Here is a 108,989-nt window from a genome sequence, read left to right on the forward strand (position 1 = left end):
TAAATAGACATAAATTTTGTGAACAATTTTAATTTTATCTTTAGACTGAATTTGTAATAAGATTCCTATGTCCGAAAACATAGTTTATATACATAACAAAATGTAATACTACACTAATTGGTGGACACAAAAAATATTTCTCCCAATAATGAAAAGTGGGTGCCCTTGTGACATATTTTACTAGATGTATGAAAAAAGATGTCAGGATAAAAATGATTGGTTACTTTTTATTGCTAATCATGTTCATATTTGGGGAGGATTATGTCTCAAGCAAGTATGCCATTTCCTTTATGGTGAAAAAAGTGTACTGTGTTTTTTGAAAATGGTACATAACTCTTTAGTGCTGCACAATTCATCATAGTCCTTTTTGTTTCATACAAATCATTAATTTGGTGCTACTTTTCATTGTCACTGCTACGTCGTCACGATATTATTAATCTCTTTATTTTGAATAACAAATTAACTCCATATTTTGTTCAATTAATTTATGCAGGCTGAAAAAATCGAATTTAATAAAGCATTCCGACCCTCATGGATCAGCGATGGAATTGGCCGAACCCCTTCTTATGTTTTGGTGCGAGTAAGAGAGCTGATTTTATTAGTAGTAATTTAAATTTAGTAAATAAAGCGAAATTGTTTACTAATAGTGGATAGATTAACTCTTTTCAAAAATTATATTAATTCGACAACAAAATATCGATATATTAATTTTACAAAATCTTACATGATTTTTCTTTTTATAGATCAAAACCACAAGTTAAATTTGTCTAAAAATATATGGGATATAGCTTGATAAAATTTTGGCAGGGCCCAAATAGACTGGCCATATTGTGTTTACAATATTATATGAGTCCAGCCCAAATATATTGGGCCATATTGTGTTTACAATAGTATATGGATCCAGCCCAAATAGATTGGGCTATATTGTGTTTAAGATAATAACAACAATTTTTCATAGAGAATGGAACTACCATTTTATATTTTAATTAAGATAATATATAAATGTATAGGAGTCGATAATTGAACTTTCAAAGCTCAATCCATGTAGAAAATGAAATTAGATATTTAGAACACGAAACTAGAGAAATCACACATAGTAAAATCCCTTGCCGACTCACTGTTTAAGCTCAACCCATTAATCAATTTTCAAACTTCAAACAATCTATTTCGTGGTTAGTCAAATTCTTGAAAATTCATATATAATCAACAGTTCTATTAAGAAGCTCGATATGAGATGAAAGTCTCACGCACGAGTCAAAGTCAACAAGACGCTTCGAATATTTTTCTATCGAATCTGATCTCATAGAAAGAAAGAGACTTCCATTTATCTCGCCCACTCTTCATCTCACTAGTCCCAATCCTTCGCGACATTATTTTATCCCTCGCCTCGCTTCTGGATAACACAAGATAATTAAAAGTTAGATAGGCTTTTGATGAATCGGCGAATTTTTGATGGTGATGAATGCTCGTAAAAATAAAAGAAGATCAACACACAGAGATTTACGTGGTTCGATTTACTGAGGTAAATCTACGTCCACGGGAAGAAAAGAGGGCAGAGTTGTATTGCTTGATCTGTTTTCTACAGCTAACAATACAGACTTGCTATTTGCTATTTTCTCTCTAGAGAGCTTAACAGAAGTTAACAGAAGAGAATTATCTATCTGACCTAGGTTCTATTTATACATTGAACCAAGATCGTGGCATGCAGCATTTATTAGGTAGTGGATGTCGTGGAGGTCGTGGCGACCTTGCATGGGTCCACTATCCTGCATGAGTTAATGACTGCTTGACACCACTAAATAGATCGTCGGTGTAGCGGAGGTGGAAATCTTGTATGAGTCCACTATCTCCTAGTTCGGTCGAATACTGAGACCGGACTGCTGAATTATTGCCGAGCAGCTTTTGCCGATCTGAGAGTAGAGCTTGATGCCGACCTGAGAGCAGAGTTTGATTGGTTGGCTTTTACCGAGCTGTAGGCTGGGGCCGAACTCTGTGGTTGTGCCGAACTGAACTCTTGAGTCATGCCGGACTGATACTCTTTAGCCATGCCGAACTGATACTCTTTCTTGGGCTTTACTGCTGTTGGGCTTGTTTAGTATTTGTTTAGTGCGTACTCCATCACTACCCCCCCTGAAAAGTGAAGTGAATCACTTCGGCATTCTGGATAAAGGTACGGGGTAAGTTGATGTTTGTCCTCGGTCTGATGAAGTGAACTCTTCTTTGACCGGACTTGGTTTGTGTCCTAATTTGGCGAGTTTTATCGCTCGGATCGAACTTTCCGTTGTCCTAATTTGGGGATCGAACTTTCCCTTGTCCTAATTCGGCGAGTTTTATCGCGTGGATCGGACTTTCCCTAGTCCTAATTCAGGCAAGTTTTATCGCGAGAATCAGACTTTTGTTGCAGTTCGTTTCAGACGAAGTGCTTGATTCTTAAGCTGAATTGTGGTCTTGTATCTTCTGTAGAAGCTTGGACTTCACAATCGTTGGCTTATTGCAGCTCGTTTCAGACGAACTGCTTGTTTAAGCTGAATTGTGGTCTTGTATCTTCTGTAGAAGCTTTGACTCACAATCGTGGGCTTGTTGCAGCTCGTTTCAGACGAACTGCTTGTTTAAGCTGAATTGTGGTCTTGTATCTTCTGTAGAAGCTTTGACTCACAATCGTGTGCTTGTATATGTTCTAAGAAGGGGATCAGCCTTCGAAGAACAAGATACCTCAGTAACATTTGTAAGAGACGACACGCACAGAGACAGACAAAACACATAGACAAAACGCATAGAGGCAAATAAAAAGCACATAGAGAAACAAAGATCAAGCAAACCAAATAAAGCACATTGACCGGACAGGACTCAAGACTGACTGACCGGACTGTCTCTTACAAATGAAACTTCTTGAGGTTGGAAATGTGCCATGTTCGGGGTACCTGTTCTCCTGACATGTGAGCCAATTTGTAAGACCCTTTGCCGAGGACTTCTGACACCCGATACGGACCTTCCCATGTGGGTTCGAGCTTGCCCAGCTTTTCTGCTCGGCTTACTTCGTTGTTTCTCAGGACGAGATCTCCCACTTGAAATTGCAGCTTCTTCACCCTTTGGTTGTAATACCGGGCTACTTGCTCCTTGTACTTGGCTGCTTTTATGCATGCCAATTCTCTTCTTTCTTCGGCAAGATCTAGCTCAGCTCTCAGTCCGTCGTCATTCATTTCTGAGGAGAAATTTAGAGTTCGGGGACTGGGTACGCCGATCTCCACCGGAATTACGGCTTCAGTGCCGTACACAAGGCTGTACGGAGTTTCACCGTTGGAGGTTGTGGGTGTAGTTCGGTAGGACCATAGGACTTGAGGGAGATTTTCTACCCATTGTCCTTTGGCTTGTTCTAACCGAGCTTTTAACCCTTTCACCAGGATACGATTTGTTACCTCCGTTTGTCCGTTTGCTTGTGGATGAGAGACCGAAGTGAACCGCTGTTGAATATTCAGCTCTTGGCACCAATTCTTGAACGTCTTGTCGGTGAACTGAGTCCCGTTATCCGAGATGAGGATGTGGGGTATGCCAAATCGGCACACTATGTTCTTCCAGACGAAGTCCAATGCCTTTGAGCTCGTTATCGCAGCTAATGGTTCAGCTTCCACCCACTTCGTAAAGTAGTCCACGGCAACGATTAGGAATTTCATTTGCCGAGGAGCTTGAGGAAGTGGTCCCACTATGTCTATGCCCCATTGCATGAAAGGCCAAGGGCTCTGCATAGTGGATAGATCGGTTTGCGGCATCCTTGGGATATTTGCATGGATTTGGCACTTCGGGCAGGTCTTGACGAGCTGCACTGCTTCTTGTACCAAGGTTGGCCAATAATATCCCCATCTTAGAACTTTTTTAGCTAAAGCTCTAGCTCCGATGTGGCTGCCGCACGATCCTTCATGAACTTCTCTGAGGATGTAGTCCGTCTCTTCTGGCCCTACGCACCGCAATAACGGCTGGAGGTAAGACTTTCTAAAGAGGACTCCTTCATGAAGTTCGTACCGAAGTGCTCGGCACGTGATCTTCCGAGCTTCTCTCTTATCCTCGGGCAATTGTCCTTGATCCGGATACTGCAAGATCGGCGTCATCCAGTTCGGCGAGCTGGATACTGAATGTACCTCGGCTTCATCAATGCTTCGATGCATTAATTCTTCCGCCTTTGAGCTCGGATCTGAGGCCAACTTACTTAAGGTATCTGCTCGGCTATTTTCCGCTCTGGGAACGCGGATTATCCGAAAATAGGAGAAACTTCGGCTGATGCTTTGCGCTTTGTCCAAATACTTCTTCATTCTCTCGTCACGAGCTTCACTTGTACCCAACATGTGATTTACTATGACTTGTGAATCACAATGGACTTTGAGAGATTTGACGAGCAGACTTTGCGCTAACTGGAGTCCGGCCAGGAGGGCTTCGTACTCGGCTTCATTATTAGTAGTGGAGAATAGGAACCGAAGTGAGTAGGTTACCTCGTGTCCGTCGGGAGCGACGAGTAAAATACCAGCTCCACTTCCCATCTTGTTTGAAGCTCCATCTACGAATCCGCTCCAGCAGTCTGGCGGCTCTACTTCGGATTCCAAGGGCTGTGCTAGTTCGGCATTGGCAGACTTTTTCTGTTCGGCAATGATAGGGATTGCTTGATCGAACTTGGCTTCTGTAAGAAAATCTGCCAAGGCTTGTCCCTTGATGGCTTTCCGAGGTAGGTACTCGATTGAGTGTTCTCCCAGCTCTATGGCCCATTTGGCGATTCTGCCTGATGCTTCTGGCTTGGTCAAAACTTGCCGAAGAGGCAGATCGGTTAAGACGCATACCTTGTGAGCATAGAAGTATGGCCGCAGTCTCCTTGCTGCATTTACTAACGCCAGAGCAATTTTTTCCAGAGGTTGATACCTTGTTTCTGGACCTCTTAATGCTCGGCTTGTAAAGTAGATGGGAAACTGCTTTAGGCCTTCTTCTCGTACAAGCACCGCGCTGATGGTTTGATCTGATGCCGCTAAGTATAAGAATATTACTTCGGCTTCGGTTGGAGCAGAGAGAATAGGAAGCTCGGCTAGATAACTTTTGAGCTCGTCAAAGGCCTTTTTCTGCTCGGCTCCCCACTCGAACTTGGGTGCCTTTTTCAACACCTTGAAGAACGGCAGTTGCTTTTCGGCTGCTTGGGAAAGGAATCGATTCAGTGCGGCTAGACATCCGGTTAGCCTTTGCACGTCATGTATGGACTTCGGCATCGCCATGTGCTGAACGACTTGAACTTTTGAGGGATTTGCCTTGAGTCCGTCCTTTGAAACCCAACAACCCAGAAATTTTCCTGAATCTACCAAAAAGGTACATTTTTGGGGGTTGAGTTTGAGGTTGGCTTTTCGGAGCACGCCGAGAGTGGATTTGAGGTTGCCTTCGTACTCCGAAGTGCTTTTGCTTTTGACAACTATGTCGTCGACATACACTTCAACCTGTTTCCCGATTAGGTGCCGAAAAAGCTTGTCTACCATCCTTTGATAAGTGGCTCCGGCATTCTTTAAACCGAATGGCATCTTTTTATAGGCGAAAATGCCGAAATCGGTAATGAAAGCTGTTTTCGGAGCGTCACTCTCATCCATCAACACTTGGTGATATCCTTTGTATAAATCAAGAAAACAGAAAATTTCGAAGCCGATCAAAGCTTCTACTTTTTTATCTATATTCGGAAGGGGATAGCAATCTTTTGGACAGTGCTTGTTTAGATCGGTAAAATCTATGCACATCCGCCATCCTCCTCCTTTTTTCTTGATCATCACAGGATTGGCCACCCAAGAAGGATATTTCACCTCGAATAGTACATCCGCTTTTAGTAATTGGCGGACTTCGTCATGGATGACTTGGCTTCTTTCTGCCGCAAAGAGTCTTTGCTTCTGTTTTACTGGCCGGATTGAAGGATCAATATTTAACCGATGAGTGATTACCTCGGGGGGCACTCCGGTCATGTCCAACGGAGACCATGCAAAGACATCTTTGTACTCCTTGAGGAGCTGAATGGTCTTTTCCCGGAGTAGAGGCGTTCCTGCGAAGCCGACCTTGACCGTTCTGGATGGATCATCTTCGTATAACTGAACGGTCATTGAGTTCGGCTCTGAAGTGACTTCGGTCATCTCGCTTGCCTTTGACTCCGGTTGCTGTGATTGCTATGCTTGATGGTGCCGAACTGATTGCTCGGCACTTTTAAGCGCAATCTGCAGACATTCTTTTGCTCTCTTTTGATCACCTCGGATGACCGCTATCCCTCCTTTAGTAGGGATCTTGATGGTGAGGTGATAAGTAGAGCAAACGGCCCGAACTGTGTTGAGCCAGTCTCTCCCCAGGATGATGTTGTACGGGGACCGAGCTTTCACCACAAAGAACTCGATCATCGTATTGGAGCTTGTAGGCGCTTTTCCCACCGTGATCGGAAGGCTGATAATACCTTCAGGGCGGGTGTCCTCCTGGGCGAAACTTTTCAGAGGAAGTGGAGCCGGACTGAGCCGAGCTGGATCCACTTCCATTTTATCGAAACATTCTTTAAAAAGAATGCTGACTGACGCTCCTGTATCCACAAATACTCTGTGGATCAGTTTGTTTGCCACTCCGGCGTGAATGACAATAGCGTCTTGGTGAGGAGAGATGGCTGGGACGGGATCGGCATCTGAAAATGTAATCACTTCGTCTTTCTTCAGCCTTTTATGTGTTGGCTCCTCTTGATTGGAACCTCTGCGTTCTGCTTTTAGGGACGACTTAGTCTTCCCGGCAGGGAGAGCATCAATAGTCTGGATTACTCCATCATATTGCGGCTCGTCGTCGTCTTCGGAATCCTCATGCCTTTTCGGATCCTGAGGATTGCAGTTCGCACCTCTCTGCCTTTTGTTCTTTTTCGGCTGCTTGCTTTGGTATTTTTTTAACGTTCCTGTTTTCACAAGAACATCAATACCTGCAGCCAAATCTCGGCACTCCTCGGTATCGTGTCCGTGGGCTTGATGGAAGGAGCAATATTGATCCTGAGGTCGCCGCACGGCTGATTTCGTCATCCGCTTTGGTCTTTCGAACATATCGGAATGTAGTTCGAAAATTTCCGCTCTTGACTTGTTCAGCGGTACTAACTGAGCAGGCGGCTTCTCGGGGTTGAGACGGGGTCCCAATCTGTCTCGCACCGGAGCCCTTTGAATTCTTTCAAATGGAGTCCGGCGAGGATGCCCCCGATCGCTATGATCGGGCTTCCTTCTGTCTTCTCGGGACGATGAGCTGTCTAACGACCGTTTGCGACGGTCTGCCTCATCGGCCCGGGAGTACTGGTCCGCAATGTCCCACATTTCCTGAGCTGTCTGCGGTCCGCACTCAACGAGCTTCCTGTAGAGAGCTCCGGGCAGGATTCCATTTTGGAATGCCGAGATGATAAGCAGATCGTTGAGATCGTCTACTTGCAGGCATTCCTTGTGGAATCTTGTCATAAAGTCGCTGATTTTTTCGTCGCGACCTTGACGAATGGAAAGCAGCTGAGCCGAAGTGATCCGGGCTTCCGCTTTCTGAAAGAACCTCCGGTGGAAAGCATCCATTAGATCTCGGTAGGATCTAATGCTGCCTTGAGGAAGGCTGTCGAACCACCTTCTGGCGTTCCCAATGAGCAGCTCGGGGAACAGCTTGCACATATGGACCTCATTGAGACCCTGGTTCGCCATATTATATTGATAGCGTCCCAAGAAGTCATGAGGATCCTCTAGCCCGTCATAAGTCATTGACGGTGTCCGGTAGTTCCGCGGCAAAGGAGTTCGGGTGATGTCGTCTGAGAACGGAGTCTTTAATGCTCCGTACATGGCGAACCCGACATCTCTTCGGTACGGAGGAGATGGAGTTCTCCTGTGGTTCCGGTACCGAGGAGGAACAGGAACATGTCGGGGTTGAGGATTCTTTCTCCTGGAAGACACGTCACTACTGCGGTAGTGACTTTCATGCCTAGATGAGGAGGGAGAATCCGTCGTTGTCTTCTCCGGCTGTTGGCTCTTCTGCAGGAAGGTTAAGAACTCCTCCTGCTTCTCGGCCAAGAACAGCTTGACAGCTTCATTTAAATCGGGCTGCTGGGAAGACTCGGTGCGATGACTCCTGGAGCGGCTTGTTCCTTCTTCGTGAGAACCGGAGGTAGATGTCTCCCGAGGCCGTTTTTCAGACCTGCGAGCTGGACTAGCTTCCTCACGGTTATCACGAACGGTATTATGGGTGTTATGTGATCTGGTATGCATTTTTTTTTTTTGGGGTGGAAAAAGGGTCAAAAATTCGCTTTATCACAAATTTGGTTCTCTGTTTCCCACAGACGGCGCCAGTGATGAATCGGCGAATTTTTGATGGTGATGAATGCTCGTAAAAATAAAGGAAGATCAACACACAGAGATTTACGTGGTTCGATTTACTGAGGTAAATCTACGTCCACGGGAAGAAAAGAGGGCAGAGTTGTATTGCTTGATCTGTTTTCTACAGCTAACAATACAGACTTGCTATTTGCTATTTTCTCTCTAGAGAGCTTAACAGAAGTTAACAGAAGAGAATTATCTATCTGACCTAGGTTCTATTTATACATTGAACCAAGATCGTGGCATGCAGCATTTATTAGGTAGTGGATGTCGTGGAGGTCGTGGCGACCTTGCATGGGTCCACTATCCTGCATGAGTTAATGACTGCTTGACACCACTAAATAGATCGTCGGTGTAGCGGAGGTGGAAATCTTGTATGAGTCCACTATCTCCTAGTTCGGTCGAATACTGAGACCGGACTGCTGAATTATTGCCGAGCAGCTTTTGCCGATCTGAGAGTAGAGCTTGATGCCGACCTGAGAGCAGAGTTTGATTGGTTGGCTTTTACCGAGCTGTAGGCTGGGGCCGAACTCTGTGGTTGTGCCGAACTGAACTCTTGAGTCATGCCGGACTGATACTCTTTAGCCATGCCGAACTGATACTCTTTCTTGGGCTTTACTGCTGTTGGGCTTGTTTAGTATTTGTTTAGTGCGTACTCCATCATAAGATAAGAATCGAGATAAAATTATAGATACTGGGCTTAGATGCTAACCCAACCGGACAAATGAATTAGCTCACTGCAGGCCTTGGCGGGCTGCGATGGGCCCAAACATGACAATAAGCCATTTTATTCACCAAACACTACAATAAACCTCGATAACTATACTACCCCCGTCCCAACTTAAGAGTCCTAATTAGTAAGGGCACGGGTTTTAAGAAATGTAAAGAAAAGCAGGTTGAATAAGTTAGTGGAATATGAGTCCCACCTATATATATATATATTACTTTTATAATAAAATGTGAGTGGAATAAGTTGTTGGAATGTGAGGCCTACTTATTATTTATGGTAAAAGTGAAATAGGACTCTAAGTAGGACGGATGGAAATGGCAAAACTATGGACTCTTAAGTTGGGACAGAGGGAGTATATCAGGAGTTATCTAGGCTACCGAACAGACACTAAGGATATGCGATATCCTCCCTATCCCAAAAGATATTCCTATCATTCTCATCTGATGTTGAGATCTTCTATACTTTAAAGTTAGAGATATTTCATCATCAACAACCCCCAAAATTAAAGTTAGTAGAGAGATTCACAGATATTGGAGTTAGGATCACGACACGTGTACAGCTAAGATGCTTCTGCAAATATTCTTTTAATACTATTATTTAAGCAAATTTTGGCGGAGTGTATATTTGAAGAGTATATCCGAAGGAAGTGTCACGTGATTTTGATTTGGTAAAACACCATCTATATATTAGTATTAAAATAAAGTAGAAAAATAAGAGTAAAAATATTACAAATTTTTTTTTGCTAAAAAATAAGTTTATCTCTTATAATGGACAGCCAAAAAATACATACTCCTGTAAATAACTTATAACGAGACAAAGAAAGTATATATATATTTTTATACTATAAGAAATACAGTATATGCTGTGCTGAGTAGTATTCGTGTGCATTATTTTTGTAAATTATTATTAATTAACGTCAAATGAATTGATGAAATAATAAATCAAATATTAGTAATTTGTAAAATTAGAAAGTGAACGATAACTTTTAGAGTATTCCAATAAACTAATTTTAAATGTATAATGACAAAAAATGGTTGTAGTTGTCGCACAACCTTGTTGTGATTTTGAAATATGTTACTTTAACTGGAAACGTGACAGGTTGCTTTAACAGAACATGTAGAAAGGGAACGGTTGAGTTTCCAATTCAAATTATATTACTCCTCCGTCCCATAGAAATAGATCATAGGGTCATCTTCTATTGTTTATAGCATCATAATCTTAAAATCAAGACCAAATCTCCACCCTTAGATTTTGAATGAGTGGATGAGATTAAATCTTTCGAATCTCAATAAAACAGACAAAATATCAACACAGTTTTATTGAGATTTCACATGCATAATATTGAGATTTTACATGTAATATATTGAGATTTTACATGCATTATATTGAGATTTTTTTATGTATTTGTAGATAAAAATATGTTTATCAACATATACGAAAACTTAAATTTTTTTATCAAATTTCATCATCCGAACGTTGTCGGAACATATGCAAGTGAGATCTCGTTAGAATCCTTATGAAATTCCTTTAATTTGATACTTTTTGTGAAAAAAAAAATTAAATCGAGAGAGTTACGTGAATTTAAAGTTTTAGGATAATTTTAATAAGAGAGAATTGACATTAATGCCCTTTAATTTTATTTAATACTTATGTAAATTTAAAATATAATCCACTTGACATTATATCAACCACTAGATCTCCTAATCTAATGGTTAAAAATTGATCTTAGTTTTGGATTGCTAATTAGTTAGCAATTGATCACATCCCATAGACACCATATTTCCTTTTTCGTCCGTCCGTTACGTACAAATAGTTCGTATCCATTTATAATAACTTTTTTCCCCTTCTCTTTTACTTTATCATTTATGAGTCCCACTATCCACTTTACATATTCACTTTCTTTCTTACTTTACCAATTATACATTAAATGGTCAGTTTCTATGGGACGGAGGGAGTATACATGAATTAAACAAGCATATCAATGTAGCCAAACTCCTTATAGAAAGGTGTCAATAAAGTTTCTTCAAGTTTTACTATATTTAAAATTGAGATATTCCGTAGTAATATAGTCATTTCTTTTTTTTGTTTTTAAGTAAAAGTCAACACATTTCTTCTCCGTTATTTTACTATCTCTTACTCCCTCCGTCCCAAGATATTAGACTCGCTTCTTTTTCGCACTCATTTTGGAAAATAATATTAAATAGTTGAAGTGGAGAAAAAGTAAAATAAGAGAAAGAATTATGTAGAGAAGAGTATTAATTTTATAAATTAATTTCAATGAATGGAAAAAATAATAAATCAAATACGGAGTATTGGTTTTAGACAGTATTTGTTATCAAAATTAATAATGTAAATAGTAGTAATTTTTAGAGTATTCGACTAACATAGTGTTTATTTTAAATGTATAATGTCAATATATGGTTGTTGTTACACGTCCTTTTTTGTGATTTTGAAGTATGTTTACTTTAATTGGAAACGTAAGAGGTTGCTTTACAGAATATGTTGAGTTTCCAATTTAAATTAGAATATGAATTGAACAAGATCAGTGTAGCCAAACTGTTTGTAGAAAGGGGTCAATACAATTTCTTCAATTTTTACTGTATTTAATATTGAGAAATAGAGTACACGTAAAACTACAAGTTCATATCCGTCTAGATATCAACTACTTCCAATTTAAATTTGGAGCTATTTTATTCATAACAAAAACCTTGGTTAACAAAATACAACCAAGATTAAACACATATTTTGATGTCAATTGACTTGCAAAGATGATCGAACCACACGAGAATTCCGAAATTCAGTGGGACAATTCAAACTATCACACCCTAGCATCTGAAACCGAAATCACGGAAATGAAAATAAAATTCGGAAAAACAATAGATTGATATCACTCTCGCGATCCGAGACTTTCATTTTTTTAATATTCGGCTTCCATCTTCGCAAAGTCTCTATTGAAGGTGTAGAGATGATAGGCCGTTTGACCAGCACCAAAAATCACATTTGCAGTTAAAAACATCATCATTGCCTTTGGAAGTGGCTTATTGTAGTTTGATTTCATATAACGAGAGAAACCATACGATAAACCTGCGTCAAAGCCATACATCCCATGAGCTGGGTTGGAATGATAACGCTATGTTCCCCGAAACCAACACCAACAGCCTTTAATTTCAGTATGATTACCACAGCCTGCAAAAAAACATAATGCAAATATCTCCTAATAACGGTATTGAATTTTCATATTAAAAAAAACACACACACACACAAAAAAAAGAGAGAGACTATTGTGACAATTCTACAAACAGTTTGGCTACATGTTGAGGCAAAACAATGAAAAACTGAAACGCAGATCTGATAAAAGGAGTCGATCTCCGCGGAGTACAGAAGAGAATGAAGAAAATTTAGTATTGAATCGGAATCAAATCAGAAATAAACAAAGAAGAAGGTTTTACCTCGTGAAACTAGTTTCCTGTTGCAAATTTTGGTGATTTGTTGTTTCTGCCAAATTTGGTGGAGAGCTGGTTTATAATCAATCTGCATTATACATGCAACACGTGTGCGGCTAAGATGGGTCTGACTTGGTCAAACCCTTCTCGTTAAAAATGACGCTATTTAAACGGATTTTTACCAGATTTTTGGTAAAAAAAAATCAAGATACGGTATTGTTGTCAATTTGTTTGTTAAAATGTCTAACTAAATATTGAAGTTTTCTTCTTTGTGCAGAAAACTTTGAATTAAATCGGAATCAAATCAAATAAACAACGAACATGGCGACAGTTTGTAGTTTTCTGTTGCAAAATTTGGTTGATTTGTTGTTTCAGCAAAGAGAATTAGAGAGAGATGTTTATTAAGACAGTAAAGATTGGTGAAAATCTGTTTTAATCTCTGCATGGTTTAAGCAAGTATAAATAGAACCAAAAAAGAACCCCATATTTTCCAGCAACCCCCAAAATTCAGTAGCATTTGACAACCAATATTTAAATACAAGGAACTTTTTGACCTGCTTGAACAGATCTTGGTTACTAGACAAAATTACAATCAGCAAAAATTAATCAGATTGAATAGCCAAATTTCATAATCAGAAAATTTATCTGAATCTAAACAACAATTTAGCTTTAAAATAGCACTACAACAATCAATCTACTGACATCTGGCTACATTGATCTGTTCAAGTGAGCTAACCAAAAAGGTTTCTTTTTTCTTATTGTGAAAGTGAATGGCTGAGATATTCTATATTTCCATTTCAAATTTAGATGGATTCATAACTGTTGAACTAAATGCCTAATTTTGATAATGAACACCAAATACTTTCACTAATCGATAGCTAAACTCATGCCTACTCCACTCATAACTTATCGCGTAATAGGGTCCGGATAGCTAGCCTAGGGTCGTTGCAAGGCTTGGTCACGTAGTGAATGGTCTAGATATTCAATATCTCATATTTTGTGATAGTTAATAGCTAGAAAGATTGAAAGTAACATAGTGTAAGTACCATCTCCATATTGATGTCAATTGACTTGCAAAGATGATCGAATCAAACGAGAATTCAAAGAAAACATACTTGGAAACCGATTGCAGAACAATTATTCATACCCTAGCAACTGAAAAGGAAAATAAAATTTGGAAAAACAAGAAAATAAAAAGTACCTCAATCCGAGACTCAAGACTTTTTCAACTTTTCATTTTCTTTGATGGTTTCATATTGTTCGGCAATGGAAAAGACTCCACCAAGCCCGAACATAAGGTATGCAGTCAAAAACAATACTAATGGCTTTGGAATCTTCTCAGTTCTCATCTTTCTCAACTTCGCAAGCTTCTTATTAAACTCCTCCATATCCATGTCTCTCATCCTCGCAATGTTCTTATTAAAGTCATACGAGTCAAACGCCAGGGATCCAGCCATCAGCATCGCAGTTCCATTCATAAACCTCATAGTCCTATCCGGAAGTTTCACACCGTACTGAGAAGTCAAAATTTTCGAACTACCATAGAATGCACAACAGGTCAATCCAGTCGTAGCCGTGATGACCTTGAACACGTTTGGAATAGCGACGCCACCAACAACAGTATAGTACTTGTTTGCCATTATAATTCACAGCCTGCACCATTACCACAATGTTATCACAAAAATCCCAATCTCAACTTCCTATACACAAACATACACTTCTTCTTATTAAAGAAAAATCACTACATTTTCAACATAGATTTAATACACCCAGATTTTAAAATATCCTTCAAAACGGCATAGAATTTGAATATAAATCAAAGTGACAAATCTAGGCTACAAGCTGAGGAAGCTAACCAAGAAACCTTCAATTTCAGTAGAAATTTAAAATTTCTGTAAAGACGGTATAGAATTTAAATACACACAAACACATAGAGAGATCAAAGCGACGAATCGGCGAATGTCATTATGAAATCACATCTCAACCTCTTACACACAAAAATTATGCAAGTATTAGAGCAAAACCACTTTATTTTCAACAGAAAACTATAATCTCTAAAGCCTGTATAGAATTCGAATATAAAAAAAAAACACAAATAGAGAAATCTAAGTGACAAATCTACGAACAGTTTGGCTACAATAAACTAACCAAAAAACCAGATCTAATCAAAAAGTCGATCTCCGCGGAAAACAAAAGAAAGTGCAGGAAACTCTGAATTAAATCGGAATCAAATCAAATAAACAAAGAACATGGCGAAACTTAGTAGAATCGAAGAAAACGGTGCTACTGTTACCTCGATTCTTTTGCAAAATTTGGTTGATTTGCTGTGTCTGTAAAATTTTGTAGAGAGAATAGAGAGCTATAAAATGTAGTATTTTTTAATTTCAAACGATCAGCAGGTTTAAGCGACACGTGTATGGCTGAGATTGTGGTTCTGCAAGTAGAGAGAAATATGGTTAGGTACACTTACGATTTACATGGTCTATATTCACAAACAGTTGAGATTATTTTGGCATGATATTTTAAATATTTATTATACTAGTGCTATCTAATTATGTATATCCCAAACTTATAAAATATTTTTTTTAAATAGCCCGCTAATTTATTTAAAATTATCCCATCTTAAATTAATATCAATAATATGTTATCCACGTAACTTTTTTTATATATAAGAAAATAAAGAATATCAACAACTCACACTTCCTGGGATTATTCATGAGATTCAATCTCACAATTTAATCCTATATTGATATTGATAATTAGTTATAGCCATCCACCTTAAAATAGATAATTTTACATTATTTTACTCCATTCGTTCCATAAAAATAAAAAATTTGAAAATAATATACTCAGTTTCATTGCGAAATTAATAAAATATGAGAAATAGAAAAAAGGTTATTAGAGCGTCCACTATAACGAGGACGCGGCTATAGCCGCGTTTGGGGCGGGAGCGTGGCGGAAGCTCGGCGGATTATAGTGGAGGGCGTGTCCGGCGCGGGGGTGGACGCGGCTGGGGTGGCGAGACGCGGCGGACGTGCGATAGCCGGGAGCGCGGCGTGGACGCGGCTGAAGGGGGTGGACGCGGCTGAAGGGCGCGGCGCCTATAGTGGCGGCACCGACCGCCGCGGCGGAGGGGGCGGACGCGTATTTTTAATTTTTTTTTTTTTACATTTCAATTCACCTATAAATACACCCCACTCCATTCATTATTTTCACACCATTTCATCTCTACATCTTTAAAATTTTCTCTCACTACAATTTGGGGTCGGAAATGAACAATTTGTGGAGAGACAACCCTAATTTTAATTTTAATTTTAATTTTAAAATGAAAGTTGATTATAAAATTTTGGGGCTATTGGAGGTGTCCACTATAGTAGCGGACACAAAATTTTGGGGCTATGGACAACAAAACTGGGGCTATTGACAAAAACTGGGGCGGGGCTATTGGGCTTGTCCACCTTATAGTGGACACCCTTAAAGTTTGTTGATAGGAAATGAGACCCGTCTTATTCAAAAGAAATTTTTTGTTAAGTAGACTGACTTTTGTATATAAGAATAATGATATTAGGTGAGTATAAGTTTGTCTTTTTGTACATTAACAAACAAGCTAGTGAGTGTTTTTACTTTTTACGGGAACATAACCTTTTTTGAAGTGAAAGCGAGTGGTTGAGTTTCCTTTTATTCTATCAAACATTTTCAGTTCAATTTAAAAAATATTTCTACCCAAATTAATTATTCCTATCCATCCATCATGATATACTGTCATTAGGGATGAATTTGGTTTCAGACATAAATGAATATTGTTGACGTAAAAATTATGAATTTTTATCAAATTTTGGTCCTTCATATGACTTAAAACAATGGATTTTAATCTTTTTTTCTCAATTTCTAAATTGGATGACTTATAATAGATATTCTACATCTCATATTTTGTGATTGTTAATAGCAGGAAAGATCGAAAGCAACATAGTATAAGTATCAACTGACTTGCAAAGATTATCGAATCACACGAGAATTCAAACAAACCATAGTTTCTTGAAAACGTAAATTTTATTCAATAATGAAAACCGATTACAAATCAACTATTCATAGCCTAGCAACTGAAAAGGAAACCACGGAAATGAAAATAAAATTTGGAAAAACAATAAAATGAATATCTCAGACTGCGACTTTTCCAGCTTCGTTGTCGTCTTAAGAAGGTCTTTCTCGAAGGAACTAAGACGAGAGGCCACCAACATCACATTTCCAGCCGTATACATTAAAAATGTGGTTGGAGACTTCCTAATTGTTAGCGCCGCAAGCGCCTTCTTATCCATGTCTCCCACCAGAGCAAGGTTCTTATTAATGACATACAATAGATGCGCCGTGGCTCCAGCCGCAAATGCCACATGTCCAGTCATGAACGTCGTAAAAGTATCCGGATATTTCTCACCATACTTTGATTTCATGTCATGATAAAACCAATAGGAAGAGCCCCCGGTCAATCCAGTCAAAGCCGCAAGGCACTTGACATAGTTTTGAATAGCGACGGCCATTACAATTCACAGCCTGCACCATTGCCACAATGTTATCACAAAAATCCCAATCTCAACCTATACACAAACATACACTTTTTTAAAGCAAAAACACTACATTTTCAACATAGATTTAAAATATGGTATAGAATTCAAACATCAAACATTATTGGCAAAAAACACATAAGAGAGATCTAAGTGACAAATCTACAAACAGTTTGGCTACAAGCTGAGCAAACTAACCAAGAAGCCTTCAATTTCAGCAGAAATACATAAAATTTCTGTAGAGACGGTATACAATTTAAATACACACAAATACAGAGAAGATCAAAGCGACGAATCGGCAAATGTCATCATGAAATCACATCTCAAATTCTTACACACACAAATTATGCAACGCAAACCTAAAATACAAATTGATTGTCATCTCTTTAAACATTATTAGAGCAAAAACACTTTATTTTCAGCAGATTTAAAAGCTCCTTGAAGCCAGTATAGAATTCAAATAAAAAAACACATAAGAGAGATCTAAGTGACAAATCTACGAACAGTCTGGCTACATTTAACTAACCAAAAAACATAGAGGCAGATCTAATTAAAAAAAGCCGATCTTCGCGGAAAACAAAAGAAAGAGCAGAAAATATTGAATTAAATCGGAATGAAATTACATAAACAAAGAACATGGCGACAGTTTGTATAATCGAAGAAGACGGTGTTACTGTTGTTACCTCGATGTATTTGGTTGATTTGTTGTTTCTGCAATTTTTTTTTTTTGAGAGACTCAATCATCAGAGATGTGTTTTAATCTCACGCGATCTGCATGGTTTAAGCGGCACGTGTACGGTTGAGATGCTTTTGAATATATTGCATTTGGGAGAGATATGTACCATTTTTTATTTGGTAAAACCGTCTACATTATTACGGGATAAGAATGAATGAATCAAAGTAATCAAACACATTGTCACATTGACACGACATAAATCTAATTTGCCCATTGAATGAGGTAGGAAAAAGATAGCAAGGGAGATTGAAAGCAACATAGTGTAGAATGAGTAAAGAAGAAGAGTGGAGAGAGTTTACCATTCTCAAAACAGAGAGTTTTCCTTTTCTTCTCAAAGTCCATGTGAAAATCATAGGCAGTTACCATCGTCAACAACATTGCTCCAGTTAACAAAAGCATCGAATAAACTCTAAACTATCGATGCTTCCCAGCTCTCATCTTCTCAAACTCCATCCTCTCAAGCGACTTATTAAAGTAATACAAATCATACGCCGTTTGACCAGCCAATATAGCCGACATTCCAGGCACAAACCCCGTCAACTGCTTCGGGAGTTTCACACCATACTTTGAATCCATACTTACATGATTAATGTCATTACAAATTTGAAGAAATGTTGTTTATATATTTATTTTATTTTATATTTATTGAAGCAGCTTGATAACTAAGAGAAAAGACAACTAAAAATATCAATTTTAATGTTATATTTTCTTCTTCTTTGAGAGCTACTTATGGAAATGAATAATGATATACATGTGTCTCATTAAGTAGCTGGTCAGTTTCCCTTTTTATAAATGCAATTGAAGTTTTTTATATCGATCAACTAATAACATAAACAAAGATAGATCAATCAATTTGAAGTAAAGCCTATGTTGGTGTTATTATTTTATCATTATTCGTACTTAATTCTTTATGAAAAATAAAAATCATAAGTATCTTACATAAATTATTATTAAAATGATAAATATATTGAGATCTTGATGAGTTGATTTTTACTCATTCCGTACCATTTTCGTTTATCCTCCATTAATTGTTCACTTTCATTTTTACTATAAATGGGAAGTAGACCCTACATTCCACTAATTCATTCCACTCAAATTTTATTATAAAACTAATATATTAAGTGAGATCCATATTCCATTAATTTTTTCAACTCACTTTCTTTTACATATTTAAAACTCGTGTTGGAATCAAAGTGGACAAATATTGGGGGATATAGAGAGTAATTTTGTCTTGATTGAATTTAGTGGTGATAAGACAATAGTTGCAGATGATGGGACAGTGGAATAATGAGTCGATATGTAATTTGAAAGTTGATAGTGTGGTATCGAGTGGAAAAGTGTAGAATTAAGATTAAAGAAAACTAATGATTGTATTTGTGCCACATGAAATTAAAAATATTGGAAACACCTAAAACTTAATATATTTAATTAAAAGTTGCAATCTGTCGACCCGCAACCTGTTCAGGCCAACACGTTTAACCTGCCAACCTTAACGGGCTAACTCATTTAGCCTGTTTTGTATTCGGGTTACAAAATTAATGCCCTAACCGGCTAATTTTATCGGGCTATTCGAGTTAGACTGACAACCACAAGTAGGGGTAGTGACTGAACCAGAAACTGAAAGAAACTAACACTGAAACTTAACTATAAATATGTCAGCGGTGCACCGGTATCCTAATTATCTTCGAGAGTGGATAGCCTTTTTTTAATAGTGTCATAGTCTCGGATTTGTCAATTAATAAATTTAAAATAAATATTACTATGTCCATCAACCAAAACCTGAAATGTTTTGTTATTTTGGGTTGTCAGCCATTTTAAGACACGTACCTAGTAATATACAGTATATACTTAATTTCTTAGTACTAAGATCCAACTAATACACGTACCTAGTAATATACAGTATATACTTAATTTCTTAGTACTAAGATCCAACTAATTAATGGACATTATGTCCATTTTCTTATATACTCTACATAGTGACCATAAAATTATAAAACAAAAATAAATAATGTATAATAAAAAATGGATTAAAATGATTATATCAATCGCATTCATCAATATTATTAAATAATTCTAATGATTATTATAAAAATGATTAGATGTATACTAGTACATAATTTATTTTAGTTTATTAATCCAACTAAATGACGATTACTATGTCAATTACAAAAATACTTTATTACTTTAATTTTTGTTTCATATATTAAATTATTTCATTGTAACAATAGATGATTTATATCGCATAATAAATTGGAATATAAAATTAAAAAAATTCGAACAAGTAATGAAAAAATCATACAAATGACAAAAAAAGATAGATAATAAACTATAAAATAATCAAATATAAAAGTCTTTAAAAAAATAATTTTAGTACTTTAATTGTTTTATAATTAAGTATAGTAGTAATTTAATTATGTAGTGAGTTAATTAATATTACCATTAATAATTCATAATCAATGATATTTTCGTAAAACAATAGAGTTAAAAATATCCAACATTAAATGTTATGGATAAATTAATCATTAAATTATAGGACTGTATTAAGATGACAATCACTTTTAAAATGACAACATACCACCAATTATAACCCTTAAATTTATGAGCAGATTCAATCTTAGCTTGTCACGTGGCAGATTTGCTTACCTATGTATCATATATTGTTTGATTATCTTTGATTTCGTATCACATATTGCTTGAAACCATATGACTAGTTATTTGTCTATGTATCGCAAATTGCTTGCATAGGTTGTCATTTTAACTATGGTGTCACGATAGTGCTTTGATTTCGTATCTCGTACTGTTTGTAACCATATGCCGAATTGTTTGCCTATGTATCACATATTGATTGCTTATGCATTACAGATTGCATGTTACTTGTTGTCACATTATCACTGTAAGAGTGGTGTCACCATAACGCACCCCATTAATTATATCCTAAAAATAAGAATAAATTAAAGGGTATTTTGTAGTAGTATATGTATATTTGTTAATTTATCTTTTCTCATATGAAAAATATAGAAAATTCAGAAATATGGAAAATATGAAAATTTCCCATTAAATTAGGAAAATCGCATTAAAAAATTGTTATTAGCTTTTGAAACTAGTGTATAAATAGTGGGTTAAATATAAGAAAAATACTTGGTCTACCCAAAATTTCAATGGAACGATTTGATGAGTTATTCTCTCTATATCACTCCTTCCCTCTGTGTGATAACCCTCATATCCTTGGAAAACGCAATCGCGATCCACCTTCTTCCCAAATCCGCCTCCATACTCGTAAATTCGATGGCAACGATCCCCCTGGCCTCTACAACATCGACGAATACTTCGAATTCTACGCCACTCCTCCCGACGAGCGAATGCGATTAATGGGTCTACTCATGGAAGGCGAAGCTTCAAAGTGGTTCCGGTGGATGCGGAACACCGTCCTTCTGCCGGTGGTTGCTTCAGTCTCAGTCGCTGCCTCTACGCCGCCGCCGCCATGGATCGAACTGCCTAGCGATGTAACGGCCAATATACTGCAGAGGCTGGGGGCGGAGGGGATTCTGACAAGTGCACAGCAAGTATGTACGGCATGGTGGAAGGTTTCCAAGGATCCCTCCTTGTGGCGAGTAATCGATTTCTCCAACCCTAGGCAGGGGCTTTTCAATGACCGCTACGATGCTATGTGCCGCCGCGCGGTGTATCGTAGTCAAGGACAATTGGTCGACCTCACCATCCAGTACTTCGGCGACGATGCACTCATGGACTACATCGCCGATCGGTGAAATTCTTACTCTTAATTATTTTTAATTGGAGATTTGCTTTGGTTTAAATCTAAAATTGTTCAAACGACTTGTTCTATGAGTCTGCTACTGTCATTGGGCAGTGCAATAAGCCTTGGAAATTGGCATATTGTATTGGCATTGTTACTCACTTATCGGTACATCATAGTACATTTTTGCTTCTGTTTCCTTCCTCTTGTTTATAGTATTACTATGTTTGGTCGCTCATATAATTAAAGCTTGAACTGTTTTTAACCTTTTCTCTCGATTTTATTATTATCTCATTTGTTGTTTAACAGATCACCGAACCTCAAACGCCTTAAACTTGGAACTTGCTTTTTCATATCAGGAGATTGTGCAGTTAGAATAGTTGCAAAACTTCTTCAACTGGAAGAATTGCACTTTACTATTAGGCCCGGGCTTGGTGCTGCACACATTGAACGTATTGGCAATTCTTGTCCAACGTTAAAATCATTCTCATTCAATGGATTTCAGTCCAAGCTGCAGAGATGTGAACATAATAGTATAAATGATCGACTCTTTCGGAATTTGCATGTTGGTGCAATCAGCAGAAGCATGCCTAATCTGCAACATCTTCAAGTTTTTGCACATTGGATGGGGAATAAAGGACTTGAACTCATTCTTGATGGTTGTCCACGTCTTGAATCACTTGACATCAGGCGATGTTTTGATCTGGATCTTCATGGGGATTTGGGAAAAAGATGCCGCCAACAAATAAAATATCTTAAACTCCCTACTGACTCTGTCAGTGATGTACCGTGGCCTAATTGCGACAGTGGCGATCCGTTTAGTACTTCTGCCTTCTGCTTTGAACATTACGAGTACGACTTTTATAAAGAGTGCATACTCTACTGTCATAAACATCATATTGATCCAATGAGTATTTTACAACGACTTCATTAGACGGTAAAGCTATCTTTCTTCAATAGAATTTTAGCTTATATATATGGACAATTAACACTCACCATTTATTTAGATTAGTTGCGGTTACTCTACTCTATTTCTATTTTCTATTTTCAGTTTATCAATTGGGCTTGTCTTTTACAACTCTTTATTATCAATCGATCTTTATATCTTTATCTTACTTGTTTTGTAAACTGCTTGAGTTCCTTTCTCTAACTCACTATGGGCAAGGGATGGAATCTCGGGTGAGAGGACAGATTGTAGCTACGTAACTTCATGCATAATGTGTATCTATATGATCGTTGATTGATATGTGTCATTCTACTATGTATTAACTGTTGGGATTACGAGGTTGAATGTGGTTGGTCCACATTGCATATTAATGAAGAAAGAGTTCCCATAATGAAGGATGGAGTTCCCAGGAGGAGTTCCAAGTCTCTTGAGATGGATGAAATACATTTATTGTACGAATCCCCAACTCAGCTATAAATATGTGGGTGTTTGGATCGTGAGTTGATAGAGGACTGCGCAGATTGAAAAACTGACAGATTTGTGCTTATCACTCAAAATGTCTTTTCTTCCTCTCCTCTCTCTTGGACGAATTTTGCACTCTCTATGGCGTATTTCTCTTTTCTCTTGTTGTGTCTACTTTGCATCCAAAAATCCACATATTTATAGGTGAGTTGGGGATTCATACAATAAATATGTGGGTGTTTGGATGCAAAGTAGACACAACAAGAGAAGAGAAATACGCCATAGAGAGTGCAAAATTTGTCCAAGAGAGAGGAGAGGAAGAAAAGACATTTTGAGTGATAAGCGCCAATCTGTAACAAAGTTTTTCACTCTGCGCAGTCCTCTATCAACTCATGGTCAAACCCGGGCTGAAATTTTACGGAGAGTTCCCAGACACGTTGAACTTCGTTCAGGGCGGTTGGATTAAGGATTGGAGGGTACGATGATTGTATACATATTTTTCAGTTTCTGCCACTGTTTGGTTGAGGTTGTTCTATTTTTCTCTTTTATATACCAACAACATTCCGTTCTTGACAGATGATTGTTGTATCCCCTTAGCGTTGGTCGATAGGGAAGAGGTTGTATCCCTCTAGCGTTGGTAGATAGGAAAGAGGTTGTATCCCCCTAGCTAGCGTTGGTCGATAGGCAAAAGTTGTATCCCCAATATCATTGTTATAGTAGAAGTTGTTTGGAGGTTGGTCCCGTGGTTTTTCCCCGCATTGGGGTTTTCCACGTAAATCTTGGTGTCATTTTTGTTTATTGTTTTTGGGTATTCTCTTCTTGATTGGTTCGGGTTGGGTGAACTAGGGGAGACGTGAATATCTTGGGTTTATTGTTTCATTATTTTTGTTTTCGTTGCGAGAAAAAATTTCCTAGTCTAGACATACCACATGACATAATGAGTTGGTGTGTCCAACAAATAGTTATTTGACAAATGTAACTCTAAAAAAGTCATATTCCAAGTATACATAACTAGACATGGAAATTAATGGATATAAATACAAAACTCATTTATTATTTTAAAATATGGAAATTTCTCAATAATATTTTGAACCTTCCTTACATACTCTCAATTGCATATTGAATCTGATAGGAGTAATATATACGTACAATTATACATATCTGTGCTTTTTTTTTAAAAAAAATTACATGCTACAAAAAATATAAAATTCGAAAATAATTAATCATAACAAAATTTAAGTTTATGGCCACACTTCATTATTTATATACTATAATTTACATTTATATATGTAATAACTAAATAAAAAATACTAAAGGTATATCATAAATTTTCAATTTCGTGACAATAGAAGGGTGAATTTTGTGTATTGACATGAAACAATGCATAGATGGAAGTTCCTTTACATATATGATATACACATGATATTATATATAAAAACGTATATTCTACATAATTCATTAATAAAGTTTTGGCTATAAAACGTATATTCTACATAATTCATTAATAAAGTTTTGGCTATTAAATTAAATTTTGTTGATTTCGTATTATATTACTAGTTATTTATATATTTTTTTACTTTTTATAACTGTACGTTTATAATATTCTCATTAAATACAATATACAACTGGGAGTATGTATACGATGTCCAAAATTTGGGAAAATTTTCCTTAATTTAAAGTACTAATTGAATTTTGATTACATTTATAAGTTTCTATGTGCAAGTTGGAATATAACCTTTTTAGAGTTCCACTTGTCAAATAAGTACTTGTTGGACATACTAACTTATTATGCCATGTGGTATGTCTAGGAGTGGCAAAATGGGTAGCGGGTAACGGGTAATTCTCATCTCGACCCGCTACCCGATGGGTATCGGATACCAGTTACCCGACGATAACGGGAAACGGGGCGGGATCGTGTAGTGTTTTTTAGAGTTTTGTGGGTAGCGAGTATACTCGCTACCCATGCGGGTATACCCGTTTATCCCGACAATACCCGATAATATAAGTATTAGACATATACCATCTTTAATACTTATATAGAATCTAAGTTCTTTTGAAACATTTTTATATTCCAACGAAAATACAATTGAAAACTCATCGGAACTAGCTATAGAGTGTCCTCTCACCTTTATTGTCAATCTATTCAAAGCTTACCATCGATATTAATACTATAAATTAGGGAACATTGACGGTTAGGGGTGGCGAAACGGGTTACCCGCTGGTTCTCGGACCCGAAAAGTCGGGTACTCGTACCCGATTTTAGCCAAATTTGTTGTCCCAATACCCGTCCCGCAACATGTCGGGATTACCCGCTACCCGTGTCGGGTATCCCGTACCCGACATTGCGGGTACCCGTACCCGACTAGAAACCCATATTGAAAATTTGAAAACCCTACTAGGGAAGTTTTTCTCCACTAGGACTCCTTCCCCAACATTAATTGTGTACTAAACTTTTAATCCATTGACGTTAAATTTGGAGGCATTAGCCATTTAAACCTATCCGTCAGCGTTAAATTTGGACTGGGAGTCGTTTTATTTGGAAACGATAGCATCATTAATGTCGGCGCGCTAGCATGGACATAAGTAATAATTTATTTTTTATTAAACTTTCTACAATTAATTAATATACTATATTGGTTAAATTATATCAAGTTTAAAATTGTACTAATAATAAATTAATGGTGCATGCAATTCACAGGTGTTACATTGTTGATATCTTTTCTCAAAATGAACTAACCTAACAGGCTATTATTCTTATCCCATGCAAATAATAGGACAATTGCTGAATATGAAATACATTCTCTCATCAGAAAGAGAGATCTGAAAGCATAGATAATTATTAATAATAAAAAATCAGAAAACTACATGTGAATATTAACAATGGCGTATCCAGAGATTTTGATTGGGGTAACGAATTTTATGACAAATAATTATGATATAAATAAAATAAGTATTGATTATAAAAATAATTTAAATAGTAAGAACTTTTTTATATGAAGTACGCGTTGTACCAACAATATTTCCTACGTCCCACTTTAGGAGTCTCAATTTACCATTAGTTCGTCCCACATTAGGAGTTCCGGTTAGAATATTCTATAATGATAATAGGTCAGAAATTCCACTTACCTTATTTCATTCACATTTTATTATAAAATTAATATATAAAAATGATACTCACAATCCAATATCTTTTTTTATCAATTTTTCTTTACGTTTTTCAAAATGCGTGTCAAACTCAAGTGAGACTTCTAAATTGAGACGGAGGGATATTACCTAAAATGTTAAAAATAAGAATTTCATATTAAAAAAATTAAAGCAATAAAATGATAAAAAAAGGAGAGTATAAATAAAGCAATTAAAATAAATAAAATAACAAACATAATAGGGAAAATCAAAATGATTAAAGTAAAGTAAACAATCCTAATGTCTATAAAATAAAATATTAGTGCAAATTTTTACCCAACTAAAGAAATTAATTACCGGAGTACTACATTACAAAAACGAAAATGTTAGTAGGAGTGCAAATAATTAACTAACTAAAAAAAACTAATCACAACATATTGTAACAAAAATGAAAATGTTAGTACAGAAATAAAAAAAACATTCAAACATAAACATAATTAAAAAAAAAATGAAAAGGAGAATGCATAACAAAAATGAAAATGTGAGTATAGAAATAAAAAAGTATTCAAACATAGTAATGAAAAAGAAAAAGAAAGGAAAATGAAAGGAGAATAAAAATTAAATGGTTCGCCTCCAGGCAGTGGATCGAACTCGGAGGCAGTGGGAAGCCATTTTCAGCAGTTTACCACTAGAACACCAAGGTTTTATGTAAATTCTCACTAAATGTAGTATTAATACCAAATATTTTGGGGGTTTACCCCTTGTTCCCACTTGCATACGCCACTGATGATTAATGAACAAATTTAATAGCCACGCAAAGAGTTGTGTTGCAAGGACTGTAGAAGAAAATCTAAACAAAATACGGTGATGATGAGTTCCACTGGACTAGCAAAGCTTATGCTAATTAATAGCCTTTTAACAAAGTGTCGCCCCCACCTCGTTCATTTACGTCGAGTTGTCGTGACATATAGTATTCAGCTAGTCCCTGTATCGGGCCGGCATCACTCTAGCCCGCTTAGGTCGTGAAGGGGGCTCCGGAGCCGGAGGCTCCTCTTGCTCAGCCAACTCCGGAGGCTCCTCTTGCTCAGCCAAATCCGGAGGCTCCTCTTGCTCAGCTGTGGCGGCCATGTCAGGAAAATCACCCTGTTTTTGAAAATTGGATAATGAGAGTAGTGAACATGTATTTCATGAAAAAAAAATAGTAGAATACCTCTTCCAAAACGGCTAAGTCTACTTCAGGAAATTCTTCATCAATGTCTTCCAAGTTCGAGTTTGTGTCTATTCCTAAAATAGGAATATCATCCAAAAAATTGTAAACGTCAAGTGCTCCTCCCATCACAGGGCCACGTTGAGGCTGTAAATGAAAACAAAAAACAAGTATGATTAATCATTAAGAAGGAAAAGTTAGTAGAGAATATATCACAGAACCTTTACTGTAGGTTGACCTCCCTCCTGTTGTGCTATTGAAGCCCCAGCATTTGGTCCTCTAGACTGCCCTGCATTTCTAGTGAACGTCTCGTGCATAACGCACCATAGGTGCATGAGACGTCCCTCAGGAGGACCATCGTCAACTGCCGAAAAAAGTACCCATTTAGTAATATCTCAGATCCATTTGATATACTACATAATAGGCATCGATAAAAAACCACTACTCAAAAGAAACAGAGCCATAGACAGCCCAGAAATGTAATTGATGGGGTGCGTACTAAACAAGCCCAACAGCAATGACGGCCCATCAGCCCAAAGCCCAAGGAAGAGTATGAGTTCGGCATTACCAAAGAGTTCGGCCTCAGCCTTCGCATAAATAAATTTGTTCTTTATTATATTCCGATTTTTCCTAACTCTCCCAATTGATCTCCCTCTCTCTCTCTCTTCAAACTACTTCCTCTCACCTATGTCTCTCGATTTTGCCTAAAAAAGCAGCCAACTAAAGTACTAATTCTTTCAAGAAAAAACTGACATTCATGGTGGGCTGAAAATCGGCTTCTGTCACAAAAATGTGGCACATCCCAGTAAAAAATCAATTAGCAGAATCAAACAAGTCTGCGGTGAAAATTGAAACAGAATGAACTGGTTCAAGAACACAGAATGAAGGCTTACAAATGGTTGGCTGAAACTTGGCTTCTGTCACGAAGCTGTTGGCAGTACCAGTCAGCTCTCTCTTCATCAAGTACTCATAAACCGAGAGTTCCAACCTAAACCAAGAAAGCCCCAATTAATGATATCAACAACACATACTAAGAAAGAAACCCTAATACTTACTCCTTTTTTGCCATGATTAAGTAAAAGAATGACAATTGAGACGAGATCCAGAAATTGATTTGCAGAGATTGAAGGGTTTAGTGGGGGGTGATAGAGCAAGGAACCATGCAGGAATTCAAAATTAAAATGTTTGGGAATAACCGTTTGCATTCACTCATTTATATTATTATTTTAGGCGTGTAGAGATTAATATATGAGTCTCCAGCGGGTTGGTTTACTTTGTTGACTATCAACTGATGGGCCGCGAGTTCGACTCCCATGGGCCGCAAGTTCGATTCCCTATATTCCGTTATATAATTTTTCAACTTATAGTTTTAGTTTTCCTTATTTTAATCGCATTAAACATGTGCCATTTTTATTTTATGATTTTCAATTTTCTTAGATTTTTTTTTCGATATTTTTATTGATTAACTTTCCATATTTTTTTAGAATTTAGATTATATTAACATTTTAAAGAACTGATCCTCCTTTTAGCTCTTTGGTGGGAAATATCACTCTCCCTTCTCTCAACTTTTCAATTTCCTTAACTGGCCATTGCACCAATTGCTTTCCTGATTTGTGAAGCCAAATCTTCCTAGGAATTGCCTAAAATGTGGAAACTAGACCATTTTAAAACACACTTGCATATGTGAAATAAAAACTTAAAATAACTTATACTAATCAAGAATCAACCTGAAGGCCAGACCAGCCCTTGCTGGTATCAGTGGCAGCATCAGTAGATTCATTGATCCAACCCCACAAGACCCTCCTCTTCATTGAGCTATCAAAGAAGGTCTTTGAAGCATAGAACTTCCCATGATCATATCTCATCTCCGAGTCGAGCCTCAACGAGCCTCTCTCCGGAACAAACACATCCCTCCCAACATCATAACTCCCAATAGCATAAGTGTCAAAGAATCCATCATTCATGCTAGCTTTCAGCACATGCTTCACCCCTCTCCCGACCGCGGATGTCTCGACCCCACCCTCGCCTTCAGTCGAGACAGGGTAGAAATCTGGGCACTCCCACATGCCGGTATCCCTCCTTGAGTACAATGGCTGCCTACTTTGAAACCAGTGCACAAAATCCCTACTCATAAACATAAGCATTCTCCCATTTTGGCCTATTTTGTTGCCAACTATCAACCTCCAGAGCCCATCACGGCCCAGCCAGGCCGTGGTGGGGTCCCTGAACGAGGTGGCGTTGATCATGTTCTGCTGCGTTGGCGCGATGACAGGATTGTACGGTGGCTTGAACCACTCTATGAGGTTTGGATCAGAGGGATTTTTTGGGATTGCAAGATTTTGTACTTGTTGGTTGTGTGTGTTGACACCTGTGTAGACAAGGACCGGTTCGCCATTGGGGAGGAGCGTGGCTGAGCCTGACCAGCAACCGTTGGTGTCGTGTGGGGTGTCCCGGGAGAGAGCCAGGGGGTGAGGTGTCCAGTTGATGAGATCCCTTGATGTGGAGTGTGCCCAAACTATGTTTCCTGGCACTGCTCCTGTGGGGTTGTATTGGTAGAATAAGTGGTAGATTCCTTTGTATATCATTGGCCCTGCATAAGGTTTGAAAACCGAATATTAAATCACAAAGTTACCATTTTTCTCAATCGTATCATTCGTGTACAAAACGACGTCTTATGGTGCTCAAACAACGCTTTTCATGTAAAAAAGAAAGTAAAAGACAATTATTTTGATGAGAAAGAACGTTGTTTTGAAAATTATCAAAAGATGACGTTTTGTTCACAAATAAGTTTAAAAGTTCGTGATTTAGTATATTTTAAATGACTATTGCAATATAGTTGTGCAACTCACCATTAGGATCTGAGATTCCAAAGATGTCAAGACAAGGCATGTTCCAAAAAAGATGAAGAAGATTAGGCAAAAGTTAAAGAAATGCAAATTTTATAAAATGATGAATAAAGTAGTGTGATTGTAAGAGTTGCTATCATTCATCCAATTCTTGGGAGGTTGGAAGTGATATGCAGTTCTGTAGGGTTGGTCATCATCTCTTTGAGTATTAATACAACAAATTATCAGATACTGAATTTGAAGAAGTGAGATGCAGCAAATTATCAGCCAAAACTTTAGATAATATGCCATTTTTTCAACTTAATTCTACAATGCAAGCTCATTGACTTGTGTGAAATTTATTAGAGTGAACTATAAAATTGATCCCTGGACTATGGGTTTATCTCGCTCATAGTCCTTAGACTTTAAAAATATCGTCAGACATTCCTGGACTAAGGGTTTACTCGATATTGGTCCTTTTGCCATTTTTTGATACGAAAATACCCTTTTGAGGGTTTGAGCAATTTAGTCTTTTTATACTTTTACATTTTAAATCTGATATTATTTCAGTGAAGTACTAAATCTAATATTATTTCAAATTTATCATTTTTCTTCCTTTTGTCATCCTTCACATTGTTTCTTTATTTCAATATTAGATTTAATTTTATAAAATTAAATTTTAAATTTAGATTTTTAAATATCAATAAATTTTTATTAATTATTAAAATTATTAAATAACAAAAATTAATGCTAGTTTTAATCAATATTTGTTAGTGTCTAATATTTAATCAATAAGGTATGCCGACGCCAACTTAGTTTTAATCAATATTTAATAGTTTTAATCATAAATATATCATATAAAACGATTATTCTAAAATAAATATGCATCCAATGTAAGACTAATATAATTTTCGTTTATTTATTTGTAAACAATCAAAATTAACTAGAAAATTTAAGCAAAATACTCCTGTATAAAATTTTTAGTAGTATCAAATTTTTAGTCAACCTCATAATATATAATCACAAGCAATTATACCAACCGAACAAAGGCTAAGTAGAATAGCTCTTGTTTTTCTATCATGATTAATATTATTTTTCCGTACTTCTTCGATTCAACTGAATACTATATTAAATAACAAAAATTAATAGTTTTAATCAATATTTATAGTGTCCATGAATTAATAAATTTAAATAATTAAAATTTATTGATATTTAAAAATCTAAAATTTAAATTTAGTTTTATAAAATTAAATCTAATATTGAAATAAAGTGAAAATGACAAAATGGAAGAATAATGATAATTTTGAAATAATATCAGATTTAATACATCACTGAAATAATATCATATTTAAAATGTTACAAGTGTAAAAAGACCAAATTGTCCACACCCTCAAAAGGGTATTTTCGTATAAAAAAATGGCAAAATGACCAATTTCGAGAAAACTCTTAGTCTAGGGATGTCTGATAATATTTTTAAAGTCCACGAACTATGAGCGAGATAAACTCATAGTCCAGTGACATTTTTGTAGTTTACTCAATTTATTAACCTATTAAACAAATGAAAATAGGGATATTAGTTTCAGTTTGATACTATAACTATTAATCTAAATGCATTTGTTGAGCACGTCTGACTTTAGACTCGAACTTAAAACTTTATTTAGACATGAACCACTCTATCGTTAACAAGTGTGTTCTTTTTTACTTTAATTTTGGCTCTAATTTTAATCAAGCATTTATTATTTCTTAATAGGGTATTAATACCAAATTAAATTGAAATAGTTGACTAATATACATCGCACTGCAATTAGCTAGAGCTTAGAGTGTAGAAATCTGTAATTAACAAAACTTTAGTGACTAATCTGAAAAAAGTCACTCTAGTCGCCTCTCTCCTCCTCTCCGCAGCTGAGTATCTTTCAGTAACACAACAGAGAAAATGGTTGTACATCTCTGCTTTGGAGTTGTACGTACCTCTCCACGGCTCCGATTGACCCGTTTTCCCTCTCCAGGAAGGGACAATTTGCCAATCCAGTAAACAGCTCATCTCGCTTGACCCGCATCGTCCAAGTTTCGCTTCGTTCCAGTCAGTAATTTCATCCTGTTACTAATTTCTAAGAGGATTTTGTTTCTGATTTTAATTTGGTGATTTAATTGTTGCGTGAAATTAATTTTCGTAAAAATTGTCACTTTTTGTTGGTTTTGTGGGTATCGGTTTTAAATTTATCGAAAAAGTTTTCGACGATAGCAGAAATGCGGTTTTTGAGTGGAGATCAAAGCAAATCAGTTTCCTGTTTTGAACCTCTTGTTTTCCCTCTTTCTCATGTTGCATTTAGGAGTGATCACTGTATAATAATGTTGATTGATCTAATAAGGGTAGAGCTCGTTTTGTTGTGAGTGTTTTGAGGCTTATCTATGATTTGTGAAAGTGAGTTTGTATGTTATGAGAAAACAATGAAAGAGGTGAATCATTGCTCATGCTTTAGAGCTTCTCTATTTTATCAGTTGTAAAGATGTTAATTGACCATTCGTGATATGTAATTAGCTTAGTTGGCTTGATTTATTAAAACTGTCTGAATTATGATGTTCAAGTTTCTATTAATTGTTGCAAACAGATCTATTACTACATAAGTGCAATACATTGGAGGACTTCTCTGCATCGTAGTTAAGAGACCGAATGCCATGATGAGCAGAAAGTAGCTGGTGAATTGTCATATGCATGTTCTAATAACCTATGCATTTTCACATGTATGGATAAAATTGTGATAGCTGTTCGGTTTGAGTGATCACAATAACAAGACGTGTGTACGGATGTGTTGCTTAATGCTTGGTCTAAATTGATGTTCCCTCTGCCAATCGTACAGGTTCTATACCTGATTCGATGGAGTGCAGGTTTAGCCTCCGGTGAACAATCTGAACTCACTTTAATGAAACCGGGACTAGGAAAGGGATTCAACGTGTGAGCTGCCTCACTAATCATATCAAGACATGTCCAATAAGCAAAAGTCTTCCATTACATCCATGAAGCTACATAATTGTTTCAGCTGATTTTGTGGCTATGTGTTTAAGGATTTCAGTATGCAACTTCTTAGGTTTTCTCAGAGGCTACGGAGCTGGGTAGCAAAAATAGGAGACTCAACACAAGCCTCCTTGTTCGCTGGCAAGTATGTTATAGATTCTCTCTACGGTTTCTCGTGTCTTATATCTGCACATGTCTGGTCATTGTAGGTGAAATGCTAATGTTCCAGTAACTATTTTGAGGCCAATAATTAACACCTTATTATCGATTTTTTTGTCTTGCTTCAAATTTTCCAGTGGTTCCATAATCAATTAGTTCAATCTTCATGGAAAAAACAACTACACTAGAATAGCCTTTATGATAGAATGCCTTGCAAAATTTGTTGGTGGTTAGTGATCAGCTAGTTAAGGGTCAATGACTAGCATGTCTGTCTGCTAGTCATTGACCCTTAACTGTGTGTTGTGTTGGTCCGTGTAACCGTGTTTCTTGAGAATTTCCTTCCATTTTTATGCCTTTTGCTACATCTTCCCAATACATGTGTGTGTGAGGTCTGTTGTGTACATCATCTATAGCTATCCGAGTGCATCCCAACTAGACGTCTTAGTTGCATCGATGTGATTTCAGGTAATGAAGACAACTCGTTATTATATGGTCGATTAAAGTGGCGTTACATAACATAATACAAGAAGAACCATTTGCAGTATGTGATCTCAAGGTAAGAACGTGCGGAGCATTTTCTACTTTTGGTAAGTTTAGGCGTTCCGTCACATACATTGGAAGTAATTCCAGTGCAACCACAGGGTGATAGTGAGGTCCTCGAATCGTTCATCTTTTTCACACAAGGATGACCAAAGACCAGATCGATCTTCTTCAACTCATTTCAGACTTCCAAGAGTAAGTCATTTATTCACTACAATATGCAGTCCCTTTTTAAGTGAACTCTCTTACTACTGATACAAATTCATTCAAGCCTACTATTCATCTGATAAATACTTCTAAAACATCTCAGGCGCTGGACGAAGTTAGGGAAATCCGACCAAAAATAACTCTGTTAACCGGTATGCTTACTAATTACTATTGGTTCAACAATAAAATAAATCTCACTGCAGAATAGTTTTCATAGTTCAAAATCATTCCATTGATATGATTCCGGTTCTTGTCTCAACCGTGCTCGTAATTTTTTTTCCGCGTATCTGAAGGTATGATGCACCTGATGGATCACGACAAAATAAAAAAAGATCGCGTGAAGTCGAAGGAGACAGAATGCCTCGACATCCAACTGAGCTACGATGATCTTCGTGTTCGAGTAACTCTATAGCCTCTCTCAAGTTTCATCATTCAATATGAAGCCATTTTGTTTCATGAATCCCTTTGTCGCACATAGCCATTTTTGCTGAAAAAAAAAGAAAATTTACCAATTTCTTCATCATTTTAGTCAGTTGCAGATTCTTGTTAGAAAATCATTAGTTTTTGAAGATTCAAAACTCCTTAGTTTAGTTGGAAGGAATAATTTGACATTGTGCCACCGCCCTTTTCACTTCTTGATTCATTAGTTACACCAAACTTTAAATGCAAATTAAATTAGTCCAGCATTTAAAGAATTTGGATTTGAATGATCTTGAATGTGATATGACATAATTTTAAAAATAAAATATCCATAAAGCATGATTTGCATTATGCAAGAAACAGATCTAGCATATATACTACACAGTTTTTTATACATGTGAATTTCATTTTCTCGTGTCCTGTTATTTTTGTCTTTTGTATGTGTCCCTTCCAAAAATTAATTACAACTCATACAAATCAATCTTTTAACGGAAATTTGTTATTATTGACATTGGGCATTATTTATTTTCTCTCTTATTTTAGGTCCACATATTTCTAAATCAATTATTATGCCTATGACCCTTTGCAGTTTTTGCCCCCACCTCCTCCTTACTTCATTGACTTTTATAAATTTCTATAATTTTGACAACTTTAATCAGATATTTTTATTAAATTATTATTTATCCAATCCTCGAAATCAACAAATTCTGTGAATTCTTTTATAATAATCCCTCGAGTGAAAAAAGTGGAGCACCCCTCAATTATTTTCCTGATTCCCCCACTGAAAATAGCTACAGATCTATCAATAAAAATGGGAATTATTGAAGGAAAGAATTTTGGTATTTTGAGTGTTAGCAAATTATTGGTTGATTTATCTCCCTATAGTAGAAAGCTAATTATTTTTTCACATACAAATAATAGCAACTCATAAAATCAAATTATTGTTAATGCTACTATAGATAAAGTATATCACAATTGCTACTTATAGTTACACAAATGGTTTAGAGAATGAGCTGGAATTTGAAGAACATGTTGATACTTGGGTTCAGCAATATCCCATTTAAAAAACAAGAATAAAACAGGATACTGACAAAACAAATTTATACTCCCTCCGTCCCCTAATAGGAGTCGTTATTTGACCGGGTACGAGTTTTAATAAATGTAAAGAAAAGTTTGTTGAAAAAGTTAGTGGAATGTGTGACCCACTTTTTTATATTGGTTTTATAATAAAATGTGAATGGAGTGAGTGAGTGTAATATGAGACCTATTACCATTTATGGTAAAAAATGAAGAGTGACTCTTAATGGGAGACGACCCAAAAAGGAAATTAGCGACTCTTATTCGGGGACGGAGGGAGTATTTACTATGTATATCAATAATCCAAGATTATTAAATTTGTACATGAAAAACTAGAAAGATGCCAATTTTAATGTATTATTTTTATGTCATTTACAATGTATATATACTCCATGTAACTTCCTATTTTATTTTAATACAGAGAAAAAGCAATTTAGATAGATATGTATTGTTATGTGACATATGTCCAAAGCTTTTAGTAGCTGTACAAGTAGGACCAAATTCATACTAATAATTTGATTTTGACTTGCCTATTAAATTCTAGAAACCAAACTTTAAATATCTAATTATCTCTCTATTCTAGTGACATTTCGATTTTTTCTTGAGCTCGATTCACATCGTACAGAGTAATAAAATACTTCCTTAATCCTATTATAAATAGCTCATTATTTTCAACATATAAATTAAGAAATTGTGTCTCATATTTAAAGTCTTTTTTAAAAGAAAATCTATTTTTAGGATATGTAATTAATAATGGGACAATTGTGAATTATAAATAGCATGAAGAAACGTGTGTACTTTGTCAAGAAGTAGTGGCTAGTGGGAATAATTATAACCCTTTTTAAGGCATGAGTTTTATATCCAAATAGATTAATCAATGACTCAATCATGTAGAATTGTATAAAACTATGCAAAGCATGAAAGGGATCTACTTTCAAGAAAAGGATTTTTTACAATTATACAAGATGAAAGTCTCCATCTTTGCCTACAAATTGAACTCTTTTTATAATCATGGTGGGCTCTCTTTTGAGTCACTTTTTTACAATATGAGTGAAAATAGAAAAAGTGAATTTATCATTTTCATTTCCTTGTTTTTGAAAATTTGAATCATGTAAAAGCAAGAATCAGTGAGGTGTAAAAAAGATTAGATTTTGATGGGGGTGAGAACAAAATTAGACAGAAAGTGCACGTCAGAGTTAGCCGTAGGAGATGTGTATTTTTTTGAGGTGATCCTTTCTTTCTCATCCACACCATCTCTGTGTTTTCTCTCTCATAAAAACACACACAAAAAGAGAGTTCGTAGGAGAAGAAGAAGACCCTCTCTCTCTCTCTTCTTTTGTTCTTACATGCATGCCTATAATTGGATTTTCTTGATTTTAGCAAGAAATCAAAAACAAGAAAAACCCCATTGCCAAACCTTCAACCAAAAAGTTGTCTGGTGGGGTGAAGCCAAACATGAAGAAGAAGCCATAATCAAGGCAAGAGGCAGTTTGGAAGCTTTGTGAGAGAGAAAGTTTCAATCTTTCATTCAAGAACGCCAAAAAAGAGGCTTAAAAACACTCAGTTTGTCCAAAAAATTTTTACCTACTTTAATTTTAGCTTTTCTCAACTAGGTCAGTGTATTTTTTTGTCTCCAGATCTCAAAAATTCCTGTCTTATTCCCAACAACAACAACTTAGTTAAAGATCTATGTCCTCATCCCACTTCCCATGATGCAAGATTAATTTTTTTTCCCTCCCTCTCTCTCATCACCAAAAAATTCAAGTTGCCACAGCTGAAAACAAACCATGATGAAAACCTCAGCCATCCAAGAAGAGAACATCTCCAACCTCACCACCGCCTCCACCGACGCCAGCGCCTCCTCCACCGGCGGCGAAATGTACCCTCCGCCGTGTTTCCCAGCACAAACCACCCCACCTCCGCCGCCCAAGAAAAAGAGAAGCCAGCCAGGCCATCCAGGTAAAAATTAAATCTTTCCACAACCCATTTCATCAAATCTCCAAAAAACACAACAAATTCAGCATAAAAATCAAATCTTGATTTCATTTTTTCTTCTCCCACAGACCCTGGTTCAGAAGTGATATCTCTCTCTCCGAGAACTCTCATGGCGACGAACAGATTCGTGTGTGAAATCTGCAGCAAAGGGTTTCAGAGGGACCAGAATCTGCAGCTGCATCGAAGAGGGCACAATCTGCCGTGGAAGCTGAAGCAGAGAAGCAGCAAAGATGTGATGAGGAGAAAGGTCTATGTCTGCCCCGAGGCAAGCTGCGTCCACCACGATCCATCGAGGGCTTTGGGAGATCTCACAGGAATCAAGAAACACTTTTTCAGAAAGCATGGTGAGAAGAAATGGAAATGTGAGAAGTGCTCAAAGAAGTATGCTGTTCAATCAGACTGGAAAGCTCACTCCAAAACATGTGGCACTAGGGAATACAGATGTGACTGTGGCACCCTTTTTTCAAGGTATGATTAGTGCTAATGGGTTTAATCAATCTTGGTGAAAATGGAGTTAATTAGTTGGATTTTGGTGAATTTGTTCTTTAGTTTCTTGATTGTTCATTTTTTGGAGTGTTTTGTGGGGATGAATTGAGGGATGAAAATAATTTTTCTCTTTAATTAGTTCCAATTCTTCAACTAAAGGAATGAAGTTGATTAATATTGGATTTCGGTTCCAATTTGATCTTTAGTTTCTTGATGTCTTGAAGTGTTTTGTGATCTAAAAAATGTGGGGATCGATGGAATGGAATCCTTTTTTTTCTTGAATTTTCTGTGATTTGATTAATGAAGTTAATTAATCATGTTCAAGAATGGTTAATTAATCCTAGTGAAAAATTAAGTGTTTTGTGGTCTAAAATTATTTCCTAAGTGTTTTGTGTGGATGAAATAATCTTTTAAAGAAATGAAGCTGATTAATATTTAGTTTTTTGTTCAAATTTGATCTTTAGTTTCTTGATTGTGCATTCTTGAACTGTCTAGTGGTCTAAAAATGTGGGGATGGAATCTTTTTTTCTTGAATTTTCTGGGATTTGATTTGCTTGTTTTTGGTGGTCTAATTAATCAATCCATAGATGTTTTTTTTCAATTTCAAACTTGAGCAAGTCAATTTGATGAGGACATGCTTGATTGTTTATTCATTTAATCACACATAATATGACATCCTAATCCCCAAATCACTGTCAATACAGTCAGAAAACAGACATACACAGGCACATTTTTTTATTTAATCACACCATACATTATTATATAAATCCCAATCCCCAAATCTCTGTCAATAAAGTCAGAAAACAGTCATACAGTCACATGACACACATCCACAACCATTAAAAAACAAACTAGCCAGTCTCATTTTTCACTGTGTGAAGTGTGTTTTCCTTTTCCCCTTTGATTATTAAACCTCACATGCAACCATTTATTTCACCAGGAGAGACAGCTTCATCACACACAGAGCCTTCTGTGATGCTCTAGCAGAAGAAAGTGCCAAATCCCTCACCACCACAATCATCCCATCCCTCCAAAATGCTCCAAACTCACTCTCCCACCACATAAATCTCCAACAGATCCAATCCCAACTCCCATTCCCAATCAAGAAAGAGCACCAAACCTTCACCCTAAGGCCACCTTGGCTACCACCCCAATTCCAAGATTTTCAAGAAAACCCCCAAAATCACCCTAACCCAAACCCAAACCCAAACCCTAACCCTAACACCAGCATGGGTCCCACCCCCTTCCACCACCACCACCTTCCAACTCCATACATCTCAGCCACTGCATTGCTGCAGAAAGCAACAGAGATGGGCTCCAAAAGCAGCGGGGCCCACCACGCTGCCGGGGAAACCCCAACAACAGCTGGTTTCGGCCTAAAGCTGGCCTCATGTGACCACCACCAGTTCATCAATGGCTTGGCTCCATTCAGCAATAATAAAGCTGCTTCTCCTCCTAATTCCCATTCCATGCTCCACGATATGATGATGATCAGCGCCTCCGGATTCGACCATCAAGAATCAGCCTTTGAAGACGAAGATCTGTCTTTTGCTGGGATTTTGAACAACAACACCTCGTCATCCTCTTCGTCGAAGAGGGTCGACGAAAGTTTGGATTTTGATGCGACCTTCAATCAGTTTGGAGCCTCTAACGGCGGAAACCACGACGATGGGATGACGAGGGATTTTCTAGGGCTGAGGCCCTTGTCTCAGAGCGACATTCTAAGCTTTGCAGGTTTGAGTAATTGCATCACTACTACTTCTTGTGTGGAGCATCAAACCCAAACTCAAAGATCTTGGCAAGGTTAGAGCTTAGGTGTAGGGGGTGAGATAAAATTAGAGTCTTGAATCTTTTTCAATGTATGTATGGTTTCTTTAGTTTATTACTCTCCAAATAAAAAAGGTAAATCCTAAATGATATTATGTCTCAAGACTCACAGCTACTTTTGATCAATTAATATACTCCCTCCGTCCCATTAAAGATGACTCACTTTCCTTTTTCATCCGTCCCAACCAAGATGACTCATTACTTAAAATGGAAACACATTTATCTCTACTTTATACCCTCTCTCTTATTGTACTTTCTCCACTCAACACACAAACTAAAATTGCATAAAATCCCGCCGCCCAAGGAAGGGGTCATCTTCCTTGGGATAGAGGGAGTACTATATACTATTGCAAAAGCATTAATTGAAGTGAATTAGAGAATGGGGATTTGCCAGTTCAAATTTATTGTGTGTGGAATGTATTGAATGCTGATTTGTGTAAGCATTTATGGGTAGAATATATGGTATTGAAGTGTGCATATGATTAATATTGAATGCTTTGGACCATATATACATGACATGAATGAGTCCATCTTTTCTTGCACTCCTCCCTAAATTGATTTTATGAAATTGGAAAACTTCAATGATATTATAGTATGTCTGTCAAAGAGAATCAACCCATTTTTGGGATGGTGACATACCTATTTATATGTATAGAGTTAAGTGAAAATAAAAATATTGTAATTGCAAGAATATTAGTGATATCAAACAAAAAAAAATGTACTAGTACTATACATATAGTACTCCATACAGGTAGTATATAATTCATATCAGTAGTATTGATTATGTCAAATACTATCTATTTAATTAAATGGTACTACATGCATATCCATTTGTACCTTATCTTGTAAAAGAGGTCAAAATGTGAAACATTAGCTGTATATATCAAATCTAAAGATGGTCAACATGCTGTCCATATATATAGTAGTATATTGCAGTACAAAAGCATAGGATTCTTTGGTGAGAGTAAAAGATTCTTGAAATGTGAAAGTTGAAAACATTTTATTACTGTAAGAGATTGCAGAAAGAGATGAGAGAGAAGTATAATTTGACTCGGATTTTGGGTACAATTGGGAGTCAATCCCAAGATTGCCCTTTCTTGTCCTTCCTCAAATTAAAAAAAATAATAATAAAATCTTGATTTACATAAGGCATATCGAATTGAATAGGAGTATAAAAAATAAAAAGAAATAGTTTTACGGTCGTCGAGTTTGACTAGCATATTTATCAAATGAGGAATTATTCAAAGTTCATAAGTTTAAAAATGTAGTTAAAAAATATACAATTAAGAAATAGTTTTACGGTCGTCGAGTTTGACTAGCATATTTATCAAATGAGGAATTATTCAAAGTTCATAAGTTTAAAAATGTAGTTAAAAAATATACAATTAATTATTTGTAGATTTAATATTTAAACATTTGAAGCTAGTCAAGTAGAGTAAATTACGTGAATTAAAACATCAGACCGTTAGTTGTCGTGAAGTTGGTCGAGGCACAAATTTATTTATTTTTGGCCTAACTAGAAAATAAAAAATTTGTCAAACCCAAATAAATTATTTCATTGTCTATTTTTCCATGATATTACTATTAAATAGTACCCTACATACTTAATAGTTTATACACTCCCAATAAGATGTCCTAGTTTGTACCTCATTTTTTATTAGTCTTACGTAGTCATAATTTGGTCGAAAAACAAAATAGGCCGACAATATTTTTTTGTTTTAATACAATTGAGAATAAATCCAAATTTCATGATGTCATTTTAATAAATTTAAAGTTAGAAAACAGTTTGAATTTGAATAAATTTTGTAAAATTTTAAGAAATTGTCGATTTATATTAATAGTGTAAAAATGTTATTTAATTTTTTAAATAATCATCCAAACACTTTCTATTAGTAAAAGGTTGATTTCGTCTAAAGGATCAATAATAACTCATCACTTATCTGATATCTCTGTGATCATGGTGCAACGAACTCCTAATATATATTGATTATAGGAGAAATATCTAAATAATATCAATTAATAATGGGGCAATGCTAAATTAATTATGAAATTAATACTTGTAGGTTTCATAGTCAAAAAAAGAAAAATAGAATAAAATGGTTCACATGCAAAATGTAGTAGGTGGGAGCAAGCTTAGCTAGAATGAAAGTGACATGCCCTATGCCCATTGTATTGTCACTATATTATTCAGTAGCATATACATCCATTTTTTTATAGCCATTCATAATAAATTTAATGATATATATTTATATACTTGTAAATTTGTAATTAATTATTCTAGTATTACTTATCAGTTGTAAGCATGATATGTTTGATTTCTCCCAATAATGAAAAGTGGATGCCCTTGTGACATATTTTACTAGATGTATGAATAAAGATGTCAGGATAAAAATGATTGGTTACTTTTTTATTGCTAATAATGTTCATATTTGGGGAGGATTATGTCTCAAGCAAGCATCCCATTTCCTTTTATGGTGAAAAAAAGTGTACTGTGTTTTTTGAAAATGGTAAATAACTCTTTAGTGCTGCACAATTCATCATAGTCCTTTTTGTTTCATACAAATCATTAATTTGGTGCTACTTTTCATTGTAACTGCTACGTCGTCACGATATTATTATTCTCTTTATTTTGAATAACAAATTAAATCTAAAATTTGTTAAATTAATTTATGCAGGCTGCAAAAATCGAATTTAATAAAGCATTCGACCTCAATGGATCGGCAGTGGAATTGGCCGAACCCCTTTTTATGTGTAGGCGTGAGTAAGAGAGCTGATTTTATTAGTAGTATTTTAAATTTAGTAAATAAAATGAAATTGTTTTTAAATTTTAAACACATTAAAGTTTATATATTTATAGTATCTCAATTTTATGGATATAGGAAAACCATAATTTTACTAATAGTGGATATTTTAACTCTTTTCAAAATTATATTAATTCGACAGCAAAATATCGATGTATTATTGTCTGTTACTAAATCTTACATAAGTTTTCTTGTTATTAATAAAAACTATAAGTTAAATTTGTCTTTAAATATATGGGGTATAGATTGATAAAGTTTTGGCAGGGCCCAATTCCAGCCCAAATAGATTGGGCCATATTGTGTTTATATACACTTTTGTGAGCATTTATATTTTTTAACTATTTACATCCCAACCTTAAAAAACAATAGTAATTTTTATATTTTAAATGGCCCGGTAATTTATTTAAACTTATGACATCTTAAACTAACCTGAAAAAATGGTTTTTGTTACACAGCCTTTTTGTTATTTTGAAACATGTTACTTCAACTAGAAATACTCCATTCGTCCGTCCCAGTTTAAGAGTCTCATTTTATCATTTTCATCCGTCCCAGTTTAAGAGTCTCATTTAGAATTTAAAATATTTAGACATAAAATTTAACCTTATTGTTGATGAAATTTACACTAAAAATGCCATTACTTTCATTAAAATAAAACAAAACAAAATCCTAAACATACAAAGAGATAATAGGGTCATACTTTCCACTACCTCACTTTAATTATTACACACTCCAACAAACTATTACCTCACTTTAATTATCACACACTCCAATAATTTTTTAAGACTCGTACTCTAACTAAATTGCACTCCTAAACCGGGACGGAGGAAGTATAAGCTTTAAAGAAATATGTAGAAATAGTTTTCATATGAAACAACTCAATTTGAAAAATAAGCAAGAAATTAACCAGTCTCACAAATTCTAAAATGAGTAAATAATCAATTAGTACTTAATATACTTATCAATTAACACGAACGTAGCCTAACTGGGCTTCAAGAACTCAAAGCCCGAATGCAGAAAGCCCTTTAAGTCAAAAAGGAAGGTTACGGCGTCGTTTTGTCTTCGTTTCTTTTAGAAAAACTGAAAAAGCTTATGAACAGCGTTGCAGAAACAGAGAAGAAGAGATGGATCATTTTGGGGGAGGAGGGAACTGGTCAATGATCCCCAACATTCAGCCCCACAGTAATCCCGCTACTCCCTCCAACTCCAATCCGGATCATCTGTTCCTTCAGCAACAGCAATTCAATCCACAACAGCAGTTTCACCAGCAATTCAACCAACCTCAGCCGCCGCGTTTCCAACAACAACAGCAATCGACGCCGCCGCCGCAGCAGCATCAGTCTCTCGCCTCTCATTTTCACCTGCTCCATGTAATTATCCGTTCTTTTTTCTCAATTAATAGTTTTTTTAGGGTATAATATTAGGGTTATATTTGGGGATTTTTCATTTTATTTGTATTAAATTTGTAGCTGGTGGAGAATTTAGCTGAAGTGACTGAAAACGGGACGAGGGATCAGCAAACTGATGCTCTGGTTAGTTGAATTCATTTTTTATTGTTCAATTGAATTTGGTTTAGTGTTTTGATTGTGTTAGGAATGTGTAGTTGAATACTAGTTTGTAGAATGAATAGAAATGTAGCATGCTACTGATTTGGGTATTGTTTATGTGTGTTTACTGTGAAGGTTAGTGAGTTGAACAATCAGTTTGAGAAGTGCCAGCAGCTTCTGAACTCCATTGCTGGTACAATCAAAACTAAATCAACTGTAAGTTTCATTTTTTATAATGTTTGTTAATACCTTTTGTCCATGTTTTGGGGAAAATAGTATCTCAAAGTGAGTATGTTTCGAAACTGATGATGATGTGTGGATTGAATGTAATTCTTGTGAAGTTGAAAAGTTAAATTTCAAGTGTTGGTTTTGATTCTTCTAAACTATGGTACTATCAAAATGGGATGAAAGTTAAGGGATTCAATCCCCTAACAACAGCTTCTGTATAAAAGTCTCTGATTGATGATTCTTAGAGAAGAATCTTTGACGAACAATCCGTGCCTCACGAACTTATCTTGTTGGTGGCGACAGACTGGGAGAACAAAAGCGCAGACTAGAGGAAACCGACAACCTTCTGTCCGAACGAAGGTTTGTGTCTTATAACAAGCTTTCATTGTACAATCAAAGAACGGTTCTTGTTAACTTGCTGAATGATGAATCTATACAGATATAGACAAATGCGGAAGTAAGATATAGACCTGATATTCTGAGTTTTGCTTGTCATTTTGGTGTTTAATTTCAGGGATCTCATTTCAAAGTATAGGAATTCGGTCGAGGAGATCATTAATTCTCAGATATGAGCTCTATGTGGGAAAGGGCTTATTTCTTGACTGGATATTTGATGGTTTTTCACGCTATTGATGAGTTTCATGTATTGAGCACGTAGAAAATTGTAATAAGCTAACTTTTATCTGTAAATTTTGGGATATTTGTTGGATTTTTTTCGTGAAGGGAATGCATTTGGTTGGCTATACTCCATTATACTAAATACCGTTAGCAATCATTTTTATATAACATTGTTGGGGAGTGATCAATTGCTAACTCACTCTCTAGTTGCTAACTATAACTAATTTAAGACCTTAGGATTTTAGAAATCTAGTGATCTAAAATTTGCCACGTGTAATTTTCATTTTTATTAATTAAATCAAAAATATATAAAAAAACTACCAAATTAAGGTTTTGGATGAAAATGTCAATATAGTATTTTGAAAATATTATCACAATGCTATGATAATGTCAACACATTGCTTTAAGAATGACATTTTACATGTATTATATTGATATATTTTATATAGTATGTTGACATTTGTTGTACGAAAAATTGAAAATTTTTGAAATTTTTTTCAAATTTTGACATCGGAACATATGTAAGTGAGATCTCGTTGGAATTCTTATGAAATTATCTTTAATTTGATATATGTTGTGCGAAGATATAATTTAAATCAAGAAAGTTATATGCATTTTAAAGTTATGTGATATTTTCAAAAGTTAGTTACAACTAATTTATTGTAAATTGACCTTAATATCCTTATTGACTTTTTTTTATCATATTGGCATTTCGGGACTGATGATCTAGGTCCTTGATTTGAATATCTAAGAGTTATTATTTAATTATAATTAGCAATTAAATATTGAATTAACAATATAGCACTCCCCTAATATTGTTTTAAAGATGGAAAAGTTTTATATTGGCCCATCACTTAAGAAATTATCCTTCAATGTGCATCTAACTTTTCCACTTAAACAAAAAAATAAAATGAATCTATTGAAATACTATAATCAAATTGGAAACTTTTGCATTACAATGAAAAGAACAAATGTGGAGTAAAATTAAGACCAAAAGTAAAGAAATATGGAAATGCTCGATGTTTTATTTGATGTTGCGGCTATATTTCGTAGTTTAGTGATTTCAAACAATTCCTCTGCTAACTTCCTAGAATAATAAATTCATTAATATCTTTATTTTTTTTTATTTTGTGACTACGAAATGAATTAATCACAAATTTTATATTACAGCTGTCCCTCACTCCTTGAATTTCTCCCCACGCCCCATTCAACTCTCCCCATTTTCCAAAGAGAAAATATGGGAGAAAAACACCAAAAAGAAAGCCACAATTCAATCAAGAAACGTAAAAATACCCTCCCCCATTTTCCATACCCGCCGGAGCCGCATCACCCCCACTCATATAATAAGCCATGCAATCCCCCAACCACATTTTGCACACCACCAAAACTCCCATAAAAAACAACAAGACCCTCACGCCTAGACCTACCAACCCCGCAGCCGCCCCGTCTCAGCCTCGCAGCCACGGCTCCACCACCCAGGCCTGCGCCGCCTGCAAGTACCAGCGCCGCAAGTGCGCCTCCGACTGTATCCTCGCCCCCTACTTCCCCCACGACCGCCAGCCCCAGTTCCTCAACGCCCACCGCCTCTTCGGCGTCAGCAACATCGTCAAGATCGTCGCCGGCCTCAACCAGCCCGAGAAGGACCACGCCATGCGCACCATCATCTTCCAGTCCGACGCCCGCGCCTCCGACCCAGTCGGCGGATGCTACCGGATCATACGCAACCTCGAGCACCAGATAAGCCTCGCCAAGGCCGAGCTCGAGATCGTCCTCCACCACCTCACCCTCTGCCGGGCCGCCGCCCAGCAAGAGGGCCCCCCACCAGAGGACGACGACCAGGGGTGGAGGGAGCCGTACGGAGCGGAGGAGGAGGTCGCGCCGGTCGAGGATTTGAACTCGTGGGGCTGCATGGGCGGCGCCGACGCCCATGCACATGCGGAATCTACGCCATCCTCGTTTCCTCACGACGATCATCGCCATGCGAGAAAATGCTCTCTGGAGGAATGCAACGACGACGATATGATCAGACCCATCTTCGATCGCTTGGTCTGCGACGACGTGAGAGACGACGAGTTCGAACTCGACTCCGATGGGAACATCATACCGAGGTTCGTTTTACTCATAACGATAAACTCACACACGTGTGATGCATTGATGAAGTAAAATACGAGATGCATTCCATGATACGAATTCTCAACGTATGACTGCTGCAGAAACATTACGAACTCACCCGATAAGGCTGCGATCAAGGAAGACGACGACGAGTGTTTCTCGTACATTCAAGACCACCAAGATTTGAAGGCTGCAGCCACAATCTTCAGCCTCACAAATTGTGATCTATGATGAAACTCCCAAACAACCAGTTATGTAGGTATAGTTAGCAGCAAATATGTACAGTACTATGTTTCTTTCTCTTCAATTAAAGCAATGAAATTCAGATATAATATGCTGCACCATTTTCCATATCCCCAAAAAAATTTCAATAATGTGTAAAGTAGTAATTTGCTGCTGAAAAACACAAAGGGGCTGTTTTTCAAGTTCATCTAACTACAAAGGATGAACATTGACCCCCTAACCCTCACTCCATCTAGCACAATGTCCGAAAAGAAAAGAAGAAATATATAATAAGAACGATTCCCAGCAGTGTTCGACCTGGGTTGCTTGAATCGCTGAATGAATGTACCATTTGGTGTTTCTGGCAAGGACACACCAATCAGTTTAGTACATTGCATCCATATTTGGGACGCGGTTTTTAAGTGGGTTTTCCGTTCCTTGGGCATCGATAACGGCTGCCTCAGTTGTGGTCAACAGCAACGATACACTGCGTGGATGTAGGAATGGGTTAGTGAAACAACAAACAATTTGAAAGGGAATAAAAACATGATAACTGATATTGACCTGGCCGCATCTTGCAAAGCCGTTCTAATAACTTTTACAGGATCTATAATTCCAGCTTTCACCATGTCGACGTACTGACCTGCTCAGGATAAAGAGAGGAAAGTAGAGAATGAGTGGGACTTGTATGTTGTAAACTCATGCATATGGTCATGGTGGGTAAAAGACTAAAAGCTAACATCCTAAAGATTGTAATACTGAAGCAAAAGTGAGAGGCAAATGAAGCTTGCACCATAAAAACTGTTTTCTATCGTCGAATTTACATAGCCAATCCCTAACATAAATGAACTGGAGTTGCAAGTGCCACCAAACTAAGGATACAGACTAATATCATTGCTTAGGGCTGCAGAACAATACTCCTTCCGTTCCACAGTAGTGGAGTCATTTTGCCATTTTGGTACGTTCCATAGTAGTGGAGTCATTTCCCTTTTTAGTAAAAGTTAACACATTTCTTCTCACTTACTTTACTCTCTCTTACTTTATTCTCTCTTCATCTCTCTACTTTCTTAATCTACGTGTCGAAAAGAAATGCCCCCACTACTATGGAACGGAGGGAGTATAAAGCTATATGTTCACATAGGCAACCAGACAATAACATGGTGGCAGAGCTCATCCTTTAAAATTTCAAAAGATTAGGAGCCATTGGAGACAAACCTTTAGCAGCATCATAGCCGAAACTGGGATCATTCTGTTCCAGTAGTTTTCCAATAACTAGTGCCCCGTCAGCACCGGCATTTGAGGCAATGGTCAAAGTTGGTGCCTGTTAACCAAAAGATATCACGAAAAAAATTAAATCTTTGTAGTAGTAACAAGGAATGCATGCAAACAATTAGAGAAAGAGAGATTAAGAGGCTACACCTTAAGAGCATTCTCTATTATTTCGACTCCTCTTTTTTCATCTTCGTTCTTGGTTTGCAGATCTTTAAGAATTCGTGTGGCATACAAAATGGCAACACCACCCCCTGCAGAATCATGAATCATTGGTGTTCAGATGAAAGGCTATCTACCTGAACTTCCGATTCCACCTTCAAAACTTATTATAAGAAATTTACCAGGAATGATGCCCTCTTCTACAGCTGCCCTGGTTGCATTCAGAGCATCCGTCACTCTATCTTTCCTTTCTCCAACTTCTGTTTCACTAGCTCCTCCAACCTGTGAGAGGAAAATGAGGACTGGAAAAAGAAAAGCATAGACTAGAAGCCTGCATATGCAGCAGCCTCTGGATTATATGGCAATGAAGTATGAAATGTACCTTGAATACTGCAACACCACCAGACAACTTTGACAATCTTTCTTGTGCTTTCTCCTTATCAAACATTGCACTACTCTTCTCAACGGCAGTTCTTAACTGTATGATAGAAACAGTTGGTAGAGCTTTAATAGTGTATGCAGTAGAATGTTGTTATTCTTCAAACCATACATAGTCTATTTTGTGCTATTATCATTTGACTCCATTATGCATTAAGGAGGCAACATGTGATAAGTTTTTCAATTGCAAATAGATCAATAATGCTTGACTTAGCAAAAGTATACAGTCAAGAGGTTCCAGTAATTATGTGGTAAAAATGCAGGTAATAAGGGGCAGTTGAGGTTTCAAACAAGTAAACATGGACCTTCCTACATCATTAGAATAGAAAAAAAAATGTAAGTACAGAGTTATCTGAGTTATCAATAACTTGATGAATACCTGCTCACACCTCTCCTCTATCAATTTCTTGTCCCCACCCCCATGTAGAATTAAAGTGTCGTCAAGAGATACTGTGACCTGCTCCAACGAAATAGAACACGTCAAATAGAATTCTAATCACCAGAAGTGAACATGCAATCTCCAATACTTCATGTGACTTAGCCAACCTGTTTAGCAGAACCAAGCATATCAATCTGAATTTTCTCTAGACTCATTCCCTGTTCTTCACTAATGACCTGCAGCAATCAAATCAAGTAGACATAATAAGCAAATTTAACCAAAAACATTATAGGTGTGACAGCTTGCCTCACCTCCGCTCCAGTTAGAATGGCAAGATCTTCTAAATTTGCTCTTTTGTTATCTCCAAAACCAGAAGCTTTCACAGCACAAACCTAAAATACACGTGGAATATAATTTATGACATGAATAATGCAACTAGTCAGCAAAATATGAGAGCTATGTGAAATCTACTCTAAGATGAGAAATGTGAAGCGGACTTGCCTTTAATCCTGCACGATGTTTGTTGATTATAAGCATAGAAAGTGCCTCACTTTCCACATCTTCTGCAACTATCAGCAAAGGGCGACTTCTCTGTCAAAAGAAAAGTCCCATGATGAAATCTTCAATCAGAAAATTTCCTCAATAGAACAATTATTGTAATTAATTACTACATTTATCATTTGTCTTCTACATCTAAATTCTTTTCATATAGGCAACATAAATTTCAACTACATCTGATTTTATTACCTTTAAAGCAAGCTCCAAAACTCTCACAAGTGCGGTCATGTCTGAAATTTTCTTCTCATGAATTAGAATCAAGGGATTTTCAAGCTCCTGTTTACATAAAAAATAACTTATACGTCCACTTAGCAAATAAGAGTAGCAAAAGAAATATGTATCCACATATTTGCGGGATAAATTATTACTTATCTGTACTTACACATTTCCGGGTCTTTGAGTCCGTAATAAAATAAGGAGATATGTATCCACGGGCAAGCTTCATCCCCTCTACCACTTCTAATTCATTATCCATGGTATTCCCGTCCTGCAGACGTCATATATTATACCTCACTATCCATCCACCCACTGAAAGAAATATCTGACATGAAGAGTAAAGCATACTGACAGAGACGGTAATAACGCCTTCCTTCCCAACTTTCTCCATAGCCCTAGCTAAGAGCTCACCAATCTCACGCTCACCATTTGCAGAGATCGTGCCCACCTTAAATTAGATTACACCAGTTAGCAAGACAATATAAGAGGAAACAACATTTGTACAGTGAAAACCAAAATAAACATAATCTGATAACTTTTACCTTCATTGCTAGAAATTCGTGAAAAACATATAAGTTGGAAAGATGTGCATACATAACTCATGCATGTCCCATTAAACATTGTTACCCTAAACCTTTGGAGGGCCGAGGGCTAAATGAATGAAAGTTAGACAATACACTCAAGCTGGTGTGGATGTACTGATAGCCTATGCACTAGTACATTTGAGCATTAAAACTAGTTGAGCTTAGCTACACACCATTCCAGATATATTCATTATGCAATCACCTGTGTAATTTCTTCGGGTGTGCTAATCATGATTGCTCTGCTCTTCAAGTCAGCAATAACAGCCTCAACAGCCATGTTTATACCCTTGCGTAAGTCCATCACACTTACACCAGCAGCTACTGATTTGCAGCCTTCTCTGAAAATTGCCTGAGCCAAGACAGTCGCACAAGTAGTACCTGACAATACCAGAAAAGAACTCAGCTCTCAAGACATCTGGTGTTTAATAAGATCAGCTTGATTCATCACCATAAGGATCATTCACACATAGAGCTAAAACGAAAACACCATATATCTGATTAGCTAGGATCACAATGAAGTATTCAACAAGGACCTAAGGAGGAAGCAATCAGCATGCATATTGCAAAGCAGCTGAGATCACGCACTAGTTGTTAAATGGAAAACATCAGAGTAACAAAATTAGAAACATATACAAAAACATAATTATTTTGTAACATTAAGGCAAGAGATTACCATCGCCAGCAACACTATTAGTTGCTTTCGCAACCTGCTTCACAAGATTTGCTCCAAGATTTTTGGCATTATCAGAAAATTCAATGCTTTTGGCTACCGTGACACCATCCTTTGTGACCTTGGGGTTTCCTTTTGTCTCAATAATTACATTGCGCCCCTGCATAAGATTTGCAGCACAATTAGCCACACCATGTTGTCAATGTTCTATGCATGATCTTACAAGATCAGTCACACACAACATCAGAGTAACGCATGAATGTTGTAGTTAAGGACATAGACTGCCATAACAGTATGAGATAGTACTTCATACCTAGATTAGCACATGTAGAAATTCACATAGCAACATGATTTTCCCTTTCATTCAATTTTAGCTAAACCATAGTTACCTTCGGCCCCATTGTCACTTTTACAGCATCGGCAAGTTCATTAACTCCGGCAAGCATTGCTGCCCGAGCTCCATCACCGAAACAAACATCCTTGGCAGCATAATTTCTGCTATAGATAACCCCACTCCGTACCTTCCCACCCAATCATTACACCATAAAAGTTAATACTACCTATAACAGTAACAAATACTCCCTCCGTCCCAGAAAGATTGTCCCATTTCCTTTTCACACTCGTTTTGCAAAAATAATAATAAATAGTTAAAGTAGAGAGAGCAAAGTAAAAGAGAGAATAATGTAGATAATAGTCTTACCTACATTATTCTTTCTCTTATTTTACTCTCTTTCAACTTTATCTATTTATTATTATTTTTGCTAAGCGAGTGCAAAAAATGAATTGGAACAATCTTTCTAGGACGGAGGGAGTAATCAATAAAACACTGAAACCCCAAAAATTATTCACATTTACCAGATTTCTCGAAGCAGATGACCTGTAAACAAAATCGTTAAGCAAGTATCATCAGTAAGAGTGAGAACATATTTCAAATTTCTGAAAAAAAAGCGGTAACAATTTCTGCTTGCGTCTAACCTTATTGATGAAGCAACAGCAGCTGCACCGATCCTGTACATGACGGTTCTAGCAAAATTCGAAGGAATTTTAGGCCGGAGAGAAAGACGTCTCGGTAAAAATGGCAGCTTGGAGATTTTGGGGTCTAGGGTTTAAGCTTCAATTAATTAGAAAAGGCATAAACCTCTATATCTTTTTACCTTTCCTTTTTATTTGGTCTGATTATTTTTATTGTTTGAAGGATCTTTTCATGAATTTATAAATCTTTGCATTTGTATATATGTATCTTTGGAAATAATAAAATTACTCCACAAACTATTGACTTAGGTCATCTTTGCACGAGTTTTAATCATTATTTAAGTGTATTATGTTGAAATGAGGTGAGGTCCCAATTTTAGTAATTTAATATGAGTAATAGTATTAATTTATCTAATTATCTATATGTAACAAACTAAAGTATTCAATGTAATTTCATTTCAAGTTAACCACACACAAGTTCAAAATTAGCAAGTAAAATCGTCACTATCTTTTGGAGAGAAAAAATGATGGTGATGTTAAAAAATAAGTACGTTTATATCATAAAATTATTAAATTAACATTTTCTTTATGAGGCACGGAACGAGATAACCGAGAATTTTTGGGTCTGAATGGTAATATAATAAATTAAGGACTTGTTAATAGCTATTTTCAGAATTTAATGTTCTCGAAATTGAAAATCTTCTGACCCTTTCAATTCAATTTACTTTCACCATTTTGGTGCGAGAAACACAAACACCTTTTAATAAGTGCGAATTGGACGGGAGCTAAATAAGTGTTGCGTGGGTGCATGCAACACGTGAGAAGTAGAGGATCAAATTTACCATACGCGCAGCTCGTGGATCATGAATCATGAAGTTAGTTAGATTGTTATCGTGATGGTTATTCCGTACATGCAGCATATATAAGCTGCTTCCTTCATTGTATTTGGATTATTATTGATGAATTAATGCAATTTACTTCCCCCTCATCTCTCTCGTCTTCTCCTAGTAGCTCTCTGCGTATAGGTGCGATCTCGGTCACCGTTCCGGTCATCGGAGACCCCGGTCTTGCACCAAGTGTATTTGGATTATTATTGATGAATTAATGCAATTTACTTCCCCCTCATCTCTCTCGTCTTCTCCTAGTAGCTCTCTGCGTATAGGTGCGATCTCGGTCACCGTTCCGGTCATCGGAGACCCCGGTCTTGCACCAAGTGGTATCAGTTTTTCAGATCCTGTTCCTGTGATGATTGAGACTCGCTCCGGCGACATGCGTCGTTTGGAGGAGATGCTCGCGGCCTCCATGGCTGACCTCTCCAATCGCCTTGCCGATTCTGATCGGAGACGTGAAGAGCTTGACAAGCTCCGAGACACCTCTGATGGCTCTCGCGAGATGGCGATGAAGGAACTTCGCGAAGGTCTCATTGCTCTGCAATTATTATTTCTATTAGAATTGGAGGAGGGATGGGAAGAAGCTGATTCTGATGCTACTGATAATTCCCCTGATGAAGGTGTTGAGGATGATAACCCTTTAATCTCTATTCATGCCATTAGTGGCTCGGTTTCTAGAGGATTTCGAACCATGAGAATCACAGGAAGGGTGGGCAAGAAGGCTGTGCATATCTTAATTGATTCAGGCAGCACACACAATTTCTTGGACTTACAGTTAGCCAAACGCTTGGGCCTTCCCCTAACACAGGTCAGACCAGTCATGGTTGATGTGGCTGATGGGAATCGATTGAAGTGCAACTCCATGTGCAAGGGCTTGAAATGGGTGCTGAGGAACACTACATTTATCACGGATGTTTTGTTGTTGCCCTTGGGCAGCTGTGATATGGTTTTAGGAATTCAATGGTTGGAGACTTTGGGAGTTATTCACTGGGATTTTAAACACTTAGTGATGGAGTTTAGCTTGCAGGGAAGGAAACATGTGCTACGTGGGGGCCAATCAGACCACATGGTTCAAACTGTCTCTGAGAAAGAAATGAACAAGCTCATTTCTCACAGCCACGATGTTCAGCTCTGCTGTATCAGAGTTACTGAAGAGAACCATCCTTCTTTGCTGTCTCTGGAAGGGGGTGAAGCATTAGATGGAGTTTCTAATGATATTCGGCAGTTCTTGGATGGTCAGGAGGCTGTTTTTGCTGAGCCAACTGCCCTCCCTCCCATGCGTTCTCACAACCACCAGATTGTGCTCACTAATGGAAGCTCACCAGTCAACTCTAGACCATATAGACACAAGGCCCTACAGAAGAATATCATTGAGAAGATGGTTACTGATCTACTGAGGCAGGGGTTCATTCAACCAAGCACTAGCCCCTTTTCTTCCCCGGTGGTGTTGGTTAAGAAGAAGGACGGGTCATGGCGAATGTGTGTTGACTATCGGAGGCTAAATAAGATCACTGTGAAAGACAAATACCCTATTCCATTGATTGATGAACTCCTAGAGGAGTTACATGGGGCTGCTATATTTTCCAAAATCGACTTGAAGGCCGGCTATCACCAGATACGGATGAAGTTGGAAGACATTCCCAAGACAGCTTTTAAGACGCATGATGGCCACTACGAATTCACGGTGATGCCTTTTGGACTCACAAATGCTCCGGCAACCTTTCAAGGTCTTATGAATGACATCTTCCGGCCCTACTTGAGGAAGTTTGTTTTGGTTTTTTTTGATGACATCTTAATTTACAGTAAGGATGAGGAAGCACACCTAGCTCACTTGAAATTGGTTTTTGAGAAACTAAGGGACCATTCTTTGTTTGCTAAGAGGAGCAAATGTGACTTCTCGAGGGAGAGAATTGAATACTTAGGGCACATCATCTCTAAGGAAGGAGTAGCCACTGATCCAAGGAAGCTGCAGGCAATGCAAGAATGGCCGGTCCCCTCTGACATTACCAAGCTAAGAGGTTTTTTGGGGCTTACTGGTTACTACAGGAAATTCATTAGGAACTATGGAATTATTTGCAAACCACTCACTGATCTTTTGAAGAAAGATGCATTCAAATGGAGTGATGAGGCAGAGTCAGCTTTTCTGGAATTAAAAAGAGCCATGATGAGCCCCCCGGTGTTATCCTTACCTGACTTTTCATTACCCTTTATCGTGGAGACTGATGCATCCAGTTACGGTATTGGGGCAGTTCTGATGCAAAAAGGGCATCCCCTTGCTTTCATCAGCAAGACCCTCTCCTCAAAACATAAGCAGCTGTCAGTGTATGATAAAGAGCTTTTGGCCATTGTGTTTGCTGTCACACATTGGAGTCACTACTTAGGGAATCATCCGTTTGAAGTTCGAACTGACCACAAGACTTTAGCTCATCTTATGAAGCAGAAACTCTCCACTCCTGGCCAGCTGAGTTGGCTATCTAAATTGATGGCTTTTGATTTCGAAATCACCTATAAGAAAGGGGCTGAGAATGTGGTAGCGGATGCCCTGTCTAGAGTGCATTCTTCTGATATTTTGTGTATGGCCATAACCTCTGTTTCTACAGATTTGTACCCACTGGTTGAGGCTACATGGACCTCTGATCCTCAGCTGCAAAAAGTGATATGTGAGCTGCAACAGAATCCGCAGCAACACTCCAAATATTCATGGATTGGGGACCAGTTGAGACGAAAAGGCAGATTGGTTGTGGGCAATGATGAGGCCCTCCGGTTGAGAATTATTCATCTCTTCCATAACTCAAGCTCGGGGGGCATTCGGGAGTGCTAGCTACCTATAAACGGCTCTCTTCTTTATTTTATTGGACCAACATGGAGAAGCAAATCAGGAATTATATCCGGGAGTGTGATACTTGCCAGAGGTTTAAATATGATAATAGTGCTTACCCCGGGCTGCTGCAACCCCTTCCAATTCCAGCTGAAGCATGGACTCAGGTCAGTTTGGACTTTATTGAGGGCCTACCCCTGTCCCATGGCAAATCAACTATTCTGGTGGTGGTAGACCGGCTCACTAAATATGCTCACTTCATGAGTTTGACTCACCCGTTCACAGCTATGACTGTTGCTCAAGCCTTCTTGGACCCGTTGCTTGGAAACTTATCTCAGATGTATGTGCGGGGATCAACCAACTGAGTGGAGTAAATGGTTGAGTTTAGCGGAGTTCTGGTATAATACATCATTTCATTCAGCCATTGAATCCACTCCTGTTGAAGCTCTTTATGGCTACTCCCCACCCCTTCATATTCCATACTTTAAGGGTGATTCTACTGTCCATGATGTTAATGAGAGTCTCATGTCTCGGGATGCTATGATGGAAGTATTAAAACATCATCTGAGTCGTGCTCAGCAGCGTATGAAAACTCAGCACGATAAACACAGATCAGAGAGGAAGTTTGTGATAGGGGATTGGGTTTACTTGAAGCTGCAACCCTACAGACAGAATACACTGAGGGATAGGCAATTTCAGAAGCTTAGCCCACGCTATTTTGGGCCATTCAAGGTGGTGGATAAGTTTGGCGAGGCTGCGTATAAACTGCAGCTCCCTTCGGACTGCAAGATACACCCCGTGTTCCATGTTTCCCAGTTGAAAAAGAAGATGGGGCCCTTGGTTCAGCTGCACGGGACCTTACCTACGGTGGGCAATTCTACATTCTTGGAGCCGGCACAAATCTTGGGAAGGCGTTTAGTGAAGCGGGGTAACAGACCGGCAACTCAGGTTCTTGTTCACTGGGCGAACTCATTTCCAGAAGATGCTACTTGAGAGTTCTTGCATGACATACAAGAGAGGTTTCCTCATTTCAAACCTTGAGGTCAAGGTTTATGTAAAGGGGGAGATTTGGTGCGAGAAACACAAACACCTTTTAATAAGTGCGAATTGGATGGGAGCTAAATAAGTGTTGTGTGGGTGCATGCAACACGTGAGAAGTAGAGGATCAAATTTACCATACGCGCAGCACGTGGATCATGAATCATGAAGTTAGTTAGATTGTTATCGTGATGGTTATTCCGTACATGCAGCATATATAAGCTGCTTCCTTCATTGTATTTGGATTATTATTGATGAATTAATGCAATTTACTTCCCCCTCATCTCTCTCGTCTTCTCCTAGTAGCTCTCTGCGTATAGGTGCGATCTCGGTCACCGTTCCGGTCATCGGAGACCCCGGTCTTGCACCACATTTTTTGCCGAAAAATTTCATCTTTATTTGTATGCAATCAAACGAAGCTCCCAGAACCTTCCACCACCTCTGGCAAGTAAGCAAACCATCTTTTGCCAATTTACGGTAACAATTCTTGTTCCGAATTCCGCAAATTTAATTTGGGCATTACCCAATCCTCGAGCTTTAATCGGTTTTCTTTCAATTGGGTATTTACATTTCTGTTAAACTCTAATTGTAGGTGAATCTCATGTTAATTTTTAGCCGTTGGTAGAGAATTTTGATTATAGCTTTAGTATTTGTTGAAAAATAAGGAAATGGAGGCGAGTAGCAGTAGTGTTCTAGTGAATTCCAACTTAGAGCCTAGGGATGATCTTGAATTCGACACACACGAAGCAGCGTACGCGTATTACAAAGAATACGCGAAATCTGTAGGGTTCGGTACAGCTAAATTGAGCAGCCGTCGCTCAAGGGCTTCGAAAGAATTCATCGATGCCAAATTTTCGTGCATTAGGTACGGGAATAAGCAGCAATCAGATGATGCTATTAACCCGAGGCCTTCTCCGAAGATAGGGTGTAAAGCTAGCTTGCACGTGAAGCGTAGGCCTAATGGGAAGTGGCACGTTCATAGCTTCGTGAAGGAGCATAATCACGAGCTTTTACCGGCTCAATCGCACTTTTTTAGAAGCCATAGGATTGCTGATTCTGTCAATGATGCGAAAGTGAGGAAGAGGAAAGTCCCTGCGTCTGTGTTGAAACAGTATGGCGCCTATCAGTTTTTCGACAATGTGATCCGGAATCAGCATGACAGGGGGCGGTTTTTGAGCTTGGAAGAGGGCGGTGCTCAGGTTTTACTTGAGTTTTGTTCACAAATGCATGAAGAGAATCCGAAATTTTTCTATGCGTTGGACTTCAATGAAGAGCATCGGTTGAGAAATGTGTTTTGGGTTGATGCCAAAGGCGTGGAGGATTTCACTTACTTTGGTGATGTGGTCTCACTCGACACGGCCTATTTCACAAGCAAGTATAGAGTTCCTTTGGTTCTTTTTGTGGGAGTGAACCGTCACATCCAGCCCACGTTGCTTGGTTGTGGGTTGATAGCAGATGAGACGTTATATACATTTATTTGGTGATGCAATCGTGGTGTTTGGCAATGGGGGGACGAAGCCCTAAAGTGCTACTCACCGACCATAATGAGGCTATCAAAGCTGCTGTAACTCTCTCCTTCCCAGAAACTCGACATTATTTCCATTTGTGGCACATTCTGGAAAGGTTACTAACTGCTGGCATGAATCTTTCATGGGGAAACTGAACAAATGTTTATATAGATCGTGGAATGAAGAAAAATTTGAAAAAAGATGGTGGAAGTTGACTGAAAGATTCAATGTTCAAGAAGATGAATGGTTTCGGTCCTTATACGAAGATCGGAAACTCTGGGTGCCTGCGTTTACAAAGGATGTTTCTTTTGCTGGGTTGTCTGCAACTTCAAGGTCTGAAAGCTTGAACTCTTTCTTTGATAGATACATCAATGAGGAAACTTCTTTGAGAGATTTTATCGGGAAATATGAATCGATTCTTGCAGACAGATACGAAGAGGAGGCTAAAGCAAATTTTGACGCGTGGCATGAAACGCCAGAGCTGAAGTCACCTTCGCCCTTCGAGAAACAAATGCTGCTTGTTTACAGTCATGAGATATTCCGGAAATTTCAAACGGAGGTTCTCGGAGCAGCAGCTTGCCATCTGAAAAAAGAAAACGAAGATGGTCCAACTGTAGTATATGGAGTGAAAGACTTCGAAAATAATCTTGATTATTTGGTGGAATGGAATGAACTGAAATCCGACGTATACTGTTCTTGTCGTACATTTCAATCTAAAGGATATCTTTGTAGGCATTGTATCGTAGTTCTCCAAATGTCTGGTGTCTTTAGCATACCGTTTAAGTACATACTGCAACGTTGGACAAATGCTGCCACAAGCAGAATTCCACTTAGTGAAAAATTTGATGAAGTGCAAGCTAAGGTCCGCCGCTACAATGACCTTTGTCGACGAGCTATAATACTGGGGGAAGAGGGTTCGTTGTCGGATGAGAGTTATAACAATGCAGTTGTTGCAATAAATGAAGCCCTCAAACAATGCACTATTGCAAATCCACCCAGCGTTTCTGCACCTCTCGCCATACTAGGTGTTGGAGGGGCGGACCATAACGTCACCATCACATCTGGACAGCAGGTGCTGCCTACTGCTAAAGTGATCGATACAAGTAAAGGTTCGAAGAGGGTGGATTTTGGGAAGGAGGCTGCAAGCAATGGCGGGATGACTGGTAAAAAGGGGAAGGTTGGTATCCTATCCATTTGTCTGCTACTCTTTTTTGTGATGGTCACTTACTAATCTTGCTTTTCTTTATGCACGGATCAGGTGCCGTTGGAGCCTCCAATTACTAATAGCGGAACTCATGGCATTTTCCAGCATATGGTACACTTCATCTCTTAATCGTGATTTTGTAATTATATTCCTTTTGTTCGTGAAAAAGAAGCGCTCCTCTCTTCTGCTAATGTTCAATACTTTATTGCTCAATTAAGTATATTCGTACTTTCCTCCGTTGATCAGGTGTAAGCATGCCTCGAATTTATCATAGTGTTCGTTTCCTGTTCTTGCCTGCTTTCTGACTGAAGTTTTAAGGATAAAATTTCGATTTTCTGTCCAGGATATGCCCGGTCCCCTGGATTATTCTGCTCTGTACCCAAGATTCCTCACAACGTTATTAAAAGGCGACGAGATGTCCAAGAGAGGCATGGAGATGCTGGGCGAGATGTTGGAGGAACCAAACTGAAGGTACGAAGGTCATCTAGAAGACATTTGGAAACGAAGACTAAGGTTTTTCGTGCTCAAATGTACAGAGGTATTTCATATTTCTATCAGTCGAACTTGCTACAAATCGATTTAGATGAATTCCTTGAACACGTTCCATCCGATGTTCATAACCTTGAAGGCATCCTACCTTCATAATATAATTTACAAAGATAGTTTGTTACATCATAGGTGCAATTTTTGTGTTTAGAAAAGCTATTTGTTGATAGCTGTGTTCTTCTTTGAACAGTCCCGTAGCTCGCGGATAGCTTCTCCTTTCGTTTCTGATTGAGAGGAAGGCCATGTATTGTTCGCTCCAGCACGCCTCTGACCCTATGGATGCTGAGACGACATCCGTTAGATGCAAATTCCGCTCGCTGCAAAAACCAGAAAGGGGATGCTGCTGCTTCGTCGTGGCTAGACCGAGCCCAGGTTTGAAAACGGGTCGTCTGCTGCTAGAAAGAGGCATTTCGGCACTTTCAGAAAGTGGCATGGCGCACTCTGCTTGTTGTCGTTGCATATATGCTTGTAACGTATATGAACGAAGGTGAAGTGTATTACCAACTGAGATGTGCTTCATTGTCGATTAATTTTGATTAGTTGGAATTTGGAAGATTATCTGTCCAATGGATCAATGGCGCACACACTCACTCACTAATTCACACATCACACACACATGACAACGAATGTAAATATGTTTATATAATTATATTTTTCAATATAATTATTGTGCATTTACGTATATACATTTGTCTTTTCAATCGATGGGACTCTATGCATACTTTTTTTTATAAGTACATTTTAACTAAAAGAAATACAATAAAAGCCCATTTGATGAGAGTGGTAAAAGTTACTACCACATTAGGCTTCGTACCCACGTTTGAAGAAAATGCCTAAAATCGCAAACCCAAAATCAGGTCTTTTCAGTCGGCAGAAGCAATCGACCGCAATACTCAAGGTGTAGTGATCTACAGGAGCACCCCCTTCGAAGCATTTCGTCGAACAGGTGAAGGGCGACAGAGAATTCACGCATCTTGACCACAGCACTCAATAACTTGGTGAATTCAATAACGGGGGGGGGGGGGGGGCGGCATTCTCATCATATTCCGGAATCGATCAACGGCATCATCGGGATCACTTATACAGCTGAAATCAAATTGGGGATAAGCTCGAATTTGGTGGCTGGCGTTGATGAATGAGCGATATTGGAGGGGTTTCAACCAACAATTTGACAAAAATCTTCTGAAGATCTGGAAATTCATGGGTTAAATTTTGGGTGGATTTCTCCTTCTGCTGGAATTTGGGGGTGTTTTTTATCTCCTTCTGTTTTCTGTATTGGGAATTTGGGAATCTTTGATTTATTGGGGTGTTTTTTTTTTAATTTATTAAAATGGTTTGTGGGGGAATCTTTTGCAATTCAGAAAGATAATATTATTAATATCATCATGTAATTGTAAGACATTAACAACATCTATATTTGACATATTATTCACCTATCAATTATTGTTCTCTTTTGCACATATGTAAGACATTAACAACATCTATATTTGACATTATTTACTTATCAATTATTGTTCTCTTTTGCACATATGTAAGACATTAACAACATCTATATTTGACATTATTCACCTATCAATTATTGTTCTCTTTTTCACATTACAACTTTACACATCTTTAGTAACATAAAATCAACGTTGAATCGATCAGATCTATTTTTAAAAACAAAAGGTCTTATTTTTATATAAAGGAAAAATTAATTACAAAAGGTTTATTATATTATTTTTTACTAATTACTTTTACCATTATTTTCTGGTCTATATTTGGAAATAGTATATCGAAATTTGACTTAAGTTTGTAGATAGATAATAATAAATTTAACAGAAATATCAAAATAGCCATTTAGATTTAGACTAGTGCTAAATTTTGAGTTAGTGAAAAATTATTGTTAAAGTGACTAATTTTGTTTTATCTTTGTATCTGTTTATTATTTATAAACATCAAAATGATTGTTTTATATTTTTAGTATATCTAGATGCCAATTTCGTTAGTTGTGCATGTTTAAACTTCAAACAAAATTATAGCAAATTAGATTAAAACAAAATAATATCGCAAATAAACCTATGCCGGCCCCTCCAAAAAATATCGAATGAAAAAACTTTATAATTTATTAAAAAATTTGGCACCGACATTATGTGGGACATTAAATTAATATCAAGCTGTAATAATTTAGGTCTAAGTGACTTATTTCAGATTCACCATTCCATACACAAGAAATGTTAAAGCTATATTTGTAAACATCACCCTCATTTAGTATATACGTTAGTTTTTCATTTAATTTAAAAATGATTGTAAATGTAATTAATTCTACAAATTACATAAAAATTAAAGTTCGATTAATCTATTTTCACAACAACTTTAAATCATCAAGCTATATTTTTTTATTTTATAAAACTAATGATATTAATAAAAAAATTCTAAGATACTAGAATCCTAATAAATGAATCAAATGAGAAATTAAGTACTTACATAGATAATAGATTATATAACATGTGGGGTCATTGGATACTCTCACTACCCCACAAGAAATTAATGTCACTAATTAAATAAAATAAAAGAAAGTTGATCCTTTTTCCATATCCATCCCCCAAAATGTAACAGAAACATGTGCATGTATGGCCCTTTCAAAAGTTTGGTTGATGAATTGAACCAATATTTTACTATTTGAAAGCCATTTCAGATTTTTTTTAAAATTTATCCTTTTCTTTTACTAATCACTAAAATAAAAACACAAAATGGCATTTTGAGTATGAATGACCATAATTAGAATTACATTCTACTTTAGCAATAATTAATTTAAATTTTGCCTCTAAATTGAATGAGCTTTCAGTCTTCACTATGTCTGCTTCAAAACCATATCAAACTAAATCATTGGCATTTTAAGTAGTCATAATCACTAAATTAGGTTTGATTACTTTATTGAATTCCACCTCAGAAAAAGGGTGACTGTTTAATTAAATTAGATTGAAAATTTGCAGCATACTTTGACAAAAACAGGAGGCACTGTTGTCATGCTAGTGGTCTGTAACTGATTTAATGGAATGTTGAATTTTGCAGCTTAAATCCAAAAGAATTTAGGCCATTTTCTCCATTTATTCAAACAGCAAAGACTTCAAAGCCTCAACCAACACATTATTATTAATTTTTTATTTATGTTTTTTCCTGCAAGAATCATTTTTTTTTCCTTTTAATCTTCTTGGTTTCTGCAGCTTCTCTTTGATCCCCACCATCAGCCTTTAATCCCTTTTGCAAAAGTGATTTATGAAAGACTGTAATGTTATTTTCCCTTTTCTTGATCAGTTTATTTTTTTAGTGACCAAATTCAGGAAAAGAAGTGATACTATTTCACTACCAGCACTCAAGCTCTGTAATAGTAATTTTCTAGCTCTTGCAGAGAGTTAAAAAACTACCAAAAATAAGAAAAACACACATATAATATGATTTTTTTCCCCTATGTTTTGTCTGCATCAGTAGTACTATATGTGGGACTGAGGCCAAGGCAAATATATTCTGCTTTTTTGTGTAAAGATTGATTTTTTATTGAAATGGGAGGTGAATGATTGATGGTTCTTGACTTGGGAAGTCTGTATTTTTTCCTTCTTCTTGGGAGATATGGAGCTGCTGCAGTTGAGCTTTGTGATTCTCTGCACTTTCTTGTTTCAAGAATCTACAGGTGAAATGGGCTCTCTTTATTTAGCTGTATCAGAATTTAGATCCATGAAAAATTTCATTTTTTGGTGAAAATTATGCTAAATTGCCATTGATGTGTTAGAGAAGCCTATTCTTGATTGATCAAATGTTTCACCAAGAATCTTCTTTTTTCCTTGAACTTGTTAAACTGTTTGATAAATATGTTACATTAGTTTAATGTATACAGATTAATAAGTAAATAGATATAATCTTTTTTCCAACACATTTTAGCAGGTCTTGATTTCCCATCATCTAAATGGGCTCTTGATCTTAGTGTCTATGGAGGCAGCAACCGATTTCTAGTTCAACTAAACGGTACTCCACGGTTCACCTCTTCTCGTTTCTCGTTTGAGTCGCTGTTAGTTAATGAAATTTCTCAATGCAGTTCCTCATCCCAAAAGCCTTCATGCTCAACCACCTCTGCATAATCCATCAAGTAGAGGTTAGGAAATTAATACATTGTCAATTTCTGCTCTGAGAAAAAATATTGAAATCCTCCAGCAATGCAGATGCGCCTTCCGCGCCATCTCCCAGCATAGAATCCTCGAGTTCATTGCCAGTTTCATCTCATCACAAACACCATTTAAGGAAAAAAGTCCATCACATTTCCCTTGCACCTCACCAAGGTTAGAGCCTGGCTGCTCCAAGTGCCTGTCTTGTCTTTGATTCTTTAGGTTTTGATGATCGCTCGTTGTTTTCGTGCAGGGCCGACTGCATCTCCGGTAAGGTGGAGTTGGAAAGGGCCTCTTCCTTTGCCTGCATTTCCAACAATCATTTAAAAGGTCAGTTTCCACATCACACATCTTTCAATCTGAAAATGGTTCCTATTTATACTAAATCTTCGCCTTCGTCTACAAGGGTCATCCCATTCGCCTACTGTTTCTCCAACGAGCTCCCCTGCAGTGAGCAACGTGAAATCACTACCACCATTACCAAGTATGGCACTCCCACCTCCTCCTCCCAATAAAGGTACCTGTTTTTCTTGCTCAAATCTTCTCTTTCTCGAGAAAACAAGAAAAACGAGATGTATTTGTTATCGATCTTGTAGGATGTGTATCTGTCACGTGCACTGAGCCACTGACCTTCACACCACCCGGAGCAACGTGTGCCTGTGTTTGGCCTATTCAAGTCAGGCTCCAATTCAGCATCTCTCTGTATGCATTTTTCCCAATGGTGTCCGAGCTTGGTGAGCAAATCGCTGAGGCTGTCGCGTTGAATCAATCCCAAGTTCGTATAATGGGAGCAGACGCAGCAGATCCAGAGCTACAGAAAACAACTGTACTCATCAATTTGGTACCTTTATCTGAGGCGTTCACATCTGGTACCGCCTTCTCGATTTACAAAAAGTTCTGGAGCAAAGAGCTCTCCATCAACACTTCCACTTTTGGTGCTTATGATGTGCTCTATGTTCACTATCCAGGTACCATAAATGGTTCAAACACTGATCATTTTCTCTGTTTTGATGCATATTTGTGAGGTGAAATTTTGTGCAGGCCTACCTCCATCACCGCCAGCATGGCCATCTACCTCTGCTACAGTCGATGTGCAGCCTTATCCTCGTGGAACGGATGGAAATGGCCCAATAAAGCCTCTGGGAGTAGACGTGCCGAGGGGGAGGAAAAACAAGTCAGGCAAAAACATGATCATTGTAATTGTCCTGTCATCTGTAACAGCTTTTGTAGTGTGTATGGGATTTATGTTACTGATTCTATCAAAATGGCGCAACTGCGTTTTCCAACGCGGACAAAGTTATCAGCAAGAGCTAATACCACAGGATGGAAAGCAATCAGGTTTGGCTTCAGATAATGATGAATTGATCACATACTTTTTTGTTCTTTGATTGTCATGGATATGGATTGGCAGGTGGTGGCCAACTAATGCTGGCGTTGAGGAGCAGGCCGAGCTCAGCCTCAGTGTCGTTGAGCTCGAGCCTCATTGCATACACAGGGGCCTCTAAAGTCTTTAGCATTGAGGATTTGGAGAGGGCCACAGGTAACTTTGATGGTTCAAGAATTGTAGGGGAAGGAGGCTTTGGGCTTGTATACGGCGGCACTCTTGACGATGGCAGGAAAGTGGCTGTGAAAGTTCTCAAGAGGGACGACAAGCAAGGCGGCCGCGAGTTTCTTGCAGAAGTCGAGATGCTTGGCAGGCTCCACCACAGAAACTTGGTGAAGCTGATAGGCATATGCCCTGATGAACACTCTAGATACCTAGTCTACGAGCTAGTTCCCAACGGGAGCCTCGAGTCTCATTTACACGGTCAGTTCCGATTCAACATTGCAATGAATACTCAAAAGGCTGCATAAGTTTTGCCAAGACATATGGTGTTCTTGTTTTGTGCAGGGGTAGATAAGGAGATTGCTCCTCTTGATTGGGCAGCTAGGATGAAAATCGCCCTCGGTGCAGCAAGGGGTATGGCCTATTTGCACGAGGACTCGAGCCCACGTGTCATACACCGAGACTTCAAGTCGAGTAACATTTTGCTTGAGCATGACTACACACCCAAAGTCTCTGATTTTGGCTTGGCTAGATCAGCCATGGATGAAGCAAACAAGCATGTTTCAACTCATGTGATGGGAACTTTTGGGTAAGAATTTTTCCTCTGAAAAAACACTCAAGTCCATCTATATTGACAGCAAGAACTGCCTGATAAACTCACACCTCCTTGCTGCAGCTACTTAGCTCCGGAATACGCGATGACGGGCCATCTCCTTGTCAAGAGCGACGTCTACAGCTATGGCGTGGTTCTCCTCGAGCTCCTAACCGGGAGAAAGCCAGTCGATCTATCTCAGCCTGCAGGGCAGGAGAATCTAGTGGCTTGGGCCCGGCCTCTCCTTGCAACGAGCGAAGGCCTTGAAACGATCATCGATCCATCTCTAAAACCAGCTGTGAGGTTGGACAGTGTGGCCAGAGTTGCAGCCATAGCATCAATGTGTGTCCAGCCTGAGGTCTCCCATCGCCCCTTCATGGGGGAGGTGGTCCAGGCTCTGAAGCTCGTATGCAATGAGCTCGATGAAACGAAGGAGGTCGTGTCCAGAAGTGCCAGCCGAGATGACCTCTCCATTGAGGTGGATGACCAATGTGAGTTGAACGTAGGGGCAAAGGTGGAGCTGCCGGGTGTGGATTTGTCGAGCGCATCGGCTGCTGTTCGAGGCCGGGAATCGGAGTCTTTTAGGAGGCAGTTTAACTCTGCTCCTTTGAAGATGGAGAGGAAGAGGAGATTTTGGGAGAGGCTGAGGAGAGTGTCAAGAGGGAGCATGAGCGAGCATGAGTATTCATTGCAACCATAGCTTATAATGTTAAATGTTTATAATGGACAATAAATAAACAATCCATGGTCTAATCAAGGGTGATTAATCAATTGGGCAGTTACCGGTTAACCGATAATCGAATCGAATAAAATTGGTTATTAATTAACCGATAACCATTTTTTTATATTTTGAGTAACATTTACGAAAAAAGTTCAATCATTGGTCATAACCATTCAGGCCAACCCACGAGTTTCGAACTGCCATAAGTGAAGAAAAGATGTGGCGGATGATCCATAAAGACCTAACACAAAAGCAGCATCAAGAGAGTTGATACTGTCAATACAACACAGAGACTAAAACTCCACAAACATTCTTCACACATCATCAGCTACCTCTTAACACTACCAAAAACAATCAAGATTAAAAGAATTACAAATCCTCCACGTCCTTACACCCGAGCTGCTTCCCCTAGCCTCTCTCTCAAAATCTTCACCCCAACGTACCTGCATTCGCCCAAAGTTTATTAGACCATAACGTGTTAACACGAGAGGGGCGTAGGCGAACTTACCGTCCCAACATCATGACCGTTGCCTGAGGATTAGTCCCCGGGGAGTCAAAAAAGGTCGAGCCATCCACCACCCGGAGCCTGTCAACACCAAGGACCCGGTAGTCCGGACCCACCACCTTCCCCACGTGGCAGCCCCCGTGGTAGTGCCATATAGTGATGACCGTGTCCTTGCAGAACTGCTCGAGCGACTTGGTGTCGTTGGTGTGCCGGGGTATGAGGTTGACGTTGGCCTCGATGCTCATGTTGAGGAGCTTCTCCACCACGTCGTCGTCGAGCTGCGTGTAGTTGGAGAAGGGCTTCGACTTGAGGAGCTTTTCGACTATGCGGATGCCCTCCACACACCGGGCTAGGTCGTCCGGGTGGCTGAAGTAGTTGAAGGTGATGGAAGGGTTCTCGTCGACATTGGTGTTGGAGAGCTTCACCTCGCCTTGGGAGAGCGGCCGGGCGATCTTTTCCAGGATGAAGCCTCCTTGGAAGGCTTCGACCGGGAGGTTCCGCTTCCGGTTCTTGAAGCCGTGGATCGCTGCGTGCGTCCGCTGCTTCGGGGGGATGGTGGAGAGCTGCCCTATCTGTTTTGTACAACAAACAGAGGACCTTAATGAATCCACAAATTGGAAACATGGCAATTTTCTACTAACTCATTTCACTTATATTTTATCATAAAACTAATTTATAAAAGTATAACTCACGTTCCCCTAACATTTAGTCATGGACAGAAGGTGAACAATTTCGTTTTTCTAAATAGGGACTAACCTCAGCAGAAGCAAGGCCATGGTCACAATGGATGCTACTTTTGTTCTGCCCAAAGCCACTGCTAGCTTCAATGTAGACTCCGGCCTTGGTGATTCCGACGGTTTGGATGAGGGACTGCTTCACGGGCGTCTTGCTCGGGACGAAGATCGTGTTCATCGGGTTGTCCGACATGTTCTTCCCCACGAACCGGTTGTCAAGCACCACCGGGATGTTGAACTTCTCGAGATCAGCCTTCGGCCCAATCCCGCTCAACAGCAGCAAGTGAGGGCTCCCGATTGCACCCGAGGACACGATGATCTCGCTCCTCGACCTCTTCGACAGCACCGCCCTATGCGTCTTCCCGTTCTCGTCCTTGAAGATCACTCCAACTGCCTTAGGCCTTTTCCCTGCCACTCACAAGTGTTAGATTGGCAATATCTGGATCAGGGGGCCAACAAGATAAATTCATCTAAGAATGTCGAATTTACCCGTTGTGTCGAACTCGATCCTCTGGACCGTAGCACGAACCAGGACATGGAGGTTATTGGGATTGGCGGAGGCGAGAAGCTCGGCAGCAGTGTGGCGGCGGCCGAAGCGGTCGAAGATGGTTCCTCCAACCTTGGTGCCAAACAAGTGATCATAGGTGAAGCCATTGAAAGGTGCGACCCCAACTTCTAAGAGGCTGTCTCTTATGGCTCGCTGCCAAGGCCCAAAATCAGGCCGATGGACGATCTGATTCTCGACCCAAGGGTAGGACTCATTCACGAGCTCAGCATCCCACCCTGCTTTCTCAATCTCACTGCACCACATCAATGGTGAAAACCATCAAATTGAGTAAAAAACTGAGATTCTTTAACATGATCTTTTTCATGATCTATATATTGTTATAACTAAGTTTAGATTACATTTCACAAAAAAAAAAGAACATTTTTTCATTATAGGTAACAACTAAAAGAAAAAAAGAAAAAAAAAAGTTATTTCATGATGATAGTTCGTAGTAGTTAAGTTGCTATAAATGTGATTCAATTTTCAGCCTTCTTTAGTGGTTATACTCCCATGTGACAATCTCTTCCTAAGTTTAATAAAAAAGTAATTGGAACAAACGCAACAATTTATTGAAAACAACAACAAAAACACACACATGTTATTTTTCACTTGTGTGGAGAGAAAATATTTGTCATAAATTCTTTATACGGAAGAACTACTCACTTAATAGTCCCACATGGAGTGCTTGATTCATTTGACATATTTCGATAAGACTATATAAAGTTGAAATATTAAATTATATTTATGAAAATAAAATAGTACTAGAAAATGAAGATCACTAAAACCGGTCGACTAGTAGACTAACCGATTTCATCAGTACTAGTTCCGGTTTTAATTTTGGAGCCATTTTTAAATCGGTTCAGTTATTAACCGAATCGACCGATTAACTAGCCCTAAATATGGTCAACCACGATTAGGACATGTCATAATTTGATAGTGATATAATAAAACAATAAATTTAATACTACATAGTATGCCATAATATGATCAAATAGAGTTGCTCGATCATAAATGCATCAAATCCTAAGTAGGTTTTGAGTAATGACACAAACCTAACACTCTCTCCATATGTGTGGAGTTGGTGGGTGCGACAATAACTCCTCACATGGAGCAAATTAGGCCACAAAATTTAGTGGTTTAAATTTATTGTTTTTTTCTTATCTCTCGTTTTCATTAAAATCGATTAAAAATACACTCGCACTATCCATTTTTGGGTATTTGGCTTTTCACTTTTAAAGAAATAATCACCATTTATGGGTTGATCAATAATTAGTAAATGCTTTACTAGAAATTGACCTACTACTTTTATACACTAGTAGTATGTTCCACTCTTTTTCATGAGTTTGAATTGATCACCAACTATAGAATGTCATTAAGCAAATACACACACTATGTGTGTAGGTATCCACTTAAACCAAATGTAGTTTTCATTCACTTTTGTTATATAGTAAGCAACTATTGTAAACGATTTTGACCTAAAAATATTATTAGTTGTTTATAAAATCACATGAATATGTCATTTTAATTTGTAAGTATCTTTCGAAATTTAAATGACAAATCATGAAAATTTAAAATTTCTGTCATGTAACAAATTTATTTTATTTTTTAGTTTCTTAGACTCAAAATAACATCGTTTAGCCGCTTAAATCATCACTTTAATACATGTTTATGCCACTATTCATCGATATTACTAAAACTTTACACGTGTGAATCAGTTTACCTCGCAATTGCTGGAAAAAACATTGTAGGACAACTAAGAATTTCTGAAATTTTGTAATTTGTCATTCAAATTTTAAAATCAACGAAACAAACTAGAATATTCTCTCAAATATTCGAGAGTTTCTATCTTTGTTACTCTCTATTTTATAATAATAATAACAATAATAACACTTGTTTAACTAGAACCTATAATGTCCCACTTGAATAAAGTCATATGTTGTCCTACACTATTAAGAAAAGTTAAAAAAAAGCACACAAAAAACAAAATAAATCAATACTACCAAAAAAGAAGATTTTGGGGGAAGAGGGAGTTGTACCTTGCGCTTGCCCGGGTGTAAAATCCAGCATTGATGCAAGTCCCACCGCCCAAAACCCTAGCCCTAGCATTGAACACCCCATCGGTGGAGATGAACATCTGCGACGCCGATTTCTCCGAGATGTCGGCCAGAGTGATGTGGAAATTCTGCATAAACGACACATTCGAGTTCGCGAACGGCGTCCCCCCTCTCTCCAGCAGCAGAACGGAATAATTCCGCGACAGCGTGGCGGCGAGGGGGCACCCCGCCGTGCCGCCGCCCACTATGATGTAGTCGTACGCGGCGGCGGGGTTCACCCACGCGGATGAGGACGGCACCGATGAGAACGAGCTGGCTGGCTTGATGAAGGGGTATCGGTATTGTGCTGGATGTTCATATTGAGCACCTGCAATTGCAGAATTTGTGATGAGAAGAAATTGGGGGAAGTTAGGGCAATCTAGGGGAAATTGGGGGAAGGAAATGATTGAGGGAAAGGGTGTTGGGAAATGCAGAAAATAGCTGATTTTGTTTTTTTCCTCCCTTTTTCTTGGCTTTGGATTTTGTTTGGAGAAAAAAGACTTCTTGTTGATGTGTGTGAAAAAGTTTCAATCTTTTTTATTAGAATGAATGAATTCAAATTTGTTTCTACTTCCTACATTCTTGCTCTTTTTCTATGTGTGTGTGTGTGTGTGTGTGTGAGAGAGAGAGAGAGAGAGAGAGAGAGAGAGAGAGAGATGAGGGAGAGAGTGTGAAGAAGATGAGGTAATTTAGTCCCTGATTTATTTGATGCAAACACAATAAGACCTCTAAAAAACACATCTAAAAATAAAACCCATTGTATTCCTAAAAATGTTAGATTTTCAAAGTATTCAAAGAGGCATAAACTAAAATCCCAAACAAGCAATTAGCAAAGAAATCCCACCTCCAAATCAAGAAAATCACACACAATGGAAGTGACAGTGTGTGTGTGTTTGATGTGCTAATTTAGTTGATGCAAAAACACAAAACAAAACCAATGTATTCATAAAAATGTTAAATTTCTGAAGATTCAAACATGCATAAACTAAAAATCCCAAACAAGGGCAATTTCAAAGAAATCCCACCTTAAAATCAAGAAAATAATACACAATGGAAGTGATAGTGTTTCAAATATCCAAAGAGGCAATATCAAAGAAACCCCACCTCCAAATCACACACAATGGAAGTGCCAGTGTGTGTGTTTGTGCAAGACAAGAGAAGGGAGAAGAGAAAGAAACCTTGGGAGAGAGAGAGCTGAGTAGTGATCCAAACAAGTGAACACCAGTAAACAACTGCACAACCAACCAAAGCCATAGTAATATAAAAAAAACACCCACAACACACACTAATTTCCTTCCAAAAACAAAGAATTCAATTCATATTCCACAATACACCCTTGACAAATTTCTTGACCTATGTGGCTATCACTGGTTGGCCATCCACTCTGCGTTTAAATCTCTCTCTATATATATATTATGCACAAACTTTCTGCAGAGAGAGAGAGAGAGAAGAGAGAGAGATGATTAAACTAAGGAAGGGGTATTGATGCATGCATTTATCAGAAAGGGTAAGTAAACTTATATATAAGTTAAAGAGTAATTAATTAGGACAATTATTTATTTTGGTGGGGATTATTTATAAACAGATGAAACAACAGAAGATGAAGAACAATGATGCATCTTTTCTTTGAATGTTACACAGAATTAATCCAACTGGGAAATTAAAAAAAAATGGGGCATTAATGGAGAAATGAATGGCACGGTTGGAGAAGCCATCAATGCATGCTGCCTTTTGGATTTATGAAATAGAATTTTAAATTTTTTTTATTATACTTTTCTTTTTTGATTGATTATTGTGTGTAATTTGACAGCTCAACAAAAGAAAATCCTGGCTGCACTTGGAATTCTTACAAATGTATGTGGTGATCTTAGGTGACATTTAATTCAAGCCACTCAATTGTGTCGATGTTTTGTGAGAGAGGGAGAGAGAAATTTGAATAATACTATGCTGTCATGTGATTAAATTGAACACTGGAAAAATATTTTCTTGGTTTGCACTTTGCAGTTATATGTCTTTATTTCTAGTCCTTGTGAAAATGGAATTTTCAAGGCCAATTGTGTTCATTAAAAAAAGTCATTCTTTTTAATTCTACAATTTTCTATTCAATTCGTGGTATGGATATTTCATCGATTTTAATTAAAATAATGTAGTTTTATAAAAAAAATTAAATAAGTTACTTCATTTATTTTTAAGTAAGTGTCATATTTAGATTTTTCTTGTTTTTTAATAAATGTCTCGTTTAAAAAATTTAGAGTATAATTACAACATTCTTTTCAATTTTCCCTATTCCATACTTTTTGGAATTTCGCAATTAGTTGAATATACACATTTATTATAAAGTTACATTTTTTCTATTTTTTAAGTAATATGTATAATTCCTAGATTAGTAGTATTTTTATTTTCTTGCGTATGAGGAAACACGTGTACCTCCTATTTTTTTTTTTAAATGCCACACATATTTATAATCGAATCCATCACCTTTGAACTTGATCACCAATTCACCCATAATAACATTAATTGATTTTAGGTCAAAATAGTAGTTTTATATATCAGAATCCAGCTAAACAAAATAAACCAGCTTCCAAATAGTATTAAAGGATCTATTCTCGTATTAAATTACGGTACCTCACCAAAATAAAGCAAGAGTGACCTATAGTATTAGCTTATAGATCAATGTACTAGCTACTCAATTATCATATAATAATAGCAAATGTAGGTATGGACTTATAAAAATTGTTGAATCGGTAAATTAAAAATTTAATAATTCGGTTGAGGATTAGTGAGATTTTCCCTTTCAAGAAAAAAAAAAGAAATACTACAAATAATTGTACTTGCAACACAAAATCTAGAGAGCCAACTACACCCCTTTTAAAATATTGTAATTATTTCCTAATCATTTTTAGATCCATTGATTTCTTGCCTCCAACTAATTTAATTTCAACAAAGAAGAGAATACATTTTTCTTTTTCTTTGTAAAAAAGCTAATTAAGGTTTGTTAATGTTGACTAAGTGGACGATCATGATTTTCACGCTGATCATTTTTTTATAAATTTAGAGAAAATTTTGTTATTTTTTTATATCCTCTATATAAATTACAACAATATTTTATGGTTCTATGTGATAATGTTTATTAATTATATAATAATATTAATTATTAATGTGTCTGGACCTCTCCAGTTGTCCATAAATGAATATTTTTAGACTTGATACTAATTAAATAGGTTCCCATCACTAATATTCCAGTAGAATCACGAAAGACAGCAACTCTTCCAATTTGAAGATATGAAAACAGCTCAATTTGGATGAATTCAAATTAAATAATTCATCAGTAAATAACAGCATTTAATAAATTTGAAACCATATTATAATGTTAGCAATATGGTGCCTCACTGCCTCATCCTATTAAACGTACCTCTTTGTTATTTTAATACATAAAATTGGGTAAATTTTCTATGAATACATAGGTCGAGCACATAGATCCACGTTCAACCACTGATATATCTATAAATTAGCCAATTAGGTAGGATAGGGCAAATATGGGAACAAAATTATACTAAGTGCTGTGTTAAATTATAGTAGGTTTCTATTAATTAGTGTGAGTGAGTGAGTGAGTGAGTGAAAATCAAGTTTAATTCTTTACTCACAAAAATAGAAGAAAATGATGTTGGGAATGTTTCCAATTAGAGCACCCGCAACGCGTCGCGCGGGTGTCTCGTATCTCGTCCCTCCGAGACGAGACGACAGCGAGACGCGTTGCAGTGTCCCGTCTCGTTTCGGTCTCGCAGAGACGCCCGTCCCACCGAGACAACTGGTGCGCCAGCTCACCACGCGCCCGCGCGACGTGGTGCTCCAGCGCTAGGCGTGACGCTCACTCGCCGGCCCATGAGTGAGCTTCGTCACACTAACGCAATAAACCATTTTTTAAAATTTGAATTTAATAAAAAAAATAAAAATTGAAACGGTAATGTTACCGTTTTCGGCCATTTTTTTTCTTTTTTACTCTATAAATACTCATATTTCATCCTCATTATACACACAAACAAACATCTATTCTTTCCAAATCATCTCCATTTCCTCTCCAATTTTCATCACAAAATGTCCGGCGACGGAAACTCTGGCGGCTCCGGCGGGTTTGACATCAACGCGTTTGGCGACTAGGGGGCATGTACAATGTCTTGGGTGGTTCCGGTTCCGGTTCGTCGACCCCGGGCACCCAAGGCTCGTCGACGCCGGCGGGGTACCAACCACCCCATTTTGATGTGGATGCATACGCTCGTCCCTCCACCCCGAGGTATTCGCAGGGATTATCCCAAATTAGGGAGGATTATCCGGATGAACCCAATCCGGAAGGAGGACGAGGCGATGGAAGCTCCAGGGCATTCGATGCCGTGGAGGAAGAGGAGGAGGCGGCCGAGGAGGAGGAGGATGTAGGCCGTCATCCGTACAGCCACAAGGACACAATGGCTCTGTACAACGCCTGGATCAGCGTCTCGTACGATCACATCATCGGGAATAAACAATCCCGGAAGTGCTTTTGGGAAAACGTCACCGACTCCTACAACGAGATTAAGCCGAAGGGGTCCCGTCGCCGCACATTGAAGATGCTCCGAAGTCATTTTGACCGAGTCGACAGAGAGGTCAAAAAATTCTGCGGCATCTACAATAATGAAGCGGCTCATTACCAAAGCGGAGCCACTGGAGCCGACATTCTGAGATCGGCTTTGCGAGTCTATTTCGACGACAATGGCAAAGAATTCAAACATGTCAATGTTTGGGAGGCCGTCAAAGACGTCAAAAGGTGGGCCGGTGGTGTCCAGTCCAGCACGGGCTCGACCTCGAAACGCACGAAGCACACGGCGGGTGACCAATACTCGTCTAGTGAGGGCGGTTCAGGCAGCGCCGCACAAGAGGTTGCCTTGCAGGAGGTTGAGGGCACGATAGACGATGCATGGGGTCCTCCCGTGGGCGCCGTCGGCCGCAAGAGAACAAGGCGGCGAAGGCGGCTAGAGGGAGGAGGGGCCGAGACGAATCAAGCCAGTCGGGTTCCCAAGGGCCGCCTGCCCAATATCAAGCCCATCATGCCAGCATTGTGTATCTGGCAGGACAACTTGGTATTCCGCCTCCATTCGGTGCACCGCCACCGCCTTCGGGTGATGATTCGCCGACAGAGTAGTTTTTATATTTTATATAAATTTGTATTTTAAATTATGTCTTTTTTTATTTATTTTGCCACGAATTTAATTATGTATTTTTTTTAGGATTTTAAGTTGTAATTTTATTTTATTTAATAAAGTGTGTTTTTATTAATTGAATTTGTTGGAAATAAAAATAAAAAATGAAATTGAATGAATAATTGATGGATGAGATGATTAAGAGACAGATAAGAGATGGAGGGTTGCAGGTGTTGTCTTTTAGTTAATAGATGGAGTGAAAAGTACAGTGGGCCTCATGAATAGTTAAGAGATGAGACGGTTAAGAAACGGATAAGAGACAACATCGGAGATAACCTCAATGTGTGGAGCCTTCCAATTTAATTTATGGTTAGTAATGAATCTTCGGAATGTCACAGATGGGAATACCACCAATTTATATTCGACTAATTTGGTTCACAAAATGGGTCATGGTTACTAATAAAATTAAGAGCGTGCTATTCGATCATGACGTCACTTGCCATTATTCAAAAATAAAAATCATCCATTTATAAGTAGTTTAACAAAATATCCACTTTAAACAAAAATACAAATTTTCTTGTAACTATTATGTAGGATTTTATTTGAATCAAATTATATTTGAGTATTAAATATTATTAATTCAATTTTACTTTTTTTGTTAATTTTTATTGCCATTCATAATATGACTACATGGATTTATTGTTAATTCAATTGCAAGAGATATAAAATATGGTATTACAATATTATAATTTGCACACGTGTGTATAATCTACTTATAAGGGCATCCATCGTCCGCCTGATACGAGTCTTTAGTTGTTTAATTTGTTGAGATATTTAGTTGTTAAGGATGTCGATCCTCAATGTTCGAATTCCACACACAATCAAGAAACGATTGCCGTCGTTGTCGAGTGCCCAAGCGTTTGGGTCGGCGACGTGAACTGTGTTGGGGGGCTGAGCGCGAGAACAGTCTCGTCGGCAGCCTTAGGAGATGTTTCTTGTTTGCTAATCAATTGTGCCAAAGTAATGATAATTTCATAGATTGATTGACTAAATATTATGGAAGATTCCACACATATTTATAATATGTGTGGATACAAAAAAGATATGACAATCCCTAAAATATCTCAACAAATTAAACAACTAAAGACTCGTATCACCGCCACTGTAGCCATGCGGAAGATGGCACATCCATCGTCCCCAGACGATAGGGCTTCGACCACGCATCGTCCGCGGTATCGTCCGCCCCACTGCGGGTCACGCGGACGATGCAACGCGTTTTTTTTTTTTTTTAAATTCTTCAAAATTTATTATATATATACACCCCAACTTCACTCTTCCATTCTCTCCACTCTTCCATACACTAAAAATGAATCCCGGTGATTATCCAAGTTCGAATAGTCTGATGTTAAGTGGTGGTGCACGGTGGCCGGGTACAGACCCTGATGAATACCGACACTTTGACTCTAATACCCAGTACGATCCCGATTTCAGTACGGATTCGTACGGGCTGTCATACATGGAACCGTCTCCCACTCGCGCCCACGCCCACGCCCCACCCCGCCGCCGGTGCCTCGAGCTCCGCCACCAAGAAGAAGCGGAACAGGCAAAGGGCCCAGAAGTTGCCGCCTCCGGAAAAGAATGAAGAGTTCGCCCCAGGGAGAACGAACTACAACCCGGATGAAACCATCGTCTTGGTTAGGTGTTGGATTGATATTTCGGAGGGCCCGGTGTTTGCCAACAACCAAAAGCAAATCGCGTACTGGGAGCGCATCGCTGATCGCTACAACGAGGCCAAGCCGGCGGCCGCCTACAAGCGCCATAGGGAGCAGCTTCGCAAGCACTGGGATCAGGTGAATGAGCAGGTCAATTTGTTCTCGGCGGAGTACGAGAAGTGCTTGAGGGAGCAGGGCAGCGACGAGAGTTTGACTGATGTACGCGATAAAGCGCTTGCGTCGTACATTTCATTGTACGGCGATTTCAAACATTACAACTCCTGACTCCTCTTGAAGGATAAGCAGAAGTTTCAAGGATGGATTATGCCCCTATCGGCTACGGCGAAGAGGACGAAGAACACCGCCGCCAGTGATTATACGAGCAACGACAGCAGCGCACCTCCGATTGACCTCAACCAGCCGATGTACGAGGATGAGAGTTCTGGCACACCGATGTCCTCCCGGCGTCCCATTTGCGTCACGGCTGCCAAGAACAAGGGCAAGGCGAAGGCGACATCCTCACAGGCCGCGGCCCCGGACCCGACCCTGACTTCGGCTGCGGGACATGCCTACTCGGAGTTGGTGGCGGCCGCCAACCGGAGGACGTTGTTGGACACGCACCACGCCCTCATGCAGTGCGAGGACCCGGGCAAAGCCGAATACCTCAAGTGGATGATCGATGATATGCGCCGCAAGCTGGGAATGAAGGATTAGTAATGTAGGATTTAGTGAACTTGTTTTTTATTTCTAACTCTTGTAATTTTTTTTAATTAGTAATGTAGGATTTGTCTTAATCGTAGTGTTTTTTTTTTATAATTTTGCATGACATATTTGAAAATATAAAAAATTAATTAACAAAATAGTAGTGAAAACTATAGGCCAGACTTTAGGGCATCCCAATGCAGGTGGAAGGGTAGGAGGATAGAATGCTGATGTGGGAGCATAGGGAGCCCTATAGGGTGGACTTTAGGGCGCCCCATTGTGGATGCTCTTAGTACTCTCGTACTAAGATTTGAAGATCACACTTGCACATCTGGTGATCACACTCGTACATGTGGCTGTGATCATTCCCGAACATTCGTTGATTACGCCTACACTTGATGCACATGAAAACATGTCTATAAGTGCACCGGTATTTGGGTCGGTTCGAATTGGATCCAGATTGATCCGACCCACATGCATAATGTTAAGATGAGCGCGTCGGGGTCTTTGTCTAAATTAGTACTCCATATTTGATCCGATTGTCCCTACTATCAATTTTGTGGTTCGCTTCTCTAATTACGTGGCAGACAATGCTGTTATTATTGTACGAATATACCACCAACCAAGTAGTAATGATATACTCATAATATATGCTGTCTTCAAATTTGAAAAAAATAAAAATGGCATCAACTAACTTTTACCATTAATACTTTCTTGGTTTGCATTACTCGGTACTTTCATTTATTGCATTAATCAATGTGCTGTAAAAGCTAGGCTGGAACAGCTCAAAATTGCAGAACAATGAGAAGACAACATACAATCACGTACATTATAGATGAAGAAGAACTCAGCAAAATATTCAATGCATTATTTAATTGGTGAATAATGTTGTATATAGTGGTAAGGTCAAATTAGTCATTTCATGATCACGGATCGATGAACATGCTGTAAGTTTTAAGGCATCACCAACGGAGTGTTGAATACTTCATGTAGTGCACAGATCAGCAAAGCATATCATTGTCAGAGCATTTCATATTGTGTTTTACACTTTGAGGAGTGTAAAAGTACTAAACAAAGTGGTTAAGCATCGCTCAGTTAGAGTCGACCGTGTGGTCTGACTTTTGTTGTTTTAATGAAATTTTAACATTTTTATTTACACATAAATTGATTAAATTAAAATAAATAAATAAGAAATGGAGAAAAAATAGTGTTGACATATTTGTTAATGCTAAAAAGATTATGATTGTGAAATTATAATAGCTTAAAAAAAGCTGTGAGAGCATAATTGAAATGTTTCTCAAGAATAAATTTATGACATCAACTATTAATTGTGATAATACCTAGATTTAGGTGATGTATAAATTTCAATTTCAAAATTTCTAGTTTTTGAAACATCAGCTTTATGGGAGGCGTACAAGGGACCATGTTTTAGATGGAAATCATAATGTTAATTTATAAAGAGTGACAATCAAATTTCTAGAAATGAGTAGAGTTGTCAAAAATATAATTTTCAGTTTATGATTGGGGGTACTAAAAGGGTAGTTGACAAATAGTTATATACATCAAATCCACAATAAATAAGTTCAAATCCCAACTGCCAAAACTGGTGCATTATGCATAACAATTTTTCCAAAAAATAGATTATTAGATCCTTCAAAGATTATTAAGTTAAAGTTTAGATTATTAAGTTAAGGCCCATTAAGCTATTCCCGGCTGAGCCCAATGATGAAATCCTCGCTCAAATCAAGCCCAATTAGCTTGCTACTAAGCCTACTTCATCTACGTCATACCTCCTCCGTCCACTATTAATGCCTCGTTTGATTTTGCATGAATTTTAAGATATTGAATATGTCATGATATAGGATATTTAAAATGAAAATGCAGCAAGAAAAAGGGGAAAAGAGAAACATACAGATCATGGCCTCAGTGGTTTGAAGCCAATTACTTCCAATTTAAATACAAAATGGATAGTGACCAAGTTTAAATTAATAACAAATAAAATTCAACTTCTAATAATACAAAACTGAAGGAGACTACGCCAGATAATCACATTGAGGATTATCACCAAAACAACAAAACATAGAAAAAAATGGGGCTGGGGCAGTTTTTTTTTTTTAAATAAACCACCCCCCAAAGTAAACTCTTCAATATTATGCATTTGTGATCAATACTAATAGATGGAGTCCTCAAACAAGAAGAAATGTCTGTTTCCTTACTGTGTTTTGTTATGTGCAGAGTCAGATGAAGTTACCCCAGAGGAAGCAGGGGAGCTCTTCGACTGACTAGACGCGTTTCGCTCTGGATTTGGAGTAGCAGCCGCTGTGCCCTCCTCGGCTAGCTTCTTCATAAGGTTCATTACAGTAGGTAGGAATTTGGTGGATATTGAGAGAAGCCCAGGTAGCTGTAGGTGTGAAAAAACAGATATCAGACCTCAAAAATGACTATGTTATAGTAACATATGTGATCATTTCAAGAAACTCATAACAATTTACAAACACATATATAGAGTTTGTTTAGAGTTAGAACTCTTCATGACTCTAAACAATATCCGAAAAGTTTGAGATCGGCTGCTTTGTCCGCAATATCATTTATGCGCCCAAAGTAGAACGAATGCTAGAAAAAAACACGAATCTGAGTTGAAACATTTTAAGGCAACAGAGTCATAGACAGTAGTAGTATTTTGTGAGCTAGAGAAGTGAGTATTCACTTACCACGCCAAGACGGAAGTCGTTGGAGACGTCTAATTGCACCCAGAGGGCTTTCGCGAGCAGAAATCCCATGAAAATTACCCCCAAGTACAAAGGATTTCTGTCAAGGATGCAGTGTCAAAATAAAATCCAAGCAGCCACAGATATAGAGTAAATGATGAGATAGTGAGTACCTCAAAAGGGTCATAAATTCGTTAAAACCCAAGATAAATAGCGCTACGATTGCCCATGGAGGCGGTAGCCAGTTGTTGCTTCTCTTGCTAGCCTCCTGATTTTGGAGAAATAAAGCAACATGAGAAATAGTGATCTCATTGGAAACTTTGATTGATATGAAGCCTCATTTTTCGACAAGTGTTGGTATGTCAAGTTTACCTGAGAAGAGATTGCCTGACCGACTGTATACTCCGTCTCAGATTTAAACTGCCTCCATAGAGATTTGCACTGGACCGGTGTTAGCAAGGTTCTGGTTGTTGGAATCTGGGCAGAGAATAAACAATGAGCAAGAGAGAAACGAAACGACTATAGTTAAGAATAATGCTTGGACTACCTTATCCCAACTGCTCGAGGCCAGAGGGTCCGCTGTAATACTCTTATTGGCAGAAGCTGCTGCTTTCGGGTCCATAAGAGCAAGGGACAAGAGATTCTCGATATTATCAGCATCATCTTCCAGCCGGATGGCAGCCATAATCGATAGCAACTTCAACGACTGAAACCACAAAGAAAACAAACATACAACAGAAATTATTGGAGAACTAATTGTCTCATGACAGATCTAAGTAGAGAATATCATACAGCAGCACGCGCAGTTTTAGTGATGCCTCGAATATCTTCTTTTCCACTCCAGACACGTGGCATCGAATCAGAATCATGGCTAAATAGCGTTGTGAACCTAGTTTTCATCCAGAAACAGTTATGAGATAAACCAGCAATATATATCATAGGTCATCATACAATTAGTACGACGAATACCTATCTTTCATACGGATCAAAACTCTTCCAGCTTCTTCTTTTGCCTTCGCTTCAACGATTCCTCTTGCATGAGTCTCCAACTTCGACACCATTTTATCCTTGGTTGAGTTATCCATTTCAAAACCAGAAAGCGCAGCGGAAAAGCCAGAAACAGATTTTTCTTTCTCTCGCTGGAGAAGTTTTCTGATTGCCAGCCATGTGTCACTGCTAGCTCCATCTAACAAAGCCTCAACGGGTGCAGACAATGCCTCATTTAACTTAGTCTGAAGATACGAGCTATTAGTACGAAGATCACAACAGGAATATACGACAAGATCGAATAAGACTGTTTCTCACCTCATATGTGCTTGTAAGCTCTGACAACTTGGCTGTCTGAACTGATTCAGTATGCGCATCAATGTCACGGATAAGTTTCTCTCTCACTTTAGAAGCGTCCCAGTTTGCTTGCTCAACATGAACGCCTGCAAAGCAGCGATAAATCGCAAGATAAACCAATTCTCATGATCATAAAAAACAAGGTTGCTGCAAACTTGTAGCACATTAAGGACAAAGCGAAAAACACGTTGGATACATCAAGTAGATAAACTATACCTTCAGCCTCTTCATCAAACTGAGACATACAGAGCTTAGTACAATCGCGTGCAGCTGCAGAGAATCCTTTTCCCTCATTTAAGGCTTTGTTAAATGATTCTTTGAACTTATCCAAGGTTCCTGTGCGTATATGTCCCAACATGGATTGGTACGCAGGTTGGACAAGCTAATAAAAACAAAGGAAAACTGTAAGTAAAAACAGCAGATGAAACAAAGCATTAATAGACAGGATAAATGCAACAATTCAGCCTGGTAGAAATACTCGTGTGCACGAAGAAGCATGATTCCTACAGTCAATGTATGCCAACAACGATATATGCAAAGATTTAAGGTTCTCGAAGAAACTTTCCGAACTGGGATAAGTAGCCTACATGACTAAATCCTTCATGGAAATTAATTCTACACAATTTCAACTTTCAAGTTTAGCACACACACAAAATATATCTTAACAACATTAAAGTCTCTTTGCTAGATTTGCTAGATTTCCACAAACAATTAACAAGTGTAATAGTAAATGAGTGGATATTTATAAATGATTGTCTGTTCCCATAGGAGTGAGATCTATGATATAAGACTAAGAAACATGCCTGTAAAAGCTTATCTTCCAACTGCTTCCGCTTTGCAGTTCTCACTCCTTCGTCAAAAAATGTGGCTTCATAATCATACCTAACATGGGAAAGAGGAAGATAATTTTTATGATTCCTTTGTGAACCTAATAGCATAATGGCATATCACATTTTATCATGTTTGTGGACAAATGGCCATAAATATACTCTTATAAATATGATTGACTTACTCTTTTATACAAACATCAATAATTGATGTAAGCTTCTTCCCGAACCCTCGTACTAGTTCAGTTTTTACCGTCTCTTCTAATTCACGCCATTCCTGGAAATATGAAAAGCAACTTAACAATTCATAAGTTTATCAGAAATAGAAAAGAACAGCTCTAATAATGTATGTACTTGTCATAAGATTAATACCGCATTTTCAGTGAAAGATGAGAACTTTTCATTAGCAATCTCATCACAACGGACGGTAGCAACCATAACCTATACACGAACAAGCAAACCTTTAAAATGTTTAGACGTCCAACAAAGTTTGTTCTAGTTCTAAAAATATGTATACGTCGCTACCTTGTGAGCAGGCAGGTCAAGGTCCTTGTTCTCCTTTATGACCTTCCATATTTGTTGTGCACTGAATGAAAAGCCTGAAGCTGGAACTACACCACGCCTATCACCGGCAAGCCCACCAGGTGCTATAGATTGGTGAAATCGCTTTCTTAGATCTGCCACCTATAATTAAAGAGAAAATGTTAACCAAATGAATGATTCCCGTCTTCAATATCTGGATCATCAGCCTTTTCCTAGAGAGGCTGAGAATAGTTAAATGATCAAACATTCAGCTTCTTCATAACATAAACTGACGAACATTTGACAATATATACCTGCTCTCTAAATTGATCTTCTCTCTCTTCAAAACTAGAGAGAGCCACAACTTGAACCTGCAATTTAATGATTCGAGAGAAACACTCATTCATCCTTTTATAACAAATGAGCAAGACTTGATTGAATTTATCAACATGTCTTCATCTTACATTGAAAAAATCGCTTAATGGAGTTTCCCGGTGAGCTTCCGGTTTCGGGACAGAATCCCATATCTACCCAAGTATAGGAAAAATATAAAGGAATATATTAGGGAGACATTGTAATGAAAACACCAAGTGTACAATGTGGAATTCCCCAAAATGTACCTTCTGAATGTCTTCTCGTAAAACTGGTTCCAGGTTTTCCAAAGGTGTCTACAATAACAAAAAGGACAAATGCAGCATCTAGATTAGACAGTTTTTTTTACACGTACACCTAAGAACTCAATTTAGAGGAGAGCATACCCTTGTCTTATCACGAATAACGAACAACAAAGTTGTCTTACGCGGACTAAATAATCTCATCATAACCTATACATAGCATTTTAAATCAACTTACATCATCGATATATTCCCCATCCGTATTAAAGACTTTCAAACATCATATTCAGACCAATAACTGACCTGAAACACAGTTTTTAGGAGAGGTTTATTTGCAGCTTGCTCACGGCCAATGTCATGACACCACCTGAATATTGTAATATATCAAAAATCCTAAAAACACTATAGTGATTAACATGGAACAAAAGCTAGTCCACATTTAATGCAGTTCAACAAACTTACATGTTTATCAAAACTATATCTGATACAGCAAGGGCAAAAAGAGAACTCTGTTTCTCAAATGCAGTATCATCCTGGAGAAGATCAAAATAACAACTGATTGGTTCCGAGGGAAAGAAAAACGGTAACATATTGCACGCACGCAAACTCATATGAGATATAGAATGCACAAAAGACCACAAGAATGTTAACAGTCACTTGGTAGAAATTGGTTAGACCTCTCCTCGTTCTCTTCCATCAGTACCCTCTAAATCCATAACAACGGTACAAGGTTCCATGCCGACGCACCTAGCCATCCATATACCTTTTGTGGTTTGGGACCTGATAGAGTTGAAAAGTATCGAAATCTGAAACAAATAACATAACAAATTACAATAGCAGAGTCAAAAAAATGCGTGCCTTCCCTTGAAAGCATCCATTTCTCTGAAATTAGTATTGAAAAGATGATTCATCAATGTACTCTTCCCTGTCAAAAAAGGAAACGTATTTCAGGAAACCCGGGCTAATAGTTGGCAAATGGCAATCACTAAGTATCAAAAACTATACCGCTGCTCTGCGGGCCCATGATGGCTACTACTGCATAAGAAAGCCCGCATTCTGTAAGTTTCACTTCTTTCATGAATATGTCGACCCCCTCAACGTTAAAGTTACCATCACCATCTATGAGGTGAGTTGAGCAACACTCTTTATCTGGATAATCAACCGTTGTTATGAAGAATCAAATACTTCAAGATAGTGATTTCATTATAAAACAATAAGCTTACAATACTTCAACATGGCATTGCACTATAATCTCAAATTCTCAACATGCAAGCACAAATGAATTCCCGACGAGAAGCCTCGTACAATATCATTTTTTATCAGCATTTTGTACACGAACTCGTGCGTACAATACAATAGGAAAGCTATCGAAGTACTACTCGCTCTCAACGAGGTGTAGCTAATTCGATATCTCCAATTCTTCCCGGGAAGAAAAATTATGTCTACATTTTATATGATTCCAAAAATTTAATTTCATGCAAATAAAAAATTAAACATAAATCAAAAGAAATCAAACAACCAAAACAAAGCAAATAAGCGCATTTATAATATCGCCATCCAATACAAAAATCATTGATAATTATTTTAGAAGATTATTTGATCAATGCATTTTTATAATAAAAACAAAAAAAAATATCCTGAAACTGTAATATAATGTCGTAGGCGTACCCATGGACGGAATAAAATTGAGAAATTCAGGTGAACGGCGGATAACTGCCGGAGATTGGGAGATCGGAGAAATATGCGAAGAAAGGAAGGATCCTAAATAGGCGAACGTGATTTTGTGTGTTTGTAAAATGTGACTCTGCGCCTTGAAAAAATTGAAGATGAGAGAAAAATATATTTTTATAGCTAAAAATAGAGTGGTTGTGTTGAATTCTCTTTATAACTAATTACCAAACTTTTTCGAAACCCAAAAATACTTTTCCCTCAAACTATTGTTTATATCGAACGGTAAGAATGATTGATTGTAGCCTTGTGCCATGAACCATTTGAAAAAAATCATTGTTATTATTGGGAGGAGAAGACATATTGGAGTTTGGTAGAAAAAATAAAAAGGTGAGAATTAATGTTCGTGTGTTGATCAAGTGTTAGAGTTATTTATGTCTGAAACCAAAGATTTCAGGTTCGAATTTCCTATGATGTGATCTTTAAATTTTTGTATATTTATTTATAAATAAAATAGCAAGAATGGAGTTGTTTATTGAGAGTGAAGTAATTAAAATATACGAATTAAAAAGGAAAAAGGGGAAAACGATCATTTGAACGGGAAAATACTAGTATCAATTTTATTGCTTTGTAAAAATTAATTTAAATAACCAAAATATTAGTCGTTCAACTAATGAACTGCACTGTCCGTTCTAATTAGCTAAGTGAGCTGCAGGCTTTGTAAGTGTGTAAGGCGATCAGGTCAGTACAATGCAGCTAACGATCGTCGTCTCGTCTCGTCTCGTCCCTTCATGACGGGGCAACAAACCTGCATTGCTAATGCCCTTATCAGCAGATGTATGGTAATTATCTCTAATTACTTAAATTGAAAACACACACAACATGAACCAAACATGTTTCTTTACCTATATAAAGTATAAAATCATTTTTCTTTCAATACAAGCTGTTTGCTCCATAAAATAAACAAACCGATTGATTTATTAATTACATTATCAGATAGCATATCACCAAATATTTACCAATAAATATCCATTTAATTACGACATTTCACCAAACCCCAATCAAGTCAGGACTCATAAGCAAAAAAAAGTCGTGAACAAATGCGACTTTCTGTATTTCACCTTATCTAATTAAATCTGATATAAATAGTAGCGACTATAAAAACACCTCTATTTGATCTACCGTTCAATTTCGTTTTACTTGTATTTCTCTCTCCTCACAGAAGGATCCGAATCGAGAGAGATGGGTCACCGAAACCCGGATCGGGTCGCCGCCATTGTTTCCTGCTTGCTCATCTTGTTCTCGTCGGCGCATTCCTTCTACCTCCCCGGTGTTGCGCCTCGTGATTTTGCAAGAGTAATGATACTCCTCTCTCTGAATTCTGAGTTCTAGATCGAGGTTTAGCTGGATAAACCTCGGTGATTAGATCTGTCGGTGGCGTGTTGGCTTATGTGAACTTTGTCCCTCTCTTCCTCTGTTGAACGGTGGAGATCTAGGGTTTATGCTTATCTGAACGGTTATTAGATGATTTTGGGGCGATCCGGGGTTTTAGGTGCCGTATTGAGTGTGAAAAGTGGTTTTTACTGTTTTATGTGTTTGGATAGGTGGCATTGGTGTATGTGATTAAAAAATTTGTTTTAATTATTTGTGATGCTTCATGTGAGCATTTGACTTCGGTGATCGGGGCTGCATGTGTTGCTTTTGTTCTGCTGTATTTCTAGGTTTGACTGCTAATGTTTGATTCATGATAATTATATGATTCCATTTATATTTCTCGTGATGGTTTTATGTTGATTTCAAGTCGCTAGTAGTAGCATTTGTGATCTCGATTTCATGATGACTGGATATCTTGTAGTAGTAAGAAGTGGTCAAAGTGGATCTAGAATTGGTAACTGTGCTGCATAAAGCCCATAATAGTGAAGCGTTTTTTGGTAGTATCTGACTATGGATTTTATAGGAAAATGCGAATTAGTTGATAACACTTATTTCTCAGCTCGGTCTGGTTCTCCATGTGCTAGTCGTGGATAAAGTGTTATTTTTGCTCCTTCAAGTTGGCCAGTGTTGATCTAATGCAGAAGCGTAACCCTTTTGACCCTTTTGTTAGATGCACATAATTTACTAGGAGTACCTGATTCCTCTTCTTGCTTGCCAAATGTTAGATTTCACCAGTTGCTTTCTTTTTAATAAATGAGTGCAAGTATTATGGCTCAGTGGTATTAGAGAGGGAACAAAGTTATTAGGTATATTATCATTATAGTTAATATAAGAGTTTATGAATTTACATATCTTTTGTTTAAGAATCATATTTTTTTCATACATCTCATGCTTGCTAGCTACCTATCTCACATCTAGATGTGAAGACGTCTTGCTTACTCAGAGTTTTATGCCTTCTCCAAGTGTAACGCTTTTCCTTCCCATTCATAACAGGGGGATGAACTTCCTGTGAAAGTGAACAAGCTGTCATCTACTAAGACACAACTTCCATATGACTATTATTTCTTGAAATACTGCAAGCCAACTAAGATTCAGAATGTAGCTGAAAACCTTGGCGAAGTGCTTCGAGGCGACCGTATAGAAAATTCAATTTATACGGTAAGCATTCACGACTGGATAAATACTCTTTACGCTGTTTACTCTGTTTCTTATCCCTCAGTTCCTAATATGAACTGCTATGATTTGCAATATTAGTTTAACATGAGGGAGGAAAAATCTTGTACGGTGGCTTGCAAAAGTCATCTTAATGCTCAAGCTGCAAAGGATTTCAAGGAAAAAATAGATGACGAGTACAGAGTCAATATGTAAGTGCAAACCAAGTACATCTGAGTTCTCTCTTGCTGCTGCCATTCTTTGTTGCTTTGTCTTTTTTTTTGCATTATCCATCTATTCCTCTACGGTAGAATGATATGCTGGTGATGATTTCTTTATTCATTCTTCATGCTAACATCTGAAACTGAAACTTGATGCAGGATTCTGGATAATCTTCCAGTAGCTGTACTTAGGCAAAGGAGAGATGGAATTCCATCTACAACTTATGAGCATGGTTATCGTGTAGGATTCAAGGGAAACTATGCTGGGGTTAGTTTGTCTCTTTTTTAATCTGTTAAAGATATCTTATTCAAATGTTATTGCATACACATCTAATTGCTTTAATGCATGTATTTATTTCCCAGAGCAAAGAGGAGAAATATTTTATTCATAACCACTTAAGCTTCAGAGTTAAGTATCATAAAGATCCTGATACTGACACTGCTCGAATTGTTGGATTTGAAGTATCCCCTGGAAGGTGTGTTACCTTTTTTTTATTATAACCGCAGTAGCTCAGATTACACTGCATGTAAAGAGTGGCTTTTGAATTTGTTTTTTTATGATAAAACAAATGATAATGGAAAGATTTTTCCACATCCACATATGGAATACCTGGGGTTTCATTTTGGGCCTCTACACTTAATTTCTTCTTGAAGTTATTTGTTTTCAATTTTCATTCCATTTCTCCAATATTCTTCCTGCAGCATTAACCATGAGTTCAAGGAGTGGGATGAAAAGAACCCTAACGTGTCAACATGCAACCAAAACACCAAAAATATGGTTCAGGGTAGTACTGTACCACAGGAAGTGGATAAAGACAAAGACATCGTATTTACTTACGATGTTACTTTCAAGGTAAGCCCCTGTAACCCCAAGAATTCAAATACCCTACTGATATCTTCTGTTGGTCCTCCAACAACAATAACACAAGATTTGTTGCAGGAGAGTGATATCAAGTGGGCATCCAGGTGGGATACTTACCTTCTCATGAACGATGATCAGATTCACTGGTTTTCAATCATTAACTCCTTGATGATTGTCCTCTTCCTTTCTGGTATGGTTGCTATGATAATGATGAGAACTCTGTACAAAGATATTGCCAACTATAATCAATTGGAAACCCAAGATGAAGCTCAAGAAGAAACTGGGTGGAAGCTGGTTCATGGAGATGTTTTTAGAGCACCATCAAACTATGGATTGCTGTGTGTTTACGTTGGTACCGGCATTCAGATCTTTGCAATGACACTTGTCACAATGATTTTTGCATTGCTTGGTTTCCTATCTCCTTCCAACCGTGGTGGGCTGATGACCGCTATGGTTCTCTTGTGGGTTTTTATGGGGTTGTTCGGTGGATACTCATCTGCCCGTCTTTACAAAATGTTCAAGGGAACTGAGTGGAAGAGGAATACCTTAAAAACAGCCTTCATGTTCCCCGGTATACTCTTTGCAGTTTTCTTTGTGTTGAATGCACTCATTTGGGGTGAAAAGTCATCTGGTGCTGTACCTTTTGGAACAATGTTTGCGCTTGTATGTCTGTGGTTTGGGATATCAGTACCATTGGTATTTGTTGGTAGTTATTTGGGATTTAAAAAGCCTGCCATTGAAGATCCTGTGAAGACAAATAAAATCCCGAGGCAGGTACCCGAACAGGCCTGGTACATGAAACCAATATTCTCTGTGCTCATCGGAGGCATTCTTCCATTCGGTGCAGTTTTCATCGAGTTATTCTTCATCTTGACTTCCATCTGGCTGAACCAGTTCTACTACATCTTCGGCTTCCTCTTCATCGTTTTCGTGATCTTGATAGTCACATCCGCAGAGATTACTATCGTCCTCTGCTATTTCCAGCTTTGCAGCGAAGACTATAACTGGTGGTGGAGAGCTTATCTGACAGCTGGCTCCTCCGCGCTGTACCTCTTCCTGTACTCAGCTTTCTACTTCTTCACCAAGCTGGAAATCACTAAGCTGGTTTCGGGAATTCTGTATTTCGGGTACATGCTCATCGCATCATATGCTTTCTTTGCCCTGACCGGAACTATCGGGTTCTATGCTTGCTTCTGGTTTGTCCGGAAGATATACTCCTCCGTGAAGATCGACTAAGCACAACATAGAAGCGAGAGATTCTGACAGTTTCACGGATGTTAAGAAGTCTTTGGGATGGAAGACAAGTGATATCAGGTACCTCCGATTTGCAGGATGAGCTTGAAACTGTGTAAATGTTTACTGCTGCAAAATCTCAATTTTCTGTTGCCTATGTAGGGCAGGGCTTGTCTTGTATTCTTAGTTTTTTCGTGTTTGTCGACGGTGACAGTAACTTTTCTGGAGTCTTTAAGATTTTGAAGAACTTTGATAGTAGACAGATCGTAGAACCAATTATACGAATTGTAGTTTATAATATATCATGCTCTTCATAGTTATTCTTCTATCTTGATTGATGAACATTCCCCTCTTTCTTGTGGATTTGCTGATATATTAATCTCTGCCTTCACCCATTTTTCTTTAGGCTCCCCAACCATTTATGCATAAATTAACATTTCCAATCATTATTTATGTATTCTAATTTGAGTACATTTCTAATTTACTTTCATTTGACAAAATAAATCTTGGATATAATTCAATCTGAATCCACTTTTAGCCATGTTGTTTACCAAAGTACTTTCTTTGTTCATAAAAAACAACCATATTTTTTCATTTTGGTTTGTTTACCACAAAATTAATCCCTCTGTACATGTAAACTCTCTTATTTTGCGTATTTTAACCATGTTTTCTCTTCTCATGGTTTATTAATTGTGCATTAAAATTCATGTCGTCCAACATCGAGACTATTTTTTCGTGGACTAGTGGAGTAAATAAGAATAAATAGACAGACAATAGATGGATATAGAGAAGGCTAGTATCAAACTGTGGTTGGTATAAATGACAAAAAAGTTATGCAGAAACTTGATTTACAGAAGATCTGTTTGCACTATGCTGGATGGATTACACTCCACTAACACAAAAACTGGATCAAAAAGTTGAACACCTCAAGATTCTGTTATGAAATGAATCCAAGAGAGCATAGTCAGCATCAGATTCCTGCAGCAGTGAGTGATTTTTGGATTTTGGATGTACATGTTATTACTGAATCACCTAAAATCAGTTTCCGCTATACTTCATCTCTCACCCCGAGCACGTTCTCAGCTTCCCGTTTCTCTGCCTGCAGCACACAACAAACACCATCACAATCACACCTCTCTCTACCGAAAATATACAAAAAAAGACTTCAAAACGTACCAAAACGCGTCCTTCTTCTCTTGTGCTAGTAGTTCTTCAAATGATATATCGCAGAAGCTGGCGTCTTCACTCTCTTCAGGGCTGCTGGACTTTGCTTTTGTCTCCATACACGCGCTGATTTCTAGCATCTTTCAAGATGAGGAGATATCAGAAAAATCGTCCCCCCAATCCAGTGGCCGGATAATATAAAGTAACACGTACCTTCTTGTATGCAGGAGAGACCTTAAGCTGCTGTTGAAGCCAGTTATAGACGAACGCGTCCTCTACTAGTCTCTTCTGCTCTAGTTCTAGCTTGTATATCTATGCATGACAAAAGATATCGAGATTCAGTAGATGGCGTGGACGAAAATGTGACTTTAGACTCGAGAGTGATTTTCCTGCACCTGCTGACGGAGGCGGTCAAAGGAGGATCTGTCGGCCTTAAACAGAAGGGCCTTGGTGATTGTGAATCTCCTCTTTATGACTTCGGATCTGATATTTAGGAACATACAGTTAAGAAACTTAATTTAACTCATAATTTAAAGGTATACAACAAACGTACTTGCTTTGCAGCTCGTTTCTCGCTTCGACCAGGCAATTGACGAATTGTCCAACCTGCAACATAAAACAGTAACACAGAATACTAAGTTTTCAGTTTCTAATTTTGGAAAACTTCAAATGTGCCAAGTGCTAGTAATTTTTTGCAGCATCAAATAGATTAAAGGCCACATATTGAAGGGGTTCTTAGATAATATGCAAGCTAAATATCAAGCTGTTTAACTACAGCATTTTCAAGTTTCTGTCACATTATTCACCACACCCCTCCTAATTTTCAAGTTTCTGTCACATTAATTGAATATAGCTTCTACTTTCTATACATCCTAAAATTTGCACTGTTGACTAAATTCATAATAAAATACTTCAAGAGGGGATCTTAAGCAGTACGACAGCTTTTCAGCCCGTTTTTTCCAACGTTGATCATCACGGTGTTCTAATCTATTTGATCAGCAGTTTAGCAATAATTGCTTCTAAAACCAACTTTCTTGTCCTCTATGATATCTCAAGATGTTGTGCCTGCGAATATTGAGATCTACTCTTCGATCGCATTGTTCTATACATCATGAATTTGATGATCCCCTGGATATTCAATTACACGGGCTTGTGAGTGCTCAAGAAACGATATGATCAGAATCAGTTGAAGCGTAAAGTAGAAACATGGAGTAAAACATTTAGAAGGACAACAGACTAGAAACTAGCAACGTGCAGAGATTCTTCCCTAAACTTTCATCTGCTCTGCTTAATCCGTTACACTACAGCTGCTTAACTACAACACAGCAGCAAGAAGGCATCTTGTTATCAGAGTCACCTGAGCTCATGTAAAGCTTTCAGGAGAGCGAAGAACTCAACGCCCCTTATCAAATACCACAGTTATAAACAGCACAAAATCTTGATAGGTTTCAGCAACAAAACCATTGTTTCAGCCTTAACTAGATAAAACCCAAACAAATGGGCCCCAAATCAAGAAACCAGCTACCTAGATCAACTATCAACAAATTATATGTATCTATAATTCTACATAGTCTCATTTCCCAAATTCAAACCTATCTGAAGGTGCACACAGCCTCAATAATCTTAGTTCAAATGCAGTATACATTCAGTCAAACTAACAGTATCTTCAAATACTAATGGCATTTCTCAATAGCCTAAAGCATTAAATAAAAGATTGAGTCTTTAACCACATTTACAAATCACAACCAACTAACTTATAATTAAAAAAATGGGTATAAATTGAAAAAAACCTGATCAAGAGTCAATCCATTTGATCCATGAGACTTGACAAGCTGATCATACTGCTGCTTGATCTTCCTCTGCGTAGCACTACAAGACTTTGTGAAAGGATACAAACACACCAACTCCTCCTTCCCTTTCCTCCCCTCCTCCTCCTCACTCGGCCCGGCCTTCTTCTTCCTGGCCCGCTTCTTCCTCCTCTTCTTATCCTCCCTGCCCGGCCCGCTCTCCTCACCCGGGCCCTCACCAGCATCCTCAAAAAGGGCCTCCCATTTCGGCGAGCTCGGCGGCAAGATCTCGAGAAGCAGGGACCGGGCCAAACTCCCCGGGCCGGGCTCTCGGCCCGTTTCCTGATTCGTCTTCTCGGCGGCGTTTTCGGATAAAGATTGGATTTTTACGGAGCCCTCTTCCTCCTTTCCGCCATTGCTGCTGCTGTGATTCTTGAAGATTGTGTAGAGGGTGAAGACGAGGATGGAGAGAGTGAGGAGGAGGAAGAAGGAGAGGCAGGAGGACATTGTAACGCGGAAGATTGAAGCTTGCTGCGGCGAATTGTGAGTGGTGATTAGGAGAAGAAGTGGGGTGGCCGCCATGGAGTAAGAGTAAGAGAAAGAGAAAGTGGTGCGTTTTCTCACTGTGTTCGTGTGTTTTTATCAAGGATATTATTTTTATAATAAAAAGTGGATTTGGGATTTTGCAATTTGAATCAGGTGAACTGAAACCGCTTCTTCTGAATCAATTTTTCTTTTTTGTTTGTATTTACCAAGTTTTTGCCTTTTCTAACTCTTCCAACTATCTTTTTTTGTTTTGTTCTAGGTTTAGAAATGAGATTATTTAAGAGGTAAATTAATGAGAAATCAAATTTTTGAATAAATTTGGGTCGATTTGATTCTGTTTAGTTAAAAATTAATGGAAGGCCCCATAAAGTTTTGGCTTGTCAACAATTATCTCGTGATTGTTTTAGCGAAATTAAATCTGATATAACATTCAGAAAGCTATATGTGAACGTCACCGGCAGTGAGCATCTATATCTAATGAAATAACGTCGTTTAATTAAAAATATCAACATTATTATATGTAGGTGACTATATTTTCACTATAAAAATATTACTATGAATATATGCAAACTTATTTTTTCTGTATGATTTTTAATATTGTGGGGTATACTAAAATTCGTGATTTTTTAGGTAATTTTTTCTTATTTATCATTTGTGAAGATTATTTGAATTCTTAGAAAAGGAAGCTCAAGGTTAGGTTTTCAGTTCTTGAAAATGGGGAGCTCAAGGTTTTATTCATATTGACCTAAGGTTTTATTAGGTTTTGTCATTTGTGAAAAAAATGAGATTCCTTTCTTCCAGAATGATTTGAATATATAAGGAAATCTTGGAAATTGGGCATCATAACATTTCTAATTAAGCTTTAAAAGTATTTATATTTATTCATTTATTGTGCTTTGGCTTGTGTGCTTGAAGAGTAAGTGTTTTGACCATATAGCAATTACATTACTAAATGTGTATTATTTGCATTTAAGAAGCTTACATTTTGTTGCAAATCATTGCAATTTGTGTCCAAATTTGTCATGGATTTTTGGTTGGCGACAAAAAGGGGGTTAATTTTTTTTAAAAAAAACAAATTAATTACGCCAATATCTTGTGTGGTTGATTTATTATTGGTGGTCTGATTTTCATTTAATCAGCCTAATTCTAATAATTGGGAAAATAAAAATAAAATTCCATGCATCCCATATTTTGCTAATTTGCAGGCTGCCTACTAATATTTGTTTGATCTAAATTAAAAAAGTGTATTAACATTATTATAGATATTGTATGTAGGTATTCTTTCATTTCTTTTCCCATCATATTACAGTTTTGGAAATATATTGCCTAATGAATTAAAGAATTTGGTAAATATCATTAGACCTTCCTATACATCTTAGTTTTTGGTCAATTCAGCTTTTACTCACAAAACAAATGCTATATTTTTCATGCTACAATGATGCTTCTTCTCAGAGTTATTTGCCTATAAATCACAAACTATCTCGCACTATTCAAAATTTAATAACAATACACGAAGTTTTAAAAAGCCTCATATGACCAAATTTGCTTTATCAGTATTTCATTTTTTTAGTTTCATAAACTCAAGATTACGTCGTTTAATAATTCACATTGTAACAGTAATGCATGTGTGCATGGATATTCATCAACATTTCCAAAATTTTACATATGTGCGCTAACTCAACATCACATTTGTTTGAGAAAAAAATCATGAAGAATTATTAGAAACATGATCATTTATTATTCAAATTTTGAAAAATAGGGAAAAGACTAAATTTTAATACATACACAATTAACCCTTGTTTTTATGTTGATTATTAATAATGAAAGATCAATTTTCCATATTTTTTTTATCACCCCCTATTTTCCTGACATTAAATCTAAATTAGCTCAATCTTGATTTGATCTACTATAGCAACAATGTATACTAATTGATCCTCTTAACTCAACACAAGATAATCCAAAAGCCAAGAAATCAAAATCAACAAACAACATTTTATCATCAAATCTTGATACTTGCAAAAGCATTTCTAACAAATTGATTTCTTCAACATGAGAAATACTACAATCTCACAAGTCATGAGACTGCACATGGACTCATTTCGTCGCCGTGATGTGCCTTACAACGCAACGATGCACGATGAACAATGACGAAAACTATCTATTTATACACGTTCTTCGGTCGAATCATCTTTTAAATCTACTGTGATTTTGGACTTAGATGGTGTGTGTTGCAAGTATGTACAACTTCTACCCAACATAGCCCAAATAAAAATGGTTGTCTCAAAATTGACTGTGGTGTAGGAGTACCTGCGTCGAAAGAAATAAACGAGCGCCTCTCATCAGCTGCAGATGGCCTCGACCGAGAGTTTCTTCATCACATTCGGACATGGATCTCCACCAAAGATCTCGGGTGTTATAGGCACCACGCAAGATTGTTGGCCGACGCAGTACTGTAAAGAGAAGGGGGTGGCCGAAATCAGACACGATGAGAGACGGTCATAAAACGCAGAAAGAGGTAAATGTGTGTTAGATAATGTAAGGTAATAATACCCTCTCAAAAACGTCGTAGGAATGGAATGCGTGGCAGCTCCCCTGTTGGAAGTTTCCGCAGGTACCTTCGGGTGTTCCAAAGCTAGCAAACTTGATGGATGAGATCTTCTGACCTGAAGCACATGAGAGGTGAGCTTTCGGCCTCAATGGTTTGTCGACTTTCCAATAAGACCGCAGCTCCCAGTTCACTAAGGTCGGCTGCCATTCAAATATATCAGCGCATACACTTGCTACTTCCCTCTTCACGAGAGTGATCCCGTAAGGATTTCCTCCCCATTCTTCAAACACAACCAACAAATTTCCCGATGGACGGAGCCAGGAGCGAGGAACGTGATACCTACAACATAAAAATCCGAGCTTTATCAAATTCGTGCTCTTATCTGAGTGAAAGAGGAGTAAATTGATTCGCATTACCATCTCTGAGAAGCTTCACCGCAGTTAGTTAGGCATTTTTTCTCGTTGAACCAACCCGTATAATTGCAGGGCGCGCAGCCATTAGACGCTTTGTACTGGGTCCAGTAGCGCCCGATGCTTTGACCATTTATCCACACCTGACCTTTACTCATGGTGTTCATATCCAACGCCAAAGGTTCGTCTCCTTCTGGAGCATTGAAAGTAGTCTGGAAAACGAAGAGAAAAATATTGCTTGTATATACACGAAAACTTATCAATAAAGAGAAATGACTTTAAAAGTTGAACTCAATCATTAATATACATCATTCTTATACTTGTTTTGTTGTATAGAGAAATAATCGATTGAAATACATTTACCTTGTACCACGTCAGTGGTTGCCTTTCACTGACGAGTGATCCTTCAACCCATTCTACCGAAGAGCTTCCACTGAGTGAATGAAGGCTAAGAGATTCTCCTTCTAGACCGACCTGTCCAGATTCCAGAATGAGGTCGAGTTAACAAACGGGAATGCAGGGAGGGAACGGGGATAGATAGTACACGGGTTATGTTAACTAACCGTATAAGACCATTTTTGCCATGTTAAGTCTCTTCTCCGCTCATTAAGACCAGTGAGTGAAACAGGACCAAGAACTCCGGCCTTCCATGTTTCAAAATGTGGGCCGATATTCTGCGCTTATGCAAATGAAGATGTGTTAACAAGAATCAAAAGATAAGACTTCCATAGTTCCATGTAGGCAGGAAAGGCGGAGAAGAGATAGAAAACATACTGGGAGACCAACAGCAATGCTCAGCAGTGAGATTTGGTTTACTCCGGCTTTCAGAGGCACGCTGTCACTAAAGGTTAATCTGGGATCTTCTAGACTTCCATAGGCAGTTCCTGTGAGAAATCATGTCCATATTTAAGTGGTAATCGAAAATAGTTTCTTGTTGTCGCCAGAATGCTTTGTGGTGACTGTCAATACTTGATATTATCCACTAGATCACCTACCTGAAAGTTGTCCGTTGATAAATACATGCAGGGCGTGTCCAGCAGACGATACTGTAAGAACGGGAGGCTTCCCACCTCTTAAAAATCCTTCGCTCGGGCTAATCTCCACTCTGAATAACAAAAAACAAACAAGAAACTGAGAAAGGAAAAGAATGGTCTAATTCTATTACAATGCTAGTTATATCACGCCGAATAGACTTACTCTGTTGTGTACCATAAATAGTCAGTGTTGTCTCTTGTGGTATTGACCTGCTCCACCAATCCAACCATCGTAAATGAGCTGGCCCCACGGGACGCAGCCTCTTCATTGTACGACGTCCAGTCAAATCCTTTGCTGACCGGGGTCATCTTCATTTGCGAGCTTTGGGCACCAATCTTCACCAAAAAAGTTTATATATTATCAAGATGCTCCACGAATACGTTCGCTCTCTCAATATAAACATGAGGCTAAAAAGCCATTTCTTACCCTTGCTGTATTGTAAACAGTATTCTTGCAGTCGGGAAGGATGCTGATGGACCAAGGAGGCAAGTTGTAGTGCTGGTCCGCAAACGCCACTTTAGCAAATGAATGCTGATCATAATTTCCAAGAAAAGCAGCACAAAGACCGGACTTCGATTTGTAAACATGAGCCTGCATGGAAGAATGTCACAGTTTTGTTGTAGTTGATGGAAACGATAAAGGAGGAATTGTAACTAAAACAGACCTCCTGATAGTTTCCGAGTGACGTTACTGTAAGATCTCCAGATAGTAGAGCTGGCTCACAGAGCTTGATGGCTCGATGCAAGTCTTTCAGATGACCATACTTTGGCTCCCTCGGTAGTCCTATACATGAAAAATTAAGATGTCAAGATTAGTCGAGCCACTAGAAATCTAGTCGTGCAGTCGGTAAAATGCTTAAATTGAAATGGAAGCCAATCACTAATGTCACATCAACAGAGAAAAATTCGTGTACGAACCATATTCATCAAGAGGCGCATCATAATCATAGCTAGTAGCGATAAACGGGCCGCCAGCAGTCCGCCCAAAGTTCGTACCTCCATGATACTGATAGAAAAGATGTCAAACACACTTAGTTAAAACAAATCTATCACCAGTTTTATTTAATCACCATGTTTAGGGAAAAAAACAGTTTACCATATAATAGTTTATGTAAGAACCTCCTTTTTGAATAAATTTGGCAACGGAATAGGCCATGTCTTCAACTGGCCGGTACGGAACTGGACCTCCGAATTCAGTAAACCTAGGACCGATATTGCAAGACGTTATAATCCTGTTACACATATTTCGCTCAAAATAAATCAGTTTCAGTAAGTACCAGCCGGTCCATGCTTCAGTCCACATCTTCGGTTTATAAGCCTTATTGGGTGAGAAGTAATCACAGTAGTAACCATTGCACGTATTAATCTGAAAAGGCAAAGTAAAAAAGCAAACTCAAAGCCTGTAGAGCTGATATAAAGATAGAAACCTTTGGATTATACAAATAATTCTTCCAAAAATAGGAGTGATGGTTGAAATTGAGCATGCTAATTTTATAATCAAGAAGGATATGCACATTATTAAATCAAGAGGCAGATTCCATAGTTCTGTGATTATTTAATTGAAGACAACCAGCCAGATTGGCATCATGGCATGATAGAATAACAAAGCGAAACCATGTGCAAGAGTGACAAGATCTCAAACAAGATTGATTACAATGAATGGGGACAAAAAACTGTACAACACTACGTAGCCCACCACTGAAACTCAGATGAGAAAAAGGAGCAATACTAACAATTGGGTCGGGGGCGTCGTCCTGCTTGCACATGATCCATGGGACACCAGTGCCGAGATCCACCGCCATTTTGGCCGCCCATTCTGAGTAAGCCACCGCTGGTGCACCTAGCTCGTATTCCATCGGTCCATACTCATTTTCAATCTGTCGAAAACAACACATTTTTAGAAAGGAAAGAAAATTAATGCTTTAGATATTTTCTTGATGGCATTTTGACTACCTGAGATAGTATGATCGGACCGCCCTGAGTTTCGTACAGCTTTTCAGTTCTCATCATGTCCACAATCATGGTTGTGAACTTTTGCATAGCAGCCTTTTGTCAACAAGCCATTTCAGAATACACAAACAAGAAAACCAATTAAAAGGGGCTCTGAAATATCAATCTATGGAACAAAACCTGCAAATGTCAAAATCAGTTTCAAACCTTGAAAGGCTCATTATCTGTCCTGAAACTAATGCCTGGGACATACTTCAACCAAACTGGGAAACCTCTGAAATAGGAAACAAACAAAACTTCAAAAACTATGCAAGAAAATAGACACATTTTTGTAAAAATCCTCAGCTTGTTTAGCATCATTACCCAAAATTCCACTCAGCACAAGCATAAGGGCCAATTCTGAGATGGACATATAGCCCAGCTTCCTTAATCAGCTTAATAAAGTTCACTAAATCATACCTCTCCTCAAAATAATACTGCAAAAATATTCATCGAAAAGAAACATTTCAGCCACTCAGAAAATCAGAAAATATAACCACAACTTAAACACACACACACAAACACACATTCAACCTTTCCAGGTTCAGGCTCATGCCCATTCCAAAAGACATAAGTCTGAATCACATCAACTCCACCTTCCTTTGCCTTGTGAATAAGATCTGGCCACATCTACACCTCCCAAAAAGGAAAAAAAATACTATTAAAAGAAATACTTCTTCAAACAAAATGCAATTAATGGGAAAGAAAAGGAAAGATTTGGGGCTACATTGCCAATAATATACCTCAGGAGTGCTTCTTGGATAGTGTATTGATCCAGAGATGAGAATCTTCCTCTCCCCATTAACAGAAATGGCCTTTGAATCATACGAAACAGAAGCTTCCACACTAGAAACCCATGAGCTCAATGTCGCCACAAAAATCACATTGCAAATTGCGATATTCAATTTCAAACCCATAATGCTGAGAAACCCTTCTCCAAGATTGAATATTTAGAGAGAAATGAGTTTTCTTTTCCTTTTTCTTGTTTGCTTATTCTCACTTCTCCACTATCTTTTGCAAAAGTGCTTTGATTCTTCCTAATCCTAACCCCTTTTCCCACTTTATTCTCTATGCTTGTTCCGATTAGAGAGAAGGAATTCAGCTCAAGAAAGTTGCAAAGTTTAGCAGCAAACAGTCAGGAAAAATGAGCTTTGGCCTGTGTTTTCTGTTGGTTTTATTATACATAAACGTACTTATATAAACGAGTTGCCTTTATCATATTTTTCTAATATTAAGCGAATTATTTCAGACAGAAACAAAATGATATAAATAAAATAAATTGTACTACTACTATTTATGTGTAACACGATTGAAATATAGAAAAATTTACTTATATATTTAATGAATATGGAAATAAATTCAATGCATATATTTTCATGTTTCTGATAGAATAGTTAAAATTTTGCTTTAATATGTGTAATATTTGGTTGATATGCATGGCATATATTTTTCTTGTAATATATCTAAAATTTGAATTAAAAGTATTTATTTTTTGGATGATTACCATTTAAATCATAAATTTTGATGATTTATAGTTAGTCGTATAATTTTTAAAACTAAAATATAAATTATACTAACTTTTTAATTTTTAACTATGATGTGACAAAATACAACATTATTTTAGACAAGATTACATTATTCTAGTTTTAGTGTAGATTAAAACGACACTAATCTATATGTATTTCGCATTATATTATTCACATCGTATTTAAGTAAATATAAGTGAAAATGGACTCAATTTTTTCTGACTTTTTGACCCATAGCTTCACCCGGGTAAAAAAATACTATTACGCCCCACAATTTGTATTCCATTTCGAATAATTGTGGAATAAGGCAATTTTTCATGGCTGGATCTTTGGATTGATCAATAATTTGGATTCCATAAATGAAAAAAAAATTATCACATTTTTTAATCCATTGGAACGATCTAAAATTCATTATCTATAAATGAAGTCCTACTCCAGTGTCCCCTAATTGTGCATTTATAGCTTTCACCTAATTTAAAACTTATTCATATATTTTTTGTTGGGTTTTTTCAGGCATTCACATTCAGTTCAATTAATTTTAAAACGATCTCCTTCTGCCAATGTGACCACATAGCATTTCCCATAATTATATCCTAAGTTTAATTGTTATAAGCGATTAAGACCAAACCCACCAAGAATCGGGTCCCACCGTTTCCCAATACTTCTATTTTTAAGCTTCAAATATTGAAATTAAATTTTACAAATATGGGGTTTCCTTTGTTTAAGTGATTGTTTAAGTGACATTTAGGAAAACTTTTCTCTTGTTCCCATTAAAGCAGAAAAAATGGTTAAGAAATTAAAATAATAAGGGGCTGTTTGGCTGTTGTGTATAAGACGCGCTTATTGATAATTTGATGTGCAAAGATTCTATATTGTCAATCCCAATGGGGTCGGTTGATCCGTTTTATCACGCCCGAAGTAGCGCGTTTTCTACACGCTCGGTTTTTATTGGTTTTGATCGGGAGGTGGATTGCACGTGATTATTTAATTAAGGTTATTAGAACATGGGTTTGTTTCATTAAATAAATGAAAATAAGACATCTGTTGAATTATAATATTGCAAAAAATTTTAAATTATTTACTAATAAGTTTGCAAATTGCAATGCACATGACCTCCATCCACTACTAACCAGCAACCCATTATTATTGAACCCCTATTTGATATTATTGTGTCTACCTATATAACCTACTATCCAAGCAAATCTTTATTATCATTATTATTGAACCCTATTTGATATTATTTCTTCAATCAAAATAGCATTATTAGCCTCAATTATATCATTATTTATTTAAATTACTCCGTGTGAGCCCGAATTAGTACCATCCCCTTAATATTAACTAAGTAACGATGTCAAAGCTCGATTTGTTTTATACTCCTTATTTAAACTAATAAAATAAATGTAAATCTAATATTGATATATTATGTGATTAGTAAAATAAAAAATGTTAATAGTAATATTTGATGTATTAGAACCAAAAGCATCTCATCTAGAATTCTATGTGAAATTTGCATAACTATATCAAGATCGAGAAGATGAGGGCCACTAAATAATTAATGTTTCATTATTCGAATCATGCACATGCCAGAAAATTAGTTGGTCCCAAGAAACTCAAAGACAATATTCATGCAATAAAAATTGCCGTGGATAAAAATGAAAAATGGAGGGACATACAAAAAAGTCGATGTGGGCACAAGTTTCGTTCAATCAAAATTTGGGTTCACTATTAGTTATACTAGGAAACATTAATATGAAATGATAAAGCTGGTTACAGTGAACAAATAATCATTTTAAAAGGTACATAATGTTTTTTTGTTTATTGTAGGTCACCCAATCACCCTCAAATTTAAGACTATTGTAGGGACAGATCTCGAAAACATATGTTTTCGTCTACATTATTGAAGTCATATGATTAATTGCATGTCAATTCAAATTCTTCAATTACTATTGTTAATTATATTAAAATTTATTCTTTTAGCTAAGAGAAATTAATAGACTCACACATGACATTGATTTCCGAATTTATTTTTCGTGTAATATGAAAATAGAAATGAAAATGTGACATTTTAAGGAATCAATGATAGTGTTAATGTTCTTGATAGTTTTTTTAAAAGATGGTCAATAGTGATACCCAATTTACGTTTATAACTATGTTGATTCCAACTCCCGACTTATTGATCGAAGCTAAAGCTTCGTACCAAGTTGCCATCTTTAAGATAGTTCCAACCCTAAAAGTTTCACCCTTCATCTCATTTATTGCGTGGGTTGAAAATGAGATGGGGCCAAATCCAAAAAAAATTCATCACAACTTGCAAATTTTGTAAGTACTTTATTATCCAACTTGTAGTTGTAGCTTTCTTTATGGGGCCAAAAAAACCCAGCAGCCTAAACCCCACAATGCTGTCACGCTTACCATCGACTTTTACGCAATAAATTAATTATCGTTTGCTCTTAAAAAAGAAATACTACTAACACTGAGATTATACATGTTTGTCAAGGGCAGAAAAGGGGCCAACCAACTGCACTTTCAAGCTGGACCTCTGCACTAAATGCAAGGTTTTTAAGTGGATTGAATTACCCCGAGTCCGTAATCGACTTCACGGTCAAGTCGACCTCACATGAGACCGCCTCATCCGTGAAACGGATAAAAACTTTTGGTCCTAAATTTAGGCATCTATAGTTGGGACCCTACTATATTTGTCTGAACCATTTATCTCGATTTCAACAAACACACTCACAGCTCGTGAAATTGCAAGTAGCAAGAAGTCTGTAAAAGAGTATAGATACAGGACAGAAGGTGAATTTAAGACTCATGTTGCCTAGGACATGTCGTGTGGATCATTCTAGAACAGGGCTACAAATCATCTCGATATATATACAAAGCAGTCGATGTCAATATATGAAAAGTTCCATAAAGCAATTGAGGAAAAGCTCAATCGACCATGTGACGGAATGAGACTTTTTAATCTGTCCATTTTTGTCATATATCTAGGTATCAATGCAAGGGGATAGTAACCAAGTACCTGATCAAGAATTCCGGACCAGTTACAGTCTTCACTTGTTCTCTTTAATTGGCCTTTTGATGCAAGGGACCTTTCGTTTACACATTGCAACGAGCAATCTGCGAGGAGCAACTGGAATTCACTCGGAGAACATGATGCATGAAGTTTACTCTTTACTCTAGGTGTGAAAAGCAAGTCCACTGGGGTAAGGTGTTTGATGTGAAACTGTACCTTGCTGGAGTTGCTTTCATGGGATAGTCATATCTTGGGAAGAACGGTGTTGTTAACATTTCCTTTCCCTTGTTCTAAGTCAGTAGAAGTATCAGTAGAAAAGCCTATTCTTTCCATGATCTCATCTAGCCGTTGAACATTTGTAAGATACAAGTAACCTACCTGAAATAGGAATTGTACACCACATTACCCTTCAAGACAACAAAAATTAAGCATCTTAACGTCTAACAGTTGCATGCACAGATCAATCATCCAATAAGACAAGGTAATTCAGTCCTTGAACAAGATCTATATCAGTGTGGAACTGCAAATTGACTGAGTGTGGAACATACTACTGTCACTGTGTACATAATCAGTATAGCAAGATTACATATGACCAAAGCATGATAAGAACATAGCGCAAGGAAAACACTGGAAAACCAAACACAGAAGACTAAATATTGCCACTCTTTTCTGCATGATAATGCTTAAGGATTTACAAAATTTAAAAGGACATTGGATGGGAAACGATACTAGTACTAGGAACTAGATGCAAGAGACACTTTAGGATTTATTGAAAGTAGAAGATAGAAGAAATTTACAAGTGTCTCCAATGAAGATGCTCTGTTGTAAACTGCCACACCTGCTCTCGTCTTCGTCTTGGTTTTGGAGGAACCAATATTTTTCCCCCAACGCAGCACATCCCTGGATATTAGATGCTTGTTTAGATCAGAAATATGCTACTAGATTCTACTAACATCACTAGCTAGACAAGAATGAGATGATGAATTTTTTTTATTTTTTTTATTTTTTAATTTGTAAGGTAAGAATTTGCAGGAAATGCATAATCTAGTATACAACCAAGGGCTAAAAAAGGACCATCGGCTCATTAGAGGATATATTTGAAATACACCCATCTTGAATTACACTACATACTGAAAGCTGAATGACTTTAAAAACAAGCCACACAATATTGTAGAGTATCTATCTTAGTCATTGCTCACAGAAACGAAAGCTAAAATTAAGCAAATGGAAAGAGCCAAGAAGGAAACTCGACAAACTACAAACCTCTCCTCTGGTGATAAGAAGTTATCACTCATAAGTTTTTGGAGCATTGCATCCTGAAACATGGAAAAATATTGATTTTTCAGAAAACTCAGAAAGTCAGATAATGAGTATAAGATAAATGTTTGTATACTATCAAAGCACATTTTTCCAGTTTTAATACCTTACAACACACTAATATGGCTATGAAAGAGGTATGCTTCAATGCTTGGTTAAAAATCATAGTGCCTCTATAACAATCCCTTTAATAAAATAATGAGTCAATTCATAAAACTAGCTAAAAGGAATGTAGATGTAACTATGGGCCATAGACAGATTAGCCCCATGTACATAGAAGAAACATGAAAGTATCATATATAGCTTCAATGAACGACCATTACAAATTATTATGTCCCTATAGTCAAAAGAATGGTGTGCATTGATGGAAATTTAGCTTTACAAGTTTAAGTAGCCAAAGCATATATGATGCCCTAAAAAAAAGGAACAAATAAGTACCTGGGCCTCACAACGTACTACAGCCATCACCCGGTCATTATATTCTTCAATATTTAGCGGGGGAAACAAAAAGTGCCTGCGAGCATAGAGCTGCGCCCAACCAATATAGCACCAACATCAAAATCTCAAAAACAATCTATCATTAGGATATGGAAATATCATGAATCATTAGGATACAGAAACATCATAATCAAAAGTGATGCAATACAATATGGTAGCACAAGGATTAGAAATTAAAACATGAGGATAATATGGAATGATTTCAAATATGCCAATCAAACTCATCTAAATAATAACATATATCAAGGTGGAGGGTGAAAGATATTACGTACTAACTTATATTGAAGCTATTCTTTTAAGTTTATCTTAGAGTATGCTGCATACTCAATAATAAGTTCCTGATATACTTCTAGATTCTAAAATGCCAAAAATGGCACATCAAACAGCTGCTCGGATAAGGGCACAAGTCATTTTAAGTTTTTAACCAACAATCATTTAGAAGAGAGGAGATAAGTAGTAAGTGCAAACCTCATAAATGCAGTCGCCTAAGTAAGCTAGTGATGCCGAATTGAAAGTAGAACGAGGCTTCTCCACTCTAGGCGGTTTGGGCGTCCATGTTTCATACCCCAAATATGAATCACTAGATTCACCTATATCAAAAGCATATACCAGGCAGGGGAATACGGTTAACATCAATATACTACAACTACATAAAAGCGAGATATCATTAAAGGCGTAGTTTACAGTTACATTCACAACAAAATTACGAAAACCCGAGGATAATTCAGTTCAATTGACTAATCGATTGTCTACCTTGAGTAGTTGATTTCAAAATGTTGCGATTGAGGAGATCTGAAATGGATATTTTCGCCTTTTTTTTGGCTGGAGTAGATGGTGATGCCGCCGTCAGAGCTTCTGGTTTCTTCGGATAAGTGCGCTGGCGGTTGTAAGGGAGGCGCTGTTCAGTGTCGACAGAGGAAGCTCGTACGGTGAATGATAGTGGAAATATTGGCAGCGCCACCGCCATTCGATTTCGCCGGCGAGATTATCTCCACCTGCTTCTGGATAAGTATTTGACTGCTGAGGTTTTATCTATTTTTATAATGTTTCATTATAAATTAAATTGTGCGCTAATTTAATTAAAATTTGATCGGATTACAAAATTCTATTTTTGAATTAGCTAGCGAGCTAATCATATCATAAGTTGAATATTATAATTAATAGTAGTATATATATTTTTTATTACAAATTGTTCTTCATTTATAATGCAAACATATCTGTACTAAAATCAAAACATTAATCGTTTGACAAGCATAAACAAAAAACCAATTAATTACTATTAGCATACAAATTTTAAAAATAACACTTGCTAAGAATGATATTTGATGAATTTGAATTGTTTAATGATTTAATGTGGAGTGGAGAATAGATAGAAATGAATATTAACATATTAAAAATCTAATTTAAGAAGTACTATAAATTAAAATTGGAACATATATCTATTTTGATAATTTTGAAGTA

General features: G+C 37.5%; 15 protein-coding genes and 4 long non-coding RNA genes across 27 annotated transcripts; 9 read left to right on the forward strand and 10 right to left on the reverse strand.

The window, feature by feature from the left end:
* Window positions 1-11,756: 11,756 nt before the first annotated feature.
* Window positions 11,757-14,958, reverse strand: LOC121772634. Its single transcript, XR_006044377.1, has 3 exons — window positions 14,827-14,958; window positions 12,540-14,186; window positions 11,757-12,276 (listed from the first exon to the last, which is right to left on the reverse strand). It is a non-coding gene; the product is annotated as an uncharacterized LOC121772634 (long non-coding RNA).
* Window positions 14,959-16,564: 1,606 nt separating this feature from the next.
* LOC121770795 lies at window positions 16,565-18,424 on the reverse strand. Of its 2 annotated transcripts, XR_006043861.1 has the most exons (3): window positions 18,128-18,412; window positions 17,776-17,957; window positions 16,565-17,081 (listed from the first exon to the last, which is right to left on the reverse strand). It is a non-coding gene; the product is annotated as an uncharacterized LOC121770795 (long non-coding RNA). The 2 variants fall into 2 exon arrangements; XR_006043860.1 differs by having other exon boundaries at window positions 17,776-18,424.
* Window positions 18,425-20,982: 2,558 nt separating this feature from the next.
* LOC121770630 (putative F-box/LRR-repeat protein 9) lies at window positions 20,983-22,697 on the forward strand. Of its 2 annotated transcripts, none has more exons than XM_042167384.1 (2): window positions 20,983-21,591; window positions 21,892-22,697. In XM_042167384.1, the coding sequence occupies exons 1-2, from the start codon at window positions 20,987-20,989 to the stop codon at window positions 22,514-22,516; spliced, it is 1,230 nt and encodes a 409-aa protein (XP_042023318.1). In that variant the 5' UTR covers window positions 20,983-20,986; the 3' UTR covers window positions 22,517-22,697. The 2 variants fall into 2 exon arrangements, with proteins under 2 accessions (XP_042023318.1, XP_042023319.1); XM_042167385.1 differs by having other exon boundaries at window positions 21,942-22,517.
* Window positions 22,698-23,234: 537 nt separating this feature from the next.
* On the forward strand, window positions 23,235-23,767 carry LOC121771373. Its single transcript, XR_006044013.1, has 2 exons — window positions 23,235-23,466; window positions 23,567-23,767. It is a non-coding gene; the product is annotated as an uncharacterized LOC121771373 (long non-coding RNA).
* Window positions 23,768-26,945: 3,178 nt separating this feature from the next.
* On the reverse strand, window positions 26,946-27,637 carry LOC121771896. Its single transcript, XM_042168792.1, has 3 exons — window positions 27,542-27,637; window positions 27,324-27,467; window positions 26,946-27,256 (listed from the first exon to the last, which is right to left on the reverse strand). Exons 1-3 carry the CDS (start codon window positions 27,635-27,637, stop codon window positions 27,092-27,094), a joined length of 405 nt encoding a protein of 134 aa, XP_042024726.1. The 3' UTR covers window positions 26,946-27,091.
* A 1,188-nt stretch (window positions 27,638-28,825) lies between these two features.
* On the reverse strand, window positions 28,826-30,377 carry LOC121771897 (beta-fructofuranosidase, insoluble isoenzyme CWINV1-like). The gene is made up of 3 exons (XM_042168794.1): window positions 30,170-30,377; window positions 29,048-29,910; window positions 28,826-28,960 (listed from the first exon to the last, which is right to left on the reverse strand). Exons 1-3 carry the CDS (start codon window positions 30,207-30,209, stop codon window positions 28,826-28,828), a joined length of 1,038 nt encoding a protein of 345 aa, XP_042024728.1. The 5' UTR covers window positions 30,210-30,377.
* A 1,598-nt stretch (window positions 30,378-31,975) lies between these two features.
* On the forward strand, window positions 31,976-34,844 carry LOC121769729. Of its 4 annotated transcripts, none has more exons than XR_006043677.1 (7): window positions 31,976-32,225; window positions 32,755-32,887; window positions 33,004-33,303; window positions 33,783-33,873; window positions 33,959-34,052; window positions 34,168-34,216; window positions 34,358-34,844. It is a non-coding gene; the product is annotated as an uncharacterized LOC121769729 (long non-coding RNA). The 4 variants fall into 4 exon arrangements; XR_006043679.1 differs by having other exon boundaries at window positions 32,755-32,842; XR_006043678.1 differs by lacking the exon at window positions 32,755-32,887.
* A 1,856-nt stretch (window positions 34,845-36,700) lies between these two features.
* On the forward strand, window positions 36,701-39,964 carry LOC121770658 (protein indeterminate-domain 7-like). Its single transcript, XM_042167420.1, has 3 exons — window positions 36,701-37,520; window positions 37,625-38,024; window positions 38,983-39,964. The coding sequence occupies exons 1-3, from the start codon at window positions 37,349-37,351 to the stop codon at window positions 39,848-39,850; spliced, it is 1,440 nt and encodes a 479-aa protein (XP_042023354.1). The 5' UTR covers window positions 36,701-37,348; the 3' UTR covers window positions 39,851-39,964.
* Window positions 39,965-43,748: 3,784 nt separating this feature from the next.
* Window positions 43,749-45,202, forward strand: LOC121769787 (mediator of RNA polymerase II transcription subunit 9-like). Its single transcript, XM_042166543.1, has 5 exons — window positions 43,749-44,037; window positions 44,137-44,199; window positions 44,350-44,430; window positions 44,746-44,802; window positions 44,957-45,202. The coding sequence occupies exons 1-5, from the start codon at window positions 43,792-43,794 to the stop codon at window positions 44,975-44,977; spliced, it is 468 nt and encodes a 155-aa protein (XP_042022477.1). The 5' UTR covers window positions 43,749-43,791; the 3' UTR covers window positions 44,978-45,202.
* A 1,132-nt stretch (window positions 45,203-46,334) lies between these two features.
* Window positions 46,335-47,403, forward strand: LOC121771898 (LOB domain-containing protein 28-like). The gene is made up of 2 exons (XM_042168795.1): window positions 46,335-47,168; window positions 47,274-47,403. Exons 1-2 carry the CDS (start codon window positions 46,411-46,413, stop codon window positions 47,401-47,403), a joined length of 888 nt encoding a protein of 295 aa, XP_042024729.1. The 5' UTR covers window positions 46,335-46,410.
* Window positions 47,404-47,493: 90 nt separating this feature from the next.
* On the reverse strand, window positions 47,494-52,842 carry LOC121772036 (chaperonin CPN60-like 2, mitochondrial). The gene is made up of 18 exons (XM_042168963.1): window positions 52,646-52,842; window positions 52,526-52,547; window positions 52,060-52,191; window positions 51,674-51,830; window positions 51,203-51,378; window positions 50,769-50,864; window positions 50,583-50,687; window positions 50,390-50,476; window positions 50,144-50,233; window positions 49,954-50,034; window positions 49,810-49,878; window positions 49,643-49,720; window positions 49,208-49,303; window positions 49,008-49,107; window positions 48,814-48,917; window positions 48,610-48,715; window positions 47,959-48,037; window positions 47,494-47,881 (listed from the first exon to the last, which is right to left on the reverse strand). Exons 1-18 carry the CDS (start codon window positions 52,684-52,686, stop codon window positions 47,779-47,781), a joined length of 1,722 nt encoding a protein of 573 aa, XP_042024897.1. The 5' UTR covers window positions 52,687-52,842; the 3' UTR covers window positions 47,494-47,778.
* Window positions 52,843-57,656: 4,814 nt separating this feature from the next.
* LOC121770881 (protein FAR1-RELATED SEQUENCE 4-like) lies at window positions 57,657-61,330 on the forward strand. Its single transcript, XM_042167667.1, is given in 6 exon segments — window positions 57,657-58,867; window positions 58,870-59,013; window positions 59,016-60,073; window positions 60,155-60,211; window positions 60,444-60,571; window positions 60,837-61,330. Coding segments are annotated over 5 exon segments (2,196 nt in total). The 5' UTR covers window positions 57,657-58,056; the 3' UTR covers window positions 60,570-60,571; window positions 60,837-61,330.
* Window positions 61,331-63,722: 2,392 nt separating this feature from the next.
* On the forward strand, window positions 63,723-67,694 carry LOC121771330 (receptor-like serine/threonine-protein kinase ALE2). Of its 3 annotated transcripts, none has more exons than XM_042168113.1 (11): window positions 63,723-64,316; window positions 64,565-64,648; window positions 64,719-64,775; window positions 64,835-64,959; window positions 65,039-65,115; window positions 65,192-65,302; window positions 65,382-65,753; window positions 65,827-66,123; window positions 66,197-66,592; window positions 66,677-66,920; window positions 67,008-67,694. In XM_042168113.1, exons 3-11 carry the CDS (start codon window positions 64,740-64,742, stop codon window positions 67,621-67,623), a joined length of 2,274 nt encoding a protein of 757 aa, XP_042024047.1. In that variant the 5' UTR covers window positions 63,723-64,316; window positions 64,565-64,648; window positions 64,719-64,739; the 3' UTR covers window positions 67,624-67,694. The 3 variants fall into 3 exon arrangements, with proteins under 3 accessions (XP_042024047.1, XP_042024046.1, XP_042024048.1); XM_042168112.1 differs by having other exon boundaries at window positions 64,568-64,648; XM_042168114.1 differs by having other exon boundaries at window positions 64,568-64,648; window positions 64,843-64,959.
* Window positions 67,695-67,851: 157 nt separating this feature from the next.
* LOC121771331 (protein HOTHEAD-like) lies at window positions 67,852-73,111 on the reverse strand. The gene is made up of 6 exons (XM_042168115.1): window positions 72,702-73,111; window positions 71,467-71,851; window positions 69,373-69,683; window positions 68,906-69,291; window positions 68,153-68,721; window positions 67,852-68,087 (listed from the first exon to the last, which is right to left on the reverse strand). The coding sequence occupies exons 1-6, from the start codon at window positions 72,775-72,777 to the stop codon at window positions 68,033-68,035; spliced, it is 1,782 nt and encodes a 593-aa protein (XP_042024049.1). The 5' UTR covers window positions 72,778-73,111; the 3' UTR covers window positions 67,852-68,032.
* Window positions 73,112-81,059: 7,948 nt separating this feature from the next.
* LOC121771306 (protein ROOT HAIR DEFECTIVE 3 homolog 1-like) lies at window positions 81,060-86,967 on the reverse strand. Its single transcript, XM_042168087.1, has 23 exons — window positions 86,792-86,967; window positions 86,129-86,272; window positions 85,982-86,048; window positions 85,801-85,903; window positions 85,586-85,656; window positions 85,427-85,490; window positions 85,268-85,333; window positions 85,130-85,177; window positions 84,974-85,036; window positions 84,824-84,880; window positions 84,513-84,671; window positions 84,360-84,428; window positions 84,173-84,264; window positions 83,964-84,042; window positions 83,377-83,542; window positions 83,122-83,246; window positions 82,786-83,048; window positions 82,609-82,705; window positions 82,364-82,522; window positions 82,189-82,293; window positions 81,990-82,084; window positions 81,820-81,916; window positions 81,060-81,509 (listed from the first exon to the last, which is right to left on the reverse strand). The coding sequence occupies exons 1-23, from the start codon at window positions 86,793-86,795 to the stop codon at window positions 81,321-81,323; spliced, it is 2,382 nt and encodes a 793-aa protein (XP_042024021.1). The 5' UTR covers window positions 86,796-86,967; the 3' UTR covers window positions 81,060-81,320.
* A 992-nt stretch (window positions 86,968-87,959) lies between these two features.
* On the forward strand, window positions 87,960-92,013 carry LOC121771307 (transmembrane 9 superfamily member 7-like). Its single transcript, XM_042168089.1, has 7 exons — window positions 87,960-88,147; window positions 89,219-89,383; window positions 89,480-89,589; window positions 89,758-89,866; window positions 89,962-90,074; window positions 90,301-90,451; window positions 90,539-92,013. The coding sequence occupies exons 1-7, from the start codon at window positions 88,034-88,036 to the stop codon at window positions 91,694-91,696; spliced, it is 1,920 nt and encodes a 639-aa protein (XP_042024023.1). The 5' UTR covers window positions 87,960-88,033; the 3' UTR covers window positions 91,697-92,013.
* Window positions 92,014-92,487: 474 nt separating this feature from the next.
* On the reverse strand, window positions 92,488-95,295 carry LOC121769866. 2 transcript variants are annotated; one of them, XM_042166631.1, is made up of 7 exons: window positions 94,648-95,295; window positions 93,411-93,463; window positions 93,253-93,340; window positions 93,071-93,169; window positions 92,870-92,997; window positions 92,726-92,792; window positions 92,488-92,627 (listed from the first exon to the last, which is right to left on the reverse strand). In XM_042166631.1, the coding sequence occupies exons 1-6, from the start codon at window positions 95,224-95,226 to the stop codon at window positions 92,756-92,758; spliced, it is 984 nt and encodes a 327-aa protein (XP_042022565.1). In that variant the 5' UTR covers window positions 95,227-95,295; the 3' UTR covers window positions 92,488-92,627; window positions 92,726-92,755. The 2 variants fall into 2 exon arrangements, with proteins under 2 accessions (XP_042022565.1, XP_042022564.1); XM_042166630.1 differs by having other exon boundaries at window positions 92,488-92,792.
* Window positions 95,296-97,162: 1,867 nt separating this feature from the next.
* LOC121771266 (beta-galactosidase-like) lies at window positions 97,163-102,349 on the reverse strand. The gene is made up of 19 exons (XM_042168047.1): window positions 101,915-102,349; window positions 101,706-101,801; window positions 101,496-101,608; window positions 101,340-101,406; window positions 101,136-101,228; window positions 100,916-101,059; window positions 100,460-100,548; window positions 100,279-100,384; window positions 100,101-100,188; window positions 99,848-99,966; window positions 99,610-99,774; window positions 99,346-99,518; window positions 99,144-99,253; window positions 98,923-99,032; window positions 98,712-98,822; window positions 98,512-98,622; window positions 98,155-98,360; window positions 97,741-98,077; window positions 97,163-97,640 (listed from the first exon to the last, which is right to left on the reverse strand). The coding sequence occupies exons 1-19, from the start codon at window positions 102,086-102,088 to the stop codon at window positions 97,530-97,532; spliced, it is 2,523 nt and encodes an 840-aa protein (XP_042023981.1). The 5' UTR covers window positions 102,089-102,349; the 3' UTR covers window positions 97,163-97,529.
* Window positions 102,350-105,445: 3,096 nt separating this feature from the next.
* LOC121771267 lies at window positions 105,446-108,552 on the reverse strand. The gene is made up of 7 exons (XM_042168048.1): window positions 108,282-108,552; window positions 107,997-108,118; window positions 107,469-107,558; window positions 106,977-107,029; window positions 106,511-106,613; window positions 105,930-106,091; window positions 105,446-105,817 (listed from the first exon to the last, which is right to left on the reverse strand). The coding sequence occupies exons 1-6, from the start codon at window positions 108,493-108,495 to the stop codon at window positions 105,957-105,959; spliced, it is 717 nt and encodes a 238-aa protein (XP_042023982.1). The 5' UTR covers window positions 108,496-108,552; the 3' UTR covers window positions 105,446-105,817; window positions 105,930-105,956.
* Between the last annotated feature and the right edge of the window lie 437 nt (window positions 108,553-108,989).

The sequence above is a fragment of the Salvia splendens genome, chromosome 16 (genome assembly GCF_004379255.2).
Source record: "Salvia splendens isolate huo1 chromosome 16, SspV2, whole genome shotgun sequence".
NCBI lineage: Eukaryota > Viridiplantae > Streptophyta > Magnoliopsida > Lamiales > Lamiaceae > Salvia > Salvia splendens.

Coding starts and splice junctions, on each gene's coding strand:
- LOC121770658 (XM_042167420.1), top strand. CDS start 37,349: ATGATGAAAACCTCAGCCATCCAAGAAGAGAACATCTCCAACCTCACC. Junction 37,521..37,624: donor AAGCCAGCCAGGCCATCCAG/GTAAAAATTAAA, acceptor CTTCTCCCACAG/ACCCTGGTTCAGAAGTGATA. Junction 38,025..38,982: donor TGTGGCACCCTTTTTTCAAG/GTATGATTAGTG, acceptor TTATTTCACCAG/GAGAGACAGCTTCATCACAC.
- LOC121771267 (XM_042168048.1), bottom strand. CDS start 108,495: ATGGCGGTGGCGCTGCCAATATTTCCACTATCATTCACCGTACGAGCT. Junction 107,559..107,996: donor TAGGCGACTGCATTTATGAG/GTTTGCACTTAC, acceptor GGTTGGGCGCAG/CTCTATGCTCGCAGGCACTT. Junction 106,614..106,976: donor TTCTTATCACCAGAGGAGAG/GTTTGTAGTTTG, acceptor TCTAATATCCAG/GGATGTGCTGCGTTGGGGGA.
- LOC121771306 (XM_042168087.1), bottom strand. Junction 84,672..84,823: donor AAGATCAATTTAGAGAGCAG/GTATATATTGTC, acceptor CTTTAATTATAG/GTGGCAGATCTAAGAAAGCG. Junction 81,917..81,989: donor GAATTTATGACCCTTTTGAG/GTACTCACTATC, acceptor CATCCTTGACAG/AAATCCTTTGTACTTGGGGG.
- LOC121771266 (XM_042168047.1), bottom strand. CDS start 102,088: ATGGGTTTGAAATTGAATATCGCAATTTGCAATGTGATTTTTGTGGCG. Junction 101,802..101,914: donor ATCCAAGAAGCACTCCTGAG/GTATATTATTGG, acceptor TGGGAGGTGTAG/ATGTGGCCAGATCTTATTCA. Junction 99,519..99,609: donor CTGTTTACAATACAGCAAGG/GTAAGAAATGGC, acceptor TTTTTGGTGAAG/ATTGGTGCCCAAAGCTCGCA.
- LOC121771330 (XM_042168113.1), top strand. CDS start 64,740: ATGCTCAACCACCTCTGCATAATCCATCAAGTAGAG. Junction 64,776..64,834: donor GCATAATCCATCAAGTAGAG/GTTAGGAAATTA, acceptor GAAATCCTCCAG/CAATGCAGATGCGCCTTCCG. Junction 65,116..65,191: donor TTCCAACAATCATTTAAAAG/GTCAGTTTCCAC, acceptor TTCGTCTACAAG/GGTCATCCCATTCGCCTACT.
- LOC121772036 (XM_042168963.1), bottom strand. CDS start 52,686: ATGTACAGGATCGGTGCAGCTGCTGTTGCTTCATCAATAAG. Junction 50,477..50,582: donor ACTCAAAGACCCGGAAATGT/GTAAGTACAGAT, acceptor TTATGTAAACAG/GAGCTTGAAAATCCCTTGAT. Junction 47,882..47,958: donor GCTTTGCAAGATGCGGCCAG/GTCAATATCAGT, acceptor ACATCCACGCAG/TGTATCGTTGCTGTTGACCA.
- LOC121771896 (XM_042168792.1), bottom strand. CDS start 27,637: ATGCACGAGACGTTCACTAGAAATGCAGGGCAGTCTAGAGGACCAAAT. Junction 27,468..27,541: donor GAGGTCAACCTACAGTAAAG/GTTCTGTGATAT, acceptor TTTCATTTACAG/CCTCAACGTGGCCCTGTGAT. Junction 27,257..27,323: donor ACTTAGCCGTTTTGGAAGAG/GTATTCTACTAT, acceptor TTTCAAAAACAG/GGTGATTTTCCTGACATGGC.
- LOC121769866 (XM_042166631.1), bottom strand. CDS start 95,226: ATGGCGGCCACCCCACTTCTTCTCCTAATCACCACTCACAATTCGCCG. Junction 93,170..93,252: donor TTGACCGCCTCCGTCAGCAG/GTGCAGGAAAAT, acceptor TGTCATGCATAG/ATATACAAGCTAGAACTAGA. Junction 92,998..93,070: donor TCTCTCCTGCATACAAGAAG/GTACGTGTTACT, acceptor TCATCTTGAAAG/ATGCTAGAAATCAGCGCGTG.
- LOC121771897 (XM_042168794.1), bottom strand. CDS start 30,209: ATGCCTTGTCTTGACATCTTTGGAATCTCAGATCCTAATG. Junction 29,911..30,169: donor TGGAATCTCAGATCCTAATG/GTGAGTTGCACA, acceptor AACCTTATGCAG/GGCCAATGATATACAAAGGA. Junction 28,961..29,047: donor AGGGCTGGTCTGGCCTTCAG/GTTGATTCTTGA, acceptor TCCACATTTTAG/GCAATTCCTAGGAAGATTTG.
- LOC121771331 (XM_042168115.1), bottom strand. CDS start 72,777: ATGGCTTTGGTTGGTTGTGCAGTTGTTTACTGGTGTTCACTTGTTTGG. Junction 69,684..71,466: donor TACACCCGGGCAAGCGCAAG/GTACAACTCCCT, acceptor GATGTGGTGCAG/TGAGATTGAGAAAGCAGGGT. Junction 69,292..69,372: donor GATCGAGTTCGACACAACGG/GTAAATTCGACA, acceptor TGTGAGTGGCAG/GGAAAAGGCCTAAGGCAGTT.
- LOC121770630 (XM_042167384.1), top strand. CDS start 20,987: ATGGAACGATTTGATGAGTTATTCTCTCTATATCACTCCTTCCCTCTG. Junction 21,592..21,891: donor ATGGACTACATCGCCGATCG/GTGAAATTCTTA, acceptor GTTGTTTAACAG/ATCACCGAACCTCAAACGCC.
- LOC121771898 (XM_042168795.1), top strand. CDS start 46,411: ATGCAATCCCCCAACCACATTTTGCACACCACCAAAACTCCCATAAAA. Junction 47,169..47,273: donor GATGGGAACATCATACCGAG/GTTCGTTTTACT, acceptor TGACTGCTGCAG/AAACATTACGAACTCACCCG.
- LOC121771307 (XM_042168089.1), top strand. CDS start 88,034: ATGGGTCACCGAAACCCGGATCGGGTCGCCGCCATTGTTTCCTGCTTG. Junction 89,590..89,757: donor GACGAGTACAGAGTCAATAT/GTAAGTGCAAAC, acceptor AACTTGATGCAG/GATTCTGGATAATCTTCCAG. Junction 90,452..90,538: donor CTTACGATGTTACTTTCAAG/GTAAGCCCCTGT, acceptor GATTTGTTGCAG/GAGAGTGATATCAAGTGGGC.
- LOC121769787 (XM_042166543.1), top strand. CDS start 43,792: ATGGATCATTTTGGGGGAGGAGGGAACTGGTCAATGATCCCCAACATT. Junction 44,200..44,349: donor ATCAGCAAACTGATGCTCTG/GTTAGTTGAATT, acceptor TTTACTGTGAAG/GTTAGTGAGTTGAACAATCA. Junction 44,803..44,956: donor AACCTTCTGTCCGAACGAAG/GTTTGTGTCTTA, acceptor GTTTAATTTCAG/GGATCTCATTTCAAAGTATA.